We start from the raw sequence: 144,179 nt of genomic DNA, 5'->3' as shown, positions 1-144,179 counted from the left end.
ATTTAGCATTTCTTGAACGCAAGACATGGCCATTAGTGGGTTTCTTGAGATACTCCTAATAAGAATGTCGTCTATTTATTGTAAGTGTATGTTAAACTGGAAAAAGGTATATCACCAACAAAAATGATGTACAGAAGTGGTGACAGGATGGTTACTTTGGGCACTCCTGCAGTTATTTTGAAAAATTTTGATAAGATTTTATTGACTTTCACTTGGGCTGTTCTGTCTGTTAAGAAGTTTGATATCCATTTAATAACAGTGTGAGTTATTTTCAGATGAGTTAATTTATACTTAATGACGTTATGCCAAACAATGTGTTTATGCTTTTTAACGTCGAAAAATACATCTATGGTTACCTGATTGTTATTAAATGCTTTGTAAACTGATTCAGTGAGTCGTGTGAAGTGATCTGTTGTTTGTCGGTTTTACCTGGAAGCATTTTGAGATTCGGGTAGGATGTTATTTATTTCACAGAAATGAAGAAGTCGGTTTGAAATAATTTTCTCCATCAGTTTGCCAAGACAATTTAACAGACTAATGGGTCGGAAGTTATCAGGATTTATCCTGTTTGTTTGTTTTTTTTACTTTGACAGGTGTGTGTTTATTTATTTATTTTAATCTGGGATGGCGTTTAGGTTTTAAAGACATTTGAGGAGACCCCAAAGGCAAACCTGGAGCGCTCAGGAACTTCTGTTTCTCTTCAGCCTCGCACATGAAAGAAGGTTAAAGTCATCATAGCTTAACGACTTAGTAGATTTCTGATGATATACTTGGAGCAATTCGGATGTAGCTGCAATGCCGGCCAGAAGAACTGAAGGAGAAAAGGAGGAACGAGCAATAATGTGAAAAGGGATAGTGGCTTAACGAGTTGGAGAGTAGGGATACAGATTAATGTGGGTGTTACATGAATTACAGAGATGATACAGGTCAACGGACCTCTTTTCAGGACCTGGGTATTGAAATACCCAAAATTTTTCTGGGGGGGAAAATAAAGCAGCTCGAGGAAAACCCACTTTCATGTGTGTGTGTGTGTGTGTGTGTGTGTGTGTGTGTGTGTGTGTGTGTGTGTGTGTGTGGTTGATACTAGATAGGTATTTAGGTTAACTTATTATTTCGTTCCCCGATAATACTGATTCTTCTGAAGTGGTAGATTCGTTTATATACTTTTGAGAGTATGGTTTTAAAGTGATCAGTCCAAGCTAGTTTCTTGTTGAACGTGATGCCAAGAAACTTTATAGTTGAAGAAAATTTAAGAACAATGTTCATCATTTTCAGTTTAACTTTAGGGATAGATTTGTTTTTTCTCGAGATTTTGCGTTTAAAGATTATAGCCTGTGTTTTAGTTGCATTAAGCGCAACCCGCCAGGTGTTGCACCAGGTGGTACTGCTGTTTAGAGTGGATTGGACTTTAGATGCGGCCAGTAGGGTTTCGCGTGACATGCTTCATACTGCTATGTCGTCAGCATATTGCGACGCATAGGTGTGTTTTAGCTTGGGAAAGGGAATGTCATTAACATATAATACAAACAACAGAGGGCTTAGTACTGAACCTTGGGAAACACCAGCTGAGAGGTGAACAGTGTGGGATGTAGCGTTTTTAATTCTTTAGCTGTCCTGTTATCTAGAAAGCTAGATATTCATCTTATTAAGGTGGACGGGAGGTTAAACTGAAGGAGTTTAAACTTGAAATCCTAGTGCCAGACAGAATCAAAGGCTTGTTTAACATCCAAAAGTAAGCTCATTGTGATGTGATTTCTATATCCTTGAATCCTTGAATGACGGATTAGGCTAATCGCACTAAATGATCGGTAGTTTGTCTTTTTCTTCCGAAAGCATTTTGTATATCAGAAAGTAACATGTTACTTTCCAAATACCAAGTAATGCGAGTAGCTAGAATTTTTTCCAATAATTTACCAATGCTGTTAATTAGGCTAATGGGTCTGTAGTCTTTTGGATTATTAGATGCAGGGGTTGTTTTAGGTATGACTTTAATTATAGCGGACTTGCATTAGGGCGGGTAGTACCCTGAGTATAAAGAAAGGTTAAATAAAGCTGCTAGATGAGTTATGAATGAGTTAGAGGCTTTTTAAGAATAATATTACGTATGCTTTCCTCACCTGAGGCACTATTTTTAAGTGTTTTGGATGCTAGTTTGATTTCGACCTGTGTAAAGGGTCTAGTGAGTTTTTGAAGGTCGGTAAGGTAAACACTGCTGTCATGGGATAAGTAGCATCGGGTATTTGTACTGAATAGTGTTATAATATATTTGATGAAATTCTGGATTGTGATATAATGATTGTTATCAAAGAGTGGCGAGTTCGGAGTGGTGAAAACCTGTTTGTAGTAATCGGCTAATAAGTTGGCTTTTTCGAGGTCGCTGATTTCTGAGCTGTTGTCGAGTTTTAAGTTGGGAATGCTGTTAGTTCAATTGTCGTTACATATGCTCTTGAACTTTCTCCAGAATGTAGCCGGATCTTTCTATGAATTGTCTAAGCGTTTACAAGCTAGAAATACATTTCCATAATATTTGAAAATTAAATGCAATAAATATATAGAAATATATACAACAGTGTAAACTGTCTTTACAAAAAATACAAATAAAAATACAAATAAATGAAAATACAACTATAAAATGAAAATACAAAAAAAAGCACTACTTTATTTACGGATTTTGTTGTCAACTAATCTTGTCTAATGAGTATTAAAGAAAGCTATCTTAAAACGCGGGGAGGCAATATAACATTCTTCGTCAGCGAAAAATAAGCAACACTTGGAAAAAAACTTATAACAAAATACAACATTCCAGTAAACACCAAATTTATTCAAAAACCAGATACAAAACCGAAGTCCATATTATGCTAAAACTACATCGACAAACATAACACCAACATTATCTATAAAATACAATAGAACTACTGCCACAACTTTTTTTACTGGAGAAACAAGCAGAAAAATGGAAACCATATTCAAAGAACACAAAAACACACGTCACATGTTTTTAAACACTGCAAATCAAGTAAACATAACATAACCACAGAAAATATAAACAAACTCAAAATCAAAGAAGCCCTACTTATACAACAACTAAAACCAAAATTAAACCGATATAAACTATCACCTTTACACCAATACTAATTCATAACCTAGCATTTAACTGCAACACCCACTACAATCCCGTACAAGTTTTCTTTCAGGCCTGGCATGGCCAAACGCGTAAGGCGTGCGACTCGTAATCCGAGGATCGCGGGTTCGCGCCCGCGTCGCGCTAAACATGTTCCCCCTCCCAGCTGTGGGGGCGTATAAGTGACGGTCAATCCCACTATTCGTTGGTAAAAGAGTAGCCCAAGAGTTGGCAGTGGGTGATGATGATTAGCTGCTTTCTCTTTAGTCTTACACTGCTAAATTAGGGATGGCTGGTGCAGACAGTCCTCGTTTAGCTTTGCATGATTTTCAAAACAAAACAAATCTTTGTCCATGGGCATTGCTAACATTCTCAACACGTGTTTTGCCTAATATGGTTAACTATATTCGGCTTCGCCTGTGGATAAAGGGGTTTAGCAGGACTTTACACAGTTCTTGCCAGTCCTCAATCCTTTATTATTTGATGGTCTGATAAAACCCTTTACCTTGGGTCTGGTCCATGTAATTTGATAAGTGTCAGGAGCCACATGGTTTACGAGTGGAATTATGTCGTCACGTATGTTAAATCGTTGTACTTCTTTTAATTAGACTCTTCAATGACTGTCTGACACGAGGATTCATACCTCTGTGCGCATTGGACTGGTTAATTAAATTAATTAGTAAGGATCCCTCCCACCCAGTCATCAGATATTTCATCATGGCGTCCAAGATTCTGTGTACGCGTTTGAGTGCTGTTATATATATCTGTAATCTTGCTTTTAGAGCTAAAATGAGTGGAGTGTGGGGTAGAAGTATCCAACAAAATTTGGATATCATACCGTCTGTATGATACTTCTGCACAACCTGTTTCCTTACATAATAGACAAAATCATCCCTGGAATTCTTTTTTGTCGATCAAAATTAGGCTTTTGATTGAGTCCACCATAATATTTTGTGGTATGTTTTGTAGAGGTATAAGTATTGTGTATTATTTCACGAGCCATCTGCACATCTACTTCAAACAGGCTCTTAGTGAATGGGTACTTGATGGCTCCCTGTTACATATGTCAGGGTGTTTGTCAGGAGTGTCCATTGTCACCATCGTCATGTACATTAGTGTAAGAGTATCTGTTTTCATCTGTGTAGCACCCGGTTTCAGTAATTAGTATTTTTTGCCCAGAGGGATGTGTATGAAGTCATGCAGGTGATGTAAAACTTTCACTAGCAAACTAAACATCTTTAGGTTCAGCACTAGAAATCGTTAGCAAGTACTATCATGCCAGTGTAGCCCAGCTTAAGTACACCAAGTCTAAGGGTCAATGGTTAGGTAAATAGGCCTCATCTTCAGATTCCCTATTTGGTTTGGTATGGACTTCTTTGATCAAATATTTTGCGATTCACTTCTTTGCAGAACCCAGGGCTGCATGGGAGAAAGTTGTGCAACATGTCAGTTTGGTAGTTCAAGATTACTGGTATAGCTTTGTTAACTTGTTTGGCGTAACAGAGGTGATAAAAAGGAGAATGATGTGGTATATTGGGGCATTTCTTCGTCTGATTAACCATAGTGCATGACCTGTTGAGCGGCATGTCTTCACCTTCCTGTGGAATGGTAAGACCGGGGCAGTGTCTCGATTGTCATTAATAAAGCCACCCAACAAAATGATGGTTGGGTATGCCATGTATCTGGACCAAGTGTCTTTCTCTCTTCCTCTCCACAACTATCCACTGTTTGTCCTAAAGAACCATCCCTGTAGCCAATTTGCACATTTCTCACTTGGCACCGGGCTTAGGCAGTTTGGTGTTTCAGCAAGCCTGAGTAAATCAATATGTTTTGATCCTTCTAAATGGTATGCTGATGATGTTGTAGCGAGTATATGTTGTCATGCCAAGTCATGTGAATTTTCGATGGACTCCAGTTCACTCTACCGTCTGCTTGTCCCCGCATGAACTCCCAGGATAGATCAACACCACCCTGCTCTTCCATGGGACGTTATTTGAGGCCTGTTCTCTCTCTGGTATCGGATAGGATATGGAAAAAGGTGGCTCGCATTTTTCGTGTCCCTTTGTTCTCAGGTAGGGCCATACTGTCTCATGTGCAGGTCTTCATTCCCAGTCACCTGGCCTTTACATTTCACTACACTGTAACGGTGTTTAAGTACGTCATCTGGCTGACCCGTAACAAATACCTTTATGAGCGGGCTCCGGTGACGTACTATAAAATACTGGCTAAGGCCAGGTACAAGCTGTTACTCTGCCTTGAGGCGGACTATCAGATACTGGGACCAAGGGATATTTACCATCGTTGGCATCCAGACGTGTCGACTGTACGTACAGTTAGCAGTGAAACTTTTCAGTTAATGTTTGAAATTGTGATTGTATTTTCATTTTCGCAACTATATTTACATTTTTTGTAACTGTAATTTTATTTTTGTAAATAATATTCCTGTACATATTTGTATATATTTTTGTTCTTAATCTTGAAGTTGTGTATAACATTGTATATTCTTGTGTGTTTTTATATACATGTGTGTAATAAAACTGCTTATTTTTATTTGTATATATCATTATAAATACCATTCTCGAATTGTTGGTACATCAATCTTTTTTTGTAAATTTTCCATATTCTAATGTTAATTCTATTGTTTATATAATTTTTGTACTTTTGTTTTGTATTTTACATCTTCTTAAATCACTGTTGTATGTACTTATTGTTCTCTTGTATTTTTTGTTCTGATCTTGTGCTTAATAAATTCAAATTTATATTAGTTTATTTAAATAATTATAATTTTAATTGTGCAAGTAGCGTGTCTTTGTGTTTAATCTACCAAGTAGGTGAACTTTAAGAGTTGTTGGCATAGCTACGGTCCTTTGGCTATATTCTGTTTGCCCACTGTCAATCAAATTCGTAGTTCCCGCAAACACGATCCCATTAATGGTAATAGACGCTATTTGTGATCACTTCGGCGGAAATGTACTGGAGTGTTTGCAACATTTTGGTAATGGGCAATACGTGGTGACGTTGTCCTCGCCCACTGTCGTCCAAAAACTGCTGAATAAAGGTGACTTTATTTTTAAAGGAACAGCAATCCCCTTTGAGTCGGCCAGCCAGAATATTAAATGGTTAATCATGAGATCATCGCCCTATGAACTGCTTTACAGCGGAGGGGGCACTTGGACCTCTTCGCTGATCCGGGGAGAGGTACAGGTCTATGAGGAGGCTTGGGCTTCTTCACCAGTCTGGAAAGAGGATGATGCCTGTGAGGAAGCTCAGACCACCTTGTTATTTCAAAAACGTTCGGGCATCCTTGTAAGTTTTAGAAGTTCTGGTTTCTGAGGAAGCTTGGGCATCCTGGTCAGTTCAGGGAGAGGTTCCCGCCACTGAGGGTTCTCGGGCCTCATGGTTGGTTAGAGAGGAGGTTCAGGTTTTTCAGAAGGCTCAGACCCCCTTGCAGGTTCGGGGGCTCGTGCCCCTCTTTGGTCAGAAGGGAAGACTCTATTCCAGTACAGAACAAACTGCCTTCGCCATCCTTCATTTTGGAAGGCATGCCCCCAATAATACCTGGAAAATTTTCCAAGTCTTCCGAGCTCATCATCGCAGGAATCTGAGGAACCTGTGTCAGGACATCCCCCCCCCTAAATTTATGGGATGGTTACACCCCATTTCGTGACCACCCAGATGAACCTATGCCAGAGCAATACAGTTTGAATAGGATGCACGACCCTTCACTGCCAGATGTAACAATAAAGCAACAGCGAAAATAAATCGATCCCTCCAAAGACGTAGATTGGTCAATCATGCCTTACACTTAACATTCAAAGAATATGTAGCTGCACAAAGCAGTTTTAGCATTTTCTCTCTACAGCTGATATCCGATTGATGCAATATTCCTGCAGAAGGCTAATTTCGTCTCTAAGAAGGATTACGTCTCCTTTGAAAATCGTTTCTCTCATAAAGCTTTCTGGTCTTTTGGTTCGATCATACATGAGAAATGGGAATTCTCTTCAATCCCAACTTCTTAAAGTATTCTCGCATTACATAGTGATGCTGAAGGACGGGTTGTATATGTTGATGTCATCACTCAGAGTCGTATGACATGGCTTGTTAATGTATATGTACCTGTTCAAAGGAAGAAATTGTGGATGTTCTTTTCCTCCTTCGGCAGGCTTTTCATAATACAGGCCCATATTGTCCTTGATGGGGACCTCAACTGTGTGCTGGATCCTCACCTTGATAAGATTGGAGGAGATCCCCTTTCTGGTGATCAAAGTACGCAGCTTTTGTTGTCAGTGATGTTAGACTTCTGCTTCCACGATGTCTGCCGCACACTTTATGGAGCTGCTTTTATTGTCACTTGAATCGGTCATAGCATATCATGCCGCCTTGATCATTTCTATGTGACGCCTAATCTAAAGCAGTGCCTAGCTAGGGCTGCTGTTTAGTGGGTTGGCTATGCTTTATTTCATGTGTCAGATCATCGAGCTTTTTTAATCTCATTCCAGAACTTAAACCCTGTTTTTCTGGAGTCCTGGAATATGGAGACCCAATGTCTCCCTTCTCTGTGAGGAAGAGGTGGGGGATCAATTGACAGTCTTTTTCTGAGGCCTCTGTTCCGTTGACGCCATTAATAAAACCTGGTGGTTGGGTTTTAAGGAAGCATGTGCTTAATTGCTGAAGTAGGCAGGCATGAGGCATTCGAGAACTCGCAGTCTTGCCCTATGTAGTAAGTAAGACATCTTAGCAGCCTTGCAATAAACCAGTGGTACTGGTACAGACATTGACAGCCTAATAAGGAACATAGACTTAGAATATGCAAATTATTCTGAGAAGCAAGAATTTCCAGTCTGATGGAGCTACTAGGTCCCAGAAATGTTATTAGAGTTACACTGTGTAATGCACAGGAGGTGTCTAAAAACAAGCACATCTCCAGTCTGTTGAGGGAAGATGGTCAAGTGTCCTCAGACATTACTCACATCCTCAACACGTGCTTTAACTATTATAGCCAACTATATTCCGCTTCGCCCATGGACGAGGATATTTTCGAGACATTACACAGTTCCTGCCAACCCTTGCTCCTCACAATTTGACAACCTCGTGAAATCCATTACACTGGGTAAATGCTATCACCACGTATGGCTTGTTATCAGACCTCTCTTTGTTAGACTTTTAACGACTTTTTGACTCGTGGGTCTTGGCATCCGGGTACATTAGATAGGTTAATTACTCTAATCTGTAAGGATCCCATCCACTCCAAAGATCTTTCCTCGTGGCGTCCCATATCGCTTTTGAATGTGGATGCAAAGATTGTACCTAAAGTCCTGCGTGCCTGTTTAAGTGCTGTTATGCCCAATCTTGTCCTTGTCACTCAGACGTATGGTTTGCAGGAAGAAGTATCCAACAAAACTTGGTGCTTCTACATTACCTGTTTCTTTATGTCACGGAAAGGAACATTACTGAAATTTTTGTGTCGCTCGATCAGAGTAAGGCCTTTGGTTGAATTCACCACCAATTTTTGGGGTACGTTCTGAAGATATTTGTTTTTCTACAGATTTTGTGCAGTATGTCCGAACTTCTATACATCTTCTTAGAGCAGGCTCTTAGTAAATGGATACTTAATGGCCCCCTATAACATCTGTCAGGGTGTTCGTCAAGGATTTCCATTATAACCATCTCTCTATACGTCGGTTATGCTCTCTTACCTGTACCACTTGGTTTCGGTGTGTAGCCTTCAGTTGTCAGGAGGGGTGTGAATCAAGTATGTTAGCCATGCAGATGACGTGAATCTCTTTCTAGCAAACCAGACATTCTTGGGTTCAACAGTGGCGATCGTCAACAAGTATTCTTATGCTGGTGCAGCCCGACTCAATTACATCAAATCTAGGGCTCGGTGACTGAGTTAATGAGCCTCTTCGTGAACACCCCATGTGGTTTGGGATAGACTTTCTTTCCATTCAAATGTTTTGGGATTTGAATCCTTATGGAATCCAGGATTGCCTGGGAGGTGACTGTGCAACGTATCAGTTCCGCAGCTCATGGTTATTGGTATAGCCTAGCTAACTTGCTTGGCACATCGTTCATAATATACTACTGGTTAGAGAATATTTGTACCTCTGAAAAACACTACTACCGTGTCATGCCCATTGTGTCATGCTCAGGTGGAGTCTGTCCTGCACACGTTGATACTCTGCTCTGTATCGGATAGAATATGGAAAAAGGTAGTTCGTCTTTTCCGTGTCCCTTCGATCTGTGCTGGCAACATCTTTATCACGTGCTGGCCCCTGTTCCCAGCCACCTGGCCTTTACGCTTCATAACGGTGTTTAAATATGTCATCTGACTTACCCGCAACAATTTTATTTTTGAGCGGGCTGCAGTTACGTACTATAAAATACTGGCTTAGGTCAGGTATAAGCTGTTACTCCACTTGAGACGGACTATGAGTTACTGGGACTTTTATCATCGTTGACTCCAAACGTTTCACCTGTAAGTACACTTGGCAGTGAAATGGTTCAGTTTTATTTTCAGACTGTACATTAATTTATTTTATTTTATCCTGAAATTTTCATTTTTATAATTGTATTTTGTATATTTAATTGTATTTATTTTTTGTAAATACAATTCCCATTGTTGTACATACTTGTATATATTTCTTGTTGTCAATTTTAAATTTGTATATGTCAAAGTATGTAGATGCATAAAATAAATTTTGAATTTGTATCTGTCATTGTATATTGTTGTATATATTTAATTTTCAATTTGTATATATTAATGTATTTATTTTCACATGTAAATCCAATGTTCCTTTCGTTGTTTGTATATTCTTAAGACCTTTAGTATATTTTCTTTTGTAGTTTCTTGTTTTGATAAATTCAAAATTATACAACTTTATATAGATAACTGAATGGGATTATTCATACTAGTATAATTCGTTTACTTGGCTACCAATTAGTACCTTTCTACCATAACGGGGACTGGAATGCTAACTGAAAGAGGTAGGTTTTAACTTACTTACCCCCAATTAGTAGTGAACTCAGCAGATAGCCAATGTGGCTTTGCCATAAGAAAAAATAAACACAAACAAACACTTGGTTGTATCTATTTTTCTTATTCTTATTTTTTTTAAATTAATTTTTTTCTTGTTTACTTTGGAGAGCAGTCACCTTCCCACAGCTGTCTGCAGGCAGTGAAGGGTGATATAAATGTGGGATGTTGTGGGCTTGAGCATCCACATTTCACTCTCCTAATTTATTATTCTATATCTATTGCTACTTCTTTATTTTATTCCTTTTTGCGAAACTGGCGAATAGAGGTTTAGACTAATGGACGGTGTATCTCTACCACATTGTGTGTCCTATTTTCGCAGTCACCTTGAAAACTTAGGGAATATTTTGTATCCCACATTACAGCTTGTGCCCTGGGATCTTTTTAATTAGTGGAGCGTTTTTGTTTATTATTTTTCTGTTTTTGTTTTGGCTTGTTTTTAAGTTATAAAAAAACTAATGTAATTAGTCAAATGTTTGGATTTGCTGTTTTTAACGCAATCCTTCCTTTTGATTTGTTTGCTTAACTTTATCAGTATTAATTTTCTCTAATATACATACATATTATTTGTAAAAGCAGTAATTGCAGGGTAAATTCAGTTTCAAGCATCATACAGTTGAAGAAAAACAATTTTTTGTTAATATGGATATCCATCATTTTTGGGTCATGTTCATATTTAGTTCTGAACGTTGAAGAAGATTTTCCAACAACTTCTGTCATGCACACAAGGTGGCAGACTAAACACAGAATTTTTCTTCCTTTTTTTTTCTTTTATGTAAAACTTTTATCTAATGCATACGATTTTCTTTATAATTCACTTTCTACATATTGATCTGACCCGGCATGACTAGGTGGGTTAAGACGTTCGACCCGTAATCTGAAGGTGGCGGATTCGAATCCCCATCGCACCAAACATACTCGCCCTTTCAGCCGTGAGGGTGTTATGACGTGAGGTCAATCCAACTATTTGTTGGTAAAAGATTAGTCCAAGAGTTGGCGGTGGGTGGTGATGACTAGCTGCCTTCCCTCTAGTATTACACTGCTAAATTAGGGACAACTAGCGCAGATAGCCCTCGAGTAGCTTTGCGCCAAATTCAAAACAAACAAAACACTTTGATCTAAACACATAGGATATAAGTATTTAAAGAAGAAACCGCGCATAATGCCGGCAGAGGGCGTCAAATACATATCGAAATAAGGTGATGCATTGGGAGAGGAGATAATACGAATAAAACGATGACATCGAATTTTCAAAGGTTTTCACCAGAAGGACTCATCATTGTTAGGCCGTCATGATGTCATACTTCCACGAAATGGTAACAGTATAAGATGTCTCACCATGGCGACATTTAATACATGGCGACATTTAATACAATCGGTTTAAATTACTAATTAATTTCGTTTCAAAAAGACGTTTTACACTACTTTATTAATTCCATACATTTACTAACCATTTAATTCGTCTTAAAAGGAAGATATCATGAAATAATTAAAATTTACTGTTCGATGTCGCAACATGTCCATACTTTAAACAAATGATTTGAAATACCAAATCATTACTTATTACATTTTCTAACCATTTAAAACGTCCTAAAGAGGATGGCATCATGAAATATTATGCATTAATTTAAACATACACATGAAACAGAAGTTGTTAAGGCAGAGACCGCGCGTCATGCCAGCAGAGAGTACCAAATGCATGCTGACACATGTAGATTTAGTGATGCGTTTATTAGAAAATGATGTATGAAGTTAACACAAAATCCCACCATAAATCATTTAGTCCATTCTTTATTTGTTTGATGTTCACTTACAAATTATTTCTAAATACATTTGGACATAGTTAACTGACATAGGAACATGCATAACTATTAAACAATTTAGAAAATGATTAGTAATCATATTTAGTATCAGAAATATGAAAATAACCCTAGAAATATTCAAAAATCTTTTTTACTTTTACTATGAGAAACCATGATGCTCATGCATCAAAGACGGTTTTGGCCAAATATGATATTTCATGTTTTGGTTTTTCAATTCTATGACAGTACATCATAATATAATTATCAAAATTCATCTGTTTTTTGTTTTCAGAAATTACAATGCACTTAATACTAGTAATTTGTACTGTCATCTACTGAAGCGAGTAAGGAGAACACGATAAAATGAAATGGATAATAATAGAATTTTTAAAATTTCATAATCCTATTGTCATTTTTGTCCATAAATGACAGAAAAAAATAATCTACACGTGATGACGAAAAACCCACTTGAAGTAAAAATATATCTCAGGACGGCGGGTTTGAGTATTAACACTTTTACTAATAAAGTAGAGAACAACGTTTCGACCTCCTTAGGTCATTTTTTGGGTTAACAATTGTAGCAATGTAAGACTAGAGAGATGGCAGCTAGTCATCCCCACCCACCGCCAACTATTGGGCTACTTTTTTACCAACGAATAGTGGGATTGACAACCAGATAAAAGACATTCTAACATAGTAATAAACAATTTTATAATACCAAATCTGTTGGCTCGGCATGGCCAGGTGCTTAAGACACTCAACTCGTAATCTGAAGGAGGCGGGTTCAAATCCCTTTCATACAAAACATGCTCGCCCTTTCAGCCGTGGAGATATTACAATATGATAGTCAATACCACTATTCGTTAGCAAAAGAGTAACCCAAGAGTTGGCGGTGGGTGGTGATGACTAGTTGCCTTCCCTCTAATCTTACACTGATAAATTAGGGACGGCTAGCGCAGAAAGCACTCGTGCAGCTTTGGGGAAATTAAAACAAATGAGATCTGTTATTTTTAAATTGACAACTGAATGAGTCAGGGTGAGAATACCTATCATTCCTTAAAATTACAAGATATTTGTATCAAGTACATGTCGTAAGAGTTCTGCTTGAATGAACAAACTGATCATTTATAGGTTCTGGAATAACTGTCATGGTACTCCAAGCAGTCAGCAGTATCTTAACTATACAGAAAGAAGTTAGCATATGGTATTGGTATATGCAAGAATACATCAATTTAATAGCACTTCACTAACAAATATTGATAAAAACAGCATTTAACACTATATATATATATATATATATATATATTTTTTTTGTCTTGCCAGAGCCCAGAAAAACATAAAGAATTGTCTGCAAACCAGAGAGTCGCATCAAAGTTTTACGTGATGTTGATTGGATTCTTTGACAAACTTCCGCAGAGATGCTCACCGAACACTATTAAGTACACCTTAGATCATGAGATCGAGACAGGTAAATGTGAAAATTGCATAGGAAAAGAAGAACTTCTAAACTCAATGTTACTGATTTTAAGTATCTTCGTTTATGCAGCTTTCGGAACAGAAAAAAGACTGCCACTGATCTGAAGCATGAGATAAACGACCATGAATGACATTAGAGTGTCCAGGTATACAATGTTAAGAAGACTCAATAATAGACTGAAATTTACTAAAAAATTACAAAACTGCGCTGTTGATAAACTGACGAACGAATTAAATTTGAAATATTTGGTTCAAAATGTAGGTTGTATGCCCTGATGGAATAAGGTAAAAGATACTTACCTCAATGCGTAACACCTACCATGAAGCATGAAAGAGGCAGTGTGACGGTTTGGGGATGTTCTTTGCTGAGTCGACGAGAGATACTTACGAAATAGATAGAATAATGGATTAGTGCAAGTGCCATTAGATATTTATCCGTCGGGGTTTACGTATTATTGGTAGGAAATTCCACTACTAAGAAGATAATGACCCCAAACACTCATTCACAGTACAGAAATTACTTAGCTAAGAAAGAAGCTGCTGGAGTCATTCGGATGATCCAATGGTCCCCACAGATCCTATTTCTCAATCCAATTGAGCGGATCTGGGATTTGACAAATCAAAAACTTCATAAATGAAGAGTTACTTTCAAAGAAACTGTATGGGAGTGTATTAAAGACATTTAAGGAAAACTCACAAAGGCCAATCTGATTAAATGTATTGCAACAATGCCTGAGAAACTGTTTGCAGTTACTAAAGCAAGAGGAGAACACACAAAATATTAACTGTTTACTGAACTCAAACACTTTCTCTAAGTCTGTGTTGTACTAAATTTTCATGTTTCACCAGTGATTTACCTTCCCTTGCTCTTTTAGAATATTCTGAAATATAAATTTTGACTTTGTCCTCTTACGTTTATACAGTACTGTACATATATTTATATGCATGTGTGTGTGTGTTAGCGCGTTCAACTCGTAGTCTGAGGATCGCATGTTCGTATCCCCGTCGTATCAAACATGCTCGCTATTTCAGCTGTAAGTTGGCGTTATACTGTGACTGTCAATCTCTCTATTAGTTGGTAACTTAATGGCTCAAGAGTTTGCCTTCCCTCTAGTTTTACACTGCTAAATTAAGAATAGCTAACGTAGATATCCCTCGTGTAGCTTTGCGCGAAAATTAAAAAAAAGAAAACAATCCAAACCTGTTACTTCTTCTTCAAACATTTAAATTATAAATCATATAAGCATGATGATATGGATAGCTCGAGTCCTCAAGATTATACCATATCCACTAATTACTCTCATGACATTTTATTAATTGTAAATATATGTGTGGTTATTTGGTATATTTGTCTATATGTAAAAAGAAATATTCACATATGAATGATCATTGAAAACACCTTAATAGGTGCTTGGTGTGTCATCGGTAAAATACAGGATTGTATTCTCTAGTAAACAAAGTGTTTGGCCTATTTGAATAGCTTTGCGCTGAAAAACAACTTTATATCAGATGGTTGAATATTTTAGCCCATATATAAACTTTGTTTCATATATCATTAATACAAGTGTCAAAGTCATAAGTTTTATGTAGAATCTACATAATCTACATTGTAGATATCATAGGCACTTCGTATGTGTACTTTCAGCACGTACTGTATTTAATCCATCACACATAAAATAACATAAAAAGTTTAACTAATACAAAGTTCAAATGATACTTTTAATGACATTGAATAGTCTTCCAAGAACATGCGATACTGACAGTATATATAGATCGACATAAGTTAGAGCGAATTGTATTACAAGGTACAATATGCAGTACCATTCTCACGTTCCACACTTTTAACTTAAATGTGTTTAGAGCAAGAGTTAATTCCGCTATTCGTTTAAGAGTTTGGCAAGTTTGAGGGAATCATAGAGGGTCTTTGACCTGACTGTTTCGCCCGTTGTGTGCATAAGATGTTGTTAAAGTGAATAAATAAACAAACAAACGCTTCTTTTGCATATATACTGAATAGGAATGTAATTGTATGTTTAACACAAAAGAAAACAAACACAGAGTTTCTCAAAAATTTATAAAAATGCCCGCAATAAGTATATGTTAACTGACAAATGTGGATACTTTACATAAAGTTTTTTTTTCAGTTTAAGATTGACAACCTTATGTAAAAAGAGAAAATAATTTATGTATTTAAAGTCACCCTGACAAAACTATCATAATTAATTTAAATATTGTTAAAAATATAATCTCCGATAAAGATGTTATTAAAAGTTATATTTAAAAGATATTGTCCAGTTTTTTGTTGCGGTATTAGTTCCAAATTGCCACATTATAGACATAGACAACCCTTTTGTATGAAACTTGCAAGAAGTATTAGAACACATGTTGTGACATAACAGGTAAGGTCAAATTCACTCCTGCAACTATATATCAATGCAAGATTGAAGAATAAACAAAGACAATTGTACGTTTCGCCAGGTACCTGATTATGCCTCTACCTCACAGACATAACCAACGATATCAGCAAAGTTTTGAGAGGTGATGGGAACCACTATATTTTTTCTTTGAAAACAATATGAAGCGAAAAATATTTCTATCATATTAGACTTGGTGAGACTCAGGTTAACATCGCCTCTGTGATCCTTCATCAAGACGATAAATATCTTACTGAAGAAGAGATTTCTTTACTAGGAAATGCAATCATAAAAGGCATTTGGAATGTCAGGTTACTGTATGCATAAGTCTAGCTGAAAGGCTTGTAAAATAGAAGTGGATGTACTTGAACTTGAAAGGTCAGTCAGATTGTTTCTATGAAGAGGTTAGGAAACTTATCAATATAACACATAAGTAAGACATTTTCTTAACCCATACATGGAAAACATAGCGATTAACATCAAATAGAGTAAATATTGCAATCAGCTCTTGAACTTTCAGTTTTATATCACTCACATTATCATTATATCTGTCCAACAGATAGAACATCAAATTGATGTCGATGGTTTTATTTTATCAGTGGGATCAGAAGTATAGAAAAATACCATTTTTTTCTGAGACAAAATATTTAGTGACTATGAAATTGGTGACATTTAAACCAGTAACATTATCTGAAATTCTTTTACAGTTGTCATGAATCTGTCTTATTCCAAAAGTCAACTAACAATAAGGATCAAAGAGAGGCACGAATATTAGGCCTAGAAAGTTTTAGAAATTAGTATCTCAAAAAAGCACAATGGAGAGAGAGTACAAACTATAGAGCCATTACCACTAGCAAGATATTGCTTCTAGAGGTTAAGAAGTACATCTGGAGACTTATAACGCTAAAAATCAAGCTTTAATACTCGTAGTTGGAACAATACAAATAGTCCATATACAATATACTGTATTTTTCAGAGTTATCCACGACAGATTGAAACTGCAGATGAAAAAGTACCTTGTATAATAATAATCAGACGTTAGAGTGTAAAAAAGTAAAATGGAGAAAAAAACTCAGTTATCATGAAATGCACCTTAAACATAAGAAAGTCTTCTTCCACAACACCATTGACTTCAAGAAAGGCTTACTTCAAGCAGGCCTAGCAGTAAGCATTAGGGGCTACAGAAAGAAAATTATTGATATAATATACTTCCTTTACCTTAATACAGAAAGTAACGTGCTGCTCAGTTATGCACTAGGCAACTGTAGTCATTGTTTTATTTTGGGAAAAACTTAATTTTTTAATTTATTGTGCCGATCGCCATGTTCTATTATTTATCATCTTGAGGAGATCAGAACTTCCGTGAAATAATTGTGTACTGTAACTTTTTCACTTCACATTTATCACTGTATAAACTGATAAGTATTTCCAAAACTGCTGATTTATTGATTTAATTACAATTGAAACTTCATTTGTGGGCTGTATATTGTTTGGTTTTGTTGTTGCTGAACTTAAGTTACACAATAAACTAGTGTATATCCACCACGAGTATCGAAACCTGACTTGTAGTTCTGTATAATGGATTCATTCTCAGAAAATGTTTGTAACACTTAAATTTACAGTATTTTGTTGTTATTTTGCGATGAATTCGTATATTACCTGTTTTTTCACAGTCATTTGTACTATTTCTAGTACAATAGTGTACTAGAAATCCTTAATTTAGCAATGAAGAGAGATAGTCAATACCACCCACCGCTAACTCTTGAGCTATCGTTTTACTGATAAATAGTAAATTTGACCGTCACATGATAACATTTCCATGGCTGAAAAGGTGACCATGTTTGATATAACGTGATTCAACCTCACGATTCACAGATTGTGAGTCGAGCGTTCTAACCACCACGACATGCCAAGTCTATTTGTTAAATATACCATGCATGTTTATAACAGTTCTGTACAGGGAATTATATTCAATACTTATACACTGCTGGCCAAAATCTCAAGGCCAATGAACATAAAGAAAAAATATGAATCTCCGTTGTTAGACTCAGTCACTTATTTGAGTTGGGCTTCGAAAGATAAAGTAACAAAAGGGAATATAAAAATCAAAATCTTTTAAGCGTTTAATAGGGAAAATGTGAACACTATGAAATTAGCCTAAATACTAGCTAGTCAGAGGTTTAAGACCATACTGAAACGAAGCGTTAATCGGTAAACACGTACCGAAATTCAGTCATTTGTGTTCAAGCATTAGCGTTGTCAACATCTCTCACTGGCATCTCCTGTGTTACATTGAGTAAAAACATGGCAAAGGCTAAAAAGTTGACAGAGTTTGAACGTGGCAGAATTGTCAAGCTGCAAAAACAAAGTATCTCTCAACGTGCCATCGCTGATGAGATTGGGCGTTGTAAAATGCTACTCTTGCAAATTTCTTAAAAGACCCTGAGGGATACAGAACGAGAATTTCAAGCAGTCGACTCAAGAATATTTCGCCGGCGTTGAGCAGGATAATTCGACGGGTTTTCCGGCAAGACAACAGCCGATCGTCAAACCAGATTAAGGCCCTTACGGACGCAGAATGCAGCTCAAAACCAATATGATGGCATCTACGAGAGAAAGGCTTTAAAAACCGTAAACGTCTTCAAAGGCCATGCCTCTTTCTGCACCACGAAATAGCTCGGTTAAGCTTTGCTGAGAAGCATCAAACATGGGACGTTAAAAAGTGGAAGAAGGTTTTGTTCTGTGATGAGAAAAAATTTAACCTGGATGGTCCAGATGGCTTCCAACGTTACTGGCACGATAAATATATTCCACCGGAGACATTTTCTACACGACACAGTCGAGGAGGTTCCATAATGATCTGGGGTGCTTTCTCTTTCAATGAAACAATGGAGCTTCAGGTCATACAGGTGCGTCAAACAGCAGCTGGCTACATTGGCATGTTGGAAAGAGCACCCTTATTGACTGAAGGCCCTCGCTTGTGTGGAAATGACTGGATTTTTCAGCAGGACAACGCTGCATTCCACAATGCCCGCAGGACAAATGACTTTTTTATGGCAAATAATGTAATTCTTTTGGACCATCCAGCGTGTTCGCCCGAACTGAACCCCATTGAAAATGTTTGGGGGTGGATGACAAGGGAATTCTGTAGAAATGAACGTAAATTCCAAAAAGTGCATGATCTTTGTGAAGCTATCTTCACCACTTGGAATAACATTCCAGCCAGCCTTCTGCAAACGAAGGATCTCTTGTTATGAAATTTGTGTGTCTATATTTCTCTGACTGTTTAATTAGTTCATCATGAAAAATGGAGTCGAATCACGGAATGTGCGCAAGCACAATCGTCATTAAAAGTGACAAAAATACAATAACTAATAAAACAATGAAACAAGGGTAATAGTGTTTATTGCGGCTCTAGTGGACTGGAAAGAGAAAGAATGAGAAGCCTTGATGAGATCTCTTTTACCTACCCAGTGTATGACCCTACTTCTCGAAAGGCGAATTACAATGACGCGGAAGTACAAAACGGAAATAAACCCAACATTAAAACAATGATTAAAAACAAGAAATGCTAAAATCTCAGTTAAGCTAAAAAATGTTCAATCTTACAAAAGCTTCAATGAAAAGTAAAGTCAAAATCATACTAAAAATATCTAACTTACTAAAAGTCTTGGATTAAGAAAAATATCACTAAAATCTGCTGAGAGAAGGACAACTTAGATTTTTAAAACAAGAAAATACAACAACAATTTAAGCGAAGTTTGCACACGAAATGTCTTTTCCACACGTGGTTGTGAGCTTGGGCGTAGGAAATCCGAACTCATTACCTTATTCACTGACCCTGAAGGCAGTTTTCCATTAGTAGATTTCACGTAAAAAAAATTAGGTTAATTGCCAGTTCGCAGGCGAAGTCCCGAAAGAAGTTAGCAAAAAGCTTCTCTCGTTCTTTTAACGTAAAGTTACACAATGAGCTGTTTGCGTTCTGTCCATTGCGGAGAAACAAACACCAAATTCTAGAATTGTAAGTCCATAAATTTAGCCCTGACTCACAGGGGGAAATGGAAAACAGAATTAAGATATGTGCGCTTTAACAACTTTTCACTGAAATTAAAATAGATGAATTTACTTATTCACTAAGGACGTAGAAAATACAGGATACTGTTTAGTAGTAAACTTTTCTTTAAAGAAACGTTATTCCCTGTTTATATGAAGATAATTAAAATAAAATTGTGTTAAAAATAAATGGAAAGAAGAAATTACCTCGTACTGTTGTCATAGTCTGAATAAAAAAAAACTTAAAGCACAACTTTTCGTTAAACTCTCACTAAACAAATATATCAGTGAGTTTAGCTGAAATTTTAGAAGCTTGTGCGGCTCAAAAAAACATTTTGAGAAACCATTAAATTAAAGCCATTATGTTCTAGTACTTCTTTCACCTAGAATTCTTTTTTTGCTTCAGTACTCGGAAAAAATAATGCGTGACTCGTCAAGATTAATCATGATTATCAGACCTTCTAAACTACATGGATGAGGATTTTACTGGAGAAAGAAAACAACTCAGAGCATAAAACCTGATTTTCAAGTCTGCCTGTTTAAGGTTCACTACATCAAGAGATTTTTTATTTTTTATTGGTATGATAAACCAGTCTCTTTCTCTTTTAATATAAGCATGTTTTTGTTACTTAACCACTGAAACGCTAATGTATAATAAAATCAAGACATTACCGCCATATGGCACAAGTTTAATTAAATGTACACATTTACCTATAAATATCCGTAAAAATAAACAGGGTACACTAGAATGTATGTTATATTAATATCTGATATAAAACTAATAACATTTCCAGCGTATCAGTTGTTTTGAATTTATTGAATAGAAAAACATATAACGATACTGTAGGTAATTTATCTACTATTATTTTTAACTAGTTTTCTATGTCCTGTTCGTTTTGTGTAGCTATATAGTCTCTTCTTGATGTGTTATGGATGTGCAAACGTTAATTGTACTCACATTAGCCAATTACATTACCCAACTGAAGTTGTTAATTAAAAAAAAAAAACTCGTGTTTTTATTATCTCCTTTCATGAAAGTACCGCCACAACATTACATTATAAATATTAAAAACCTCTAATGAATAACTCATTAGCAGTAAAGTGCAATATTAATAAAGTATTAAACTAATTATAGGTATGAAATTAGGTTTCATTTTCTAAAGGCACTTTTCTCTCTCTCATGCACCAATCCATTGACTTCTGTTTAATGGAGGAAGCAAATGCAAAGAAATACAAAGCACTTAAATATCGGTGATAGGAACGTAGGTCACCTAGTGGCACAACGGTATATCTGTGACTTATGGTGCTAGGAATCAGGTTTCGATACCCTTTGAGTAGCTTTGTGCTTGATAATGAACAATCGAAAGCACGCGAGATTTTTGGAAACATTAACATTAAAAGAGTAAAGTACTTCTTTATCTATAAGTTTGTTTCATTTATAATATTCATGCTGTACTCAAATGCTTGTTATATGTTACAAAAATACCGTGGTTGAAATTGCACACAGAGCCCTGGACTTCCATATCTACAGACTGGCATGCTAATAACTGGAGCACGCCTGATCTTGTGAGTAAATAATTAGTTGTTGTGACATTAAAAACTTTAAAACATATTAAGAAATCATTTTTATTAATAATAACAAAACTGATGCATTGAACAAACTCTAATGGTAAAAACAACTGTATTCCAAATGATGCAAATACCTTAAAATAGAATATAGAATAAATGAGAATCTGCAGTAAACATATTTGAGAACCGCATATGAGGATAAAAATGTTTTTAAATACAATAAAAACCAAAAATGTACAAGCCTCAAAGGTCTGAGTTAATCCTTCTCGTGACTGAGAACCGCAGAACCGCCCTTTGGTAAAAGCAGTCAGGCTTTGAATCTACAAGTGCCAGCAGTGCATAAAAACTTTTAATTGTGTACCTGTTGTGTGTGAAAGAAAGCTGTTTCGCATACCTGAGAAAACATAAAAGTCAAGCGTTTTCTTAAATATGCTGCCTTCTGTGTGATTGACCTTGGCTGAAGTAAATCATTGTAGGGAATATTTTAAAAACGTTCAGTATGATTACTATTCAATAGTACAGGACATATGGTTTTACACAATTTTACCAAATTGTCACTCTGATTATTATTTAATAACACAGAAAGTGTATGTAGTTTCGTATAATTGTACCATACCATTCGTATAATTAACGTTTAAGACTCATAAGGTTAATGTGGTTTCACACAATTTTACTTATCACCAGTGGCGTATTTAGATAGGGGCTAAAGAGGGCTCATGGTCGTAATAGGGGCCCATTGATGATTCTATTCTTTGTAAAATTCCATGGGATGTAGGGCCCATTGATGATTCTAGACTATGTAAAATTCCATGGGATGTAGGGCTCACATATATTATTAGCCACTGGGCCCACACAACCTTATATCTGCCACTACTTATCACTTTTGTTTCTTCGATATAATTTTCAGTTTTGCTGCATTTCACATTCAAACAAAAATTTTGACCGTCACATTATAACGCCCCCACGGCTGAAAGGGCAAGCATGTTTTGATGCCACCGGGATGCGAACCCGCGACCCTCGGATTACGAGTCGAACGCCTTAACACGCTTATTATGCAACATCGCAGTATTTAATTTGAATAAACGTAGTTTAACTGTACGTTTTGATAAGGCTACTTGAATGGGACTTTAAATTTGTTACTGAACAAAACATGTTGTTTCTCTGGTTTACTGATGTTACGTTTCATTTGTAATACAAGCAAATAAACGTTAGAATTTTAACTACAAAGTTTTTCAGTATTTACTTACCCAGGGTCTCGAGGAATGACCAGTATTTGTAAAGTTGTTGGTAAACGTTTTGATAACTAGTTGAGGGATTATATTAGCAATCTACTTTCACAATTGGATCCACTGTTTTTGCCATGGGCAATGAGACAGTGAAGAACTGTTCTATACAAAGTCATGAAGCATGTGTATCTTGGTAGCCAATGCCCAACTGAAATATGCCCTTGGAAAATATGTACGGAATAATAATCTTCTGAAGCAATTCACTGAAGCTGAAGGGTTTGTAATGTTAAACATCTATAAATGCTTCTGGTTCAATTCTGTAGTTTTTTTTCGTTTAATAGATGTTAATTACAATTATAACTTCCTTGGCCTATAGCGTACTGATTGTAGCTGTCTAATAATATTCACCTTCACTGTTTCTCGGCTGGCTACTTTTTATACCGAACACGCGAGACTCTTGACCTTCACCACAGCTCACGACAATACTGTCAATCACTAGTATTACGTATACATTTAGTACATTGTTGAAAAGTACTAAGTACTAAAATAAATGCACAACGGTAGATCCGTTACATATGTATACTCATTTCAATCTCCAGCTACTTAAACTATGTGACAGTTGAAAGGATAAGTTGTTGAAGACACTCGGGTACGTATGATTTATGTTTCTTTTTCATACGGTGTACTGTTGTTGTCTGGATTTTCATCTTTTAAAAACAAACATACTTTGCTTACTATCGTTGTGGTATGATTTGTTGCATAGACTATTTTTGTAATGACCCCGATACTCAAAATTAATTAATGTTTATGTTTTCCAATGTTACTGGCCCGGCATGGCCAAGCGTGTTAAGGCGTTCGACTCGTGATCTGAGGGTCGCGGGTTCGCATCCCAGTCGCGCCAAACATGTTCGCGGGGGCGTTATAATGTAACAGTCAAACCCACTATTAGTTGGTAAAATAGTAGCCCAAGAGTTGGCGGTGGGTGGTGATGACTAGCTGCCTTCCCTCTAGTCTTGCACTGCTAAATTAGGGACGGCTAGCACAGATAGCCCTCGAGTAGCTTTGTGCGAAATTCAAAAACAAACAAACAAACCAATGTTACTAATTCAAAGGGTATCTTATTCCATCCGAACACATATATTTGTGATTGCATCACACTATCTACGAAATGCTAATCAATGCTAAAATGTTGTTCTGATATATTCAGTTCCTCAGCGATATCATATGGCTCAACATGATTGTTTGTTTTGCATATTCAAAATATTTTTACTACAACGAGCTGAAGCATCTGTAGAACATATGATTTTTGCAGTAGTTTGTAAGGATAGGTTTCATATGCTGAATGAGGATAAGGGAGAACATATTGCACTCTTTTTTGAGACAGCTTTTGAAACAGTCTATATTGTATTTGAACTTTCCTGGATACAACTGCGAATGAAATACAGTTTTCCTTGCACAAATAGTTTCAAGATATAATAATTTGCTGGGTTTTTTTTTTGTCACCATTTCAAAAACATAGACAAAATATCAGACATATCGTCATAGCTTAGTTTATTTGAAACATTAGGTTAAACTTAAATGATAAAACACAAACGATACACAATCAAAACATAAGGTTACATTAATGTTATTTGTTTGTTTGTTTTAGAGCAAATCCACAAACTTACCGTTATCCCACCAGGGGATCACAAATATTAAGAAATTGTATTTTTCTTATTATTAATGGAAGAATATCAAACATTAGGCTAAATTTAAATGATAAAACGCGAACGATACACAGTCAAAACATGATATTATATGAATGTGATTTGTCTGTTTCAGAGCGAATCCATAAATGTACCGTTGTACTACCGGGGCGGTACCCGAATATTGATAAATTGTGATTTTCTCATTATTTGTGACAGTAAATGTGGTATGTGATGAATTATTTAAAGGATGACTCAAAAACGGGATGTGCTTGGTGACAGCTCGGAAGTATTCGGTATACATGTCTACCAAAGCCCCCTCGAAACAGAATATCTACGTGCAATACATTTACAGTTATAGTTTGAGGTCACCTAATTAGTGTGAGGTCCTGGGTTTCAGCCCAGTTAGCCCATGCCTTAATCCTGGGTTTAATTATCTACTAATGGTAGTTCGGAAGTTTTGCGAATATAATTTCTAGTAACTTAAAAGGAGCAAGATGATATTTTCCTGTTTACTAGGAAATAAATTAAAACTAAAGGCAATAGTTTTGAACAAATTATGATATATCTGTTGTGCAGATTGGAAGATGTCAGATCAAACTTATTAGCATTTGCTCGGAAGTAGAAAATTAAAATTATTAGTGATGGTAAATATTAACATTTTAGCTGGTAGTGACAGCCCTGAATTAAACAAGATTTATATTATTCTGACAACTGGGAAGTAGCTAGGATAAAATTATATTGGAAACCAGTGTGTGTGTGTCTAATGATGAGTGGTAGAAAAACTTATATACACAGATAGGTTTAATGTGAGTGTATAAAGTTTTATTGGTGAAGACTGTAGTTTATATAGTGCAGTATTTTACTTTGACACAAAAACATAAAATTGAGCTAGATGTACGTTTGACGGATCCCGAAGTTTCTGCTCGTTTGTTGTTAAGCTTTAAGCTGTACAACAAACTATCTATGCTGTGTCCACAGCGAGTATCAAAACCCGGTTTTTAGTGGTATGGGCATTCGGACTTGCCGCTGAGACACTGTGGGAAGGGGAATTTCTATTTATGTAAATCATTTATTTGTATGTTGAATGTTTGGGAAAATGGGATATGAGCATAACTGTTCGAAAACATTCTGGTTCTTTGGTGATAATAACCTAATTGTTTATTTTTGACATCAGTGTTTAATGTTTGTGAAATTTACTGTATTGAAAAACTGATTCAGGAGAGCGACGTAAATGTTTGATATTCATTATTCATCCACTAGTCCTTTCAGATATGAAAAAAAAAGTATGAAAGAAGTTGAGTAAATACATTTGAACGTTCAATCGTGCTTCTAAGTGCTGTACTGACAGTGTGAGTCTAGTTTGGTGATTTTGGTGTCGGGTTCATGAGCGACGACATTTAGATTGCGCGTGCGTGTGTGTTGTACCAGTCGGCAATACTGGGAGTTGAGAACTAAAGAGTGTCAGAAAACGGGTGTTTGAATATCAACGGCTGTGTTTTATTTGTTCAAGAAAAGTGAGAAGAATAATGAACGCATGTATTTGGTTGCGTTTTGTTTCATTTCTAAGGAATATAAATTATTAGTCACAAATCACAATACAGTGTACGTCGAAAACCACTATTGCTTGAATGTCGAGTCGAGTTTGGCAGTAACTTGTATTAAGTTGTAAAGCAAAGGTGAGTGAAATACGGTTCGTGAGACCAAGACGGCCAGGACGAGAGGCTGAGAGTGAGAATGCATCACAGCGGTGACTATAAAAGAGGTAGGTGTACATCACTGAACTTTTATCATCTCACGTTTATGGTGCCAGCTCACATCATGCCCCTGGCAAGTAGTTTAATTCTGATATACATCTTACGAGACGTACTGACGTTTTTCGTTACCGTGGCAACCGTTAGATCAGCTACAGGTAGTGTGTTGTTACCAATTGTGTAACTTTTAAGTTCACACATGGTTTGTTAAAAGCTTGAAACATTTCTCAGAATTTAGATCTTAATTTTGACTATTTCGAGAGCTATTCAAGATAGTAAATTATCCCTGCAGTCATGCACACAATATATTAACTTTTTTATGTAATGTTAATTTGCTTATATATATATATATGTATATACATATTTGTGCACGTTGTGTTAAAAAAAAGAGAAGAAAAATCATATGACAACTTTCTTAACTACCATATGAGTTATTAAATGTATTCGGTTGTTGGTGTTACTTTGGTATCATACATGCAGAAGTTTGCAACGACATACTTATATAGTTTGGTGTTACATTGATACCTATCAAACAAAAACTATGCAAAGACAGTTTCATTGTCAATGAAACTTGTATTAAATAGCAATAAAATATTGTTAATCTTTGCATGTAAGGCATGCAGAAGTAAAAAGAAAGCTTTATCAGTTTGTGAGGCCAATGTTATGTTTGTGTTGAAGGTAATATCTAGTTAACTTGTGCAGAATGTGCATCTACAAACTTGAGTTTTAGATATGTGCAATAGTCATTATTAGCCCCACCTTGATGCAGCCACAGTTATTTTCCATTTTTTAAGATTAGACATTAATAATATATTTTGTTAACTGAAAAGAGTACTTCTTCTATATGTATATATATATTTGTTTGTATACTTATTATTCTCTTGTAAGAATAAACATATAGATTATTCATATAGCTGAGATTTCTTAATTTTTCATTTTACTGAAACTTAGACATGAAGTTGTTGAAGCTGTATCAAAACTTAATACTTTGTTTCACGATACTTATCTACCAACAGGGTGTTTTTAAGGATTGAAATGTGACTTACAGATATACTGAGGATCAGTAAAAAGTAAAAAAACTGATTTAATGAAATTATTTAAAACATCATCAGAATAGCAAATTTCAGTATTAAACATGATAGTTTATCCTTAATAATCATTATGTCTATTTTTTTCACTTCAAACTTTGATAGCTTACAGTCAACATATAGATATATTCATTGCTAAGTTTGTTTAGAGACTTGTGTAAAAACTAAAATATTACCTGCTTAATTTTTATGAAGACTTTCTTCATAAGTGTTTAATAATATCTTATCTAATCATGTTTACTTGACTTTAGAAAATTATCCTTTTCTCACTCACATTCTTGATGTCCATCACCAACCTACTAATACTACTTAATACTAAAAATTACTCAAAGCTTCTTTATTTTAGTGCAGTCTTTAAGTAAAGCAATTTGCAATTTCTTATTTAGAAATAACTTTCTGGTTATTCAATTTTTTGGTGAAATAAATGTCCTAATTTTCATCACTTCTTGGTAGGATGAATTGTTTATCATTGAAACATATGATTTTACACTTATTAACAAACTCCATAACATAATTAACTGAAGTCTATAATTTGGAAAAATGTCTGCTGTCTCCAATCAAACTAGTTTAATCAGGAATATAGAGTGCCATCTTCAGTTGTACAAAACAGCTTAGTGTGGTTTTAAGGAATATTTTGAAAAAGATTTCTCTGTTATTAGGCTATTATAAATATTTACATCATTGAAAGTCCTCCCTCAGATGATGAATTCTATAGGACAAAGGTGAAATATGTAATTATGAAAGATATTACCAAATATATTCAAATTGCAAGTAGTTTTAATAAGAAAATATGCTGCAGTTTGAAATACTCATGTACAAAACTAGCACTTTCTTTGACTTGTAAAGTCCTTGAACAACATTAACATAAAAGTATATTTCTTTTTAGTTTTTAGCTCACCAGGGAGTTAAATAAGTGCAGAAATGATATGATGTAGAAATCATTGAATTATCTTCATCTTCACAATAATCAAGATACTTCAGAATTTTTCTGATTAGAGTCCTCATTTAACAAAGCTTTTTCTTGGAGCTTGTATTCATTTTTTCTTCCAAAGATGAAATATTTAAAAAACTGCAGTTTTGAGAATCATATCTGATGTCATTCTTTGAAATATCAAAATTTTGCAGCATTATCTTAAGGTTTCTGTAATGAAAGGCCCTTTATATGGTGGAACCTGTGTAACTCAGACAGAAAACTATTTTTCACCTACCTCATTTGTCAGTAAGTAGGATTAGAACCTGAGTAAGGTTGAAAAAATGTTTTTGATTGAGTATTACTTTCTTATTTAATTAATAAATTCTTTTTAATTAATAATTTGTTTAAATAATAATAAGTTCTCGGCTCTTGTGTTACAATAAGTATTGGTTAAATATATTCTGTTCTTTTTCTGTTGTCATTATTTTTGCAGTTGAATTAAATTCATAATTTATAGTAATATATTTTTCTTTTGAGTGCAAACTTTTACTCTTTAAATAATTCTCATGAAAAAAGAAATTTCTATCTTCCCTAATTTTAAAATTTAGGGAAAATTTACTTAATACTCTCATTTTTAAAAAAAAGCTATAACTCTGATTAGAATGAAGTTCCATGGATACTTATTGTAAAATAACCTGTTAAACAGCTTCATTACAAGAAGTTCATTATCTTGGCTTTGCAGAAGTACACCATATGACTTTGACCCCACAAAAACAAAACAGTTCATAACTTGACTGTGGCCATGGTCTCAAGGATTCAAAGGATGCTACTAGTATGATACTTGTGATGAAAAGTTTGTCATACAAAGATAGGTTAAAAGCTCTGAAATTTACTTTTCTTTAAACAAAAAAGTTAGAGGGGATATTACTAAGATATTTAAGATTGTTAATGGAGCTGATATTGTTGAAACATCATTTTTTTGTACTTAATGGTGAGAATGCAAGGAACATAGTTTTTCTTCAGCTAAGGTAATTTTATTCTACTAACAGGGTGGTTTGCCTTTGGAATGAGTTGCCTTCAGATGTGATGGATGCAGTTCAAATAACGATGTTTAAAGGAAGATGTGATAAATATTAAATAAGAAGGGCTGGATTTGAGTATTTTTATTTCTTTTTACTTTAATATATGGAATGGCCGAGATGGACCAACATACCACTTGTTGCCCTAAAATTACATGTAATGCAGTATATATAACAACAACTATTATTTCATATGGGGATTTAGCACAATATTGTTTACCTGTTCACTTTACTTCTATTGACTATTTTTCTTTTCCTCTTTTCAAACACATAATACAGGCTCAGCACCACAATACAGTAACATCAAATGTAATAGAATTCTATATAACCATTCTCTACAGTCTTCCCAAAGCTCTCCAGGATGTCATAGAATGAACTTCTGATTGACACTGTTTGATTAGAATCAACTGAATCTGGTCTTTGTGGTCATTGCATAGTTTCATTAAATATAACAGTGGCTGTTAAATCTATAGTTATATATTTTAATGAATATGTATTTGGTCTCTTTATCTAATAAAAAAATATTGATTTGTTACAGGAGGGCTACAAGGATGGTTTTGTAGTTGGAAGGGTTGATTTTTTTTTCATTTGAAAAAGAAAGGTAACACATGATATTATTGAAGGTTACAAGGTTATTAAGGGGATTCATTGGTAGGGTAAAAGCCTCTGAATATTTTGTGCTTTTTTTTTTTCTTCTGGAAACACTAAAATGAGAGGATACTAGTTTATAATACATGCCTAATGGAATGAGTTGTTATCAGTGGTAGTGGGGGCCAGCACTTAACAAAAGTTTAAGAGGGTAACTGATGGTTTCCTGGAAAATAAAAGAAAGGTTTAAATTTTTACGTTTCTCAAAGTTTGGTATCTAAGGACACTTTTGAAGGATCAAATAGTATCCTGTAGTCTGTATGTTGTGTTAGTGTGTGAACTCAGAAGCTACAACCTATTAGGGTAGTCTTACTGTTTTACTTTTATTCAGCTTGAGCATCTTATATTCTGTATCACTTAATAAAATCAATTCTTCACCTTGCTATATGTCAACATTATTATTGATTTTCTTTACAGTAATTACACTGACTCTACATACACTGGCCATGACCTATCACAGAGTGTCATTCAACATGGAATTATGTGTTTGATGCCAGAATTATGAACTGTTAATTTTATCCTGCATTGTTGATTTAGTGATATTTAGATGTTTTGTGGTAGAGAAGAGTAAATATCAGATGAAGGATACAAAAAAAATGTAAATTTGTATTTTCTTAGCTTTATACATTTTGCTGTTGCAATAATCAAACTGTTCAATGGAGAAAGTATTTTTATTCTTCACATACATATAACCTTGTACTCTGCCTTATCAGAGTCTGAGTCAGACTGACATCTTCAATTCACATAAGCTAGGAGTTAAGAGTTTTCATTACTATTACTTTAGCAGCCATTACTGTGTAGGTTTCAATGAACTGGTGCCAGATTGGAATTTCTGTTCAGAATGTGAATGTCACTTGTTCTATATTTATGAAATGTTTTATGTAACTCATCTTTGTGTTAATAAACAGCTCCTGGTATTACTCATTAATTGCTGTTATAGAGCTAGTCAGCATTGTTGTGAATGGAAGATCATTACATCTTTTTAATAGGTCGGCTAAGTGAAGTGTTCAACATTTTCAGCAAGTTTTGTGATGATTCGTCTTTTTAATATTTACTTTACATAAACATTTGACTTGCAACACTTCCATAAATGAATGATTTTTTTTACAGGAGTAGCTGTTATGAGAAATAAAACTAAAATCGTGAGCAGTTGTAGATGTTCCAACCCATATAATTCCAGTCCCTAATCATATATATCCAATGTTTTTTAAGAAACATTTTGTATTGATTTTCATTCTCTATTATAGTCACTTCTTTTATCTATCTTTCCCAGTATATATTGTGTATGATTTGTTGTTACATGAATTTTTTTTTTCTTCTGAGTAATTTAAAGTACAATTAGTTTTCATTTCTTATGATGTGCTTCCAGACTTAGAGGAAGTACAGGAAGAAAGAGAGGAAACATTAGAGGAGCCCTTAGATTTAACAGGATGGAAATCTCATGAAAACAAAGATGGTGTGTGCTTCATATTGTATTTGCATGTATTTCAGTAATTTCTGATCATTACTCACATGTTATGTTTGCCTCTCGTGTTAAAGAAAACTGTTGTATTAAAGGAAGGATACAATTTTCCCACTTAAATGTTGGGTTTATTTTAGAAATATTTCTGAAATTATAAACTGTATCATAGCATAATTGAGTAATTATTGATCAAAATGACAACTAAACTTACATGTAATTTTACTGGTGTTAATTAATTATATTTTTACTCACTCATTTTATCTAAACCTTAGCACTCAGTAATGTTAGTTAAAAATTTTTATATAGTGGCATATTTAGGTAGGGACTAGAAGGGGCTCAGCTTCAGAGCCCATTTATAACTTTATTTCTTATAAAATTCATGGAATGTAGGGCCCAAAACAATTATTAGTTCCTAGGCCCACACAACTTTAAATTCACTACTGTATTTATACATATTGATATCAGTTGAGCATATTGTTATTTAATTTAATGTTAATTACATCTGTTTGTACTCATTAATATGTATTAAAGTTATTTGTACTCACTTTCTTAGTGAAACTTATTTTATCCACTATAATGTTATATAAAGAAATTGTAATTATAAATTTTTTTAAATGTGTTTGTTCTGGCAGATGTCAATTAAATAATTTGCATTCACTACATTAGTTAAATTATTGTATCAACTATAAACTAATGTACTTAGGTGTTTTTGTACTCACTAATTTATTTAAACCTTTTTGTGTTTACTAAACTGATCATATGTTGTGAATAATTTTAATGCAATTTATGTTTTCCAGTATCAGTTATACCTCACTTCTTTTACAAATACAACACAAAACTTACTTTTAGCATAGTAAAATTAACCTAATTTCTCATTATTCACTAATCTAATTTAAATATTTTGTTCTGAATAACATCAACTTTGTTTGTACTTATTAGGTTTTATCTCACTAAATTAAATTAAACTTAACATCAACTACATTTTCTTGTACTCACTTATATGAGTTACATTTTTTATATTGTGTTAAAAGAACCTTCTTACCCATAGGTTTGGAAGATAAAATACATTACTTGATTAGAAAGAAAAATGTTATCTCTTATATTAAAAATATAATTAAAATTCCTGAAATGAGTCATCAGTTAAGATTTATACCAAAAATAACAGAAGATAAATATAAACAATTGTGAAAAAATAGTAACATGATATTAAAAATGATAAGTTAGAAAGAAATAAACATATGCAAAGATAAGCAGTATACTGAAATAGAAGAGGGGACTGCTTTTTTTACATCAAGTATTAATTGTCAACTATTAACTTTAGTTAGAAAAAATATATTTGTATTGACTTATATTAACTAAATTTATTTGTAGTCGCTAATGTCAATAAAACCTTTTAACTAACTATTCTCAGTTAAATCTATTTTTACTTGCTAATATTAGTCAAACTTAACCTGTTATTATGACTAATGTCTGTTAAATACACATATATTCACTAACCTGAATTAAATGATTTATACTCACTGATATTAATGCAACCATATTTGTACTAGATGATGTCAGTTAAGAATACTTATGCTATTTTTATATTAATTCAAGCTGATTGTACTCAGAAACTATTAAAATGTTAAACTTGTTTATATTTACAGATGATAGTGAAGCCTTTTTGGTCTCATGTATTTTAGTTAAAACTTACTTGTTTTTATTAATTCAAAAGAATGTAACTTAATAGTATTTAAAAGATAGTTATTTTTGTATTTAATCCGTATTCTGATTAAAATGCAAGTTAAATATGTTTGTATTCATTAGTACAGTTTAAACATACTTTTAGTTACTTATGTTTTTATGTCAGTTAAACTAATATATTTTTACTTCCTACGTTTTCTAAATTATTTTTACTTCTTGATGATACTTAAAATGATCTGCATTGTGTAGTGTTAGATAAATTCGTTTTGCCCACACTACTGATATATATAAAAAAGTCTGTAATTCATTGATATCAGAACTGAAATAAATTTTTACTCGTATTTATGCTTATCTTTGCATACTCTAATGCCAGTTAAATGTAATTTTGTTGCCACTAAAGTTGACTAAGCCTAAATTTAGTGATCAGTTAATCATATATTTTACTCAATTTTAAATAAAGTACTGATTAGTATACTCTCATTCTGTTTGAACTCATTGATGTCTGCTATAAACTGATTTGTATTCATCAACATTAATTACATCTGTTCTAATTAAAGTCAGTTAAACCTTTCTGTACTCACCAATGAAGAAAATATCTAATCTGTTTGTCCATATTATCTGTGTTTATTTCTGTAATTATTAAATAATTAATGGAATAGGTACAAGACTGAGGAAAATATAATTAATTTGATTCCTAATTGGAAATGCCTAAGAAAAACATTCTTTTGTCATTTTTTGTATTTGTTTGGGTTCACTAACCATTACAGAGATAGATTTCAAGTTCTGGAGAGTGAAAAGCACTGAGCAGATTTTTAAGTTGTTTAATCATTTCACTAAATTTACACCCATGCTTTAATTCAATCTGTTTGTACCAAATGTTAATAATTAATCTTATTTATAATCACTGGTGTAACTTAACTTTGTATTACTCATTAAAACAAGTTAAAATATATTCAGTTGTGCTCACTTTTTTATTTAATTGCATTTGTACTAATGCCAATTAAATTTTAAGTTTTCAGAATTAAAATGAATTTCAAGCATGTTCTTAATTACTTCTGAAACACTGTAATTCTTTTTATGCTTTTGTTTAATTACCCTTGTACTGTTAACAGCCATACGATTTTTGGTTACTAATGGCCTTGAAGCCCTTTTCAACCTTCTACATGATGCATTATGCAAGTACCAGGAAAACAATATGAGCTCTGCTTTCAATTCATAAACTAAATTTAATTGTTTTAGTTGTGATGTTATAAATAATTTTTCCAGTTACGGGAATGTGGATAGGAATGTATTTCAGAGGTAAGTACCCACTTAAAATTTATTTCAGTTTTAATTATATGAAATTAAAACCAGGTAGATTGATCATGGAAATATTGTATGCTACAGTACCCACATTAAGATCAAGGAAAAACCAAAGAGTGTCACAACAAAATACACTGGTTCTTCAGATGCTGAGTACTAAGGTAGTCTCAACAACTTGATGACAGTGCAATGGGAAGACAGTGTAAGGACATGAGAGAACATGAAAATGAAGCTGTGTGGTGTACCTCATGTAGGTTTAATTTAAGAGGCATCAATTGGAAAATTGTTGTCATAACATGAATGTCTCATGAGGACATGCATATAAAGGTGATAATGTTATTTGATGGCATCCTTTGTTCACTTCCAGAGAGCATCACCTTCTCATATAGTTTCAGCACAAAGGGTAGAATAGTTTTTAGGACATTTGCAGATATAAAATAAACATATAAAGTCCTGTCTAGATGAAACCACCAAAATATAAAATCTCATGTTACAAAAGGGAGACTGTGAATAGTTTTTTAGGAATCTAATTGAATTTATTTGTTAAAGATTCTAACTGGTTTGGAGTATCATAACAAGAAACAAATAGAATCCCAGAGCAGCTGAATAGACAACAACATGATGTAAATAAAAATTTAAAGTGTATTTATTCACATGATAGCCTGTAAAATTCCATCCAGTGAGTACTGTGACATGGATGTTAAAGACATTGCCAATGTTGAATTTGGTAAGAAAATACCAGAAAAGCACACTTAAGGTGATTAGATACATCATGATAGAGAAGACAGCTAATGCTGTTAGATCAAGACTTGAAGAGCATGTCTTATCAAAAGGTATTAACAACCTTTTTGAGACCCCTTGAATGATTCAATGCATATGAGATAACAACAAACAGTTGTGAGAGGACATAAAAAGCAGTCTTTTGAATAAGAGTCTGCAAGATAAGGTAACCACATTTTCAGCAGGAAGGATCTACCTGGATTCAAATAGAGAAACTTCTCAGTGTGGATAAAAGTTGCTGGGGTTAATATTATTATTTTATTCTGAATTATGCATGAGAGAAAGATAAAACAATTATAATCTACCAAAAAGACTCACATAAAAGCATAAACAGTATAGTATACAAGAACCCAATGCATACTTAACTGATTATTTTATGATGAGCTCATCCTTCCCCAGTGGAATAGATATAGGGCCAGAATGATATAAGTTCTCAACCATTGATATAAGTATTCTTTACCTGAATAAAAAATGGTCATGTTTATGACCATTTATCATTTGGTTTAACTAAAATGTCATATCTACATGCAGAACAACTGCATGGTAAATTTAGAAGAATTACATAAATTTGTATAACTAAAAGATGTATTTTTACCAGTTATGGAATGGCAATATTTCTGATAATTTCTCTCATTACATTTCTAGGACTGTGTACATAATGGAAAGTAAAAAAATAGAAAATATATTTTTGAGAAATAAAATGATTTACACTTGTGAGTTTACTCAGTAATTCTGAGTATGGCCCGGCATGGCCAAGTGTGTTAAGGCGTGCGACTCGTAATCTGAGGGTTGCAGGTTCGCATCTCCGTCGTGCCAAACATGCTCGCCCTTTCAGCCGTGGGGGTGTTATAATGTGATGGTCAGTCCCACTATTCATTGGTAAAAGAGTAGCCCAAGAGTTGGCGGTGGGTGGTGATGACTAGCTGCCTTCCCTCTAGCCTTACACTACTAAATTAGGGACGGCTGGCACAGATAGGGGTCGAGTTGCTTTGTGCAAAATTCAAAACAAACAAACAAATTCTGAGTGTAATAGTAAAGTTGCATGTGAAAGAGATAAAGATAATTTCAAAAATTAAAAATGAGTATATTAATAACCATTAATATATATATATATATAAACAAAATAACACAAATTAGTACAGATTGATTGATTGATTTGGAATTAAGCACAAAGCTGCACAATGCTCTACCCACTATGGCTATTGAAACTTGGTTTATAGTGGTGTGAGTCCACATACATCTTTTGCCACTGTGGGGGCCACATGCATATAATTAGATTACTGATTTTTTTTTTCATTTTAAGGATTTTCTATGAGGTATTTATAAGCAGGTCTTTATAATACACATTATAACTTTAAGAAAATAATGCAGTTTTATTGTTGAGAAATGGTAATAAACAGTATATAGCTAATGTGTCTGTCAGAAAGCATCATCCAGTGAAGTATATAACAAAACTGTGCTGATAATAGTATTATAGCATTTTCCTAGGTGATGACCACCTTGTTTTGAGTAGTGCAGTGGTCATGTGTAAAAGATAGCAAGCTAGAACCAATCATGACCTTCATTTGCAACATGTTTGTTTTAATTATACAAATAGAGAAACAAAATGGCTGGATTGTATTAACTTATATTTGAAGTAAGCCTCATCAAATAAAATGACTATTTCTCTGTGAATACTGTATTTTTGTGTTAACATACCAATAAAAGTTCATATCTTGTGTACAATATGGATCACTAAATTGAAATAAATTGATTTTTCATAGCTTTTCCTATGTTTCATAGTTTGATACAAAATTTGTTTTGTAAGTAAATCTAATATATTAGTCCCCAAATTTCATATTTGATTTCTGAATTGGAAGCATGAACTGCAGTTTGACCATGACTGCTTGTGATTTGAAAAAAAATTGATTTACATGATTGGTAAGCACCTAAAAGTATATTAATTTGTTTCAGTCCTGCTATATAACAACTGGTCATACATAACAATTACTTTTCATGTACCTGTAAACAGCACTCAAAGTGTGAAAAGTTAACAAGTAGAAATCCTGAAATCTACTCACAAATGCACATATTCACAATCAGGCATTTGACAATGATTTTCATTTTTCTTTGTTAACAAGGGAAGTAGTATTCCTTTCTGTTTGCCTTCAGCTAAAGTTTTGTAAGATGCATTGCGTAATTAACTGAGCCTCTTAAGATGTTTTGATTAGTAGTCACTGCACAGTAGATGTGGAGAATGAGATTTTTGTTTACAACAGATTTAATTCTTGATATATTTCCTAAGCTTGATATTTGCTGTAAGATATGCTAAAACTATTTTATTCAAGCTCTGACAAAATATTTGCTGCTTTTTTTTAATATAGCTTTGGCTCCTTAGAAAGCAATTTGCATAAGTTTATTGCAATAATTTCTCTGTATTAGTTTTTAGCTTGTTGGGCTGTCATATGAGCATGCAATTTTTTGTTTTTTTCTTATCTAGTTTTCTGGTAATTATTGTTAATTTTCTTCCACGTGAGTGAAGTATTCTACCACATCCTTGTTTGCATCATAGTTTTGCCCTTACCCTACTAACTGCTTGCTGTACATGCTTGTTATAGTAGAACATGTGGGGAAAGGTAAACCTTCTATTGTAAATGGTGTTGGAGATTGTAACTTCTGTGTTTTTTTTTATCACTACAGAGTTGCCTGAAAAAGAAAACACAGGAGATGGGAAGAAAATGAGCTGTTGTTACTTTGTGTTGGAAGGTGAGAAAGATCCAGAAGATATTTCATTGGTAAGTATAAGTTGTATGGTGGTTGAATACGTATTACTGTTTTAGGTTACATTTTATATATATATATACACAATCACATATACAATCATTTCAGGTGCTCGAAAGAATTTTGTCAACATAATACTATGTCCTGTTTCCAAATCTCAAGTCTGAAAAAATTCATATTCTGTTATTCAGGTCTTAGTTTTTTGGAGTATATTACATCTTATTTTGAAGTTCATACTTGGAATATATAATATGCCACATCTTGTTTGTAAATTTCATTGCTGAAGATTCTAATGCCTACTATTGTTTTGAAATACCTTCCAGAATATTTACTATGTTAAAGAAGTCATAAGTGAATGTATTGATAAATTATAAATTTTCACTATCTAAAAGCATATTTAGTTCATTTGGACACTATATCATGTTAGTAAATTAACTGGTCTAATGAGAGTTCATATTGCTTGAAATTACAGTTTTAAGTTGGTCATAAATATTGGCTTTTTTCTGTAATTTAGTATGCTTCTTATTTTAGTAGAAAATTGAGTATCATGTATTGCACAGAAAAAGTTGTTCATGAGCTAGTTGGTAAGCATTTGCATATATGATTACTTTAGCTTGTTACAACACAAATTAACAATCTCTAACTATGTTTTGCAGCCATAATGTTTATTAAGTGATTTACAAGTGCATATGTCACATAAAATTGACCTTTTCTGGGAGGGTTTTATTTCAAGGTTTTTCAATACAAAGTTTGTCTAACCCATAATCATGATAGTATGCAGGCCACAGAATTTTATCTCTTCAATGAAAGAGATATCTTTAGTGCCAAAATCTGTCCATAAAGCAATAGAAGGGTGCAATTTCAACAGGGATAAAACAGACTACTTCTTCATCGGCTACTATTCACACACTCAAGACAGTTAAAATAGCTAAACATTTTACCACCAAAAGTAATCCAAGAACAGAGCAATTCTGTACAACTAAAATTCAAAATTCATTTGAAGCTGATCATTCACATGATTTTATGTCTATAAGTGTTTTACAAGAGCTGCATTTACAAGCATAAAGTCAAATGGAATGATATCTTTCAGAAGCTGTTTGATCATTATTTGGCATATGTCTTCTTAAGTAACTGTTCCTGTAAGCTTAGGAGTAAGCTTAAAGGTTTATAATGTTATGATGTGAGATTTGACCTATGAGTGGGACACAACATAGACAACCCATGAAGTTTTTAGCTTTACCACAAACAAATTTTAAAAACTGGTAATGCAACATTTCAAAAAAACGAAAATATTACACACAATCCATAAAGTGTTTAACTTTACAACAAACAAATTTTCAAAGTTGGTAATGTAACATTTCAAAAAAACGAAAATAACATAAAGCATGTTGATAAAGTTCTTTTTCAAGGGTTTTATAGTAATTACAGTTACATTGTAATGACAAGTTAACTATCCAGAAAGCCAAGAAAAGGGCCTAGTACAGACAGGTGGTTAGGATGCTAGACTTGCAATCTGTAGGTTGTGTGTTCAAATCCCCACCACCAGACATGAACACCCTTTTCATCATGTAGCAAGAGTTGGCAGTGGGTTGTGATGTCCAGCTGCTTTCCCTCTAGTCTCACTTAAATTAGGGATGGCTAATACAGATGGCCCTCATGAAGCTTTGTGCAAAATTTCAAAACACAACAAAATGAACAAAGTAAAAAAAAAGCCAAACTGAACTTTACATATTTTTAGTCTAAGGTGCTAACATTACTTTAGTGTGAGGAAATGCATAGAAATAAGGTATGCTCCGTCAAGACAACATATCCAGCTATTCATTCTAGTCAGCATCCACGTTTATTTGCAAGATTAAAATGACAGATAGAATTTCATGCTATATACAAATATGCTAGTTAAATCACCAAAAGCATCTTTTGTATCTTTGGTTTATCTGAACATGCTCTTGAAGTTGTCATTCACATGTGATTGATGGTCTAGGAAAACGTTGCAAGGAAAGGCTGGACACCATTCAATTTACTGTATTGCTGTGGAAATGGCACTTCAGAACACTCTATTACCAGAGCCATCACACAGAACACTATCCATGATGGAAGCTTAAGGGTCAATAACATTTAGGCACTTATCCTTGTATCATTACCATAGATTAAGAATACCTCTCTGTGAAATCTAGTCAAAAACTAATTTGCAAAATATATATCAGGTTTTAAGACTGTTAATCATAATGATCTTATATTAGTAATTTTTTTATTTAAAAGTAAAAAACTAAATGCCATTCTGGGATTTTTATCCCAATTTCATCAGGTTTTGTATGTGGGGAAAAAAAAGATAAAAATGGAACATTATAATGTAAATATAAATTCTCTTTTCCAAAATGGTATTACCTCCCTCGACCACAACTATCTTCACTTTTCTTCTCTTTCTAGGCATTGGTAAATCTTATGAACAGTGCACCAGTCTTTTATACCCCTATATTTTTTTGTTTCATTGCAGTAGTATGTGACCACTCTCCACCAATTCCATTATGCTCCCTATACTAGCACAGGAATCACCCTCTACCTTTGCAGTACAATTTTCACTTTCTTGATTCACCATACAGTGTTCAGATGTGTGTTTTCAGTTTTTCTTCAAGTGAATTTTACTACGTTTTTATGTGGTTTTTGATAGTTTTCATTTAAGTTGGAATTACTTGTTCATTTAGTTGTTTTTTACTATTTTTTTTTCAAAAGTCTTTGTGAGCTTATGAATTTGAAGTTTTATATGGCAGGTGAAGATGTCACTGGTCCCCAGCATGATGAATTGCCTATATCAGCTGAGTAGATTCAGGAGTTAATTCAGTGGGAGTTGGACACTTTCACTCCTACTTCTTATCATTCTTCTTTCCTTGAAGACCATACTTTTTAGAAAGTTTTTCATCAGATGGAAGACAATTTTGACTTGTTTTTTCCTGCCCTGGTGTTTTTTGGCAAGTCAAGTTATGCTGACATTCAGGAGAGTCTGCTAACCACACCTTTCTTACACCTTATTGATCAGGTTTGTCAAATTTTACATGTCTTTCCTTTAGCCATTGATTCTTCTTTTCCTTCCTTGCTTAAAGAAAAGCCTTGTTCTAATTAATATTATTATTTTCCTCCTCTCCCAACATTCTTGTTCATGCTTAACATTTTGTTTTGCTGCTCAAGTACAGTAAGAGTGGGTATCCTTTGTCCCCCTCAGCTTTTGGGCCAATTTTCTTTTGCATACCAACATTCCTCAAATCCTTATTTGGATTCTCAGCATTTATATCCTCTCCTTCTCATATGGGGTTCTAATGCTGATGACTTGGTTCATTTTAACAGGTCTCAGTTTACTACAATTCCCATTACATCGACCAATCTTTTATGTGTTATTTCTTTTTTACAGTTGTTATCTCAGGTCTTCCACCAGTTTCCTGATCTGTCGTTGATGGATCTCCAAACTTTCCTGTGGTTTATTATGGCCTGGTTGTCAGCTTCAGCTTTGTCTCTCACCATTTGGATTTTGTGATGTTGGGATTTATTCTGGAAAGACGCATTACTTACAGGAGTGCATTTCCCCTCTTATTGTTACACTAACTTCGTCAGGCTCCATTTCAATGTGAAGTGGTCTTTAGGGCTCTTCCCAGTCTAGGGTCAGTATGGCAAGATTGTATTATCTTTGTCCTTCCTTGCTTCTCATTTGTCTCATCCTACAGATTCTGCTTAGCCTTTGCCTGTTTAATTGCTCTGTTATCCTTTTTCTTACTCCTAAGGTACCCATTTTCTCTTGCTTTCACTGTTATGGATGGTAGTTTGTTTTTCTGCAGACAAGTGGGAAGCAGGTTACAATTCTATCTGATAACTCTTCATGACAGATTCATGGGTGTTATAAGTTATTTCAGAGGGTCTATGCATTCAGATCCAATTCAATCCTCTGCTTTCCTCTTACCTAGTTTTTCTTCCTCTTTCTCAGGTTTATGTCTTGTCAAGCCATTTAGCAGAATGCTGTAGAATGCACGGTGCCTGTTTGTCTGGATTTTCACTCCAATCTGTTTATTGTCCTCATAAAGATTGGAGATCCATTATCTATTTGTCCTGGCTGAATTTCTTTCTAGACTCATACCAGTTCACCATGGATTCATCCTGCTTCTCTTTTCAGTGTTCGTTTTTTTCCAAATGTGACCAGTCACATTGTTATCTTGGGATCATTCATGGGGAGAATGTGTTGCAGTTCTGAGCACTACTATTTAATCTTGCCTTAGCTTCTTATGTGTTCTGTCAGATTGTCCATGCCTGTGGATGTTATCTTTATTCATTGAGCCTTTGGACTCATCATTTTATGGACTGCGGGCTCCTGCTTGCCTCTTCCTGAAACTAATCTGCCAATCACTCCAGCTTTCCTTTTTCAGAGTCTGCTCAGGTGGGATTTCTCATCAAGGTGGAAAAGTCCTTTCTCACTCTCACTCAATACCTCATTCATTTGGGGGTCCTCTTCATTTCCTATCTTGGTCAGGCTCAGCATTCTCCACTTCAGCTCCTGGATATAGACTGAATAATCATTTGTGTTCTGCCTTCAATTTCTCTTTTCTGATCAAAAGGTTTACTTTTTTTTGGTGTGGGCCTGTCTGGAAATTTTATTTTCCTTTGGTTAAGCATGCATTCCCTTCAATGGATGCTTCTTCACCAGTCGAACGTCTCCCACAAACCCTAGGATCATCCTATTTCTCTTCTCCCAGGGATCAAATGAGACCTTGTTTGGTAGCTCAACAGAGCTCTTACCACAGAGGGGCTATTTTTTCTCTGTGTCGTCCCAACTCACAAATGCTTCTTTAGTGGGTTAGGAGGCTTCCCTCAACTCTCAGGAGGTCTCATGTTGGTGGTCCATTGGGGAATCTATTTACCATGTCAAACACTTAGAGCTGTTGGCAGTTTGTTGGGCTCTCACTCAACCTCTCCCACTTTAACAAGAACAGGTTTTTATGGTTCATTCCAACAATTCAACTTTTGTCAGCTATATCCCCAGATAAAAGGGTATCAAGTTGGAGACTGTGTTTTTTCACAGTTGACTTCTTATACTGAGCTCATAGCTGCAGCATCACACATGGTGTGTCATGTTTCACGTGTTATGAATCTGGTTGCAGATCATCTATCCTGCCCCAGTCAAGTTCTTCCTGTGGAGGTCTCTTCAATTCATACATGGTCTTCTAGTTCAAACCATGTATTCTTTTCATTTCCACTCTAAATGTCTTATCCTCATTACTGGGTGAAGAACATGCCTATGTACAGAAGTAGTGCTATACTTCACAGGTGTGCCTCATATTTTAATTAGTGGCAAAACTGCTGGTTTTTTTTTATATATATAATGGTCACTTTCCACTTTATTTGTTTTTGCACCTTCACTGATGCCTCAACTTTTCCAGTGTGGGTTTCTAGCTGTGGGAGAGAGGAGGTAGTAGTGTTTTGGAAGTTGGGATTTTTTAGCACTGAAAAAGGATTTCTAATAGGTACTTACCGTCTCTCACCCACTTCCCACCTTTCCTCCCCACTGATTTGCTGGTGTTTTGGGGTTTGTATATGCCAATTTTAAAATGTCAAGATTGTGTTGCAACACTTGTGCTAGTATAGAAGGTGCAATGGGATTTGTTGCTGCAATAATACAAAAAATATAGTTTTATAAAAGGCTGGTGCCTAGAGGGCAAATGAAGGTTGAGATAGCTGTGGGTGAGTAGGAGTAAGTACCTATCGGAAATACATTTTCATTGTTAGAAAATGTTAACCTTTGTAGAATCCTTTGCAGTTGTATAGAGCTAGTTCTACTGTTAATCTATCCTTAATCATCATTAATAAATACTTAAAATATTATTTACTGCAGTTTTATATTTTTAGACTTGGGTGTTGTGATCTTGTTTATAATATTTTATTAGTAGTTATAGTACAGTTAATAGCTTACTCACATATTGTTTATATGATATAAATTTGGTGTAACAAATTGTTACTAATCATAGCTGATAGTTATTTTATATCATTTTTGAAGACATGCTTTTATAATTTACCTGTAACACAAGTTTGAGCTCAGAAATATAGCTACTTCTTTTTTCTTTCTTTTCCTGAAATACAGTTTTGATTTATTCATTTATAGGCTTTTTTGAGCCCATTTTCAAAACACTCAAAACAAAACATAAAGAGAAGGAAGAAAAGGAAAAATAAAAGCAAAATTTCATTTGAATACAAGAGAAAGAAGAAAAAGAGACCAAAAGCAAAATCAAAGTTAAATGAATGTGAACTACATTTCACTTCTGAATCTGCAGACTTAAGAAATGAGCTTGTTCCTGAAGATCTAAGTTTATACTGTAAGTCTTCTGGTACTCATTTTTGTATGTCTGAAGAATCAGATTCTCCCTCAGAGCAAGTAACTGGAGCAATAAGGGAGATCCATTTAAATAAACATTCAGGACATCCTCAATTCTCAGTTGGGAATGTTGCAGAAAAAGAGTGTCAGGAAGAGCCAAATTCAGATGACACTTCTGGCTTTCTGGTTGAACAGGAAAGTAGAGCACCAGTCAAAGAAACTTTTAATTTCTTAACAGAGCAACAGAACTTTAATCCAAATGAGGAAAGGTTTGATCAAAGAACTGAAGGAGATCAATCACTTATTTCTTGCCTAGGGCAGAAAGAAGAAGCTAAATATACAGAAGATTCAACTTCTTCATCTCAGCTGGAAAAAACAGAAGATTCAGAAGATCAGCTAGTTCCTTTTGAGATCTCTCCAAGATCAACTTGCAAAGTTCCAAATAATTATTTAGTGAAGTCCAGCACAGTCAGGCATGGTTCAAATGGATGGAAAGAATGTTTACGACCTTTGCCATCACAGGTAGGATATTATCAGGTATTTTATCCTTGAGAAGTGGTAAACCCTATTTAATATACTTGTTATGAGACAATAGTATTAAGTCTGTTTTATTTTTTAATGCTGCTTATTATATCTTGTGTGTTAAGGATGTTCAAGAATAAAAAAGTGTTTAATGATAGTATTTCAACCACACTGTGTTCACTGTATCCATTGTGAACAATACATTTCATTCAATCCAGAGCACATCAGGTAAGATCGGAAACAAAAATCATAATAGTGGTCAGTACACTATTTACATACGCCATTTGCCACAATAACAATTGTTATAGTTTGAAAAAGGAATTCATACCATAAAAAATATGTGTATAGCCTAGTATTTCAGCAATAAGACAGCCAAAGTTTTTAACTAAGTTTATTTTGTTCTGTTTTATATATTTTTATGCTATCATCTTAAAAGCTAGAATTTAAGCTATTTATTAAAATAAGAATGGAATTTTTACTAAGTTAGTAGAGTTATGTTTTATTTAGTTTTAATTAATAAGTAGGAAGAAAGCAATGACTTATAAAAATGTTTGTTTATTGTAAATGAATTTTGAAACGTTTTGTATTTTCAAGAGTATTAAAAAACATAGCTTTATTTTGCATAAGCTGTTATTTATACAAATTTACTAAGCTCTTTATCAGGTAGTTTAAAAATGAAAATGAAAAATTGCTGACAAGTTTTCCTTTAAGTGTAATTACTATAATTAACCAAATATTTACTTAATTATAAAGTGTAGAAAAGATATGTACAGGTGTAAGAGAATAAAATAAAAAAGATCAGAACTCAAGAATTTCTTTCATGTATGTATATATATTTTAAAAGCAACAAAGGACTTGCTGGTCCATCTAGGCCATCACATCTGTTAAACTAAATTCTAAAATGAAAATAAAACACTAAAAATCAGCCCTTATTGTTCAGATATTTATTAAGCCTTCCTTTCAGTTAACTTAATCCACCACATCTGAAGGCAATCCATTCCAAAGGATAACATCCCAGTTATTGTTAGAGTAGCTCTCATCTGAATTATTTCAAACCATTTATTGTCTGTGCTAAGTATCCAAGACTATACACAATATTGAAAATGTGGCCTAAATAATGACTGATACAATAAATATAGATATAGATAAATTTAAAACATAAAGATTCCATTTTTAATTATATGATCTTAATATGTTTTGTAATGTTCAAACGTTTGAATTGTCTGTTTAGAGTTTGATAAGGACAAAAAATCATCAAATATCATCTTCACTGCTAGAAGGTGTTATAGGATGCAAGCAGACCAAACTTAATATGCATACCATCACTGCCAAATCCAGCACTTCTAAAAGAATGGGGTCTATAAATAAGCCATCTTACAAGAATCATTCATCAAAGAAATCATCAACATGTAGCTCATCTTCCTCTTCTCAAATAACAGTAGCACTGGTAAGTTTCTGTTCAGAATGCTTTTCAGGTTTTTTCCATAGAATTAACAAATTGCATAATAATAATTGAAAAACAAAACAAGATGGCTTATTTAAAATTGAAATTAATCAGATATTTGCAGACAATTTCTCATTTCTAAAATAACAAATTGAGAAACATTCACTTTTTTGGTGTAATAAACAGATAAATTATTACAGCAAAATCTTGATTCTGTTACTCTTAAAGTATAAAGAACTATTTTGAACTATTAGAAGAACTATTTTGCTCTCATGGTACTTCATCTTTTAGGTATCTAACAACAAGCTTATTGCCATAATTCTTTTAATTTTATTCTTGTTTTCTTAAACTAATTATCCTCCAACAGACTTATTAAGATTCCTTATGGAATGCTCCTTGAACTAGACCTAATTTGATATTATATCTAATGTCACTGTCTCACTATATTTACAAAACCTGAGCCAACTTACTCCTGTTTTGGAGAAGAAAAGGACAGGAAACAGTTAAGAGAAGATAAGGTCTGAGCATGAAACCTCCAAACATGCTATTTATTTTTCCTATTACAAATTACAAGAGTACTTAATTTTTGTAATGTACAATTAATTTAATAGTTTCAATAAAAATTAAAAAAACAACTTACTTTGATTATACAAGAAAATTATGTGCAAAAAAGTTTCATTCTTACACCTTTTTTTCATTATCTTTTAGTTGAATGCAATGCAAGCCTGAACTTTTAGAGTGGACTTAGATGAATTTATGTTAGTGTGTTTTTATAATATTCTTATTGGTATGCCTCATGGAAGTTACTCATGAGTCAGATAGAAATATCTAAGTCTACATATGCTTCTTACCCTCACTATCTAACCTCGCAGCTTTTGCTCAGAAAATATTATTGAACAAGCACACAACTTAGGGTTTTAGGGCCCCATAACTTTTAACAACTTCTTTATGTTTGATAATATTTCATTTTTTAGAGATGTTGGGTTCGCCATCCCCTTTTTATGAGCCTCCATCCTTATTCTGAGCTAGGAAACCAATGTTCCATGGCTCTTGTTCTTGCCTGTGAATTTTGTTGTGCTTGAGATAGAAGTACTAGTCTCTCCTAATCTCAAAAGGTTCTTCAGATTTTGTTGATGCTTTTTATGATCAGAAATCTATTACACTGCTGTAAGCATCTCCAGAAAAGCTTTCTGCTTTAAATAATAGTGAATACAGGTCCAATAGATGTAGGTTTTCTTTAAGGTACTGGTGATTTCTTTCTTGGCTATAAATCCTTGAAATATCATCACATTTCTCTAGGCATTGCCATAGATTAGTCATGGTTCCACAAGCCATGATGCTTGTGTGCTGTAATTCATGCCAATTTCTCAGATATGGGTAATGTCTTTTACATACAGAGATACGGAGACTGCTATACCATTACTCTAAAAGTTTTCACCAATATTTTTAAAACCCCAAAAGAGATTCTGAGACTGCATCCATTGTTCTGGAACTTCTACAGAAAAATTTTAAGTCCATAAGCTAAGATATTTATGACAATTATCTTTGCTAATACCTCAAATCCAGGTGGTGTTTACTACAGTTATATATTTTAATTGTTTTCATTTTAATATTTATATATTAACTGAATTTTATTTCAGTACATTAGATTTCAGTGTTTTTTGTTTCTTTCTTACAATAAAAGATCCTATGAAAACCATCAATATTTAAATTTTATTCTAGCTCAGTAAATTCAGTTTGACAATCTTCACTCTTGTTTAGGACATTTTTAACCCTGAAGACAGAGAACTGATGTCTGATATTAGCAACCAAGAAATGGATCAGGACTCAGAAAAGCTTTTGGTATATAACATAATGCATACTTGTAGTGAAATATTTACCAGCTAATTAGCATTTAATGATTATTGGCTCACAGAAATGAAGAAAATTAGGTTTCATTTGAATGTGTAACTCTAATTTGATACATATGCTTTAAAATCAGAAAATGAGAATAATGATTACTTGTACAGTTACAAACTAGACTGAATTTCATGACTAAGGCTCTCACATTTTAAACTGATTTCAATTTGATCTTTATTTTTAATGACTGTTTTTCTAAATGGTTTTTATGTATTATTCTAGTAAATAACAGTAGCATCTGTATCTTGCAAACTGACATACCTTTATTTAAGGAATATTTTTGTTGATTTTTTTCTACATTTTTATTGCCATTTATATAAACCTAAAAATATACTTAATAAAATTAATAGTATGATAAACACACTGTGTATATGTATATTAATACCTTCTCTCTCTATATATATATATATATATTATTGTATATTTATGTCATTATAATGCCTATCACTTATTACCATGGTACCTTCAAATTTCACACAATAAATTCATTAACTTAATAGCTTAGGATCAATCTAAGTGTATTTCACAATTCAGCAAAGTATCACACAACTGAACATAGCCTTTCTAAATAGTTGAACCTTAACTGAAACAAACGTATCATGTAGTATTGAATACATATCTAATTGATTATCATTTGTTTTCTTAGTTCATAATAACACAACCTGTCATATTTCATGAAGTTGCTGTAATACAATAATTCATGATGTCTGCTTTTTGCTTTTTCCTCCATTGTTCGAGCAATAAGTTTCATGGATTATAATCCTAAAAACTGGATTTAAATACAAGTGATGGGCACAACAAAAATAACCTATTGTGTGGCTTTGTGCATAACTGTAAATAAGTCTCACATTGTTGTCTTTTAAACTGTTGTAATGTAGTTTTTCCACTAATTGAAACAAACGTACCATGTAACAATACCTCATAATTGTATACATAATTAATCATAATTTCAATTCCTAGTATATAATGTTCATTTAACAACATGATATTCCATGAAGGTTAATAATGTAGTTCAAATTTCAATGTCTCAGTATTCTGTCTTTCAAACTTTTCAATATAATTCCAGTTTGATAGCAACTGTGAAGTTAAGTATTCTGTTGTTTGGCTCTCCTACAAAAGATTAAGTTCTTTGATAATGATCACAAGATAGTACCATTTAAGATAGATTTTGCAACATAAAAAGTTTAATTTAACCATATTCTGTCTTTATCAGGTTATGTTGAAGCCTTTTTTTCATCATTGTAAGATTAACTTCTTTCATGAGACTAACCTTTTCCTGTTTGTGAGACTTTCTTATCACAGTGAAACTAGATGCACAACCTATAATTCATGTTAACACAAAATTCAAAACTTTCCATTGTTTTATAAGCCATGAGTATGTTAGTTTATTTCCCAATACATGAACTTTATTAAGCATATGCAGATGCTGTAAATACCTATATCAGCTTTCACCACTTGATTGATAACCATCTGTGTTTACATTTTAACAGAAGTGTTCAGTAGAACAACTTAACCTCTCATGAGTTGCTTTTTTTTCAGATTTTTTTTTTTTATATTTCAGGATGCGAGTGTAGGAGAAATCATATGGGCAAAACTGGGCTCTACCCGCTGGTGGCCAGCTATAATCATTTGGGGGACTGACTGTGGGCAACCACCTGCTCATACTGGCCACACCTGGGTGTTCTGGTTTGGTGATCACAAAATATCAGAGGTATAGGATACACTGCACCCTCTTCTCAGTATCAGTTAGATAAACAGTTTCAATTGAATAAAACACATGGAAAAACATTTTTCAGTTCTTAAGTTTTGATCACCTCTTTAGTCTTGGAAATAATTCAAGAAACTTATACTTTAAGCTAGCTTCATGTTATATTTATTTTCCATAAGGTTTATTTATAAGGTTAGTTGATGTAGCTCTCCAGAGTGGAAATGTCTAGTAGCTAAATCTTCTTACAGTCCCATAAAATAGGTGATGGGACATAAAAACACAGAAACGTTCAATAATCACATTTGTAGACATATTAATGTAACCAATATCATGATGATTCAGAAACATAAAATAATCACACTTGTAGATATGGTACTGTAACCACTATTATGGTTATTCACAGACATGAAAGAATCACACATGTAGACATGGTTTGTAAACAGTGTTATGATGATCCAGAAATATAAAAGGATTACTCACAGACATGGTACTGTAACCAGTATTATAATGATTCAGAAGTATGAAGGAATTATAAATGTAAACATTATAATCTCGTAGCACAAGATAATGAGTTACAGACGTTCAACTTTTGTTTACTTTTCTTACCTGCTAAGCAAAGACCAGTAGGAGGCCATACAATCTTACTATATTTATCATTTGTTAAAAACTGTCTGTGAAATGAAGTCACAATGTGGTATTTCAAGTACATCTAACATCCCTCATTCTTTGATGGAAGAATATATCATATAAAAAACAACTATTTCAAGTTCTTACTACCAGAGTTATCAAAGTATATTTGATATGTAGCAGTAAATAAAATTATAGTTAATGAAGTGATTTGTTGAAACTTTGTTCTATTCTGTAAGATTGTTCATTATGATACACGGGAATTATCTGTTTCTAGTTTATCTTCATGGTTCTGTGTGTTAGTCAGGTAGTGCAGATCTTTTATCTGCTATGATGATTGCACTAGCTCATGTTGGAATAATGCATTTTGAAGATGGCACACTCTAAGTGCACTAGAACAAGTATTTTTGGAAATATTACTGGTTGTAACTGCATTCACGTAATGATGATTTGACAGTGTAACTATATTAGTATTTTCTTGAAAAGATGTTTTTGTGTTTATTTGCTTTCAGAGCTAGAAATATTTGCAAAACATGGATGGAGGAGGTTTTAGGAGTTGTTAGAGTATCTATAATTCAGGTTGTGTTTTTGATATTGATCCACTTTTATCAATAATATGATGCATGGCAGTTACTGCTTTTATATAAAAAAATTTTCAAAATGAACATTGGTGAAATTCCTCTCCTTTGAGTTTGTTTCAGATAAATGTACCCATCATTGTTTGGATGAATTACATCTATGAGAAATAGATTTATACTTCCTCTTTATCGTGAGGTCACATGATGTTTGAATGTAGCTAAATTAGGCATTATTCTGTACACAAAGAGTGATCTTTCTTTGTTTACTCTGAAGCATAGTAGTTATTATTCTACACATCTGTTTTAATAATTTTTACTGCTGAACCATTGGACTCTGATAGGTTTAGTGATGGTGCTTAGGTGGGAATGATGTTATTCTTACCCAAGACTTTTGATGATTTTCTAATTATGAAACAAACAGTATTGTTTAAGACAGTCATGTCCATTAAACCAAGTTTTTAATCTCTCAAGCCACCAGCATTCTGACCTTGTCATAGCCTTGATGTATATTATGCTTGAATGTGTAGTATGTTACAAGTCTATAATCACCATTCTTCCTCAGAGACAGATCTAGCTATAGCTGAGTTATGTGACTGCCTAGTACTCCATGTCTAAAGGGTCCTTGTAGCCTGAATTGGTAATAGAAAAAAGAAAATTGTTCTAAAAAAAAGTCAACTTTGTTTGACTGAGTTTGAGCATTGAAATGTACGGATAATTTAACTTTTCTGTTTAATGCTGCATTTGTTATGCATTTTCCACTAAGATTTCTTAATGGTGAGTCATCAAATAATTAATCACAATCATATTGTCAATTAAGTATGGCATGTTTTGTGAGCATGCTGCTTATAACATTAGTTGCATATTACTTGTTAGCTTTATGTCAGCTACTACAAAGTCAACTTGAATGTTGTCATGATGATGACTTGTATTTTGTGCAAACTGTGGTCTGGCTTGCATAGTCTGGCTGAAATAATAGAATCAATGAGTTTTACAGAATAGAGGATTCTAATAAGTTATAATGAAATACATTCTAAAATATGTTTTTAGTATTCCAATTCCTTGATATACAGAATAGATGAATCCTTGAAAGGTTATTTCTGTAGCAAAATTCCATGTAGAGATACCCATTTTTTAAGATATATTTAAGTTATATAATTGGAGATATATTTTGTCTTCAAAATAATAATAAAATTTTTTAAGAATGTAGAAAATCTGTTTTAAACACATATTTGACATAAATTGTTTAATCATCTAGGAATGATACATAGTGGATTAATAAATTATTTGCTACCAAAATGCATAATTGTATACCTTCAGTCATGGCTAACCATCACCTGTTGCTGGAGATATTTGCTATGTACACATTCTTAACACAAACTTTCAAGATAGTCACACTTATATTGAACAAGATTTGGACCAAAAACAAATACATTTTTATACTCATTATTGTTAAATAAATATTTTAAAACTGTATATTTGCTATAACAATAATTAAGCACAATAGAAAATACAAAATCAAAATAATATTATAATCACACATAGAAAAAACTATGATAAAATGGGCCAACAGTATTATTGACTATCTACAAACAGTAACCATGGAGGTAGAGTATTAAGATAAAACTTAATCATGTGAAACAAAAAGACAGTAAAATTTTATAGTCAGAAACTTGCACTATACATCTCACAGATCCATCAAGTAGTAAAATGTATATGTTATGGATTTAAAATCCTGTTATAGATGGTGTCTGCAGACTGTAGTTAGGATTTATTAAAAACAAATTATCTTGATCTTATTATCTTTTATATAACAATGGCAAGCTGAGATTGTGATTGAGGTAGAAAATATGAATCTTGATATTTGAAAAGAAAGAGGCAGACATGCTGCACTGGAAAACACACACTTGTAAGAATATTTGAAAAAATATTTGTAAAAGATTGTGTCTTCTTGAGCTTTCATTAATCCAGTCCTCTTTGATTCAAAAGGACTAAAGCTGGGGTGCATGGATTTATCACTAAGAGGCTTCACGTCTATGGGTTGACAAGGAAAAGTCTTTGCAAATCAAAGTCATCAAGCTTTTCACAGTTCGACAGGCTTTGAATCACTTCCTTCCTTTTGCCAGACATTGTATAGTAATGATTCATTCCAATAATTCTATGGTAGTAACATATATCAATTACCAAGAAGGCATCTGATCCATATTTCTTTGTTTTCAAACATTGGTTCTCCTATACTGGGCACACATACACCACATTCATCTCATTGCATATCACATTATGGATGCTTTAAATTCCATAGCAGATCATCTTTCTTGTTCCAGTAACATTTTTCTGAATGAGTAATCTTTGGATCCCATTGTGTTCTTGTGGTTGTACAATCTGCTCAGGCTCTGGCTATCAATGCTTCCAGCCAGGATTAGTTTCACAAATTTCTATTTGTTTATCCTCCTATCTGATTACTTCATCAGGTAGTCTCTCTCATCCATACCACTCTCTATTGGGTCCTTCTGATCACTCCTTATTGGTCAGCTCAGCTTTTCCCTTTTGTTTCCTTCCCCTTGGCTACCTCCTTTCTTGGTTACCATTTCTACATCCAGCCATTCATATTCTTTGTCTTCCTACCTGGCTTTATTTTCAGTCCTTGGCAAGGAGGTCTAGTCCTTCCAATTAAATATCTTTCTTTTTGGCTCATTCCAGCACCAAGGGAAGGTATTCCAAAGGGTGTGCAATTTGAGTATTCCCCATTGATCAACTTATTGTGGCTCAAGTGGCTGAGTTTTTCAAATATAGTTTTTCTGGAGGTTTACAAGCTCTTCCTTTTTGGTTTATTGAGCCAACTTATCTCAAAAACTTAATGCCACCTGGAAAAATTATTGCATTTTGAGATTTATTGTCTCCACAGGTAGCCTAATTTTCCAGACTGGAATATTAATGTGGTCCACCTTTCTTCAATTTACCTCTGTTTGAACTTCTTTTCTCATGTTCCCTGTTTCAACTTTCCCTTAAAAAATATTGCCTTCTTCTCTTGAACTTTAAATAGTGCAGGTCTGATTTGTTTGCCACTGATATTTCATGTACACTTTACAACCATACCTGTATTATTCTTTATCTGGAGATCTCTTTCCTTCCTGAAACTTTAGCATCTAGTGAGAGTAACTCCTCCTTTTCTTCTGTTTTCATCTCTACCCTCTTTGTGATCTGGATAGACTTCTATGTGTGATACATACCCTTCATTGCTCTATTACCAGCACAGTTTTGTTCTGTGGTACCCATTTTCAACTCTTTATTCCTTTGCAGTCTTCCTCTGTTGTTGTTCTTTTCCCTTTTGCCCTCATCAATTGGGTTTGACTTTTGTATCAAATGGGGTATTCCTTCTTGCCCTCATACCATTGGAATTTGTTCATGATCTTTTCATCAGATTCAACATATAAGCTTGTTTTTTCTCCTCAAATCTTGTCTTCATCAGGCTTTGGAGGAAATCCACATGGGCACATGAACTACACCTAGTATGTTTCTCTCTCATTATATATATCGTGTTACGGATTATTCTTCATTAGGTTTTTGTCTGCTACCTATGGCTATTCCTGAAGTTACAGTGCAAATTTGACTGGGTAAATTTATAGTCATGCTTTCTTTTCTTTTCAGGAGCTCATGCTTCATTTATTCATTATATGACACCTGTTCTGTGGCAAATAATGCCTGCACAGGTATTCTCCAATTTGAAATCCACATTGTAAAGCCATGATGACTCTGCTTTATCTTCCATGGCTTTGCAATGCTCACTTTTGAAATAGTGTATTTTATAAGATTCTGTTTAGGTGAATAACCTTGCAATGTCATTGCTTCATGAACTTGCCTGTTCTGGACTGTACCACCCATTGACTGCATGGGTAAAACAGAAGGTGATAGCTGCATATCTGTGTCATGTCTTCTGTTGAATAAATTTGTATGGTCTGCTTTACATAGAGTTTAATGGTCACCCATTGCACTGTCTCAGGTGATGACATTCCTCTGGACTCTTCAATGCATTCTCACCCCATTTCATTCAAGTAGAGTATTGGAGTTTGTAGCACTTTGCTTCTGTGGTGATTGACCATTTGAGGCATCCTCCTTAATGGGTTCCATATGAAGATAACTATAAGCATTCAGTGCATAGTAGGACAACGGTGTTTTGGGGGTGCAGATGATGTGATATCTTCCAGTATGCATTATACAATCACAAAGGAGTAAGACATCAAATTTCAGTTCATCCCTTCAATTGGGAGCCCTCATTCTACCCCTGCATGGATGTCAGTACCCTATTACTGTGTTTTGGATTTAGAGCAAAACCAACCAGTACAAGTCTTCACATATTTTTATGGTTGTCCATATTCCTTTCTTAATCATACTCCTTCTGTGTTGTAAGTCACAATAGAGGTAAGAGAGATTGTTCCAGTTTTGTCCTTTTTGCTATCTCTTGTTGCACCTTATGCCTTTTTTATATTGGATGTCAGGTCTCTGGATCAATAGATTAAAGATATCACGTGTCATGGTTAGAAGTCAATGTAGTTCTGGATTCACTCCAGTCTCTTAACTGTGAGGAGAAGATGATATAATCCTCATCCTATCCCCATATGGATGTCAGTTCTCAGTGGCATGGGTTTTGGATGTAGTGGACTTAACGAGCACAGTCCATCACATCCTAGCCATTCTACATCTAGGGGCACATCCATTGATTTATCCACTTTTATACCAAGTGGGATTAAGTTCTTTATACATTTTGCAGTTGGTATCACTATCTTCCATAGTTCTCTCCCACTTGGATGTGCTTCTCTCTGTTTCTGCCCTTATTTCCCACATATTTCATGGATGGGGAAGAGTACACCTGGTTCAGAAGTGCTATAGTTACCCTACAGTATAGGATAATTATAACTTTCAAAATGGTACTTCCCTGCACTCACAAAACTAGATAGAATCCTACAATGAATAGGAGGTGTAACTGGTGCAAGGGAATGATAGAAGTAATCCCTAAAAGCATCCAAAAGTGAAATGTATTTCTGATAGGTACTTACTTTTGCTTATAATTTCCACTCTTCCTTCACACTTTTCTCTGGTGCTTATATCTTTTGCCAAACTTTGAACTGATAGTTTGGTAGAGACATATAGAAGGAATCACATGTTGCATGAATATGCCAGGCTCCTATTAGTGGAGAAGTGACACATGATGATTCACTTAATTGATATGTTTAAATCATATGATTCCAATAGAGGGGAGCAATAGGCTTGTGGCATTTGTGAAGAAAAAGTTTGCATATAGTGGGCAGCACTGAACAAAAATAACTAATCTTGTGAGGGGGGTAAGCACAAATGAAAAATATATTTTTAGGATAGGAAAACTATAACTTTTAATGTTAACAGTGAATTTCTACCTGATTATGTGCTGTTAGATATAATACACAGTTTGTCGCAAATATAAATGAAGTTAAAGTGATAAATACAAGTATAAGTATACAAAACCTAACATATTAAACATGGTTGTGATAGAATGCTTTACACTAAATGAACCTTAAATTTGCAGTTATGACAACAAGTATAGAAAGCTACAGCATAGCTAATTGTTATATCCTATAATACACATTATATGATGAAATGCTAAGAGTAATATTAACTCTTTCTGCATTTCTGTACATGTAATAAAACTATACATTAGCCTACAAAAAATTTAAATGTAGGCAAGCACATGTTCTTTCAAAGCATATATAATGTGTACTGCTATCTTTAATCATCAAAATCCTTCCTGGTTAACATTGTAACTAGAAACGAAAATGTTTTTTTATGGTGAAAAAACATTGTTCTCTTTACAGATTTTTTTGTTTGTTTTTTAAGTATATACTAAATAATCAATAACTGTTTCAGTTACCAAGGGACAAGCTGGTGGATTTTGTTGAAGATTTTAGTAGCAAGTTTAGTGACTTTGCTGGCAAAATGTTCAAAAGAGGGGTTTTAGAGGCAATCCGAGTAAGTTGAAATATTATTAGTATAATAATGATGTAATCTGTTTGGTTGTATGATTGTTATGTTTATAGGTTTTACCATATATTATGTTTTTACATTTAAGGTGAAGCATGTTGTTTTCTACAAGAGTAAATTACCATTTTAATAGTTTACAAATATTCACTACTGGAAATTCGATTTAAAATGTTTTATTCTACAATGTAATTTATTTTATAAATATTTATGTACAGTCCTCTGAAAAATTTATTTTCAACCAGTTCCTGTAGTTGATATGTTTTGATTTCACATATAATCACAGAAATTATAGTCATATTTTACTTAACATAGTTTTAAAGAAGTAGGCTTAAAGGTTTCTAACATTTAATAACAGATTATAAGTTACACTGTATGTAGAAAAGACTTGTTAAGTATGCTATAGTGAAGCTATGTTGAAAATTTTTTGAAAATACTCTATTTTTTACTTTAACTCTGCTTGTTTTCAAACTATTTCGCTTTGAAGTTTGCAAAATAAAATTGAAATTCTGTCAAAGCATATTAAAACTTACACATTTCTTTCTTTGTTAATATATAAATGCTACACAGTTACCATATTATTAAATTGCATTTTGATTATTTAAATTTCAGGAAGTTGCTGTGCATGCTAAAGTGGAATTTGTTGAGGGTGACTCTGCAAGAATGCTTAGTTGGGCCAAAAATGGATTTCGGACAGAATCTTCAAAGCCTAACCCATATGCTCCTGACATTGGTAAGTAGTTGAGAAATGTGTTTGTAGAGGCTGTTCAGTTTTCTTCATTTTGGGAAAACTTTAATTTTTTTGTTGTGATGCAAAATAAATATTACAAACTTTATGCTTTTCACATTTTAACATTATTTCAGAAAATAAGTATATAGAAATGTTTTCTATATACAGTTTTATTCAGACAGGTTGTTTTGTATGAAAGTTTGCTCATTGAGTATGATACAACAGCAATGTCCTTAAATTGGTATTAACTATAATAAACTTAAAATAATTTAATGTCATTTGATGTCTTTAGAAAGAAATCATTTTGGAATTTTTTTTTATTTTTAGTTTTACAACAAATTGATGTCATATTTGATTATTTATTCTTAATATTTTTAATCTTTTATTAGCCACACCAATTTCAGAGAATGTTTTAAAACATTTAAATCGAATAAAAACCCAGTATCTTCAAGCTCTACAATCTTTTGGTTTCCAAAATTCTTTGCAACCTCGTTTTTCACGTCTGGAACAATTGGAGAATAAAGGTTTGGTCAAATTTTCTTAATCAATAGATATGTTGCATAATTAATGTAAGAACTGTATATATATAAATATATTTCTATGTCATTAAATTTCTTTTAATATTAGGCACATGTACTTTCTTTTTCTCAAACATAAAAAGTAATTAATGAAAAAGAATTGCTGAGTTGGTGGAGAAACAAACTAACAAGAAAAAAAAATACTTGGCCAACCATGTATATGAACATCTTTTGTTATTGGAACAACATCATTTTTGTTGGATCTTTCTTGTTTTATAGTTGTTTCTTTTTTAAAAAACAAAATACTTCAAGTGCTTGGAGATCTTTTGAATCAGTGACACACCAAGAATACTACACTATAACTATAAATTCAGTATCATCAACTAACTGTGTTTTGGAGCTTTTCTTTTTTTTCTTTTTTTTCTTTTCTGATAAGCCAACGTGAAATGGTTACTTGTTCCTGAGTTAGTGCTGGTGACTTGCTGATGCACCACTTTTGCACAGTAAGAGGTGGCTATTAACCAGCATCTGTTCTCTTGTTGCAGAGCTAGTACTAGCTATTGTGAATACATATAAAATATATTTGGCTTTTTACTTCTTCTGGTGATAAAATCTTTTTAGCTAGACCAAGTGAAATATTTACTGAAATTTAAAACCATGCACTATAAGTGGCCCTAGTACTTTCAGGGTACAATTAAAGACAAAGAAATGAATTGTACTCTTTTTAGATGGTGAATGTGATATATGTATAAAAAATCTGAAAAAAAGTTTTAAAAACTTAATGTTTACTTAATTCTTTGCTTTAATTTTTATTTATTAGTTTTGAGCCTGACAAAGTTTTAAGCATAGGCATCTATTCAACCATGGGGGTCATTACAATATGATAGTTACTCCTACTATTCATTGGAAAAAAGTAGCCCAAGGACTGGCAAAGGGTGTTGTTGACCAGTTACTTTTCCTGTGGTTGGCAGTTTAAAATTTCTGTTTCTCTGACATCTTACATACTGCTATAATTCAATCTTCATATATATTTTCACTTTTAACTAACCTAGTGTAAAAGAGTATCACCTAATAATTAGTTTGAACTTAATGGTGTACATCTTGCATGCAATGTATACATTCATTGTCGTGTATTTTCACATTACTGAAAATTATACATGCAGTCACACTGAACATAACAGCTGCAGTTTTTGATAAGATTCTAGATTTCATTTTTCACTTACACTTAGAATTTATGTTTAACAAATCAATGAGTTAATGAACTCTGAATTTAAGGTTGCAAACACTTGGCAAACCTGCATTGCAATGAATAACTGTACATGATATAAATAACTGAGACTCTAAAGAATCTCATGTTCACTTAATGTATCATGGACAGTGTACATCTGAATACATAAAATATTTATTTCAACACAATATGTATAGTATATTTCTATTAATCTCATCATATTAAACTTTTCATACCTTTAGCAACAGTGAACTTATTTAGTGTAAAAGATTTTCTGACTACTTTTGTTATTGTGCATGTTTTACTAGCACTGATTTACAGTGCCATATTTAGAGGGATTGCAACTCATCTATTTGTATGGGAGCCTAATTATCCAAAAAAAGGGGAAGGACCTCAATTTTGAATCACCCTAGGAAGAAATTAAAGAAAAGCATCACAAATTTGGGAAATTTAAATTGACTGGAATGATGGGAGATGTTCAAGCAGGAATTTAAGACATCAAAAAGGGTGTATGAAAAAAAGATTGAATAAAAATGTAATAATTAACAGTAAGGGTTTCTTTAAATGCATTAACTGTAAACATAATGCTAGTATGGAGGTAGGAACTTTGAAGGAAAGCTTATTCTGATAAATTATAAGATGACTGTATTACTTAATTCTGGTTTTTCTTCAGTTCTTACTAATGAAGATTTAAGCAATATTCCTAATTCTGAACAGTTAATATATGGAAACAAGATTGAATAAGATTATCATATTACTTCTGAGTTTGTTGAGAAAAAATTATGAAATTTAAAAATGTTAAGACATTTGAGTCAGATAATATTTACACAAAGTTTATGATGGTTGTTAAGAATTGGATTTGTAAGCTACTTTCTATTTATTTTTTGTAAGTTCTTGATTAATGGGCACATGTCAGATAATTGAAAACTAGTTAATGTGACTCCTTATTTCAAGGGAGGTGATAAAAATTCTGATAGTAATTATAGGCCTATTTGTCTAGCATCATCTGTGAAAAATGTTTAGAAAAATCTGATTAAAGTTTTGTAAAGTTGTTTAACAAAGCTTAGAATTTCATTTGATAGTCAACATGCTTTCACTGTGGGAAAATCTTGTCTGACAAATATTCTTTCTATGAAAAGGTTACTGCTTATCTAGTTGAGGGTAATGGTGTATATTTGGTGTACCTTGATTTTCAGAAAGCATCTGACAAGATGCCACATAAAAAGTCTTGTAAAAATGTCTTTATATGTACGGGGTCTAAATGGTTGAAAGGAGGAAGGCAGAGAGTTGTTATAAATGAAGTTCAGTCAAACTGGATTAATATAAAATGTGGAGTACCTCAGAGCTTAATCCTAGGACCTTTGCTCTTTTTATTTACATTAATGACATAGACTAAAAATTTGTCAATAAACTGCTTAAGTTTGCAGATGATATTAAGGTTTTGGGTGTTGCTGGCTGTGAGGAGAATGCTACAGCTTTACAAAAGGATCTAGACAATTTATTGAGTTGGGTGAATAAATGGCAGATGGGTTTTAATTGTAACAAATTCAAGATAATGTATGTGGGTTATTGCACTTTAAATTATAATTTGGATTGGAATAACCTTAACAGTGTCATAAAAGAAATGGATCTTGGTGTAGTAGTTTATCATTCTCTTAAGCCATCCAAGCAGTATGCTCTTGCTAGTGATAGGGCAAATAGGAGTTTAGGTTGTATATACAGAAATATCGGATACAAGTCAAAAGAAGTTATAATTTCTTTGTAAATGTCATTGGGTAGGCAACCTTTGGAGTATTGTTTTCAATCTGAAGCTCCTTACCTTAGTAAGGACATTGAATTGTATGAAAGGGCTCAGAGAAGGGTTACTAGAATAAAGGGATTATGATGTCATATAAGGAGAGGTTAAAATCTCTGAAATTCTGTCTTATTAAAAGAGATTGTTAAAGGAATGGATGCATAATCTTTTTTTTGTACTTAGTATTACAAATAGTAGGACTAGGGAAAACAAATGTAAATTTTGGTAGGGTAAGTGTCATCCTCTGCTAAAACAGTTTTATTTTTTAACAAGGTGGCTGTCCTTTAGAATGGGTTGTCTTTAGATGTTGTAGAGGCAGTAAATTTAAATGAGTTTAAGAGAAAACTTTATAATAATATGAATGATAAGGGCTGGCTTTGGGTTTATTTTAATCATTTTAGTTTTGTCTAGGGGATGGGACAGTCTAGATCAGGGGTTCCCAACCTTTTGGCACTCGCGACCCTTTACCTAAAAGTTTGAAACCCATGTGACCCCCTACTTAGGGCTTACTATCAGCAGCTTAGTTTTTATTTTATTTTCTGTGAAGGAGAGGGAAAGAAACATCTAAAAAAAAATATTTAAAAATTATGTAATTATTTATTAGCAAATTAAATCACATTGGTCCAACCTGAATTCACAAAAAGAACATGTATTTCTTAAAATAATATTAACATAAATGTGAACAGCTATCCAACCCAGCTAGTGAGATGCCTGATGTTGCATTTCAGCAGCCAGCTTTGAAATTCGTGTCCGAGTGTTTGTTAGAGCCAGTCTCATGTCATTTCCAACATCCAATCTGTTCCTATTCTTTGTTTTTATATTGACAAGAGTGGAAAATCTTGCCTCACACAAGTAGGTAGAAGCAAATGGAACAAGAACACGTAAAGCTATCATGCTGACTTTGGAGTATGACTGATACATAGCGCACCAGAACTGAGTCACGGATTTCACCTTGAAGAGATCACGAGCTGAAGAGTTGTTCCTTAGATCCAGAAATTCATCTTGGATATCATCTGGGATGCTGGATACATCAAGTTCAGTACAAAATGGGTATCTTACCAGGGCCTCCTGTTCCTGTGATAGCTCAGGGAAGTAACACTCGACTTCCTTTTCTAGAGACTGAAGATGTTCGGTAATCTCATCCTTGAGGAACTGATCCAGTTGGATCTGAGACTCATCCGTCACTCCACAAAGTTTTTCAAACATAGCGATATTTCCAAGATTGGTTTTCCGATGCCAGCTCTGCAGTTTGGAAACAAATGCCCGAAGACTATCTTGAAAAAGGAGAACATGTGTTTCCCTTCCTTGAAGCTTCAAATTGAGCTTGTTCAGCTGGTCAAAAATGTTGGCTAGGTACACAACCCTTTTACTCCATGCTTCATCTTTGAAGCGAGCTACAAGATCTTTCCTTTCTTGAGTCTCCAGGAATAGCTTTATTTCATCTTTCATTTCAAAGATACGATTAATAACGTTTCCTTTCGACAACCAACGTTCTGCTGTGTAGAAGAGAAGGACTTCGTGGTCAGCATTCATGTCTTTGCATAGTTCTTTGAATAGGCAAGTGTTGAGTGCTTGAGTCTTCACATAATTTACAATTTTGATTACAGATTCAAGCACTTCCTGCAGAGAGGCAGGGAGAGTCTTACTGGCGAGAGCATATTGGTGAATCATGCAGTGGATGCCCTTTGCTTGAGGTGCTAGCTTCTTCACTCTCGACTGGAATCCTGATTTTGATCCCAGCATAGCCGGTACCCCATCCGTACAAACCCCACACACGTTTTCCCATTGAAGATCTTCGTCTTGAAAAAAAGTTGAAACTTTTTCCATGACATCATCAGCTTTTGATGTGGTTTCAAGTGCACTGCAGAATAAGAATTCGTCTTTGATGTCACCTGAATTAATGTATCTCACGAAGACAAGCAACTGAGAACATGAACTTACATCTGTTGACTCGTCGAGCTGAAAGGAGAACAAAGGGGAACCCTTGATTTCAGTCAAAACCTGTTCCTTCACATCCATAGACACTTTAGAAATACGCCTCTGTATAGTATTGTTTGACAGGGATACTTGCTGCATCTTCTTTGCATTGGCTTCTCCAAGAATAAGATTTACTGCTTTCATCATGCAGGGTTTAAGAAGTGTTTCTCCAATCGTGTAAGGCTTTTCTTGTTTAGCAATTTCGAATGCAATCTCATATGAAGCTTCCACTACGGCTGCACTCTGCTGCTGAAACGACCCACTTCTATCGATTCTTTGGCTTTTAAGACACCGTTCATGCCGTTTGAAGAAATCCAAACCCTGCGTGTTCTGGATGTTTCGTCTCGAGATGACGCTTGTGTTTCATTGACTCTGCACTCAGGATAGCATGACACAAAACACACTGTGGTTTCTCGATGCCGTCGTTGGCGAGCACAGTGGTGAAGTCAATGTTGAGGTAGCATTATGAGTATCTGAGCCGTTTAGCTATGGACACAACTCACCTCTACTGCTTACTTATCTCCTTGTTAAAATAAAATAAAAATGTTGAATAATGAACGCTTTGGCAACTGTAGATCTTATACTGACTACTTGTGGGGGGGGGTGCAGGTAGAGTAATGATGGGATAAGTATTGGGAGGGAAGGGAGCGTGACCAGTCGCGCGATTCATCATCCACCAATCAGCAACGGACATGTGACTCACGTGTCGACAGCGAGCACACACACACTTAATCACAGCTAAACAGACACACAAGCACAATTCACAATACGCAGACGACATCGCAATCTGGAGCACCTCCAGAAACCCAGTAATGGCCATGTCTCGCGTACAAGAATAACTAAACAACGTCTCAACATGAAGCAACAAGTGGAGAGTCGTGTTAAATCCAGCAAAAACACAAGCAATCACCTTCTATAGAAAACTAAAGAAGCAAAGAAAAAATCTAGAAAAAATAAAACTATCACTTGGAAACACAACCATTAACATGAGCAAAAACATCACATTCCTTGGCGTCACTTTCGACACAAAACTAACATGGAAAAAACATATAAACAATATACACTCATCAATCAGAAAAAGGATTTCATATCTAAAGACTATAACTGGTAAACAATCGAAATGCGCACCGAACACTATTATACAAATATACAAGGCTTACATCCGTCCACTAATAGAGTACGGATGCCAAGTAACATACAATATGTCAAACAACACACTCCAGAAAATCCAAGTGCAACAAAACAGAATATTAAAATCTGCATTCAGCCTACCATCATTTACGCCAACAAATTATCTACACCAAATTAGCAATCTACCAACTATAAGAGATAGAATAACAGAACTTTCTCTCAAATATTATCTAAAAGCAGAAAATAGAAACAAACTAACGGCATCACTACACAAATTATCAAGTGCACCAACAAAATACATATCACAACATATTTCAAGAATCACAATCCACTCAATAAAGAATCTAAATAAACAAAATCTATGTCATTAACATGAATTCCTTTTTTTTTTTTTTTCAGATACAGGGCACATGACAGGCAAAACTTTCGGCGCCTGTCTTGTGAAAGTGGGTTTTCTCGGGGCACTCCCGTTTCCCCCCACATCAAAATCTTTAGGCATTGGATTTCTAGATCCCAGCCCAAGCAAATCTTTTGCCAGACCCTGAATCGTGCCGTTTGATTTGATCCGGATTTGAATTATATTCATGTTCACATTTGCTCAACTTCTTCCTTTCAGGACAGGTCCCGGCTTTTCTCTCCACTGCTGCCTTTGCCTCCACCCAAGACAACATTTAGAGAGACATCGTCCACCCAAAATGTCAAGAATAATAACAATAATAAATTTATTTAATTAAAAAAAAACCGCCACTTAATCTTAATAACAATCCACGAAAAGGGACGAAGAGGAACCACAACGTTCCTGAACACCCCGGTTGGGGAGAGAACTCTTCTGATTTCTCTCTCTCTAAACTGAACCCCTGCCACGTTAGTTTAGTTTAGTTTAGTTTAGCATACGTACATGCGCGTGCACTCTCATACTCGCTACTCACTAGTACACACATACATACAGTTACAGACACATACACATTCACTCACAGGCACGCATACATACACCCATAATATCAACTAATGACATTGAACTAACGTAGCACACGTTTTGCTTTGTACCGAAACAAAAAAAAAAAATGTAAGAGCATGAAAATGTAATTGATGAAATAAAATTAATGTTATTCCAAGCTACTTCTAACAAGGCTACGCGACTCCCCTGCCAAGGCTTCGCGACCCCAAGGGGGTCGCAACCCACCGGTTGGGAACGCCTGGTCTAGATGAACCAATAGGTCCCTTGTTGTACCTAAACATTATGTGATGCAGTGTTGTTCTTTTATTGGTGAATTTTTTTAATTCATTGGTGAAGATAATTCAAAGTTCAATCCACATAGACAATAACGGTTTATTTTTTCCTTGATGTTTCTAAAAGCTTTTTCAACAATTTAGGCCTCAGAAAATACCAAAATAATTTGTCTGTAACTAATATGAAAATTATCTCATTCAAAGTAACTCAATATGTGTGATTACTAACACATATACAACTGTATAAACACACGAAGTGGTTCACCTATATTTATAATTCAAAATTGTGTGACATATTGCTATTATAAAATGTTTTCATAAACAATTTTGTCTCATTTTTTTTAAATATAGTTTCAACCAAAGCATATTAGAAATAAGCCAAGAAAGTAGATAAAGCACCATTGTTTTAGTTTAAACAACTAATTTTTGTATATTAAAAATTGACATAAGTAATGGAAAATGCAACAAACTTTGTATTATTTTTATATTAGGTTGAGGAATAATTCGTGAGCGTTTTTAAATAATTTCATTCAAGCATTACATGCAAGACTGTACAATACTTCAATGCATGAATACATTACACCCAAAACATTTATTATGATACTTTATTTCATGTAATACCTAGGTATATAGTATACATTGTTTTAAACGAAATTGCAAGAAACTAAATGCGAAAAGCAGATGGTGTCGAAAATGCTCGATTTTGTCCACTTGACATTCCATTTAATGAGCTGAAAATGAAAGCAAAAATTAGACATATGAAAATCAAACACACCATCTATTAGAGCAAAAAAATTATCTACCAAATGACATGAAATATTTTGCGAAAGCGTTTCATTTATGAATATATTTTTTTAACTTGAAAAAACGCTCACGAATTATTCCTCAACCCAATACATATGACATTAACATTTATTGGACAAAGAAACCCAAGGGTAGAAAAGAAGAAAATTAGTAACAGAACTGGATAACTTATGAGTAAAAAAGTCCAATACGAATATGAATTATAAATTTGTAGAGTTTATTACTGCCCTCATAATTGTCGTCTTGTTGCTTTACAGACAGCGCATTAAAGAAGGTTCGAGAAGGAAAATTTAGAATTCAAGGTGAGAGATATTCTTGTTAGATGTTAGTAAAATAGACCAAGCATTTAGAAATATCTTTCAGTATTTATATTTGTCTCACAGAATGGCTGGTATGGGTACTAACTCTTTTACTGATAAGGAGAAAACAACGTTTCGACCTTCCTAGGTCATCTTCAGGTTAAGAAAGAGAGAGTGTTTGAATGGGCCCGGCATGGCCTAGCGCGTAAGGCATGCAACTCGTAATCCGAGGGTCGCGGGTTCGCGCCCGCGTCGCGCTAAACATGCTCGCTCTCGCAGCCGTGGGGGTGTATAATGTGACGGTCAATCCCACTATTCGTTGGTAAAAGAGTAGCCCAAGAGTTGGCGGTGGGTGGTGGTGAGTAGCTGCCTTCCCTCTAGTCTTACACTGCTAAATTAGGGACGGCTAGCACAGATAGCTCTCGAGTAGCTTTGTGCGAAATTCCTAAAACAAACAAACAAACACACAAACGTGTTTGAATGTGATCATATGTGATGCATACCTTAGGAACGAGAGTATAAACGTTGTTCTCTTCTTGTCAGTAAAAGTGTTAATACCTATACCAGCTGTTCTGAGATACATTTTTAATTCAAGTGGGTTTCTCATCATCAAGAATATTTATATTTATGCAATGATAATTTAAATCAGCAATAAAGAAGCAATTACTGAATTAATTAACGTGGAAGAGAAGGGAGCTAGTATTCTTGTGTGTTTAAACAACAAAGAAAATCTGGCTTTATAAATAAAAACAGTTGAGAAAATTTTTGTTAATTGAAAATCATTTTATAACACTTTAAGAACAACACAATCAAATATGTACTGAATGCTGTATCTTTAAAATTAGAATAAAACTGGTTTAATATTAACTATACATGTCTTATTTATGATTTTAATAGTAAGCTATACCTTGTTCCATTTTACATTGTTAAAAAATGAATCAAATAAAAGAAATATTAAAAGCTAAGCTAACTGAGATACAAGTGCCTGGTTGAAGGAACTGAGAAAAATTAAAACAAACATTTTAAAAAATGGTTAATAATGTTTCATATAATTTGTGCACACAGAGGAAACTTATCAGTGTTTCTTTGGTGCTTTATTTGTACAGATAATATTTGTGTTTTGTTGTTGCTGTGTTTAGAGTTTGTTGTAATTTTTCATTGATTATGTATGTGGACTAGACAGTTTGTTCAGTTGTAGAATAAGACAGTTTATTTTTTCAATTTGTACAAAATTTTAAAATTCGTGAGCATTAGATATAGCTAGGAAGGTAGAGAGTCTCAAAGACTTTACAATAAGTAATAGTATAATGGATACATATTAACAAAAATTACATCAGGTGATAATAATTACTCTAAAAAAATTGATTATTGTGTATATAATTATTTTTCATAATTTTAAAAACAAAATTTAGTATAAAATGAGTGTTTTTTATAAAATATCAACAATTAGTGTTTTTTTTATTAAAAGAAAATTTCCATAGAAATATCAAGGTTTCAAGTTGGTAATTATGTTCTTTCAATTCAAATGTGTATTCAGATGTATGTATAGCATGTGATTCAACATTAGTAGAAATATCTACTCAGCACCCACTTATAGAAGGAGGCTTATGTAAGCAATGCAAAGATGAAACTATAGAAACAATGTTTGCTTATGGAGAAGATGGAACTAATGTGAGATATTTTTAACCATTACATATTTTTACAGTGGTTAGAAAGTTCTTCACTTTGTTCATATAGATGTAGAATTGTCTAATTTTAGCTTTAAGTAAACAGAATAAATTAGAGTAAGTTACAAAAACATATTTTTTATATATTTTTTTAAAAAGTTAACAACTGCAGAACAATCCAACTTTTTTTAAAACAATGAATATGTACATATAATGAAGTTGATGATTTTGTGTAATTGTCAGTGATTGGAGTATATATTAAAAACAGATAACTTTGCCTGATTAAAATTTGTGCTATTCTTAACAATTACTTTGTGTGTTTCTAAGTTTGCTTAAGTTTTCTATTGTTTATATATATATTGTTCTCTTGAGTATTAAGTGCCAAGAACGTTGTCATATGGCATTAGTAATATAAAATGTAATAATCCAATAATAGAGCTAGGTTCTGGGATTCTAGTTACTCAGGTGGTTGAAAATTAGTCCTAAAGCACTAGTATAAGCCAAGATGATAAAATTTATTGAGTTCACAGATTTACAGAGAAAAATCTGTGAAGTGGGTCAAAAGCATGGTATAATGAATGCATAGTTATTTGATTGTGAGTCCATTGGGTGATTCATAATTTTGTTTACTTGTCTATCATTTTAAAACAAGTATTAATGAAAATGAATAAAAAAAAACTTGTGTGTTTGTGTATATATATATGTGTGTGTGTGCATATATATACACACACACACACATTGGCATCATGCTTATGGGCTATGGGTGGGCAAGAGACCCCCATGTGCTTTCTGTATACTGTTTTACTAATTCCAAATCCATGTGTGAACATTTAATGAAATATACTTAAAATATTTGCCTGTATTGGAAACCAGTAAGTTAATCAGAGTGTTAGTGGAAAGCTAATGATATGAAAGTAAAAGGTAATCCCACTTATTATTCTTGTGTGATTGTTATTATTATTATCCAACCACTGATAACAAAAGTACTTTGTTTTCTGACTGTAACCCTGAAAATATTTAGTGGAATGATGTCACTGTACACGTACATGTACAAATATAGATAACCCATCATCTCATGATTTGTTTTTGATGTGTAGGCTTATTGTGTAATTTGTGGCCAAGCTGGAGAACTTTTGATCTGTGATAATAATGACTGTAACAGGTATGTTTTGTTATTAATTTATATAACAGTGTCATTAAAACGTTTGACATTTGAATTCAAGTTTGTTTGTTTTTTGGGTTAATATTAGAGACCATAAGAAGGTAGAATAAAGTATAGCAGTAATTAATCAAACAAATGAAATGATCAGTGAGAATTAATCTGTACATAACATGATAAATCGATAAAATTGTTTTCCAATATGGTGCATTACCTCCTCACTCATAAGTAGTTATTCTCATTCAGTGCTGCCCTATGTATACTAAATCACTTTTAACACATGCCACAAGCCTTTTACATCCCTTCCATTAGAATTGGCTGATTCCAATGTGTTTCTCAAGCAAATTAGCATGAGTTGATCTTCTGCTAATAAGGGTGTGACATGTTGTGGGTCCCAGAGGTTGATGTTGCACATTTTCTGGTGTGATTTTATCTGGGAAATATTTCAGTAGTATATTGCTTGATTCTGAGTATATTTGCCATGTTGCAGTTCACCCTTTCAGTTGGGAACTCTCCTCCTACCATTGACAAGATGTCATTTCCCAGCTAGTGTCTTTGGATTAGAGCTGGAGTAATCAATATAAATCCTCACATGTTTGTCATGTTTCCTTGTTCTGCCTCATTTGTAGTTTTTTGGTTTTTTTCCCTCATGCACTCTACCACCTTGTGGTGGGACCCAGGGGTTATTGTTGCATGGATCATGTTCGATTCGTCCCAGCTCAGTGGTTGCTTGAGGTGTTGGGTGGTCATCCATGCACTTCAGCTTTTGTGTAATTTTATCCAGAGGATGATGTTTGTTTCATTAGGTATACACTGTCATTCCAGTACTCCACCTCAGGGAGGTTCATTACTTGAGGTGGATGTTGCACAGAGTGGAACTGGTACAATTGGTTTGCCACAGTGACACATCCTTTCCTACTGTCATTTAGATGATAGGTTTCCAAAAGACTGGTGTTGGTGGTGAATTTTCACACATGAACATTATTTAGTAGACTGGTATGGAAAATTTCTCCTTCCATTCAACTCAAGGCGAAGACTATGTACACTTTTCTCCTACCACTGTTTGTATTATGTTTGCTTAATATGCCACTTGGTTTTGGACTGGAGTTGACCAGCTGAGTATGGTTTGCTATCCCCTGTCCACTGTACATCATAGAGCAAAGGCATTTGTTGGATGTCTTAATCCTAGTTTCTGCCAGATAGAGAAATGGTGCTGTCTCCTAAGTGTGTTTTTGTCCCAGTAAGGGTTCACTCTCCATGGATGTTTGATGGACACTTTCAAAGTATGTTTATCTATATCCCTCTCACACTGGTCCCTCCACCATTTCAATGTGACATAGTACTCTATCGGAAATTATTATTTTCCTACACTAAAAACATATTTTCAATATGTACTTACCTCCACTCACTTTCTTCTCCCTTAAAACTGGTGTATACTCTCTACCTAATCTTGAAGTGATGGTCAGGTAGAATCAAATGGAGGAATTCATGTTCAACAGGAGATTGTATCATACTGCTATTGGTGGAGGTTGTTTAATTATATACATGGGAAGATGCAGTGAACTACATTGATTGTAGGGTAAGTGAGAGTTTCAAGATTTGTAGCATGCAAAACCAATTTCACATATAGATGTCAGCACTGAACAAGAATAGCTAATATGTAAAAGAAGGTATATATCAGAAATAAATTTTCAGTGTAGAAAACTGATAACGTTTCTAAAATTAAAAGACTGATAGCACAAGCTGACAACAATTTTGGTGATGTACAAATTTTATTTTTAATTAAACAAGCAATATTACTGCCTAACTTCAACAAAGTTTTAATTAAATATTCTTTTCACATAGTTAATCTAGTTTAGAAGCTGCTCTTTGTAATTTTTTAAAATGTGTTTGAGTAAATAATAATTCTGTTTTGTACACAATAAAATATAACATATTAGTAGTTTATGAATTAATTATTTCAGATTGTAACTTAGTTAATTTTATCTTTACACAGCAAGTAATGACTAGTCATAGTCATTTTGCAGTTAGTTGTCTTTTATGATGCCTTAGTTCTGTTTTCCTCTGTCATTTTCAGATTACTAAATTCTAATAATGACTTAAATGAAATTGTTTTTCCAATAATCAAAATAATAAAATGAATTTGGAAGTGATACAGATTATAGATGTGTTAGTTAATTTTGTCTTTTTCATACTAGAGAATAAAACTGTGGTCTTTTAATTAAGAAATTATTCTTATTTTTGTCCTTAGTTGTATTATCTATTTGGTTCAACCTTTTACTTCCATAATTGAGGACATACAAAGGCCATTAGTCAGTAAATCATCTTAAGTTTCTAATATGTAAATTAGTAATCATTAGAGGTTATAAAGGATGACCTTTGCTAAAACTGAAATGTTATTAGTAAAAGTTTTTGTTACTTTGATACTTTATCTTATTTGAGTTTTTACCAATATATTTTTTTAATGAAAATTCTACATCAGTTAAAAATAGATTGCTCAAAATATTAGTAATCTTAGTTTAATTGTTGAGCATTTGTTACCCTAAAATGTCAACTGCTGTATTTATGTATTTAAGCATTAAAGACCAATTAAGAGTATTATTTTTATATTTTGTAGGTGTTACTGTACAGGCTGTATTGATGTTCTTGTGGCTCCTGGAGCCCATAAAAAGGTAAAGATGTGCATTAATTTACCAATAACTTTGTATGGCATGACTTGTTATTTTGTTTTATAGCTAATTTTAATTTAACAAGATATAATTTGATTGTGTTTTCTTAAAGATTTGTAATTCTTTTTGTTTTAAGGAAAAATAATTATAATCTTAAGAAAGAAAACTGTACATGTAATTTACACATAGTTAATAAGTTTAATCAAAGGGAACCTTGTTCTTGAATCTCAACTTAAACTGAAAGTTTTCTTTTGATTTTTCCACTGTAAGTGTAGTAACCATGGATGTGTTGTTTTAAAATGACCAGTACTATGGTGAAAGGAAATTCATATAAATGCAAATTACACAGTTTAGTTACTAAATAATTACATGGTTATATTTTATTTATCTTAAGTGTGTTACCAGTTCCATGTGTATGTTGTCATGCCAGAGACGTTTTTCTGTCTGTTTAAATAATGGCCTTAACTTATCTTGAGAGATGTATAATAAATATACATGTGGCACTTATTGTTCTCTTTAGCATCAGAATGAACCTTAACTTGTTAGTGGTACTATATTGATCATTAGTATATTAGTACATCGTCATTTTAGGATTGTTATAATTTTAAGAAAAAAAAAGTAAGAAAACTAGAACACTAAAATTGTTTATTCAATTATGCCAGCTTTCATAACAAACAGAACATAACATAAGGTAAGAAAAGTTTTGCAGATTTTCATTTAATCACATAATATCACTTTTATTGTCAAGAACAAGTAGATTGTATATTGTTATCAGTTTTTAGTGATTTGCAAATCCATGATTTTTTATTTGCTAAGCTTACATATGTTCATTAAAATAAAACTATAAATTTTCTATACATTGTTTGCACATAAGTTGTGTAGTAAATCAGTTGAGCAATAATTTTTATAGGAACTATGACATATCAATGCCAAATTAAATAAAATAGCATTTATGAACTATGATATATATATATATCTTCATATATGAAAATGTTGAAAGGACCAATAAGTTTGGAATTCTGTATTTTTTAATATCTTTACTTGCTTGGAAGTAGTTTATGGCTTACACTACTCTTCAGCCAATCTAACTGTGTACAACACATAATACTTTTTTAACAAAAACAAAATGCTTGTACACTAAATAAATTCCAGTTAAAACATATTAGCAAAAAAATAAATGAAATTTATTTTATTTCAAATCTATGAACAGTGTAAACTTATACATAGAATATATATATTATTTAATATCCAAAACATAACTAAGTACTTATGATATTTATAAGTTATTTACATAAAATTCAAATTTTTTTCTGGGAACTAAATTTCATGTAATAAAATTTTTTGCTGATTATCACAAGATCAAAATATAAAAAAGGAAGAAAATGATTCATGTAATATACCATGGAGATTTGAGATAAAGTTGGGAAAATGTTCATTGACTCGTTGACTCATATTTGGGTTTTTAAAATGAAACTTCTGTTGATTTATTCTATATCTTAAATTTTCAGTTTGGCCAATGCAGCATTGACATAATACTGTACATTTTAATATATAGTTACAGTTTGTAGAATTAAAAGAAAAAAATATTTTGACTTTAATCATAATGTTTTTATCTATGTTTTTAATAGTATTGGTATTAGTTATATAACCTAGATTACAGAGTTAACATCTTAGTTTTTTTACACTGAATGATACCTTCTTGTCTATTTTCTGTTTTATATTTATAACAAAGCAGATAACATTAATATTAACAATAACATTAGTATTACTCTTGTCTATTGATGTACAAGAATTTATCAAATTTTTACATTCTTTGATTTTAACTTTTAATCCTGAAGAATACATAATGACAACTAGTAAAATTTCTGTTCTATTAACAACTTTTGGTCCATATAATGTGTTATACAGTTGCCAATTTGGCCCTCTGCGTAACTTCTATTTAACAAAAACATTTTTTTTCATTCAATGTAATATTTCTCATTTCTTTGTTGTTAACACTCTTTACAATTTTATTTGTTTAAGTATATGGGATATTTCTTTTGATATGTTTAGGGTGATTACTTCTAAAATCGAAATAAGCAATGGAATTTGTTAATTTATAAAAATTATTAGTTTCTCAAGAACCATTGTCAGATATATCAAACAATACTTGAATCCCGATTATTTAAACCTTGACTAAAATAAATCAATTTAAATCTTTGTACTAAAGAATGCAACAATTGTCAGTGTATTTGAAGCAGTGTGACATCACGTAAGAGCTAAGAATTGACTTTATTCTTTGACCAACAAGGATATATGTATGTCTTTTTTTTCTCTTATTTGAGAAACCCTATAAAATACTTTTATTTGTTTCCATGTGTACTTGTGTACCACTTTAAGCTTAAACTGCACAGTAAATCTCATTATTGTTTTTATATCAGTCTTAACTTTTCTAAAATATATTAGAAAAATGGATTGTCAGTTCATATTGTAAAACATTGCTAATCAAGGGTGTAAAAATGTGGAATCTGTTAGAAGTTAAAGGTTGATACATGACATGGTGGAAATAGTCATAACTCATTTTCTAAATCACATATATTTCTGCTAGTTAGTACATTTTGTATCTCACGTGCGTAATGTATCATTTTCAAGAAATCTGACAACTCATTTGGAAAAATAAACATACCATTAATTATGAATAGTTAATAGCCTTTAATTACAATATTTATTTAGAAAATATTCATTTTGTTCCTGTTCTCAATTGTAAAAAAATATGCATCTGATAGAAGCTATAATTGTATTAAATTATAAAATTTCTATCTTTTGGGAGATTTACTCCCTGAATCCCTACTGAATTCTTGTCCCTGGACTCCATTGATGACTTCAGCAAACCTCATATCTGACTAATGAATGAATGAAACCTCCCTTTGGAAAAAATAATACCAGTGTGCTTGATTTATCACATTTAGTTTGCATAAAAAACTGTGATGAGTTAAAGAACTTCATATCATAAATTGTTTTTTAGTGGGAGCTTAAAGTATAAATTTGTTCAAACACTAATTTGTGTGCTAAAGATTTAACTTCTACTTTCTTTTTTGTTCAGGTGCTAAACACTAGTCCTTGGTTGTGTTATATGTGTCATGATTATGATCCTGAGATCAATGGTCTCATCAGATGTAAGGAGGAGTGGCAACAAAATGTAATGCAGTTATTTCAACCTGAGAAACATGTTCAACTTCCTCCCTCTCCAGAAGATTATAAAGAAAAACGGCCAATTAGGGTCCTCTCTTTGTTTGATGGGATTGGAACAGGTAAACAATAAAGTTGTGTTTCTTTTGCATTTCATATTAATAAACACTATTTTAGTGAAATATCTTTTCTTCCTCTTGGATTTCAAATATTTACATAAGTGGTTTTATTTATATATGTGTGTGTATGTATATAATTTCAACATAATTGATCTAGTATATCATCATTGCTATTGATTGAATTTCATTTACCAATCTGTTTTATCTGAAGAAAGATATTTTGCTATAATTTTAAATTTACTAAGCATACCTACACAAAATGTGAAAAGCTATTAGTAAATTGTACAAATTCATTGTACACAAAAAATCAGATTGCATTTAGCAAATACTGTATTCAAGATACACTTCATATAGACATCCATTTGTGCTTGTTGAACATCTCATTCCAAAACCATGGGCATTAATATGGAGTTTTGTTCCTCTTTGCTGCTATAACAGCCTCCACTCTTCTTGGAAGGCTTTTCACTAGATTTTGGAACATGGCTGCGGAGATTCACTCCTACTCAGCCACAAGAGCATTAGCGAGGTCGGGCACTGATGCCAGACAAGAAAGCCTATCTCACAGTCAGCATTCCAATTCATCCCAAAGGTGTTCAATGAGGTTGAGGTCAGGGCTCTGTGCAGGCCAGTCAAGTTCTTCCACAAGGTTGGCAAACCATGTCTTTATGGACCTCACTTTATGCACGGGGGGCATTGTCATGCTGAAACAAAAAAGAGCTTTCTCCAAAGTTGGAAGCACACAATGAAAAATGTCATTGTATGCTGTAGCATTAAGATTTACCTTCACTGGAACAAACCAGCCCAGCCCAAACCATGAAAAACAGCCCCAGACCATTGTCCCCTCTCCACAAAACTTCATAATTGGCTTTATGCATTTAGGCAGGTAGCATTCTCCTGGCATCTGCCAAACCTAGATTCATCTATCAGACTGCCAGGTAGTGAAGTGTGATTCATTACTGCAGAGAATGCACTTCCACTGTTCCAGAGTCCAATGACAGTATGCTTTACACCACCCCAGCTGACGCTTGGCATTGTGCATGGTGATCTTAGGCTTTTGTGTAGCTGCTTGGCCATGGAAACCCATTTCATGAAGCTCCCAATGAACAGTTCTTGTGCTGACGTTACTTCCAGAGCTGTTGTTTTTCGTAGACATTTCCACTTTACAATAACAGCACTTACAGTTGACTGGGGCAGCTCTAGCAGGGCAGAAATTTGGCAAATTGATTGTTGGAAAGATGGCATCATATGACAGTGCCACATTGAAAGTCATTGAGCTCTTCAGTATGACCCATACTACTGCCAGTGTTTGTCTATGGAGATTGCATGGCTGTATGCTTTATTTTATGCACATGTTAGCAATGGGTGTGGCTGAAATAACCAAACCCATAAATTAGAAGGGGTGTACACATACTTTTGTCCATGTAGTGTATGTCTGTGAACTAATGATGTTGGTCTGAGTCAGATTGATCATTCAAAGTGCAAGGTGATGTTCATATGAAGAATAAAAATATCAAACAGTTTGTATATTGCATGTGCCTAACCTTTAAGACATCTAAACTGTATATTGACAATTTTTTCAGTATCCCTGTACATTATATCTAGTATTTACTCTCCTTCACCATTAACTCTTGATAAATCAACAGTATAGAGTAAAATGAATAGTTAATAACTCTGACATCAAATATGATCTACCTTGTTGAATAGCACTCTTTAACTCTAAAATGCCAGCATTAAGTTTTAGTCATTAACACCATTGTGGCATTCTAGAGTTAAAAGATCATGATATGTGAACTTTGACTCCAACCCATGCTCATGGGGTTAATATTTGTCTTTTTGATTCATAAGAAATATAAATTTTCATACAAATCCAATTGAAATCATTTTTTTCTCTCAATGTCAGAGAAAAGAAAACATCATTTAAGAAAAACAATTTAAAATTGCTTAAATGTTCTGCCTTATTCTTATTCTGTATAGTATAAAGCATTTATTTCATAAATTTCTAAATATTGTATAAAATATTTGCTACATATGTATGTATATAATAGAAATGTTGTATTTCTTATTATTTTATGATTTGAAGGCAAGTTTGTGTTAGATCAGTTGGGGATAAATGTGGATGCTTACTATGCTAGTGAGATTGACCAGGATGCTATTAATGTCTCTGTAGTTCAACATAAACTAGGTATTATCCAGCTTGGACGGATTGAAGATGTCACTGATGCTGAGGCAAGTAAATTATCAAACAGTGGGTTAATTTTATTTTAAACTTATGGTTGTTATGAGGCCTTTTAATAGATTGTTTAGGCAGAGTATTCATGATGAAACTTTGTAGAATGGATGGCAACTGTCTGTTGTGGAGATGCAAGTGTAGAGGATGACATTTCAAAAGTCTTCCGCCTTTTGAAAAGTCATCCTCTACACTTGTGTCTCCACAACAGGCAGTTGCTGTCCATTGTACAAAGTTTCATCAAAATTATACTTTATATATATATATATATATATAATGTATGTGTGTGTTCTATAACTTGTACAAATCCAACATAAAAAATCATTGAGTTTTAAAGTCCTCATTGTCTAATGAAACATATGCTGTCTTCAATAACATAGCTTAAAGTTCTTTTGTTACCATTCAGAAAAACATTAAGCTGAATCACTGAAGAGATTCTCTACACATTAAAATGAAACAAATAAAAATGGAAATCCAGGGCAAAAGGCAGAATGAAAACTACAACATTTCACTGAGATAACATGGCATTATCAGACAGAAAGGAATTTGAACTAAGGCAAGCCCTAGTAATTCTATAATGCATCTTACAAATGATGTCATAAAACAGCCAATCACATTGAAACAAGTAAAGATTTGTTGGAATATATTTATTAATGTATAATTGTTTTGACTAAAGAAAAGATTTATCAAATTTTATATTTATTGACATTTGATTTTTCATCTAAAATAACACTTTCAAACTATCTAAGTTGTGGATAGTGTTTATGCGATGTTAAGAAACATGAAGGTCATTTACTGTAATAGAAATATTTTGATAAATTTATTCAGTACAAACTTCTTTAGAATTTCCATGAATAACTCTGTATCCTGTAGGTTTAACTGTACACACTTGTTTCTAATATGTAGTGAGACAAGCTTCCAATATTTTCATGAAAAAAAATGAAGCTGGCATTAAAGGTATTTTAAATTCCTTTAAACTTGAACCATGAAAAGTTGGTATAATAAGCAAGGCTCTAAATAGGCTTTATTAAAGTGAAAACGTAACAATTTATAAAAATATCAACAACTAAAAATTATGTTCTGTGAAGGCATTATTTAATTTTTTTTATTTTACTATTAAACTTTCAGAAAAAAATACAAATTTTAGAAACAGTAGCAACCAGAATATATAACATATTAATTCCTGTTTTCGTTTCAGAACAATAATCTTTTTCTAAAATTCCTAATAAGGTCACTGTTTGAAATTCCAGGATCAGCCTTTAATTTTTCAACTATCATTAGGCAAATTTTGGAATGTTTGTAATATTTTTCATAACCAGACTGATGATAAAGTATTCTCTTGGTTTCTACCTTTTCTAACATATGAATTAACCAAATAGAAATACAGTTTCTAAACCAGTCTTTTTTTTTTTTTTACCTAGGCATGCTGACAGTTTATTTGCTGAATTTTTCACAGTTGCTTCTATTTAAAACTTTGATTTTGTAAACTTCCCTTCATCCAAACATTTCTTATACAAGAAAAGACTAAATGTTTTAATGTTTTGAGACAAATATTAATTAGGAACCCCATAAAAATCATCTTTATAAACTAAATATGAGTGTGCATATTGTCCTATATAAAAATTGGATTAATTACTAGACTGCTTGCTCTCTGTATCCAAAATGTGTTAATTCACAGAAGTAGCAATGCCTTGGAAAAACATAAAGGCTCTTTTTTTATTTGTTTGCAAGCTTCTGAGTCACTTGAGTTATTAAATGACTATCTTTTGTACCAGATTTATCTCATACACCAAGAGGACATTATATGGTGTCCTTAGAATATTGACATTATTTTTGGCAAACACTCCAAACTATCAAGAGCACATGGTTTCTAGTAATTTGAATATTAGTTTTGACTTTAACTTCAATTTTAATTTTGAGAAATATTGAGATTATTGTATCATCCAATGTAACACAATGTCTGGAGCTAAATCTGTAGTAAGAGAAGTTACATATCAGAACACATTGCAAAAATCAGCAAGCAGTTTTTATATCAGAATCAACATCTTCATATTTCTTTGAATACTGTAGAAACAGTTGTAATTTCAGTAACTTAGTTGTGTTTGTTTCACACAGGAAATAAAGTATAAATAATATTAAGTTTTATAAATGCTGTTCATTTAGTTAAAGTATTATACAAGTATATTACTAAAAGTATAGGGAGTAATATATATTTTAATATGATTGGCTATTTTATGATGAATTCTGGAATGTATATTATTGTAAATATGTTTTGTTTTTCCTTATCTCAATTACCTTTCTGCAAGATTAACTCAATGAAACACTGTTTTTTTATTATTTGTTTAACCATTTTAATAAACTTTATAAATAGATTATTTGATACTTATATTTAAAATTTACAATATTCAACCAATATTTAAAATGTTTTCTTATATATGTAAAATGTATGTATCTATGTATGGGTTACTAATGATTTAGGGATAGAGGTAATTTTCAATAACTGTTGTTTCAACTTGTACATTTGTGGAAAAAAAAAGTTCTATAAGATGGGATCATATAATTTTATAGGTAGCCAAGCTATGCCCCATAGATTTGGTAATTGGGGGATCTCCGTGTAATGATCTCTCTCTGGTCAATCCTGCTAGGAAAGGCTTGTATGGTAAGACATTTGTTTAATATACATATTAGTGTATTGGCCTTTCTTAAGTTAGTTAACTTCACCAACATAAGACAGTTAGTATAAACTTTTAATTAAAGATCTTTTTTTTTTAATCTTATCAAGAAAGCTCTTGTAATAAATATTAAAAACATGGCAATATAAAAAACATCTTTAATATGGATCTTTTGAAATGTTTTTAAATTCCATCATCAGCCTAAAAATAATTAGTTTATAATATTTGTTTTACAAAAACCAACATTAGCATGAAGTGAGTTTTTGTATTCAATCAGAAATTTATGAAGAATAGATTTAAATGGTAACAATATAATGGAAAATACAATTAAACATATGGCATGCACGTTTAATAAATAGAATTATGAAGAGAACTATTATAAAGAAAGGTTAAGTATCAGCCTAAGTGCTGTATCTTTAATAATAAATATCCTGTAAAAATACTGGAATTTATTACATTAATGATGACAAGGAGGAATTTATGTTATTATTTAGTGTTGAGTGATCATTGAAAATGGAGATACTTTCTTTAATAAAGAATGTATAACCTATACTTCCAGAGTTGAGAATTTTAAACTTTCTAGAAGACTGGGGTGTTTTTTTATTCTCACTGTACAATTGTATAAAAGACTTAAGTGAATTACATAGCATATATCCATTTCTTGCTGAAATTCCCTTATCCTTGTGTGCACACATTTGTATGTAAAGTGTAGTTTAATCAATATAATTAGATTTATAGTTATCACATGTGTATTTATATACAATCCATAAGTATATAGGAATGGGTAGAGTGTTTTTGGTTTTAAAATATTTTTAATTGTAAATCTACCACAATCAAAGTAAGTGATTCCAATCATGACTGTTCCACATACGTGTAATACACAATAAATCCAGCTGAGCCAAGCATGTGCTTAGCTTGATTTATCATCTGTACAGCTAAGCTGATCATCAGAGGGGTGACATTATGGTAAAGCTAAACTTCACTACAGTCTCTGGGATAAGATTAATTAAATGATTAATTGTTTTTGTGAAAAAAATTGTATAGTAAGGCTTTTGATATAGATTTCTCTATAACAATCTTTTCATGGTTAATTCTATCAGTTGAACTTTTGGGGTTATGAGATTCATATATTGCACTTTTATACTAAGTTTTCAACTTCTGACACACGTGAAGGGTTATAGTTTTTCTGATGAATCACGGTTATCAAAGGTGATGATGGTTTTTATTTTTAATGAATAAAATGGTAAAAGAGTGTTTTTCTAAATCAATTTTTGGTTTTACTTATAGACCCACAAGGAACAGGAAAATTGTTTTTCGATTTTTTTCGTGTTTTGAAGGCTGTACAACTGGCCAATAAGGGACGCCACGTTTTCTGGTTGTATGAAAATGTTGCATCTATGCCCCAAGAATATAAGTCAACTATTACTCGTTTCTTACAGGTGGGCATTGATAAATAGTTACAGTCCTGATTATCTGTTAATTGTAGGCTTTTAAAAATAGTTTGCATTTTTATTCATTTACTAGTAGTTTAATATTATTTTCTTATAAGTAGGCTGCAATCAGTCTGTATGCTGTTATTCATGCCACAGTTTTAAGTTTTCCAGTCAATACCTTACACTATTACTCCTTTTTTATGGTGAAGATCTGATGAATAGTTCACATTGTTGCTATTTTTTTAAAGACAACCACTGATCATTAATTCACAAAAATGGATAAGTGTTTTTAATTTCTAATATAATGCATTGGTTCCTTATAAAAAAGACCAAAATACAATTATAGTTTATAATGTGCAAACTCTGCTCGAGTTTCTTAGGTTTTGGTAGTAATCTGTTTGTTTAAAAGTAATTACTACTCTTTTATCACTGCATTTTTTAAACTTATGTATATTAGCTATTTTCAATGCTAACATTTCATCTAATGGTATATTAACAAGTGATGGACAAAAACAAAATGTTACTGAATCTTACTATGTTTAGCTATTTCTCAATCTTTTATTTCTATTCAAAATTATTAGCTTTTTATGTGCACTTTTTTATAGTGTGATCCTGCCATGATTGACTCAAAATACTTTTCACCTCAAAATCGGGCACGTTATTTCTGGGGTAACATTCCAGGAATGTATGCGTAAGTATCTGTTTTAAATCTTATAAAAGTTTTGTAATATATACACTGTATTTTGTTATAGTATTTCTGATTTAATTTACCATTTTAATTTTGGTTTATATATATATATACACTACAATACAAAAAACATTTTACACTAGCATAGGGTCCCTTGCTGGGACAGTTGTAAGTCTATGGATTTACAATCCTAAAATCGGGGGTTTGACTCCCCTCGGAAGACACAGCTGAATGTACGATGTGGGTTTGCTGTAAGAAAAAAAATACTAGCATAGGGAAATTATCTTGCACGTGTGGTAAAAGCTAGACAAGCAAAACAAATTAGTCTTTGAGCTAAAAATATTTATTTTGTACAAAAACAAGTGTTAAAACTTTTCTTTTTATATTGAAGTCCTTTACAGCATCATCTCTTGCATAAGACAATCAGCTTAGACAGTGTCATTACACCCCAACTTAACAGGAAGGCTATTGTAAGTTGAATCTTTTATTTTTGTTGAACATTTAGTAGAGTTGTAATTGAATTTTTAAAGTTTACTAAGTTTCAGAAATAATGGAAAATATTTTGCTTCCTACATTTAAAAAAGATATGTTAAATATGAGCCCTGGGTTAACATTTTTTTTCTAACATATTATGGATAATTTAATAAAAAAAATTCATAAATTTACTTTATTAAGAACTAAAAATTATTAGAAAATGTAAATATATTTTATTGTGGAATGGAAAACAAAAGGAATTAATAATAAAATTAAAGAAAAACGTGCATTATTGTTGTATGTTAATTTTAATTGTACAAAAGACATTGTAACACTTTCTTCTATAAACTGTGCCTTTTTAGAAAACGATCTTTATGATAGGTATACTCTTTTTATGTAAAACTAAGTTTAATCCAAATTTATAAATTGGGTAGAAGTAAAGAACAAAACAAGCAACATCATTTTTTGCTAATTAGTTAAGGATATTTGATAGACAAAGTATGTATTTATGCTGATGATGTAGTAAGATTTTAGTTTGAAATGTACATTTAGGACATTAAAATAAGATACTACATAGCTAAAATTATTATCTTGAGGGATAGGTCCATCTTTTCTTTAAATTTGAGGATTCCCTTTAATGCTAAAGAAATTTAACAAGTTTGGAAAGCTGTAATTTTCCTGCACTGAAAATGTATACTCTTCAAAAAAAGAAACACAAAAGGGATATTTTTGTTATTTTAAAGAGAAATATATGTAATAACGTTACAAGCTCAGAGTATGTGATGTTACACGTGTTAAGGCACTGATTGTCAGACCAAAATGACAATAAAAGTTGTGCACTTTGAAAATGGAGGAAAACATCGGATTTTTCGCCAAAACGCATTTGTGTCCAATAAAATTGTTTGAGAGATCTGCATGTTCTGCAAGTGCAACATGTGCAAAATCCCTATAAAAGTGACGGGTTCTCGTTTTCCATAGCTCAGTGTTAAGCCACCGACACGCAATACAGTTACGCCAAGACTGACTGAAGCACAATGCAACAACGCCATTGGTCGCTTGGAAGCAGGTGAATCTCGATCAGATGTTGCCAGAGCTGTGAATGTCCACCCAAGCACCATCACAAGGCTATGGAATTGTCACCAACAACATGGATCAACTTGTGATCGTCCACGATCTGGCAGACTTCGTGTGACCACGCCCGCACAAGATCGCTACATCTGGTTACATCACCTTCGAGATAGGACCACCACTGAGACATCTACTGCCTCAACCATACCAGGGCTGCATAGGATTTCCGATCAGACCGTACGCAACTGTCAATGAGATTCTTAGGCCCCATGTGTAACCCATCATGGTGAATGTCAACGACGTTTTTTAACATGACAACTCCTGTCCTCACACAGCTCGACTCACCACTGTCTTCTTGAGACACCACTACATCAACATTTTTCCTTGGCCCTCCAGGGAAGAATGTTTAAACCCCATCGAACATCTTTGGGACGAGTTGGACCGACGTCTGCGACGGTGACAACCTCAACCGCAGACTCTACCTCAGCTTGCAGCAGCTTTGCAGGCTTAGTGGACAGTCATTCCACAGGATGTGATTCGTCATCTCATCGCTTCCATGGGCAGGAGATGCCAAGCAGTTATTGATGTTCACGGGGGGCGTACTTGTTATTGACGTTGAGTGACATTAAACTTCAACTAGTGAGCGTGGAATTCGCCTTTGCAGACTTTGGATGTTCAGCAGTGAATGTGTAAAGTTTCACACATGTCATACAGAACTACCCTGAATAAACTTGTTAACAATATGTCTCAAATTTTGCCTTTTGCATTTCTTTTTTTGAAGAGTATATTTCAAATAGGTACTTATTTTCTGTTACAAGATTAACTATTCCTGTTCACTGCTGCCTTCTATGTGTGAACTTTGACTTTATACATGCCAAAAGCTTTATGCCTCTCCCTCTAGGAGTTTTAAGATTCCATCATGTTTCTCATACATCACCTCTTTAGCAATACGAGAATGACCTGCTCATGTGATGCATGTGACACATTCTACACTCCTCTATCGAACTATCGATTCCCACTTTTTCTCCCCACGTTTCTTCAGTGCTGGCATCTTCTGCCATACTTAGAACTGATGCATGTGACTCATTCTACACTCCTCTATCGAACTATCAATTCTACGTTTGGCAGAAGATGTCAGCACTGAAAAAACGTGGGGAGGAACAGTGGGAATTGGAATTAGATCTTTAGTATAGGAAGATTAAAACTTCTGATATGGTACTTAGCTAAGATTAACTAGAATCTCACATTGAGAAGGAGAAGGGGCTGATGCAAGGGAATGACAGAAGTATTCCCTGAAAGTGTTCAAAGGATACCTTTGAAAATTAGAGATTCAAATATAAAGATCAGAATAGGGGAACTGCACCACTACTGAGCCAGGTATACTCTTCTCTCTTTTGTGGAATATGTAAGATATAAGGGTGAAAACTGAGAGAGGCACATCCAAGTGCAAAAGAATGTGGTAGGAAAGTGATCCTAACCAGAAAAAAATATTGTAACTCAATTCCACAGTGACAATGGGAGTAAACAAGGATGTGTTCCTGGGTGTAAGGTGGCAATAGCACAGTGGACCTTACTCTGTAAGTCAACTACATCAAAAACCTCCTCATGAGATACCAACATCCATGCAATACCATCTTTATCTCAAACCCAAGAACTGAGGATTAAGAACCACTGTAATTCCTGGGTATGACATGCAGATTAGCTCTGAGCTATCAATCCAGGAACTTGACATTCAGTATTCAATACTTCAGTATTGAAGTCAATGGCATGTAATCTACTTCCCCAACAGGCAACAACATATCTGTAATAATAGGACAAGGAATAGACAAGGACAAAGAAACGTAAAAAATCCCATGTGCCACTGCCAAGACCCATAACACAGATATAGGAAAACGAGGGAGGAAGATAAACAACCATAAACTTGTATAGGGACTTATGGTGATTGGTTTATTCAAAATCCAAAACCTGCCAGTGGAGTACCAACATCCATGCAAAGTTACAAGAAGGGCTCCCAGTCAAAGGGTGCCTCCATGATCAACCATCCCAGAGGCTTGGAATTGGAAATTGGCAAGATATTTCACTTAAAGAAGGGAGAGTGACAGTGCATTGGAGAGTCCAGATGAATGTCATCATAGGATGTGGTGCAATGTATGACCATAAAACTTTATTTTGAAATGCAGACCATGCTGAGTTGCTTACTCCATGCATGGCAAGGATGGGCAGCAATCCCCTTCTGCTTTACCAATGCAGTCCATGTACCCATGTACAGTTAAGGAGAGGCATGTTTATGAAGTAAAATATCATGAGGTTATTCACATGCAAGCGATCTTGTGGAATACTCCATCTCAATGGGGAGCTTGTAAGACCATAGAAGATAAAGCACAAATCAATGTGGCTGGACAGCATGAATTTAGAGTTTAAGAGTACCTTGTCAGGCATCAGTTGTCACTGAGTGGGATTCATAAGAGAAAGAATTGATGAAAGGTCCCTGAATGAATGAAAGTATGAATGAAAATTACAGTTGCACTGAAGTCTAAAGAATGACCACAGGTTGTAGATAAAACCCCAACAAAGAAGAAAGAAGTGGAAGGTAATGAAGACGGTATGAGATGAACATACTTGGAATCTCCTGCATTGTATGATGAAGATGAGAAGCAAGAGAAAAAGTGGGATATTGGATCTGATGGGAGGACACCTGGTTGTAGACCACTACAAAATACCTTCCACTTGCAATGATACACCTAGGAACCTAACAAAGTGAACAGTATGAACCGAAATATAAGGAGAAAGAGGAAAACCAAAATGGATTTGAAATATTGTTCATGAAATAAGGAAGGATGAAGTGTATAAGAAATAATAGAAAGTGATAAAACATCACAAGCCTGAGACACAAAATTTGTAAAGGCTGAGTTAGACCGAGGAGACTCCTTATGTTTGGAATGGGAATGAAAGGAAACTTTTGTAGGTGTAAAAAGATAATCGAAGTCATTGTCATCCTACACAGGCTCAGCTAGGTGAGGACAAGGGTTGTCCCGTGTAATATTGAATCTCCTGACACAAAAACAAGTAAGTCCATCATTGGGTTGCCTGCACCTGAGGCAAAAAAAACCTTGGTTACTGGTATAACCCCCTGAAGTGGTAACATTAACTTCAGAATTCAGAGTCACTGAAAGGTTAATCAAATTTGAGTGCAGAAATAAAGCAACTCAAATTAACTCCTATTGGTGAGGAGGTGACACATGATGATTAGTATGACAGACATGTTAGAATCTTGCAGTTCCAATAGAGGGAGCAGAAAACTTTTGACGTGCAGAAAGAAAAAAGAAAAAAGTTTGCAAATAGAGGGCAGCAGTGAATAAGAATAGTTAATCTTGTGACAGGAGATAATTACTGTAGATAATTGTATGAAGATAATTAACTGATAGACATAAATAATCTCCATTTTCGTTTTTAAAAGGTAGATAAAATTAGAACAGTAACAACACGTAGCAACTCTCTCCGTCAAGGGAAGAAATGTCTCTTACCGGTTAGCATGAATGGGGGAAGTGATGTTTTGTGGGTTACAGAACTGGAGGAGTAAGTAGATGTGTGATATATGTGACTTTTTTTTTTTTTTTAAATACCATTAGTAAGATAGAAGTGATATTAGTGGAACAATAATTTAAAGTATTTTGAGAAACTTATAATGAACTTGTATGTATTGTTAAATTATTTGTTATTAGTTTAGTGGCTGCAAGTATTCTTTCTTTATGGCAATATTTCAGTAGTAAGTTAGATTTTTGACTCTAGACTGGATTGAACCAAATTAGTTGCAAGAATACAGAAAAGAGAAAAAACTAGCTCCATGTGGTAATGAAAGAAACTTTCCAAATAGTCAACAAAGATTCTAGCTTAATTTTCTAAAAGAATACTTACACATGCATATATAAACAGTTACATTTCATTTTCTCTTTAAGCACTGTCAGCTTAAGTATCATATTACTTCTTAAGTTATCATTGTATAATTTCAGATTTTAACAGTAGGTACAAAGCTATGTTAAAAATTCAATGCTATAGCTATTTCCAGACATAACTGTCTTTTATCACTTAAAATTGCATTTAGTCCATTATGTACAGTTTTTTTCTGAACTCTTGAGTGTATGTTTGACTTTCTTTGCAATCTTACCATTAATCACTAGGATCAAATTTCTTTTCTTCTTTTAAAATGATAATGCTTTGAAGTAGGTAAAAATATTTACTTTTGTGTCTTGTTTACAAAGTCAGATATGGTTTTATTTTTTCCAATATGCTCTTAAAGTACTTTTCCTGTTGAATGTGGTTATCATGACTTACTGTGATTCTGAGGATTTATGTCTATTACTTCTCATTACACACACATGTACTCCATGCCATGTACTTGTAGTTGCATTGGAACTGTGAAACTTCATTTTAAGATAATGTTTATTTGTTTGGAGTACAAGTTCTGGTAGTTTAGTCTTTGGAGTATACACTATAAGTAAATGAGTATTGGCTTCAAACTATTAATGTTAAGTCTAAAGTTGGGCCGGTTTTTCAACAGTCAGATACGTTATATCACCATTTCCATCTTGTCAACACAATTAGATGTTTTTCAGTAAGTCTGAGATAGGTCAGTCAGGTGCTGATAATAATGTTTTAATTTTATAACTTTAGGTATTTTTATATGTCTTTACAATATCACTGTTTGTTTCAGATATTTTATGCAGTGACTCAGAATGTACATGAGGTGGGAAAACAAAGTATCATTACAATTATTGTTATAAAAAAGATAGCAGTTTAATGATGCTCAGCCAGTTCTAGCAATATGCATTTAATTACTTTTTGCACTATTGCTAGAAGTGCTTACAAATAGTTCTTTTGTACTGTTTTACCAGATAATATTTTTAAACTTTTATTTGATAGGATAGAATATCTTTTCAGTAAATGCACCAAAACTGACATTTACAGGGTCTTTGGCTTTCCAAGACATTATACTGATGCAGGAAATATCCCACTTGGTCGACGTCAGCAGTTGCTTGGGAAAGCATGGAGTGTACCTGTAATCAGACACCTTTTCACACCGTTGAAGAACTTTTTCAAACTTGTGCCATCATCATTATCATCATCAAACACCATACCTACAATAGTTATCCCTACTGCTACAACAATTAGCTCTGTTGTCATGCCAACATCTTCCTAAGTAAAGTGGAGTCCAGTAGTTATTTAATTAAAATAACACTTTTTGTTTGTTTCTTTGTTTCTGAATTAAAGTATGTGTCAGGCTCTGTTCATATACACATTATGTATATAATTTTATGACTGAAGTGTTGTGTTACATTAATGTTCTTACTCTGTCTCTAATAAAAATTACAAAGTACAGTACTAGGGGAGGGGAATATCTCTGTTTTTACTATGCCATTTCAGTCATTAGCTTTATGTGATCTTTTTACTGCAAGCTATTTTTATGTTTTTAAAGGTTTTACTTGAATTTTTCTTTAATGTTCAAACTATTTATTGTAAAAAATATGTTAGCAGCCTGGTATATTGAATTCAAATTCATGTCTGGTACAAATCTACTCTGACCACAAGCATGAAATTTCATGTTAACAAAGAACGTGAGCAATAGTCTTCATTATTACTTCTGGCATAGACTATCCTGGATTACATTGTAGACTAGATGAGCAAATATTTTCTTTCCTGTAGATACTTTGCTTTTACTTGTATATGAATATTGCATTGTCTTTAGTAAACTTTAATAATAGTTTTCTTTGACTTTAATTTCTAATTATTAGATTTCTTAATTAATTATGATTTCATGGAAGTGTCATTGTATTAGTTTAACAAAAACTACTTTCATCATTCTTGTTGTAAAAGAGACTTATAAAATGATAAGAGTTCTACATCTAATAACTACTTATCTTTCTCATTGTAAACAAGTATTAACTCTATTACTTTGCAGCATTGTTATCAGAATAAAATAAACTTTTGAACAGATTAACTAATCTATAAATTTATGTTATTTTTTTATAGTTTTAATTGAAAAGATTAATCATGAAAGTCAAAAGGATTAGTTGACTATTTCAAAGAGAAAAATTATTTCTAATTCTATTTTTATTTAGTTATTTCAATTACATTTTGGCAATAAAGAAATTAACGTAACCTTTATTTTTTTATTTTTTTTTTTACATTTTCAATTATTTTAAAGATTAATTATGCAAGTCAAAAGGATTGGTTGACTATTCCAAATAGAAAAGTTATTTCTAATTCTATTTTTATTTAGTTATTTCAATCACATTTTCGGCAATAAAGAAATTAACATAAGCTATAATTATATATTTCTTTATATATTCAATTATCCATTTCTACAAAAATTTAAAAGTGTATGAAAAAACATTGTGTTATGTGACGAGAATTAGAAGCCCAAATTTGTATCATCTGAAATATATTCGGTAACAACAACAACAGACAAAATGGCTCTGTAATGCACTGTTATAGCTATTTGAACGGAAAAGAAATAAAATATTTTGCAATGGTCTTTATTTAGGTTCCTAACCAAAGAAGTTTTTATGCAGTTATATGTGTCACTTTTTCAAATTATCTTTTGGTTAAAACAAAGTTCAGTGCAATCTGAGGTTGTTACTCTGTCTTAGTATTCGTCTGCATAACGAAAATAAGATATTTAGCAACAGGGGTAGCACTCAGAAGCAAAGTATTGCAGATGTAGGACCCTAGATGGTTATCTTAATCCTAGTTCTTTAGTCATCTCAGTAGGTTTATAGTTTACAAGAAAGATTATATTTTGAACTTTTTAATCGAATTTTTAACTAACTAGTTCAGTTATATCTAGATATGTATATATGTTAAATATTTCTATTCTTTTTTTTTACCAGAGGTTAAAATGAAAAGAGAATCTGTGACATAAAGTCATAATGCACTACTATATGGTGAAGTGAAACGGAGTTTAAAACCCTACATATATATATTATTTTTGTTTCATTTATTATAGAGTATCATAAACATACTTAAACATGTTTAACGGATTTTTTTTTTCGTTACTTGCTGAGTTCAGAATAAAAATATATAATTGCTACCAGTATTGGATTTTAGTTTATAGAGTTTTTTGCTGAATAGTTCAGTCTTTATCCTCCCTCTTTGTACAGCCTGAGTAATTTAACTGGCCCTAACTTGGATCACAAATTAGTCTTAGGTATAGTACGCATGGGCGCCCACAGAAATAATTTAAGTGGGGTTTGCTTGTTTTAAGTTTCGCGCAAAGCTACACGAGGGCTCTCTGCGTTAGCCGTCACTAATTTAGCAGTGTAGAACTAGAGGGAAGGCAGCTAGTCATCACCACCTATTGCCAAGCCTTGGGCTACTTTTATTACCAACGAACGGCAAGAATGGCCTAAAGGTTGAAAGGGCGAGTTTGTTTGGTGTAACGGGAATTCGAACCCACGACCTTCAGATTTCGAGTCAAGCTCCCCAACCACCTGGCCATGACGGGCCTAGTTTTGGTGGTAGTAGGCAAAACGTATGTAGGAGATCAGATTTTACAGTGTAATTCAACACACTAAACGAATGTGTTATGTGTGCATAAAATGGAACAAAATTTTTCAGTTTACTGGAAATTATGTACAATGTTTAGTTTATCTACGGTGCTAAGTTTACATCAAGCATAATACGGACATTTTTTTTTTTTTTTTTATGTAAGGGGAACAAACGCTTTCTCTTGTCCCTCCCTTCCTGCGAGTACCCATGAGAGGATACAGAATTATTAGAATAGCGAACTGTTTATGTTTCAAAAACCTTTTGTCAAACGATATTTAGAAATGTTTATAAAATGCCAAAAATATATTCTAGGCATTAATCTTTAGAAGAAAATCTTATTTCATGGTAAGTTATTCTTAAATAATGCTATTTTTGTGGTTTTTTCTTGTCATTGCGATTCTTATGGTTATTAGTGTATGGGTTGGAAAATAGCTTGATTGTTTTGCGCATAAGAATAAAATGTTATTAAGGTTAATAATGCAATGCGTTCTTGATTTAAAACTAAAGAAAGACCCGTTCGTGTTATTTCCATTATTTTTCAGTATTATGCATTTATTTGTGGTAAAGAATAATTTATCCAATCGTGATTACTATTAATAAATAGATTTAGGACTAATGTGGCTAGGTTTGGCAGAATTGTTCGATAAAAATTGGTAGTATTATGTATTTTAGAAATGTATCGAATTTCCTGCAGTAGGTTATGGGATGTGTATACGTATATGTATGTATGTATACACACACACACACACTTGTATTCATGGATATATGTATATACGTGTTTTTACAACAATATCAGCACCTAGGCATTTATAAATATTATCTTAGATAGAGCTTGTACTTTTCTATTTGCAACACTAATTTAGCGCTCCATTTTGTTAACGCTAATGAGGGTTAATTGATTTAATCATTTTATGGATTTTAATATTTTTATTAAGTGCGATATTATTGTGATTATACAAGTATTTCTATTCTGTTAATCTTTAATGATAATAGGAGTTATATGATTGTAGTTACTATTTGTATTCTTCTAATATAACCCGCTGGGACAGCAATATGTCTTCGGATTTACAATGCTAAAGTCAGCGGTTCAATTGCCCTTGGTGAACACAGCAGATAACCCGATGTGGTTTTGCTATAAAAATCTTATGTCCTATGGCATGATCTTTTTATCAGATTCTTAGTTGAAGGTCGAGTGGACACATTACTTATCGTTAGTAAAAACAGCTGAGTGTACAAACGATATATATATATATGTGTGTGTGTGTGTACGACAACTTATTTCGTTTTCTTTTTACACTGTCAGAGAAAATTGTTATTTTGCTGTGTTCGTATATTCAGTCCTGTTATTTGTTTTCCTTTTTGAAAGACATCCATATTCGTCATTTGAGTAAGTAACTTAAACTTGTCAATATATTAATGAAATTTGCATGTAATTGAAATAAGCAATAGTAATTAAAACATATAAGTAATAAATGTGTATATGTCTTAAAAATTAATTTGGCCTAACTTTCTTCACCAAGCCTAAAAACAGATGTTCCTTCGAAACGATTAGTGATGAGTAAAATATGGTACTTACGAAGACGTATGTGTAATAGATATTTTTTTTATATTTGTTTTATACGCAGTTGCTTGTAGCGTCACCCTTTTTGTTTGTGGATTTGAAACGATAGAGAGCTAAACTTTTTTATACCATATTTGTGACCAGCCTGATGCAATTGCTGATATCTGTTTAATAAAAAGTACTTAGAGCTTTTTATTGATCATCATTAATTAAATTCAGTGGCTAATTCATTGTTTTCTTATTACTTTTTCTCTCGGTACTGTAGTGAACATAGTTTCTTTTTAATTTATAGAGAATTAATAAAAATATCAAAGTGTATTTTGCTGTAAAACAACTAATTGTTCAATAGTTATTATTACTTCCAATGTGCGATTACAAGGTAATAGCTACTGGCACGCATGCTTATGTATCATTTAGAAATTACCTTCGAAGCGTATTTTGAATTGTAGTCTAGAGCCATCTAGCATAGTTGTTTATTGTAGTTTGTTTAAGGCTGAACTTGCGAAATTGGTTGATACATTTGTAGGTAAAAGTTTTAGACTTTTAGAATAATATTTATTACGTATTTTGTAAATACGTATGTTATTAAAATTTAAAATTTTTGTCTAAAATTAGCATTTTGTTCGAATAATAATTGATCGATATTTTTTATTAAATTAGTAGACGTTAAATCGCATTAATTAGCCTAAGTGTAGAGAATTAAGTTAGGATATTATCTTACGTAGAAATGTGGTTAGAAATAAATCATTAATTTTACATGAAGCATTCGTGATTAACTTTATATAACATAAATTGTAAAGATTATTTAATTGTTTAAGTCAATGTGTTTTAAAAATGGAACTTTTGCTTTTTTTACTTAAAACGAGCAAATTCTTAGTTTTTTAGAGTTGTTCTTTGAAAGTTTTATTAATTATTACACTATAGAGTCATGTAATAATGTTTATTCACTACTGTTTGGTTGATTTATATTTAAATATTTTTTACTGATGAAGCACGAAGTGAATTAATTATATTCGATTTTTGATCTCTTGTCAGTGATTTTTACTATTTTTACCAAGAGGCAAACCACTGCCACTTCTTACAGTTGATTAAAATCAACATCTAGACATGTTTTAAAATATGACCAAGTCCATTTTGAGAATATGTTTGTCTGCCATACCTTGGTAAATAATATAGCAGAACTGCAGACACTACTGAAACTTTTGCAGTTTAAATAAACCTTTTTAATTGTTATTTTCCAATTATTTATCTTTTAACTGGTGTTTTAATCGTACAAAATATTCTTCACAAATGAATCGTATTTTTTATAGGATTTGAATTTTGTATGTGTAAAGGAATATCCTCGAATTGCTACAAGATATGGTTGATCTAGTTTTCAGTGATATTGTAGAAATTGTTTGATAATGAAACGTAGTGGGAAGGAATTGTTTCACTTTGTAAACATAACGTTACAAAGGTGGTCATCAAAACTTGAGAAATTGGTTGGACACAAAACAATTTATATTACTCCCACCAGGAATGCTTAAATCAAATGGTTTTAACTTATGTTTTCTTCTGAAATTTTACAAATAAAACTGTTGCGAGAGAATATTTACGAAATGCTTATTCTGATTTTTTTTAAACCGTAGAAAAAGACGATATTACAAAATCTAAACAATGATTGATAAATTAGGTTTTTCCCTCAAGTTTCATCTATGCTTCAAACAATTTACATAAAATTATTTAATTTAATTTGTTACCAAATCACAAGAATCGCTGAATTTCTTACCATTTAACAGTTTATTTGAAGTCCTTGTGAAATTTGGTATTTTTCTAGGGATGATTATGAATACGATGTTCATTTTAGTTTATTTTCATATATTTTTCGATATTACTTTTCTCTGAAAGTACTATATAGCTATGTGTCACCACTTCCCATTTATTTAATTAGAAAGATGAGAATAGACAATTCCATTATTATCTTTTACTTAGGATTACCTGCAATTATATGTATACTAACTTTTAAGCTGATTCATAGTAATTTAAAGACATATCAGAATTTTATAACATTGTTATTCGTATCAGGTAAACCAGCTGTTGTATTTTTCAAGCGAGTACAAATTAATGTCTTGTTACTGTACCGAAAAGTAAGTAATGATACTGAGACATATTTTTATTGGTACAGCTTTTCCGCTGATGATGTTTTTATTTGCGCTTTCAGAAATAGTTTCATGTTGTTTTGAATTACAAATGCTTTGAAATTTTTTATAGGCTTTGATTGTGATCCTACCTACAGATGGGGGCACAAATGTTAAATTGTTTTATTCTGTTAAAACGATAGAATAATATAATATTTGTTATTGGAACGTTATCACCCATCTTGTTCTCGTTTACTTGAAACTACTGTGCCGTTGATGTTTAAAATTTCAGTCTTGCCTCATTTAGGTAAAACTTATGAATTTATATTTACATTGCATTAGTTATCAGACTCGGAAATGAAATAAATATATTTTACTTAGAAATTTAGTTAATGAACTTCGATAGGGGTCGCGATGAAGGTATTATTTTAATGTGTGTTTTATGGGAAATGTTAATGCTGTTTTTCTGAGAGTGGTTATTTTGTTGTACACATAAAAAAGCGAACAAGGGGCAAGTCGAGATGTAGATTTTTATTTTGATATTCATTTCAAAGGAATCTTTTTTTCAAGGTTGATTTGCCATGGGAGAGTGTTTTGTTTTACTTACGATAGTGGCACGATTCGGAAATGAAATGGATTTCTGTTAAGAAATTTAGGCAATAAAGAACCTAGACTTCAAGAAAAATTCAGTACCAGTTTCGAAACAATGAAAATATAGACAGATAAAATTCATAAAGAAAACTGTTTTACCATCTTAAAAGAATATTTAAACATTTTTGTTTGTTGGGAAACTTTAAGATGAAAGAAAAATTAAAACTTCGAGGGTAATGTTTTATTTCTCAAGTGATTGGAGTTGGACGTTATAGGATACTAACATATGATTTTTATTTTATCGAATGAATATTGAGTAGAACAGAAACGTCTTTCGTGCATGATAACGAATGAAATATGTATTACTGGTTTGCTGAAATCTATAGACCACTGCCCAAACCAGCTGTTGTATTTTTCAAACCAGTGCAAACTAATGAGATGTTACTGTATCGAAGAAGTTATTCTGGTGATACTACTACGGATTTTTATTGATAAAGCTTACTTTGTTGCTGATATTGTTTTTGATACGTTATAAGTTGTAGTATCATATATTTTTTAAGATTCTAAATGTATTTAAAATGTTATAGAGATGTGTACGTATCAGTTTTGTTATAAATGAGTTTTTTTAAAACCAGAGACAAAAACTTGTGTATTTTATTAGTTAGTCTGTACAGAAAATAACTAATGCACTCTTTTAACATACAATGTATTCCACAAAATTAATTTTTATCAAAATTATGTGTAAATGTTAATAATAATAAGAAACATGGGTTTTAGAAAACAAAATATTGAAATAATACCTCGCTCTTACCTGTATAAGATATTTTAAAATGTTCATTCATAATTATTTACTTTTGTTACATCCCCAAACTTGACCTTTGATATTCACGATAAACATAACTGTGAAATGACTTACTTTAAAAGCTATAAATTTTAATAAAATATACTTATTCAACAACTAAAAACTCGAAATAAAACTGTTAGAAATAACTGTGGAAAGCTCAAAGTTTTCAGAGAGTGTATCACACATTTACACCTACTACATCTAGATGGTGTACTAAAATAGCTTGTATGATTAAGAATAAGAACTGATAATTTCACATAAATACATGGATGCAAAATTTAGATGAAGACGTTAGAAGTATATTGCCGATTAATCTAAACAATATTTATGATTTTGAACATATAACGGTTTCACCTATGCGCCCCACGTAATGAATAAATAAAATTTCCAAACCTACGTGTAAATTTTAGAAGGTTAGTTCTAAAACTAATCTGTTTATTTAAACTGATTAATTACTCAATATGAAATTCAAATCTTTTTTTTACGAATGCGTTAAACCTTTTGTTGTATAAATAAGCCCAACACAATGTAAATTTATAAAGAATATTTGTCTCCATTAAAAATTTTGAAGTAAAATTAAACTACTCTTTTATGCTGTTATTACAGAAAATTCCCAGTATGGTTGGCATATTGACGCCAGATTACGAAATTGAAACGTAGAGGATGCAAATTGTACCGTTAAAGAAAACAAACGTGGGTATTACGCACAAGTCAACATAATAGGTAGCACAAAGCTACATAAATGTATCTGTGTTATGCCAACCACGGGTATCGAAACTCGGTTTTTAGCTATGTGAGTCCGCAGATATACCGCTGTGTCACTGGGGGTAAACATAATTATTTATTTGTGCTCTGCCCATCGAGGATACCTAAATTCGATTTTTTGTTTTAAAAGCACTGACTAACCACTAAGCTATGTGTGTGTGGAAGAGGTTAGGATAAAGAAATACACCATGAAATATAAATAAAATACATTTGATAGGACAAAATAATGTTAAATCGCTTTTGTTCTTTAAGATATAGAAATTTAATATGAAGTTTTTGAAGTAATTTCATTGCCAAATGGTAAAAATATTCTATTTAAGGTATTTCGATTTTTTGCAATTCTTAAATTTCGATAATGTAAGAACACCAGTTTTATATTTCCGTTTTTATTAATTATATTAAAATATGTAAACTTATAATGGGAATTAGTTACTATAAATACATCACTTTAAGAAGTTAAAATATTAACTCATTTTATAGCGCTTGCATAACGCTAACAAATCAATGTGTACACATTGAAAACAGTGTAATCCTTAAAAGTTTGTACCCATGGTGGTTCTATATCTTATATTCTTTCTATTCCATATATATATATACATTGTTTAACATGTTTCTGAGAGTTTCTTGTCGTCAAAAGTTTCACATATACAGCTATTGTTGTTGTTTTTTTCAGAGAGAGTGATTATGTTGTGTTATTAACCTTCCTTCCTGACGGGGGGTAATGCAATTGGGCTCGTGTATGTGTGTATCTTTGTGTTTCCTAGGCATATCTGAAAGAGTAATAGTGAATATGTTTTCTTATTGCAAAGCCACAACTGGCTATCTGCTGAGCCTACCAAGGGGAATCGAACCCCTCATTTTAGCGTTGTAAATCCGTAGACATAACGCTGTACTAGCTGGGGGCTGAAGAGTAATAAATCACTTTACAAGAAAATTTTATTCAAGATTGGAAAGTCTTACCCAAATTTTGGGATCCGAATTTTGGATCATTTTCAAATATTTTTTATAATGGGAAGATGAAATATTTTAAGTTAAAGTTGATCGGTTTTGCACTAAATTTTATGGACACATTAAGGTTAAGACTCCTCATCAAAATTAGTTGAATTATTTCAACTACGTCAATTGAAGTACTTTTGTAATTTTTTTTTTATACACAACAATAATTCTGTGGTTGAATAGTTCCATCTTGTCAGAGATCGAATAGTTCAATGGCTTGTTTATTTGAAGTTGAGCACAAAACAACACAATGAACTGTCTGTGCTCTACCCACCACGAGTTTCGAAACCCGCATTCTAGGGTTGTAAGTCCGCAGACATACTGCTGGGCCACTGGAGGGAGACATTTTTTAATGGAAATATTATATTTGTCATTATATATCTTTCATCTTGCGAGAATAAAACATGCAAAGGAACAGTCTTGCATGTTTCAAATAATATTTAACTTCTGTAAGCGCGTACTTAAGTATCCTTAATTCTCTGAACACTTAAAATACTTAGAAGTAAGATTAAGGTTTACTTAACGATACTCATATACCTGTTAAGCATTTTTGTACATTATATTATTTTCCACATTCAGGGATGACAATGAGAAACAAAGTCTTATTGGTTATACGACAGACTTAGAACTAATTCGTACCTATGTGTGTGTGTGTGTGTGTATGTAATGTGTATATGTGTCAAAACTTTTCCTTAGAAATAAGTAAATATCTACATTTTGCTATATAATAAATAAACTGAGCCCTTAACATTCTCAAACTTCTTTTCGTATTATTATAGACAGTATCAATTTAGTCTTTTTTAAGTATTGTAAATTAATAATGAACTTTACGATTCCTATAATAATAAAATAGCCTTCCATTGAAAATTTTCGTCGTGAGGCTCGTTTTAGTGTCTTCTTTCATCTCCTGGAGACGCCAATGATACCAGAGATACCCTGTGATGCATATCGAACAGACTGTCAGTAACAATAGCAGGCTTAATCCAGCTATGAACCCAGGAAGTGGCAAGCATACACCATAGACAATTTCTTCGCGTCTGCCTGAAAAAATAACCGCGTTGTCTCTAGTGGCGTTAGGTTCAAACGCTAAGTCCACTGACGCCAGAGCACGATAAGTCTGCTGAACTCCAAGAACTTCTCCATCTGAAGTTTCACGTCTAGTACGAAGTGAACGAGGCCCATGAGGAAACTGAAAATCCTGCTCAGAAAATCCAGTGGAATCAAATGTATCTGCTCGATCAGCAAACTGACCCATCATCATTCCACCATTACTATGATATTGAAACTGGGGGATTGGATAAGGATAAGGTGGACTATCCTCGGGAGGTTCCAATGAAATCCTTTGAGGCCTGTATGCAGAGGATTGAGCGTGTGGTCTGTTTTGATGACCATAACTAAAAATGTCTTGAGATGGCTGTACGTATTGGGAACTTGGTTTAGATTCATGGAATATGGGAACCTCTTTTTCTCTGTTATAATACCCTGAAAATCCTTGTTGTGTAAATAATGACAACTGAGGACCAGGTTTTATAGGTTTAAGTTGTGAAACTGGTTCTGGTATGGGCTCATAATCACCACTTTTATCTTTCGGGGTATTTAGAGACCCAGGATACCTTTCCTGATAATATTCTTCTGCACTGCCTTTTGTGTGAGTTGTTTTTTGAGGTGGAATATTCTGTTGATAGTTTGATTCTTGAGGTATGTGGTGTGTTTCGTAATTCTGTTTCTGAGCTGAATGGTGATCTTTATAATCTTCCAGTTCGACTGCTTCATAATGCAGTTGCTGATTTATACGTTGTTTTTCGTAAGTAGGTTTTCTGGATAAATTGTGTTCTTTATCATTTGGCTTTTTGAGTAGATCATGCTCTTGAACATTTGGTTTTAGGGGTACGTTGTTGTTAGAATATATTGTAGGATTTGGATGACCTGGGATGGTTTGAGGATCTCTTGGTACTGGGTTGGAAGAGTCCAGAGGACTTCCAGATGAATGATAGCCATTATCTAGATTTTGTTCCAATGGTACATATTCCTCATCAGGAGCGCTGATTGCCTGTTTATGGTGAGAAGGCAAAGGAAGATAAGGTAGCTTCTGACAACTGTCAGGACATCCATGTCGACATATTTCTACTGAACATTCAATGTACACTACCACTGTATCAGGAAACTTAAATGCGTTAAAATGTGAGTATGATATCACTGTTGCACGTCCATTATAATCACGAACTTTGCGAAATGGGGTTAACATTTTAGGTCTTAGGACACATCCGTACTTATCTGTTAAAGCAACTGGTGGCTTGATACTATCATGTGCATAGCAGGACTTGACCCTCATATCGAACTGACCTTCATAGTCATTGATTGCGATGACCATAGTCAGTGGACTACCTATTGGTACAATGCCAGAAACTTGGCTAGACCATGGACCTTTTCCTTCTTGGATTTCCATCCAACAGTCGACGTTATCTCCTTGAAAGTCTAATTCTACAACTTTCAGCTCGGCTATTTTGAGTAACCCTTTCGTAGCCTCCTTTTCATAAGCATCGTACCACTCGCATCGTAGTCTTTTTGCTTCATCCCATGCTTCTATGATGTCTGTCCCATACTGGATAATGATGGTGTTTTCGTAAAACTTTCCATTCAGATCTGGCTTAGTTCCACAACTAGCATAATATATATTAAAATCTACGTACATTAGACCTGAATGAGGCATAACATACACACAGTTATCGTGCCCATAATGACCTTTAGAAAACACATGTCCATGAAAGGGCGCACTGAATTCTAAATGGACTGACATATGGTCTTTTCCACAAACGACATCAAGAGTTGCAAGCTTTGGCATTGACTCTGGCTTTCCATTGGCCCACAGTGAATTTTTTTGAGCAGATGTCAGCTGTAAAAAAGAAAAAAACGAATTACGGTATGCGGAGAAAATGTAGATAATCACCATTTTAGTCGTATAAGCTTAACAAAATTATTACAATATAGCGTAAGGAAATGAAGAACTTTCTTCATAGATAAATCGATTTGCCATACATTCAGATTATTTCGCACTAATTACATTACAATGGCTTTTGCATCTTTGAAATTAAATGAGTAACAAAGTATCTTGTTAGAAGAATGATCGCAGTCAATCGAATGCATGGATAATCATTCCCTATCTATTATAATTAACCATTGGATATTAAACTTGTTACGAATTTCGTAAAGTATTATTAAAAGAACTTTTTAAGTGACAGGACAAAAGAGCGTATAAACATATGTCAACTATACCATAGTTGCTACATTCATTGCAGAAGAGGCGTTTCTCCTTCTACAAGGGTTCTTCAGGTCGGCTGGGATACGATAGGTACAACAGATAGAGTCGTAATCATATATGGCCAGGTGTGTTAAGGCATTCAACTCCTAATCTGAATGTCACGGGTTCGAATCCCAGCCACACCAAACATTCTCGCCCTTTCATCCGTGTGGGTGTTATAATATGAAGATCAGTCCCACTATTCGTTGGTAAAGAGTAGTCCAAGAGTTGACGGTGGGTGTCGATGACTATCTGCCTTCCCTCTACTCTTATAACACCAAATTAGGGACGGCTAGCGCAGATAGCTCTTGTGCAACTTTGCGTGAAATTCAAAACACAAATAAATATATATATATACTGGCAAATTTCTTGACAACTGGTGGTGTGATCTGAATTAAATTGGTAAAGTAAAGTTTTCATCAATTTTATTTATGAATTTTTTAACACTAATATTTGTTAAATGTCGTATGGAAAGGCAGAGCTACTTATGTATCTTCAGAATCTCATCTAAATTTACAGTGGAAATACAAGTCATAATACTAAATTGACATCTGAAGACAGTGAAGAAAATCAAATGAAGTTATTAGATATACTTCAGCAGAACCCCTGAAGATGTTCTCTTTCAACAGTAAATAAAACTAAAAATAGATATACTTCAGCAGAACCCGTGAAGGTGTTCTCTTTCAACAGTAAATAAAACTAAAATTAAGAGTAACAAATATATTTATTTCTTGCTTTTGAAGTTCGTATGCCATGCTGTGTTGTGGCCTACAGAGCGCATAATTCTTCTCGTGATTCATGACATGCGCATGTTTTACTGACGTCACGACAGTATAAATTGCAATCCATTTTGTAACGTTATTTTAGTATATACTGACTGACTGACAGACAACACACTACTTCTTTCTTTCAATATACACGTCAATTATTCATTATTTTTATACACAGTAAATATATATCTCACAGTATACATATCATCATATAAATTTGAAACTGCAGTTTCTATCCATATTAAGCGTAGAATTTGAAGCACATGTACTGCAACATCATTCTAATAGAGTGCAGCTTAACACTTAATTTATATATTTGATTATTTCTGTTTAAGTTTAGATGAACTACCAACTTGCAAGATGATCGAGAGCGTCTGAGTGAATATAGTTGTTGTGAAAATGTTTGTAACAAAGACTTACAAAACGACTGACGACGGCATATATTTGTTGTTTATTATTTGATAAACACACATTTTTCTGAGAAATAGTTTTTGTAGCAAGACAAAGATACTAACTTAAATCAAGAACGCAAATCGGCAAGTGGAAAACTTTTTTCGGAAATACCGCAGTAAATACGCGCAAGGTGTTTAGGAAAAATAGACAATGGTGTGTTGTAACTAGACGAAACCAGTTATGTAAGAGACACATGACATATTTATAACATCGTCCATTTGTAAGTAAGAATTAAGGACCCGCCTCATCATACCTGTCCAGATTAATGAAGAGAATGAACTTTTCACCCGTCTACGAAGGATGGAGGGCGAAGACTGACACATCCTTCAATGTGGGAATCATTTTGGTTCACTGACCGCCAGCGGTTTATGCATACATAAATTACGTACCTTAATATGCTAAATCGTTTCTGACCGTGTTCATGAGATGTGATAATCTATAGGTATTTTTCAAGGATTTATCTTTGTTTGCGCCAGGTGTATCCATTACTTGAATCTGGCTTCGGCAAAATGTTACAGAAATGTGACAGTAATAAATCGATGTGTTTGGTTCAGTTAAAATGAACCTCTTTTTCATTTCATTAACAGGCTCAAATTAACATATAATTATTACAAACCACATCCCAAAACTCTCAGTTTGAGGAAAGAGAGAAAGAGAAGAGGTAATAATATAAGTGATATGAAATATATTAAGTGTGAAGACACGAAGGATACTTACAGCTAGCATTCTATAGTGAAAGACAACTACTCGGCCTGGTCTCGGCGAGTGCACGTGCTTATTTAACTTTCACAATTTCATACTTAGTATTTTATCTCTCCACTCAATTGTATCGACAACTGAGATTGTAGGTAATGTTGAAAACGATTACTCATTCTTTAAAGTTTAATGGTTGTGCTGTTAAAACTATATGTTAATAATGGTAAAGTTGTTACGCAGCAAGTGATGATTTTACGTTCCTTTTGAAACATCAGGAGTATTAATAAAAATTTGCTTCATTAACGTGTTAAATCTGATATATCTCCTTCACTTCGGTCGAAACTCTCAGAAAGTTCTAAGTGGTACTAATTTCCTCTCGATGTGTGGTCGTATTTAGATAAGCTTAAAAATTAATAAAGTATAAAAATGGAAAAACTTTTTTTTTGACGCTGTCATTACGCTTGTTAATTATGTTTGTCTAGTAACCAGAAATTGTGATATGTTAATTATGTTTATCTAGTAACCAGAAATTGTAATATTTGCACCAATAATATTGTTCTATTAGTAGTGGTGCTTAACACAATTGTAAATGAACGCAATCATGAAATTATAATAAGTTGAGGACTCAATTCTAAACATAGATAAATGTAAAACTCGAATTAAAATTACGTGTACGGATAACTTGATTTCAAAATGTATAATAATTGTTTTATTTTTATTGTGTACATAAGGTCATTCTGTGGCGAAGCTCATGGTTACATGAACTCTTGGTGTTATGTTCAGTTTCCAGTGGTATAAAATACCTTTAGAGAGTACCTCACAATTATTAATCACCTCTAAAGTTTACGACTTAATAAATAAAGCATACCATAAAAAAACAAAAAAAAATTACAATGTCTATTTTAAAATTAAAAATAAATTATCTTTAATTTCGCAATACAACTTAATAAAATACAGCGTTTACCGTGGAAGTAATTGTAAACAACCTGTAAACTTTGTGGTGTGATAGATATAAGGTACAATGGCATATATGGTAAAGTAATTGAAAGTAACCTTCCGGTATGTTATCCTAAGTTTTATGGTATTTTTTACAATTTCTATAGATAGCCCTGGAGAGTGCAGGCAACATAGGACACTTTCAAAAGCATTAGGTGTTTTATACTACTGAAAATGGATCTGTACGTATCTTTGTTTCGTTATTATAATGTCAATCGGAATCCAACTAATTAGATCACATGAATAGTGTATAAACGTCAACCTTGAAGTATATACACAATTATTAATTAGATATACACACAATTTCAAACGTACCACTTGTTCTAGCATGGTATATAAGTTACTTTGTTTTTGTGCATTAAGCGTTTACATATACGTAGCTAAGTTTCTTACGCTAAGACTTTTTCAACGTCATATAAAAAGGTTAAAATAAAAAACAGATGAGGCAGTATTTAAGAAAGAGTCATCTCGTGTTAAATAATAAACATATAATTAGTAAACACTGGAATGACGATAAGGTACGTGATAAAACACTGTCATAATAACTGATACTAAACCTATGTGGCAATGTGGAATTAACTTTATCAAGAGACTATTTCAAGAAGTAAAGATCAGTTATCAGTATACTAACAAATACAATGTCAGTAATTAGATTAAGAATGAATACGTCTGCATTTATCATCAACAAAAGATATCCTGTTATGAAGAAAAGGTTAATCAGCTGTTACAAGTACTATGTCAAAAAGTAAAAGTTAACAATCAATATCGTTACAAGTGTTATATTAATTACTAAAGGATAACAATCTATAAGGTGACAAGTGGCATGCTAATAACCAATAAAGATGAATCAGTGTAGTAACATGCACCATGTTAAGAACTAACGGATAACAATCAGTACCCTAATAAGTGCCATGCTTGCAACCAAATAAGAATCAGTGCAGTTACAAGTGTTGTGTTAATGACTAAAGGATAACAATCAACAGTGGTAAAAGTGTCATGTTAATAATCAAAGAAGGATCAGTGCAGTCACTAGGAGTTGAACACATTCAGTGATTTACAATAGGATGACTTATGTTCCGTACTTACCAATTAATGAATCAATCCTTATTCTTAGCTGTCCTTTACTTATTTTTTTTGATGCGCGAAATATGCCATACAAATGAGTTTATTCTTTTTTTATTGCTAGTTCTTTCGCAGCATTTAATAGGATTTAACGAGTCACGGTGCACGGCTTAGAATTAGTTTTAGCTACATAGCTGTCTTAGCATGATGTTTTTTTCCTTTATATCACCTGCTGTAACAGTTTATTTATTCATCGTGTTAACTTCGATCCATTCATAGCTAGTTTTCAGAATACATTTATGTACCACTCTTTATTTTATAACTAGCTGTCTTGGCGTTGCTGTGAGTGAATGAATATGAAGTGCACTACTTTTCTTTTATACTAGTTAGCTGTCTTGGTATTGCTAAGAATGTTTATTCATAGTGTGCTACCTTTTTATATAGTTCCCTTGTCATGTAAAAAATGTTTAATCACGGAGTGTGCTACTTTTCTTTTATAGTTAGATCTTGGAGTTACTAAGAATGTTTAATCACGGAATGTGCTTCTTTTCATATATATATATGGCTACTTGTCTTTAACATTGCTAAGAGATTTTTTGGAAAAAATAGATGTTAGCTACCTGTTTTAGGAAGAAATTAGCAATGTTTATTGCTAAACACAAAGATAAAAAGGAAACTGGAGTATTTGACTTGAGATAAACCACTTAGAGCTAGTTCGGACGTAGATTAAAGTAAACATGAAAAAGACTTATTTGTTTTGAATGAAGTTTGTTTTTTATAGTCAGATTTTAGGTTGGTTTAGAATCTCTATGTGTTTTACTTAAAATATTTCTTTTCATAATATGAATATGACAAGTTAAAACCATTGCTGAAAGCTCGAACGTGACTCTGTTAATGTAATTTAAGCAGTGATTTTTTTAAACGAGAAATACGTTTAAAATAACATATCTCGTGAGGGGTGTTTCGTTTTGATAACTATTCCCGCGATGATTTCGTTCAGTTCAAGAAGTTGAGTAACGTAAAGCACGAGTCACATATTTTATTGTGCTAGTGGGAAAACGTTCTTGTTTCAGGTATTACTTTATAAAAGTCATGTGTATGCTCCAACAGTTAATTGTTTTTACAAATTGCGTACACGTTTAACGAATTACATTCATATTAGCAACAGATTTTCAAGGAGCGAAAAATTCGACTGCAAATAACAAACAAATAACCCTTCAGATACTCAACAATAGAATGGATTTTCTTTTATTTAACGAAATTGTCATATTAGCACTCAAACGGCAAAATATAATAAATTAATAATCATCTTACGTGTTTACTTATAGAAGCTTTACACGTAAAATACAGCGTAGAATAAACAGAGAAGATAATCAGCATCCAAAAATCAAAGCACGTTAGAAGGAGCAACGCAAAAGGTGTAGTGTCATAGGGTAGCAAACGACGGCTTCTAAAGTGAGAAAGCAGGTTACGTTCATTTCGTGACCGGTAGATGGGGTATGTGTTTGTACGCTTACAAGTAAGGTCACGCTTCCAACTTCAGCGTGAGAAGGCATATTCGATAATGACGGCATATTGCTTCTGTTCGTCACTTTGTTTTGTTAAATGCTACACGTTTTTCAGATTGTGGGGTTAAAAGGCTTTGATTTGTGGTCTCGTGACTAATGACTACTTTTTTTCATGCATTTGATTTTAAACTAAAAAGAAAAGTCCTGGGAGTATGCTATACATTGAAATAAATGCAAAAGAACTACAAGAACTATGGCTTACTGTAACAAACCATTTGAGACGTGGTGTTCATGCGTAAAATAGTTTTTACAGATGTTCGCTTTTCTTTCTGACTTATTCTGTATTTTTTTCATAAAACAGATTTTATAACGCAAATTAAACATTTTGTTTGGCATGCAGGAAAGTATTGCAAGGGGTAGAATTTTTTTGCATTATATTTCATTTATTACTAAAATAATTTCTACAACGAATCAATTAAACGTTACATAAGGTTTGGAGGTGTGTTTTTATTGTTCACAAATTCTAGCTATTCTTTGAAAATTAATGGAATTTTTGTATTGAAATAATTTCATTCTGTTAATAATTACAATTAATTATTTGAAATAGTTTGCATATGGATGTGAGTTTTTAATTCTTGTGAGGGATAAAACTTAAAAATAAAAATCTTATTACTATACTACCAAGTATTCTTAATTATAGAGCCCAGAAACTCAGGTGGGGCTTGAAAAACATCAGGTAGCAACAATTAATTGTTGTCAAAAGTCAAAAGTCCACAGAACACACTGTGTATTTTTGTTGTCTTTTAAAGTAAGCAAGTGAGTACACGCAAGCCACCTTTTGCGCTTTCCTACTCGCCCCTTACATCCGGTTAACTCACTAGTGCAACCCAGATCAGAGAATGGTTGCTGCTGCTATAGAACCAGTCCCCCGCTGGATCAGCGGTAAGTTTACGGATGCACAACGCTAAAATCAAGGGTTCGATTCCCCTCGGTGGACTCAACAGATGGCCCGATGAGGCTTTGCTATAAGAAAACACACGCTTCTAATCAAGGATTAAAAAACAAAAACGGAAGTAGACAACTTACTTATAAGTCCTCAATATTCATTATTTATTGGCATATATAAAACAATTATTTCGCATTACTGAATTAGTCAGTTACCAAATAGTTGTTACATTTTGTTTGTTCTGAAGCGTGGGTTTTTCATCTCGTTTTTAGTGTTTTAAGCTCTCAGACTTATAACTGAACCACCGAAGGGCAGGTAGTAAAGTATCACAATGAGAGCCTTTGGTCAAAACGTGGACAGCTTTTTTTTTTCTTGCGATTATTATTTTTTAATTTTAAAATCTTGATCTGAAATATTGATGAAAGCGCAAACTTACGATATGATTAGTTTCGTACGCTTGGAAGTTGCTTACCAGTCTTTGATAATATATATAGAAATATTCATATATATAATGGATAATAAAACTATAGTCCTTTATATCTTACTACCTCTTACCTGAGAACTTTGAAACATCTCAAAATTAAACGTGAATTTGTCGTTTATAAATATCTTGTGTCTTTTTCTGAACAATGAAAACCTTGTGAAATTTTGTAGTTTTTCAATACTGAGATACATGAATGGCTTTATGTATGTTGTATCTTACGACGTGATAATAAACACTATGATACACAACGTGCTACATGAAATACTACTACGACTCACACAACGTCTGACTCATTATTCTACATTAATCTTACGTTATAACAACAACACCGCTATAATTAACGAATGGCTTAATGACACAGAGGTTACTGCTTTTGTAACTACAAATCAGCTTATATAAGCTGTTTTCTAAAACAGGTGACAGTGAAACTACATTTTAACATCTTGACTGATAAAATTTTAATTTAACCAGCACTTTTGATATTTTTATTGCGGCTTGACTCACGGGTCAGAAAACAGGTAGTTGTTCTGTAACAATGGTATGTGTATATATTTATCAACGATAACTTTGTGTAATTGCGCTCTTTCGTCTAGATAACTCACGTTTATATAATCATTTAATCGGATGTTTGTTAATTGCAACGTTGTGCCAACCGTAGGAACCCAACCTTAAATTTTAGTAAATATGTGTGTTTTTCTTATAACAAAGCCACAAAGGGCTATCTGCTCAGCCCACCGAGGGGAATCGAACCCCTGATTTTAGCGTTGTAAATCCGGAGACATACCGCTGTACTAGCGTGGGGCATGTAGTAAATGCTGTTGTTGTTGTTTTGAATTAAGCACAAAGCTACACAATGAGCTATCTGTGCTCTGCCCACCAAGGGTCTCGAAACCCGGTTTTTAGCATTGTAAGTCTGCATACATACCGCTGAACCACTGGGGGCGTAGTAAATACGCTTAATCATTCTAGATTTATAAAAAAAAAAAAGGAATTTCAGCATTTTTGTATTTGAATAAATTGCTTCTGAGTTTATACAAGTAATAGACAAATGAATATTCTTACGCACATAAGTTAAGGTATCTACATACGAGAGTGTTTGTGTGTGTAAGTATACAAGATCATAACAGTCAAACAACGCCTCTAATATAGATATATTAATAATATTCATTCATTACAACAATCTGTGGAATTTTCATGGCACATTATACGTCGTAGAGCTAAAAGTATGCGAATATGTGGTCATTAATATATTAATACGGACTAGCACTATTCTAGTTCCAAAAAGCTGCTGCTGTTTGTGAGGTTAGCCCTAAACTAAGATTGTACAGGTATCTGGGGTTATCTCCAGTGGTATTTGTATAGCTCAAACACATGATGTTGAGCATGAAACTGTGGTACAGGTATTTAAACTAACTTCCAGGTGGACTAAAATATGTCCTACAAGTTCAAGACTGAAGTTGTAAATTTGTCACTTGTAGAAGTTAATGGTATTGCTTTTAAGCTAGTTATGGAACAAAGGTGCTTTGAGGAAAGATTTATTAACTTATTAGAACAATATGCGAGTTAACTTACTAAAACTCTCAAACTGACTCCTGATGTTAAAGATAGCTTGATAATCTTCATAATTTAGAACGTCCATCCATTCACTACATTTGTAGATTTTGCGCCCAATTCACAAAAGAGGCCTCACATTCTAACAATCACAGAACTCCTTCCTGCACAGCTGGTAAAACACGGTCATGGTCAATGTTTTCACTAACACGTCTCACGCAGATCATTCAAAAGTTAAGTCTCTTAGTGGCATAGCGGTATGTATGCGGTCTCAAACCGTCAGAAACCAAGTTTTGATACCCGTGGTTGGCAGAGCACAAATAGCCCATTATGCAGCTTTGTGTTCAATTCCAAACAAACCAACACCTCTTAATTAAGGAAAATGGATACTATCATCCAACAAAATTCAAAAGTATCTTGCCCAGTGTGCTTAGTGCGTTGCAAAGACATAACATGAGGCTACAATGTAATTTCACCATTGATTAGTGATAGGAAAGATTTCTGGTGCTACTTCATAATTTAGGCAAGCGAAAGTTTACTTCCATCAAATTAATTTTCACCTGCCTAAAGGTCTTCTACACGTTGAATTATAAAGTTCTAAATATACTTGAATGGCCTTATGGCCAATAGATCACTTGTGATGAAGCATTGTTATTGAGTCTCCTTATCAATTCCAATACTTCAAGCGTTCTATTATTTCTCCTCTTTGTAGTGTAACAAAACTTGCAACATTTTCAGTATTTAAGAAAAATATTTTGGCACTAATAACCTATATTACTTTTATTGTGTTGTGCCTACTTAGCATGCTGAGTGAGAAATGCTACCTGTTCAAGGAATGCTAGATACTTTTAGCAGAGTAGTTATGTCTATTATTAACTTTGAGAAGGTTATGATTTTATATCATATGGCGTACTGTGAAATAAGTTTAACTTATGATGATCGTAGTTATAAAGGAGAACTCTAGGTTAAAAATTACGTACTTAATACGCCGAAAACCTTCAATGTTATTGAATTATTTGTTTTCAGTAATTACTTACTATCACAGTATGTCGTGCCCCGCATGTGGCACAATGGAATGTCTAGGGACTTATGATGCTATAAACCGGGTTTCCATTCCCATAGTAGACAGAGTATAGGCAGCCCTTTGTGAATCTTTGCGCTTAATAACAAACAACAACAGTATGTCGTATTTAAAAATCTTTACTTAACAATAAACAATGACACCACCATTTTTCGACCACTTTACTGCAACTGATTTGAACAGTTAGTCTTTTGTAAACTCAAGGTCATAGAAAGGTCACGAAAATCTAAAAACTCACTACCTGCTAAATTGGAAACCAGTTGTATTCCCAATATTTGTTTCATAACTCACTCAAAATGATCAGATTTTGAAGAAAAAAAAAGGTAAAAATATGTGGAATATTATTCGTCGTTATCCTACCAAAAATTGTCCGTTTCTGTTGACAACGATAGGCATACAAATATATTTTCTTATTTTTTGAGGAACGAATATCATTAAAACCGCGTGGCGAAGGTCTGCGCTTTACTAAGGGATCCTCTAGTCAATCATTGAATTTGTCTGAATAAAGTTTTGTACTCGTAATTCAAGGTACACTAATTTCACACCACCAATCGTTGGTCAAAACTTTCGATCTTAGGATGAGCTATCGTCTACAGCACGTCTGAGGTCTGTCTCTATGAATGTGCTGTATATAATGGATACATTTATAGAACAAAAGTATTGTAATCTTACTCATATTTCCGAAAAGATGGTATAAGGTTTGTACGAAGTTCAAAAGGAATCAATTTCCTTAAGAATATATTTTATATTATCAAATGCATAGTTTTTCTTTTTCTTTTTTTATTTCTGTAGTTAAATCTTACCTCTGTAGACTTTATGTCTGTGGAATTTATTTCAAAAGGCTTATATTATAACATCTGTTTAAGGGCTGATGGAATAAATTTGCACTTCATGCACATTTTGATAAATGTTGTATTAAACTCATTTAAAGGAAAGATTTATGATATACTATCTCATTTGAAGTATTCTCCTGAATTGTCTGACACATTGAAAAGTTTTTTTCTGTATCATCACGAGCAGTTGCACATATTCTCAAAAGTTTATTCTGAACTTTAGGCACGAATTAAACCTGTTGTCCACGCGATTGCTACAACTCCAGTAACCTGAGATTTATTAGAGGTTATTGCAACAAACACGTACGGAAATTCTACACAGACTTGATTAATAGGCAGATTGAGAAACATTTCCTGTTCGTGAGGTAGAAAGAGGGAAAAGACTATGTCTAAGGAAATATAATACTTTCAGAATACCTTATCATATCTTAAAGTGTATAATACGGATAATATAGTACATACAGTTGTTGTGTAATGTTCAATAGATGATCCAGCAGAACAAAAGGTGAGAGATAGAGTACGGTCCATTAAATGCAAATGGTTAGGTGTCCTAATACCAAAGATTAGTTCATTACAGTATGAAATATTGCATAACACTTATACGTCGTAGTGTTAGCTGTTTGTTTGTTATTGTTTTTTGTAGTTAAGCGCAAATCAAGATATTGGATTATCTGTACTATATCCACAACGAGCATCAAAACCTGGGTTTTAACGTTATAAGCTTACAGACTTATTGCCGAGCCACTGGGAAGGTAGAATTAACTGGGTATTGTCTATGGTAATGATCATAATGACAGTAATAAAAGCACGAACACTAAGAAAATAATTCACATTAAAACTGTGTGTAGGTGGCGAAGTGAGTGTCTTAGTCTCTTCGTCAAACAATGATTATTGTTGTTTAATGATCTCAAAAAAATTAAGTTACATAATAACCATATACTTGTCAAAGTGTATTTTTCATGATGACAAATAATAATGAACCCTAAGACAGTTGAAATATGTGTTTTATAACCATGAAGAAAACTCAAATATATTTATGTCTGAATATTTGTTTTTTGTTTGTTTTTCAATTTCGCGCAAAGCTACACGAAGGCTATCTGCGCCAGCCGTCTCTAATCTAGCAGTGTAAGACTAGAGGGAAGGCAGCTAGTCATCACCACCCACCGCCAACTCTTGGGCTACTCTTTCACCAACGAATAGTAGGATTGACCGCACATTATTACGCCTCTACGGCTGAAGGGCGAGCATGTTTGGTGCGACGTGGATTCGAATCCGCGACCCTCGGATTGTGAAAGTTCTGAATGAAAAGAGTAAGTATAAATAACAAAAAGAGAGAAACCTGAAAGTTTTTTGGTTTAACCGAGAAGCAGATAACACAGTGGATGTCTTTATTTAACTTTTAAAAAAATCTTGTTTCCGCGGAATGCGTTTTAAAATCACGCGATCAATATTTGAATGAAAATTTCTTATTGATTACTAATCTATATATAATTTTCTTTTCCCTCAGGCCCGGCATGGCCAAGCGTGTTAAGGCGTTTGACTCGTAATCCGAGCGTCGCGGGTTCAAATCCCGATCGCGCCAAACATGCTCACCCTTTCAGCCGTGGGGGCATTATAATGTGACGGTCAATCCCATTATTCGTTGGTAAAAGAATAACCCAAGAGTTAGCGGTGGGTGGTGATGACTAGTTGCCTTCCCTCTTGTCTTACACTGTTAAATTAGGGACGGCTAGCGCAGATAGCTCTCGAGTAGCTTTGCGCGAAATTCAAAACAAACTTTTCCCTCAAATTTTAACATGGACATGTAATGATCGAAAATAGAATGTAGATTTATCAAGATGCTTAAATTTCTAGGTATTTTATAGACGAAAACATCCTTTCTTACGCGGTGTTAACAAACACATATTTTGGTTTGATTCATATTTTTAAATAGTACTTAAAAACTTCAACATGTTTAAGGTATGTTAACATCAGTATATTTAGTTACGATGTACAAACAATCGTCCTCAATATACCTCTGTCCGCAGCAAAAATCTTCCTGAAGTATTGCAATGTGCACGCAGAAAATATTACTTAGCTGTTATCTCTAAAAACAGTGACGTATAACAGCTTAACCAAACTCGGTGCAGAGTGGTACAGCAGGAAACTACTGGAACACCTCACTGATGTGTAGTATTTACAAACAGAGAACATAGTGTCAGAAACCAAATGTTTTGTGCAACTTGACGTTTTAAACGAAAACTTAACTAAAAGTATATAGGATCTGGGACCCACTTAAGGATTCAAAACTTTTGAGAAATGGTTTATTTTTTGGCATTTCTGATTTTAACTCAAATTTAAATAGTTACACTTTATTTTAAGCAGTTATTTACAAATAGCACCTACTTTCAACGTTTACGATGTTAGAAAAACGCGTACGTTTAAGAAGTCTTGATAGAAGTGAAATAAAAACCCTATAACCTATAGGGTTTTTATTTTATCTCTACTTTCAACGCATAGACATATCTAAAGCACCTTCATGTTGTTGTTTTTAGCCGCCTACTTATGAATTACTAACTTATATACCGAACTATGGTGTTTTATAGCAAACAATTCTTCTTTAGATATTTTTAGCTGCGGCATAATGGCTAATAAAACAGTTCTTAGTTTGATTTTGCTTTTCAAGTACAAATCTTAAGCTCAGAGTTCTGTCATTTTTTGACCGACGTAAGGAGGTCAAAGCTTTTCAATTGGTGTATTTTACTATGCCCAAGGCCTCGTAGATTAAATTACTCTAATACTGCCTAAAGGGATTTCAATTTGAGGGTAGGCTGCTAAAAATTCTGATGAATAATAAAATCGAATCGGGTATATGCAGGCTTCACAAAGGAAAACAGAGGTTTCATAAGTTACTCTAATCCTACCTGAAATAATTTAAAGTGCCGCAGCTATCGAGGATTCCCTCAAGTTTTTAAATACTAGTAAAAATAGTATTGCAACAGTTTTGCAACCATATGTAGCTGTAATGATATACTTAGGTAAAATTTAAGGCCCTTAAACGACGACACCTAGTCCAGAGTATATATTTTAGTAAAAGTAAAATATTGTTAATCCAAACCTTAATTTCTTATTCTAAGAAATACATATATTTATTAATTGCGTATGTAACAATAACAAATTAGGATGGTGCATTTTTATTTATCGACACTATTTTTGATGTGGCCGGTTATAAATCAAAAGACGTAACAGAATTTTTTTGCATATAATTATCTTATTCCTTTAATTCTTATTACAAAGACTCATTAAGTAATTTGTTTTCAATGTTAGTCATAAAACAGATGGCTCTGGCATACGCCAAATATGCCAGATTTATAAAGCCTGATAAATAGACTCGTAATTTATAATTTAACACAGAGAACCTCTTCTTCAGTTAACATTCGAAAAACATTTACTCTTCATCTGAAAGAAGCTTAGAAGCTTCTGCACTTAACCTTATCATTCGAAGATTTGTTCGACAGTTACCTTATCATCCAGAGAAAGAGGATTATTTATCAGTTACGTTATCATCCAATGATACTTAGTCATCATTTACATTATCAGACAAAGAGACTTAATATTGAGTTATTTCAGCATCCTTACTTCGTGACTTATAATTACAGGTTGAAATTATAGCACACCCTTTGTTATAATTTGAGGTACAAATTCCTCAAAGTTCTAATATGAACTTCAGAGTGAGTGAACGTGAAGATAGGCCTTAAAAATTAGAAATCTAACTAAATAATCTAAAATGGTGATAGCTGCAACTTATTACTAAACATGAAATGTTAAATGATTATGATCATGAAATTTCAGGTTTTATATTAATATCAAAGTAAAACATATTGTCTAAATATTAGATGTATGAGAGCAGTCTCCTAAACTGTGTTTTCAACAGTAAATAAAACCAAAATTAAAAATTTTTTGTTTTTATCTTTTGCTTTTGAAGTTCAAGTGTCATGCTACAAAGTACATAATTTTTTTCGTGATTCATCGTATGCGCATGTTTTACTGACATCACGACAATATAAATTACAAAGTTAAACGTCCCTTGTGTGCCTTCATTTTAGTGTATATTGAATGACTGTCAGACAACATATCACTATATAGTTTAAAACAGGTGACTCCTCCAAGTACTCTTTAGCTCCCTTTCGGAAAAAAAAAAAAAAATATGGGAATTAGTTTTAATTTGAAATATCAATAATTTATTTTTTGTTATGGAAACAGTATTAAAAATATAGTCTAAACAGTATTAAAAATATATTGCTAGTTGAAAGAGAAGAAACGAGTCAAGTTTTCTACAATTACTACAGTTTATACGACGTGAAATACTGTTCTCAGTAGATCCTAGATGTAAGTTAAAATATGACGTGGTAAGAATGACTAAATAACATTTACATTACAACACCAGTAACAAATCTCATATTGCAAGGTAGCTTAATATACTGTCGATGTATGTTAACAACGTTTTCTGGTGTCCAAGCAAACACGCTGTTTTCATCTTTTGGAAAACAATAAATAACTGCAACTGATGCTATAGTCACTTGTCATTGGTTGTCGTCGTTAAAACATTCGCATTTGAAAATCAAACGCAAAAATGTATAGTTGTTTGCAGGAAAGATATATTCGACGAAACAATTTTTAGCTTTGAAAGTAACTCCGCTTGAAGAACCAAAGTAATAAAACTGGTATTTCCTGTAATTTGGAGTAACTTGTCTTAACACTGGTATATATATATATATATATTATATACGCATATATATCTCTAAGTATCTAAATATATTATTTATGTAACGTTTCTCAAATACACAAAACAAAACAAAAAACAATAACTTTAAACTAGTAAGAATTTTTTCTCGTAGATATAGAATACAGTTTACGCCTTGAGTTAAAAGACACAAAAACTGTAGCGTAAAAAAATGCATTTTTTGGAGATTCATAAGTGCCATACAAGGAAACACAGTGGAAAATATTTGTCTACTCTGCAGTCTGTTTGTTTTTTTTTAATTTCGCGCAAAGTTACTCAAGGGTTATCTGTGCTAGCTGTCCCTAATTTAGCAGTGTAAGACTAGAGGAAGGCAGCTAGTCATCACCACCATCCGCCAACTCTTGCAGAACTTAAAATCCTTTTATGCAGGGTGGAAGTAAATTAATTTATGAGGCCCTACATTGGGTATGCGTACACCTGATTCAGTTTTATTACTTATCAGGATCTCTATTTTTATTAGGCAGTATTAGAGTAAATTAATCTATGAAAACTTTGACCTCCCGAGTCCAAAACTGTAATAGATTTGAAATAGGACAAGCAATGAAGAGCTTATAAAATAAAACTTTTGTACTTGAAAAGAAAAAACAAAACCAGAACCATTATGTAGTATCTAATAACCAACAACAACATATGAGTTCAATATTTTACAAGTATTGTGTCACATGATACTTTACAACAATATTCTGGACCACTATACCCTACTATTTTCCAAAAACTGAGGGAAAGGGAAATTTCCATCTTTAACAATTGAGAATCATGTACAGACATATTTTTGATCAGTTGTTAGATCAACCACGGAGTTTTATGTTTCACAAAGTTTCTGTGAATTCACAAATTTTAAGGATTCTAACTCATTTGATAGGCTGTAAAACAGTACAACAAACAAGGTCCTACTTAATCCTGAAAATAACTAAAAGCACAAAACTAAAGGGATGAAATTTAAGAAAGAAGAAGAGAAGTCATTTACAGTCTCAAATTATTTCATTATAAAATACCCTAAAAGTGTGTGCCTAAGCACACTCTACACCTAACAACCTAAAACGATCATATTTATAACTGGTTTTTAACGTAAAAATCCTAATTTCGTCTAACGGTGGCGTAGGAAGCGGATGGGGGCATTCATTTTGTAGCCTGTCTCACTAGATTTGTATCAAAATTAGGAAATTTATTTCAGGAAAGGCAGGAGAGAATGCATACAATTTAATCCAGAACCAAAGAGCTATCAGGACCTTAAAGTAAGCCTTGAATTCCAGTCGTAAAAGGAGTGTCTTTGGCGTCCTTTCCTTTGTTTCTCTCCGTCAACTAAACCTTGGGATCCCCACTCTTAATTTGCCTTTATATCTCTATTTAAGATATAGTTACAAAACTTTTGAATTAACATTTCTACAAAAGATATAACTTTATTTAATATGAACACGATAACCTTGAGGATTCGGTTTCTAGCGATGTAAGCCTACAGATACACCGCCGTGACAAAGGGAGACACGTGTATGTAATGTAACCCGTTATTTATTAATAACTGAGACTAATCGGTAATAATTTAGTCAGTACACGTCTGTTGTTATTTCCACATGACATTTATTCTACTAAGCCTATTTGGAGAAGGACAAGAATCAGTTGTTAAATTTAAAAAAGTCATTTAGTCTAAAAAAAGCCATAAATTGATTATTCACTTTTTATTTACAACGTAACCTCACGAAATATTATGAAAGTCGTGAGATAAAGTTTAACTTTTTGCGACACCAGGTAGAACTTATCTTTCGTTTTATTAAGTAAATAAAACCCTGTGGCTCAAAGAGTGTATTATTCGAAATGTTATTCTGCTGATGTACTTAATTGTCAACGGTTGCTCATTCTGCTAATGTACTTAATTGTCAACGGTTGCTCATTCTGCTAATGTACTTAATTGTTAACGGTTGCTCATTCATCATTCAACGTGGTGAAATGGAACAAATTAGCAAACTTTTGTTCATTTATTTATGTTATTATAGTTAATAACTTACCGTGAATAGAGCTGGAAGACAAAAAATAAATGTTCCCATTTTTCTAACGGAGAGTCTTCTAAGTCCCATGGTTTAAGACGTAATTTCTGAAAGAGTAAAGAAACGTATATTAAAAGGCATCTATCATATACAGTTGCCTTCTCCAGTGGCACAGCGATATGTCTGCAGACTTACAACATTAAGAAACGGAATTCGATACCCGTGGTTAGCAGAGCACAGTCAGCCCATTTTGTAGCTTGGTGGTGGTTAATTACAAACAAAAGTATACACCTTTCCTGAAAATGAAAACTGAATATTGATTGGTTAATACTAGCTGTAGAGGTAATTTAAGTTTATGCCTCTTTTCCTGCTTTTAATCATGTTTTTCTGTTTGCTTTTAGGCATAAAGCTACCCAATGGGATATCTGTATTGTGCCCATCAATGATATTAAAACCCGTTTTTGGCGTTATAATCCTTCAGACATATAATTAAACCAATGGGGTCTCTTAGCCATGATTATCTTAACTGAACTATTGGAAGCGGCATACTCTCTAAAAGTTTAAGCATTTTAACAGAGTTTTAGTAATAGTATTTTATAAGATTTAAAAATAATTTTATATTAGTTGCTCTGGAGTACTTTTCAGTATCTTTCTGAAATACATAATCGGAGTGGTGTTTTCTTGTCGTGAATAGAGTAAATAAATGTTAGATATGTAATAGAAATGCACGTTCATACATAATAATGAACCAACATATGACTTTATAGCAGGGTCGGAATGGACTTTAAAAATTTACCGGAAAAAAAAAGCTAGAAGGAGCCCACAAATTTATCATAAAAATAACAAAAGTACATAATTTTTCAAGAAGTCCTACCGCAGTTTTTCCGGTTTCTTGTTACAACAGTCCACATCTGCTTTTTATAGTTAGTGTAAGACATACATAATCTAAAAAGGTGGAAACTATAATGAAATTTCCCTTTTTTGCGATGTATACAAAAATTGTCTGCTCTTTCTAAGAAGTGTCCAAGTAGCTCATCAGTACATTTGAGAACTTGCAGGCTAAAAATCGGGTTTCGATATCATTGATGAGCACAGCACAGATAGCCCATTGTATAGCTTTGCTCTTGAACAACAACAATAAAATCTAAGAAACATACTTAATGTTTTGTTCGTTTAACTCATTTATTTTTTAAAATGCGAACAAATTGTCTAGTTATTTCGGAATTTTCACGCAAAGCTAAACAGAGATATATCTGTGTCAAATTCTGGACTGACAGATTACAAGGAAAAATAATAACCAGTGTCCAGCGCTAACTTTCCAGCTACTCTTCTCTGGCCGAATAGTTTTGACCGATTTGACAATTACTCTCTTATAGCGCATCCACTATAACAAAATGCGAAGCAAATTTTTCCTGCAAAAGGCCTACAACCTTGAACTTTAGGATTCATGATCCGAGCTTTCTAATAACTAAACCTATCCTGGCCAAAAAATAAACACAAATATTTCTCGGCTGGTATAGTTATATTACAACACTTCATGATTAAGTTAACAATAAGTACAATGTACCATAACATAAAACGAAATTAAAGAAGCCAACATTCCTTGGCGAATGCAATATGTCTCCGCCACGCAGTCCCAAAATTATTAGTTTTGGCACCAGAAACATCGAAAACTGTCTATAATGCTGCTTGATACACACAAAAATCTTAACATTGTAAATCCCAAGACCTATCACTTTCCCAGTGGGTAGCGACAGAAGTAAGACGGAGTAGTTGTCAATTATCTTAAAATTTTGTTTTCTTTGTGACATCCTGTAATGGGCAAGTTCACTACTTTTGTCCATTAGTGTGTAAAATCTGTAGAAAAGTATATTTGTGCCAAAACCCGTATAAATTAATCATAGTATGACAGAGTAATTGATTAAAAACTATGTTCAGGAATTATAGCTGAAAGTAATACTCATATGTTTGAATTGTGCAGAAACGTGGTAGGAAACCGGAACCGTTTTCTACTGAAGTGTGTTAGCACATAACTGAAAGATTTCACACTTAGCATACAATCTATATACGAACTGAGACTTGTACAAACCTCCTCAAAAATGTCATGCCGGTTCAGAATAGTTGCTCTTCCAAAACAAACCACTTTGATACCGGTCTTATACATGCTCAAATAAGACAGGACGAGGTCACACATTCTCCTGAGTTAACTGTGGGTTATTAGGTTGAGTTTTAAACTACCGAGTAAATATGAGTTGCAGGAATTGTGGGTGTCAGTACCATTACGCATGCGTGAAGCAAATGCTAGATATTTTCTATTAAAAGTACCAAGCTTGTGGTGAGTGTCTATATTAGAAGAGTGGGAGATGATAGCTGACGTCACGTCACTAGGTAATGAAGTTTCGGCAGGACTGTTCTACTCAGTAAGCCTTCTCTCAGAACCGGCACTACGACCTTGGGTTAATGCAGTGTTGAACTTGTGTGCACGTGTGTGAAGAATTCTTCGAGGAAGAAGGGCGAACGAAACATCCTGTTGTATTTAAATAAGCTCCCGGAGCGAAGCCTCTGTGCGAAGGATAAACTAAATAATAACATACCCTAAGGGGATATAACTGTGGCACATGGAACCCCAAATAATGAGGTTCCCTGTGCGACAATTATATTTTTATGATAATACTTGATGCACAACTTCGTGAAAGCGATGAGTTAAGTTGCGATTCGATTGTCATAATAACAAAGAACATGGCATTCAGCAAGGTTCCTGTCGGAAGTATCTACACGTGGGAAATATTAGTCCTTTTAACACCAAGACCTGGCATGACCTGGTGGATAGGACACTCGATTTGTAATCACCAGGTAGTGGGTTCGAATCTCTGTTACTCCGAACATTCTAGCCTTTTAAGCCTTGGGGGCATTATAACGCAATGGCTAAACTCACTTGTCGTTTGTGAAAAGAGAAGCCCTTAGCCAGAGAGTTGGTAGTGGGTGGCGTTGACTGGCTGTATTTTGTCTAGTCTTACACTGCTAAATGAGGGACGGCTAACACAGATGGCTCTCGTGTAGCTCATGGTCGAAATTCGAAACAAATAAAATCAGTTAACACTATAAATCAATGTTACCACTTTAGGGTCTCACTTTTTGTTAGTTAAGTTATTAGCAAAATTGATGAAAGTACTAGATAAACGTTTATATTGCATAATTAATTTGATGACGTATCTGTACAAATATATATCTTAAGATACTTAACTTGTACAAATTAATAAGCGAAAATTTAGCACTGTAGAACAATGGTGAATGAATGCAAAACCAAATTTATATATTAAAAAACTGCGCCCAAAACAAGAACATGCCGTAATCTTCCGAATATATTTTTTTCTTTGGAAATTTGTCTAAAAGTATGGTTCATATAACATAAGGTAGCAAGTCTCATCTCATACACGTTGTGAATGATAATACCCACTTAATATCATAGAAACGTTGCGTTTCGTTTGTGTTTTTTTTTAATTTCGCGCAAAGCTACACGAGGACTATCTACGCTAGCCGTCCCTAATTTAGTAGTGTAAGACTAGAGGAAAGGCAGCTAGTCATCACCACCCACGCCAACTCTTGGGCTACTTTTTTACCAACAAATAGTGCGATTGACCATAACATTATAACGCCTCCATGGCTGAAAGGGCGATCATGTTTGGTGTGACGGGGACTCGAACCCATGCCCGGCCGTTGCGTTTCGATGGTGTGTCTTGTTAATTTATTAGTTCCCTCTATTTCTCAGACATAAATAAGAAGTATTTCACAATTTCATTTATTTCTAGATTCTTTAAACAAAATGGTTCAAATGAAATGATCAAAAAGCTAAGTCCTGTGAATTTTAAGATTTATTTACATGCATTCTTCGAAATGTTTGGAAATAGAAAACTAGTTATCATTACATTACGTTTAATATTTAAATATTAAATATATCAAGTTCTAAGACTGCATCATAAATTAGTTTTTGGGAACATTTATTTGCCAGCTGCATTTGCAAAATTATAAGCGTTAAGGCAAATTTACTTTTAGCAAAGTTTACGAACATTCTTTTCTTCAAATTGCTAATTTGATTACAGTATTGTAAAAGTTCTAGGTTCGTATTGTTTATGGCAATAAAGTACGTTTTACTCTTAGTTGTGAACGGCGTGTTATTTTCGGAAGCGTATTTCGGGAACTTTTTGCTTTGCTAATTTATTTCCTGTTAAGCGAAAAATTACATAACAGTCCATCTGTGCTTTTTCCGTCGCGGATATTGAAACCCAATTTTTAGCGTTATAAGTCTTCAGACCTAAAGCTGAGCCTACCTACAGGACGGGGGGCTATTGCTTTAGACCACATGTTTTACACTCTCCCTAAGTGTGTACACAGCTCTCAGCTATTTGTGAGTATGGGATAAGTTGTTGTCCAATGTCTATATTGCTGACGTAGCATCATTTTTCCTTTAATCTCAGACGAAGAGGCAATGTAATTCTAAGAACTCACGAGTATTTGTTTGTTTGTTTTTGAATTTCGCGCAAAGCTACACAAGGGCTATCTGCGCTAGCCGTCCCTAATTAATTAGTGTAAGATTAGAGGGACTGCAGCTAGTCATCACTACCCACCGCCAACTATTTTAACAACGAACAGTGGTCTTAACCGTCACATTATAACGCCCCTTAGGATGAAAGGACGAGCATGTTTGTTGCGACGGGGAATCGAACCCGCGACCCTTTAATTACTAATCGAACGCTTAACCCACCTGACTACAGCGGGCCGAACTCATGAGTGAAAGTAAAACAAGAAACAAAACAAAAAACAGTGTTCTCTAATATGTCAAACACAATACAACTGCTATATCCAATTACGACAAAGTCTTTCACCCAATACTGGAGATACGACAGACACTTGTGGGGTAAGCGCTATGTATATATATATATATATATATATATATATATTTCATTGGTTTTCACTACTGTTAAGGAGTGAACCTGATGAAGCAAATGAATCCTTATTATTATCAATTTTCTTTAAATCCTTTATAAATCAGATTTTTATGGTAAGGATTAATAACACCACTTTATTCATTTCATATCAATACCGATTACTCATCTACATTTATTATTATTTTCATAGAGAATTTAACTGTGCATAAACAGAATGTTAAGAGTCATCATAACGCTTCCAAATATATCTGTTTATACATTTTTTTATTAAAGAAGGGGATAAATTGGGCTTAGAATAAATGATTAGGGAATAAGTTTCACGTTTGTATTTACATATTGTACATGTTGTATGGGATAATTTGTTCCTTTCCTTTAGAGAACCTGGCGGAAGTTGTAGAGTGCTTCCACATTCGGTAGACACAATAGCTGTTTTAAAAATGTTTGTATTTTAACTCAGACCCATTAGCAAGTATCGTGCGTTTTCTACTAATATGAACATAAATTTATCTAAGTGTCAGCTGGCGCGTAGAATTTTAAAATGTCGACAGCGGAGAGAAAGACGTTTGGGATACGCACTGAGCACTTGACAGGAATAAAACTTATAAAAGACATATTCAGGCGTAAAAAACATATCGAACAGAAAAACCTTTGGACGAAACTGGAAATGTACCGTTTACAAGTCAAACACGTAAAGCTGCTTCACGAAAATAACAAGTGTTAGAAGTCATTTAAAGGAAAAACGGTTGTAAAAATTCACTTCTGTAAGGACTATTAAGATGGAGATAATTCAGATGGACCGATAAAGAAAATCGATATACATACATATATATATATATATTGCTAAATACTTTTATAAATGCTTCCCTCCCTCGAGTCGATTCATTTGATAACTCAAGTATAAATGTGTTGAAAATAAATTATTATATCCCATATATCTATATATAAAAGTGTGCAACATTAAGTCAGCATTATATGAACCCGTGCACAACCATTATCACTAGAACTATACACATAGATATTATTAGTTTGGTTTTAGTTGTTGTTAAGCTGTTAAGAACAAAGATTTTCAATGGACTATGTATGTTCTGCACACCACAGGTATCGAAACTTGATTTGTAGCATCGTAAGGCTGCAGACCTGTTGCTGAAACAATGTGTGTGCGCATGGGTGGGTGTAAGGTTAGGGAGGATAAATGTCATTACACAGAGTAACTAAAAACCTGATAAAAAGTTTAACTGTTTCACGAATGTTATTTATAAAACTACAAATACAAATACCTGTTAATGAAAATCACCCCTAATTTCAACGTTTATAAGACACCCAATTTCCATCGTTACAAAATAATAACTATAAAATCCTACCTAAGTAGTTCAGTAATAACTGAGCATCAGTAGTTGACCTTACAAATAACGTCACCATTTATATCGTGGTTTTAGGGATATCTATCGTAACTACAATAGGCTGAGAACGATGTGTGGCATTGGGAATAGCACATCTAATACCCAAACTTGGCCTATATTTGACCTTATTTGCTGGCTGTCTTGTTTTCTCATACCTGTTACTTCGCAAATGTTTGTTAAACGTCATATCTTCAACGTTATTGGAAGATATTCCTGCAAACATTTTCATTTTAAAGTTAAAGCTTGTGTACTTCCTTGTGTAATTGTTTGTTGTTTTAAGTCTTTGGTTTTAATGTAATTGTTTTTCCTTATACATTTTAATTTTACTTTACGTATGTCTTACACACACACTCACACTTATATATTATAATGTTGTAAGCCACACTTTTAATGCTTCAATGTACATGTTTGATAGAGATCACTTGTCATTTCGATGACATCAAAAATCTGGTAATTTCGGTAACACCTAGAGACAGAGGTACTTTATTTATAATCACGAAAAATCAGTTATAGATGAGAAGTGAATGTGTACTCGGTAAATTTATGAGTTCAGTGTTATAAGTGAGATTTATCATGACTGTTTAATTACTCTAGTGATTAGATAGGAAATGTAAATAAGTTTATTTCTAAGCTAGGCGTAATTGCCATTAGTCTCTGCATTTCTGATGAAACGTTGTTTATGCACTCTGGCCTACAGTTAGAAGTGAAAGTAGCCTGTAGCAAACATTAAAGAAGAAATAAACTAATTCGTTACTGTTACGTGTACTGGACTTAGAATTACGTTTCGCAAACATTCCAAAAGAACTCACCCAATAACAGAATACATTACAAAACTATTTATTTAAACTGGATATAGTTTTTATTTTTTTTTATATCTGCAATGAACCAGGAAACATTTAACCTTATAATAAATTGACTTACAGAATATTACTTTCAAATGTAAAAAGCAAAATTTCAATTAATAAATAATATGAATAAAAATAATATTACCTTACATATTTTTGTTTCTTGAATTTCACACAAAGCTACTCGAGGGCTATCTGTCCTAGCCGTCCCTAATTTAGTAAGACTAGAGGGAAGGCAGCTAGTCATCCCCACCAACCGCCAACATTATAACACCCCCACAGCTGAAAGGGCGAGCATGTTAAGTGCGACGGAGATTCGAACCCGCGACCCTCGGTTTAAGGGTCGAACGCCTTAGCCCACCTGGCTATGCAAAACCTTCATATGTTTGTTTAATGTTCCGAAAATTGAAATCAGGCCTTGTAATAAACAAATTGTCACATTGAATAAGGAGAAAATTTAACCAACTGGTTTGCCATTAACCAGAATACGAACTTTTTATGCTCGTTTATCCAATCAGGGCATCTTGAGCTAGCAAAATAACTGAGCTTTCGACCATTTACGTAGTTGTAACATGGGGTAAAACGTTTTTTAAGAGTGATATTTTTAATAATTTAAAATGTAAATGCCACTCCAACTTTGCGTTTATTTTATTTCAGGTGCTAAAGTTTAGGTTTTACAGTTTAAAAAAAAGAGAGAGAGAATTAGAAATTGGTTATGGTTAAACCATTGTCTTGGTGCATTTGTGACTAGGACTATATGTATCTATATGTGAAGTTTCCATAAGCAAATACATAGATGTTAATTAGCACTAATATCAGTATCAAAAGGAAAACTTGGTAAATTGTACGTTTATAGGAACAATTTTTTCGTAGATAAGCACAAAGCCACACAATGGGCTATCTATGCTCTTCTCACCACATATATCGAAACCCGATTTCAGGGGTTGTAAGTCTTCAGATATACTGCTGTGCCACTGGGGGCGGTGTAGAAAGTTTTAGGCAGAGAAACTTCCTGCAAATTGAGAACGTTTGTGGAATTCATCTGCCCATTGAGCTGAAGACGACGTCTCCGCGCAGGTTTTCGCCAATAGAGGCCTGAACCAATATTTCAAAATGTTCTTGACTCAATGAGAAGATTAAATCTATATAAAGTCCCAGTTTAGAGTAAATTTCTTTCTCCATAGAATCACACGATAAAGTACAAGTATATTAAACGACATATAAAGAAGTTCATATGCCACTTTAGCAAGAGAAAACAAAACTGTATGAAACTTTCACTCTCAGCTGATAGTTAACGAATACTATGATAGGATATAATAACTGTTAATAAGTATTTGTTATACATTCATTTTATCATTGTATTCTTATTGAAGTTAAATGAAGGAAGTTATTATTGATTACCGGAAGATTTACTGCGAATACCATATTTTGTTTGTATAAATATATAACGATTGTGAACGAATGTCCATAAATCCAATGTTTTGAACTTATCCACAGAGGAAAGTTATGTTTGAAGTAAGTACGATAGACAGCGTTGTGAGATTAACTTTCATGTTTTCATCTCAAAACGTTTGTTTTGTTTGTTAGTTTGTTTTTGAACTTCGCACAAAGCTACTCGAGGGCTATCTGTGCTAGCCGTCCCTAATTTAGTAGTGTAAGACTAGAGGGAAGGCAGCTAGTCATCACCACCCACCGCCAACTCTTGGTCTATTCTTTTACCAACGAATAGTGGGATAGACCGTAACATTATTACACCCCCACGGATGAAAGGGCGAGCATGTTTGGCGCGACGGGGATTCGAACCCGCGACCCTCAGATTACGAGTCACACTCCTTAACACGCTTGGCCATGCCGGGCCTCATCTCAAAACGACACTACAAGATGTACACATTTATTCGTAGTTTGAATTTGTATTTGGTGCTCACTTGGGCATTTTCTAGCTATTTAATAATAGCAAAAATCGATCTTTACTGTCAAGCAAATCACAATATAGTTGATTGTATTCAATTTTCCTTTATGATGGCATCAAATAATAATACGAAAGTGTAAAGAAGTCCTAAAGACCGTTGATATATTTAGGTACACTCAAGTATGGTTTTATTCGTAACGTTTCTTAACTAGATTATCTTGACATCTCTACTAGAACCAAGTCTTGCGTGATACACATTTAAATATATATTTATAGTTTTATTTAAATATTTATTTATAGTTTTACCTCATGGAACGAAAAATGAGCTGAACTTTGACTTCCCTGGCAGAAATGACATTTTTACAGCATGCAGTGAAAATAGAAATTCAACCTGGATCGCCCAATAAGAAAACAAACAATAAAAATAAGTTATTTTTCCAAACAAATGTAAAAGTTAAATTATAGAAAATCTCACAGATTGTTTTTCGCTATAACTAGGATGCCTTAAGCTAAAAACCTTGACAGAAGTAAAAACTATTACAAACAAATTAACATTAATAATGGAAAAACAAGAGGTTATTTTAAGAACTAACGCTTCCATAAGTGTTAACGCTTGCGAGTAACTAACTGTCTGCAAGGGTAAAGTTCTAACACAATAAGGTAGAAGAGAGCATATCAGAAGATATTCTGCAATCGATAATTTTTTAAAGAATATTTTGTTTAAAAAGCGCATACATCATGAACCACTATAATGGTTGATAAGAGGAAGACCCGGTATAGCCAGGTGGTTAAGGCACTCGAATTGTAACCTGAGGGTCGCGGGTTCAAATCCCCGTCATACAAAACATGCTTGCACTTTCAGCCGTGGGGGCGTTATTATGTGATGGTCATTCCCACTATTCGTTGGTAAAAGAGTAGCCTAAGAGTTTACATTGGATGATGATGAATAGCTGCCTTCCAGCTAGTCTTACACTGCTAAATTTCGGACGGCTAACGCAGTTAGCCCTCGTGTAGCTTTGGGTAAAATTCTAAAAACAAACATAAAAGTGATCCCAATGAATTGCACAAAACCTTAGTAGAACGTTCTGGAAAAAATCACATTAAACACAGTAGAGAATCAGTTCAAACAACACCTAATAAATCTTCACAATTGACAACTAAAACTGTACACATATAAACATGCACTAAAAAGCGTGCAGGTTAGAGTTACAAAGAAAAGAAAATCAGTTCAAAAAGGTTAATTTGTAATTATTCTTCTATCGTCAGTCTACAACACAAACGTCTTCGTATCTTGCACTCAAACCGTTTGTAGAATACTAAATAAGGTACTGGGGTCATAAGAATACTAAATAAGGTCATAGGGATATTTAAAAGTCGGTTTGTTTCTTTTGTATTGTATATAAGCTAAAATACATCATAATTCTAGTGTAAATGATGTTATCTTTACCCCTTGAAGTTAGCTGCTTTACAAGTATGTGGTGTTCCTGTACAAAACTTAAATACAAGGTGAAACAGGAATTACTAGCCAACAATAGATTAACATTAGATGACTGTAGCACGTACCTACTTAATGCTTTGTACACTATACAATCGGTGTCTTAAGGGAATCGTCCTCTACATTGCTTATGAAGTGAAGGAGTAAAATAAACCAATACGTGTTATATTACATTTTATAACACACGTTCGTATAATAATTATTTTATAAAAGACACGAAGATTTATTTAGAGCGATGTTTTAAATGTGTATTTGAAAAAGGTTGCTTTTCTACTGGTAAAAGTTTGTACTCGGTTATTGTGTTTGAATCTAGACGTATATTTGTCCATTACTATGCATTATATATAGAGATAATTTAGTTACATGGAAACTATAAATGCCCACTATATTCTCAAAGAAATCTCCATGATAGTCTTTAGCAGTATCTTATCATTTTAAATTTTAACTAATTCGATCAAATAGCCAATTGCTACAGTAAATCATCATAAACCGTATCAGCTAGCTACTAGCTTTTGTTTTATTAGATATACAATTTAAAAAAGTTAGATATCATATCATAACTATACCCATAGTTGAGCATAAAAAACCACCAGCCAACATAAATAAAAAACTGTGAATTTCAAAACCTGCAAATAGGGATCGTAAGAAAAGTAAGGCTGAAGATGATATAGACATAATTTTAGGTGATAGCATGGAACCAGAATAGGAGTTTGTGGTTTGAATAAATAATGTTTATAGTATTCCAGCCTTGTTTGCTTATTTTTTTATAATCGCTATTTGCAAGTTTTTAAATTCCAAATTTGTTACTTATATTTTTACAATGATAAGAAAAGAGAAATAGTATGGAAATCCTGTAAAATTCCTACGTTTTTAAACAAATTATTTTATCATAATTTTTCTTTCTTTATGTGCATGTAACGTGATCATCGTATTTGATGAGCATTTAGTCCTCCCAATCAGCCAACAGGTTCTATTTTTCTTTTTTTTTCTACAGTCCACAATCATAATTATAGCTCGTCGCTTTGTTACAGACGTTACTTAAATTGGTATCTGATTTCCCCTTATTTTGCAGAAAGTCCCCCACCATAAAGAAAACACTTTACAAGTTATTTTGATCTCCTCGTTATTTGTATAAAAATATGATTATAATACTTGACAGGACAAAAAGAAGATAATACATGTGACGAAAGAACCAGAGTATTTGTTTGAACTTTTGGGGACCCAGCACGGTCAGGTGATTAGGGTACTTTACTCGCACGCTGAGGGTCACTGTTTCTCATCCCCGTCCCACCAAACATGCTCGCCCCTTTTAGACCAGGGAGCGTTATGATGTGAAGGTCAATCCCACTATTCGTTGGTAAACAATAGCCCTGAAGGTGGGAATGACTAGCTGTCTTCCCTCTTACGCTGCTAAATTAGGGACGGCTAGCGCAAATAACCCTCTTTTAGATTACGCAACATTTAAACCAAATTAAACTTTTGGGAAACTTTGTCTTTCAGACAGCAGAAAATAAATTTTATACCAAGTTGTTTCATATCTTCAGTGAAGTGTCTTCAGTTGATAAGATAGAAATGCAATAGAATGTACGATGACTTTAAATTGTTTAAAGAGGCGTAACACGTAAAAAGAAGAGTTCGAAAGAGGTAAAGCAGACATCTTTTACTAATATTTATGAGTTCTGTGTATTTTTATTAATAACACTTCCTTAATCTTCTCGTATTTAACTTTATATTTCTGGCTTAGCATGGTCTGATGATTTGGGCACTCAGCTCTCAATCTGCGGATCGTGGGCTCGAATTTTTGTCACACCAAACATACTCGCTTTTTCAGCCATGAGGATTTCTAATGTGACGGTCAATCTCACTATTCATTGGTAGGCTAACAGTTGAAGGGCACCGGTGATCTTGACTACCTGCTTTCCCTCGAGGGACGGCTAACACAGAGTGCATTAGAGTGACTTTGCGCGAAATTCGAAGCAAACAGACTTTACGTCTTCGTAATTTATGTTATGTAAGTTGCTGTTTTACTTGGTCGAGTGAAGATGAAGTTGTTTTTTTTTTTTTTCCGAAGTGTAAAGAGTAAATAATATTTATGCTGTAGACAATCTTGGATACAAAAGTTATTTCAATAATGTACAGAGTCTTTGTAAAAACTTAAAATGTTATGCATAATTAAATGGTGTTAGTAATGAATGTAAATAAATTGTCTTACCTGCATGAATATAATTAATATACAATACTATATATATTAGTATATATAGCCAGCATACAGAGTAGATGAAAGTAGTAAAATATGTGAACATTTTCTCTCGCACAAAGTAATTAATTGATTTATCTTAGTGTAAGTGAAATTTATAAAATGAAAATATTTGAAGATTAAGCGAACAAAATCGAAAGATAGTGGACCTTTTAGACTTTTTTACAGATATTGGAGTTTTGTTCTATCCCACCTTCGAATCCCCTGCACTACAGGCCAAATTTAAATATAGATATTGCATTAAGAGAAGTTGTTTAGAAGAGTGGTGACGAAAGAACAGTTTGTGAGCGGCAATATCTCGTAGCCATAAGTCGTTTTTAAGGAGGAAGGGAAAAGACAATTGATGGAAAGGAGAGGGGAAAATTGTTTGTTTTTTAATTTTGCGCAAAGCCACACGAAAGCTATCTGCGCTAGCCATCCATAATTTAGCAGTGGAAGACTAGAGGGAAGGCAGCTAGTCATCACCATCCACCGCCAACTGTTGGGTTACTCCTTTACAAACCAGTAATGGGATTGACCGTCACATTATAACATTCCCACGGCTGAAACAATGAGCATGTTTGGTGCGACGGGGATTCGAACCCGTGACCCTCATATTACGAGTCGAACGCCCTAACCAACTGGCCATGCCGAGCTCCCACGAATAGATCCACTCTCACTGAGTAACTAACTCCGTAACTGACACTGATTATTAACTAACTGATTCTGAAATTGCTATATACATTAACAAGGTAGTAATTTCACTTCCTTTTTAAAAACTGTGGAAAAAAGAACGAGATTATAGTCTATTTTATGTAGAAACACCAGCATTTTTGTTTAGTGTTAATAAAAATATTAAAATTTTTATATGACAGTCGTTGTATTCAAATTGATTCGTAGTGTGTATTTCATAAGCGAATCAAAACATTTTCGAGAAATCGGATTTGAAAATCGAAGCATCTCAATTCGCTGTTTCATAGTACACCGTTTGATGTTGGGTAAGAGAGCCCCATATAAAGATCTTTCATTGAGAGGGAGGGAGTTTCCAGACAACCCAAGTCTCCTTAATTTTATAGGAACCTGAAAACTTCCCGAAGACTCTGTGTTTGTAAACAGTTTCAAGTAGAGCTGTTTCAAGTGATGAATGCTCGCAGAGTTAGCTTATATGCAAGAAAAAACACGATACGTGGTGGAAACAGGGTGGTCGAAGTTGGTCGGTTTGTCACTATTCTATCAAACGTATAAAGTTATTGCGATGACAATGGCATCAGAGGCTTGGTATTGTTGGGTCTCAAAGACTATCTCTCCGAAATCAATCTCATGAACTTAGGCTTTCGGAAACTTCACACAGACTTGAGAGAGGATGGGCTTAGTCAGTTTTATTAGGTGAAGCTACTAGAACACTAAGCTTAATTAGATAAAGTTACCTATAATACTAAGCTTTGTTAGATAAGTATCTCACAGTAGGTGGCCCAGTTAGGTGAAATTACTTTTGTTGCACACAATATATCATTTTCATTAAATAAGCAAAACTACAACTCAGTTTTTTCACTTAGTAAATTACCCGGTTCAAACAATCACATCTATCCTTTTTGCCAATCACATCTTTGTACAATCATACTTAAACTTTTAGTCACTTCCCTATTTCTGACAATTTTACTCTACACTTTATAACAAATTTAACTATACTCATCAACGGGATATTATTTTCTGAAATTAATTTTAAAAGTCTCTAAATGATGTATGACAAGTAGTAAATGCTAACTAGTGTCATGAATGAGAGAACACAATGTATTGAAAGTACTTTGAGTGCATTTAATCAATGGTTTGATGTTTTTTACTTCCTCTAGTATCATCATTCTATATTTACACCCTCATCTTAAGCCACTAAAAGTTAGTTATTCACCCTTTACTTATATGTAATCGCAAACTATTGCTTTATCATAGATCAAGGAAGCCTGTTTTTCGACATTGCTAAAATTAGTTAGTTTCTTTGGGTGCTATAAACAACGAAACGTATTTTATAAAATTAGAAACACGTAAAAATGTCCCTAGGACACTAAATACAGAATAAGTGTGTGCTTTTTTTTTGTTATAGTAAAGCTACATTTGATTATCTGCTGTGGTCAGCGAGGGAAATCGAACCTTTGATCTTAGCGCCGTAAATTCGAATTACTACTGTCACAAGATAGGACTAGAAGAAATATCAGAAAATCATATTTTGTAGAAACATAGATATTTTGTTTTATAACAAATGCTAGTTAATTGAAGAACTAAGAATTATGCTAAGTTAGGGCGATTATTTTACCTTCATAATTCAGCAAGATTTATTTCTTTTCAATTAAAACGGGTTAAATTATTTAGAGCAATCGTTTTTTAAGTGTGTAATTTGTAGTCGTAAATTGTTAACCGTTGTCCCACAGATGAAACTCGAGAAAACATTTAAAGGTAAACATTTATATATGAAGTTTAATTAGTTCGATCGTGAGGAAACCAAAGTTTCAAACAAATTGAGTATTATAAAGGCCACTCTTATGTAAGGGAATATAAATATTTTGAATTCCGACTAACATACCACGTACCTTGTGTTTGTCCACAATTTTTAAGTCTACAGATAAGTGATGAAGGCAGTTGAGTACTATGGTAACCACTTGTAATTGGGCAGTTGGACACTGTTGTAATTACCCGTAATTGAATAGTTGAACACGGTGGTAATGATTTGTAACTAGACAGCTAGCCACTGGATTACTGTCCTACAACTAGGCTGTTGGTCAACGTGATTCTGACCTGGCAGTTGATCTTTGAGAATCGTTGTTCACTTAACCACAGAGGAAATTCGAGTTTGCCATCCAGCACACTCATTCAGTAGGTTGTTCTCTGAAGTTGTTCAACTGTCTTTTTTTTATGCATAAATTAAATGGGAGGAACCGATCGTTTGTTTGTTTTTCCAAAAGCTGTTTGATTGAAACAAACAAACCAAAATAATAGAATTCTTACTTTTCTATGAAAATGATTATGCAAATGCAGAGAGTATTAATAAATACAAACAAACTCATATATGAAATGAAATACAATAAACGTAAACTACTAGTTCTTGAGCAGCTGTGTCTGGTTTAGCAACGAATGGAAGTCGCTACACTGTCCTTGAACTTAACTGCACTAGTGTTAGTAACTGTGCTTCACCCGCGCTCAACCATCTACAATCTTAATGCTGTATGAACTGCACACGGATCACTGGATTACGCCCAAGAAACGGTGCAAAACAGATACACGTGTCGCCTATGGCAATGGACGCCAATATAACGGGAATTCTTACGATCGTGACCTGTTGGGATAGTGCAGGATTGGTTTCCCCGAGGGAAACTAAAATTACAAGTGGCACACTTCTCAATATGAACTAGAAAAAAAAAGCCACACCAGTTCCTGGATTCACGAAATAATTAGTGAGTCTATTAATTTGATGCTCGAATGTAATTGAATAAATTGGAAATAACCTTAGTATTATATTAATAAATACTGGTACGTGGCACAATTTGTGTTACTGTTCCTAATAGTAAAATATAAATAAATATCTTATGCTGTTTTTTTTTTTCATATATTCGCAGAAAGCAACTTTGCTCCTATCTGCGCTATCTGTTTCTAATTTTTTAATTGATAAATTAGAGGTTAGGGAGGTTGCAAATGACACTCATAGTCACTTCTTGAGCTACTCTTGTCTAGCCGAATAGTGGAATTTGACCAGCATTCTTATGACATGTCCATAGTCCAAAAGTGCAGAATGTGATTTCTTTTTTTCTCTCTTTTCTTTTAATTAATTGGTAACAATAGACGAATCTACAGAGCCATAGTTCGGCACATTAACTGCTGGACTTGGCTCAGCACAGTAAATGTTGATGCTTGAAATATATTCATTACAGAATGACGCTTTTTTTAATGTTGGTAAAAGTAAACATTTTAGAATTTTAATGACGCCCTATAATCCAGTGGTTAAACTAATTAATATATATGAAAAAAAATATTGAAATTTAGAACAAAGCACCAAACTTTATGGACACAGACTTTAATATATATAGAATTATATACAGGTAAGCCCAACTTTAGGTATCTACCCTAAAGCTATTTATTGGTATTTACATTTTTGACCCATGGTTAACTGTAAAAGATTAATTTTTATGAGATAAATTTGTAAAGTGTTATTGTAGCGTTTCGTTTGTATAAATATTATAGTTATGCTTTAAATATTGTACGTCTTGGTTATTTTTAAATATTCATACTACATTTATCAATTTTAATCATATTTTGTTAATATCTATACATTAATACTGCTCAAGTGACAAGCACCATGAAATTTGCTTTCCGTACTGACGCCAAAAAGTACCATTGCTATTCACATTTACATGCTATTTAGTTTTTAAAATGTTAAAAATATATGTGATTAACGTTCTATAATTATAATTTATCAGGTATAAATTTACTATGTTGAGTTGTACATGTTGTAAGACATGGGTGAAGATTGGTTATATTTGCAACATGCTAATGTAATTTCTTAGGTAGTACGAACAAAGTGTGAGGAATATGTGGAAGAAATGCTTCATCAGCGTTTAAGAGCAGTCATTGATACCATACATAGAATAAATCTGCCACATTTGGAACCACACAAAAAACTCAGAGCAAATTCCAAACCAAGATCACTGTCCTAAAGAGCAACTGTAATTTATTCGCCACATTAAACATTGTGTGTGAAAATTCCCTTCTTTGTCTTCTATGGGAGAAATGAGAGCCGAGCAAAAGTCAGACATCTTTTCTTGCCTTGGAAATAATAAACGACTATCGCTAGATGGCGCCGCAGTAGTTCACGTGTTGCCATAAAAAAATGCAAAGTGGGCCTGCTTTTTTACGATTCCCCACACAGAACTCTATAAATCCAGTAAGTTTCATAATTTCTTTCGAATTCGAACAGATTTTAGCTTAGCCGCTGGTCTACTAGTGCATAACAGTTTGTTTTAAATTGTTTGTAAAGGATTGATGTGTTGTTTACTGTAGTGACAGATAAGTCTAAGTTTTGCGTAAAAGAAAAGTAAGTTTGTCTTAAAAAAGAGATAACTATCACTGTATATGCCTGATTGAAACGGTCAGATTGTAGGACGTGAAACCACAAGAGGAGGGAATTTTTAAAGTGGAGATAACATTTGACATTACGTATTACTTCCTGTATCTGGCTCTGTGTGTTTATTACAGGGAAGAATTAAATTGCACAAAGTTGGGTTGCTAAAATTCCTTACTAGCAAGTGTTAGGAAGATATCTCATTCACCTGCAATGCAATAGATCTCAGATTCGAATCCAGAACTAGCAAATGTATATAATAAATATATGATAGAGTGCTAAACGCTTTTGTCACCATACATATCATGTTTAGCCAGCTGATTTCTTTATATTACATTTACCCGTGTAATGTTGTCATGGATAGTTCCGGTAATTTTTATTTTTATTTGTATCTTCATAAACATTAGTTTAGGGTTCAGTTATAGAACACTACATTACTGTGAAAAAGTTTAGAACAAGAGAATATTTGCCATTCTTTCCATTTTATAGGTATAAATTTTCTATGGCATAACAGAATGTAAATTTCAATACCGTGATAATGTTGACAAATAAACAGGTCAAGATAAGAATACTGGAAAACATTTGGGAAAAAAACGTATAACAAAATACAACATTCCAGTAAACACCAAATGTGTTCAAAAACCAGGTACAAAACTAAAGTCCATATTTTGTAAAATTTACAGTGACAAACACTAGCATATACCGGTACCATACACTATCTCCTTGCTAGGTCCTTTTTATATAGTTAACACACTGCATGATAGTTAATTCAGACCCTAAATTTGATCAGTATGTTCATTCATACAGACACCTGATGACATGCCCTTGGTACAAGTATACAAAAAATTTAAAGAATGATAAGTATTCTTACCTTGGTTCATTCAGTTGTCAACAAGGAGGAGCAGCAAAGCATTACCATAGTGTTGAAATTTACATTCTGTAATGGAATGGAAGAACTAGCCTCATATAATAGAACGAAGGACAAAACATTCTCTTGTCCTAACATTTTTGCACAGTACTGCTTATTGTAATCTTTATTAGTAGAAACGTAAGAACAGCATATTTGATGAGCTATAGTGACGGCCATATTTCGCTCTCCCTACATGTACTGTAACAGAGGCACCAAAGTAATTATCCTTCTTCCCCACCTTACGCTAATATTACCACCAAAGAAAAGTCTATTACATATGATTATTTTCAAATATAACCCAAGTCTGATAGGTCATGCTTTCAGAAGGCATCACCATAGCTTTATAGTCCTGAGATTGCTAAGTAATAGATCACTGTACAACGAGGCCCGGCATGGCCAAGCGTGTTAAGGCGTTCGACTCGTAATCCAAGGGTCGCGGGTTCGAATCCCGTTCGCAACAAACATGCTCGCCCTTTCAGCCGTGGGGGCATTATAATGTGACGGTCAATCCCAGTATTCATTGATAAAAGAGTAGCCCAAGAGTTAGCGGTGTGTGGTGATGACTAGCTGCCTTCCCTCTAGTCTTACACTGCTAAATTAGAGACGGCTAGCGCAGATAGCCCTCGAGTAGCTTTGCTCGAAATTCAAAAAACAAACACTGTACAGCGCTACAATTTTACGTATTACTTCTAAGTTCTGGCAAATTAGCTTGAACTTTTAAAACAAATGTTACGAATCTACTTCCTGGTAATAAATCGTCTCTTCTACCTTTTTGCTTGACAGAAGTTTCATCGTCTAATGTTTAATCTGGTGCTGAATTTGATAAGACTCGATACCACAAACTAATTTGTAAGGCTTACTACCTTGAGCGGGCGTTTTTCATTCACAAATACGGCTTTTAACACTTAGAGAACTGATTACCTTAAAACTAAAAAATAATTAATTTCTTAGATTTTCCTTTATATAGATATAACAGCATTACATTTGTGACTTAGCAAAGAGAAAGTTACGAAAGAAAACTTGTCTTCAGCACACATACAGTGATAATATGTCTAATTAGTTATTTTTGAATTGCATGAGAATTATCTCTTAAAGACATACAGTTATTTTGAGTATTATGTTTAAAGTGTTCCCCTGTGGGACAGCGGTAAGTCTACGGATGTACAACAATAAAATTGGAGGTTCGATTTTCCTCGGTAGACACACCAGATATAAAACACTCATACGTGTTAAGGATAATTTAAGTGTTTTGTACATAAATCATTTTTTTTCTAACTCTCCAATTTCATTAAAATATTTTACGGAAAAAGTATAGTTTTCATTCTTCACTGATATAAAGTATAGTTTTCATTCTTCACTGATATAAAGTATAGTTTTCATTCTTCACTGATATAAAGTATAGTTTTCATTCTTCACTGATATAAAGTATAGTTTTCATTCTTCACTGATAATAATGCCAGATGACTTACCCATTTTCTTATCAAATACTTTTTGTTATACCTTGATATTACGTAAAAATGCTTTCAGCTGCATGAACTGACTCTGCTCACATCTAGAAATGATGAAACGGTTCCACTTTCCGAATCGCTTGTAGTACCAATTTCCGCTCATTATTAAAAAGTATTTTAGTAAACGATAAACGTGCCCAACGGTACAAAATTTTTTTGTTCACGTCTCGGAACAAAGAAATATTTCTGTTTGTCGAGTCGGTTGTAGCGATGATATCCATTCGTTTATAGAAGAATTTTTTTTTTTTATAAGCAAGAAGCTGTTCGGTGATATGAAAAACAAGATGAAAGCGGTTTCTCGTAAATGTCATTCACCCGCGTAAAACATGATATCGTGTGTACTTTATTTTGTATGTCTTATATACACATTTAAATTCATGATATGACGTTATTTTTAGTGAATAAATTTTACAAAGATATTCACACATGTATTTAAAACCATCAAATTCGTCTTGAGAGGTTGTAGATTTCTTTTATAGTCATTCGACTCGATTTGAAATGTTATAAAGATCAAACTATGCCTGGTGTTTTGTATCCAATAGGCTCAACCAGATATGATACGAAATTCCTTTAGGTGGGTTGTAGCCAATGGGTTACTTTTGGCATATTGTAAACAGTAGTTTATTCTTGGTGTATTATATCCAGTATACACACTTTGTAATACTCAAATTTTCCTTGATGATACACAATTTGCAACACCCAGATTTCCCTTGTCGATACATAATTTGTAACACAGATTTCTCTCGATGATACACAGACTCTTCAAACAGACAGCAAGGTTTTTTAAGTATATTGACGATATGAAGAAATACATACAACAGTTCTTTAACATAAAAATTTGTAACACTCAGATTTTCCTTGATGATACACAATTTGTAACACTCAGATTTCCCTTGATGATTTCTAGCGATTATATTGCTCTTCAGGTGTGGTAATCAATAGATTTTGCTCGGTGTGTTTTATAGAACAGATTTGTAGTGGCGTGTTATGATTTGGTCTTAAGTCATGCCACTATAAAGTATGTAATAAGCAGTGTTACTCATAATAACTTAGAACAAGGTTGATAAGCTCTTCAAATAGACAGCAACTTTTTTTAGATATATTGACAATATGAAGAAATGCATAAAACAGTTCTTTAACATAAGAAATTTAATATTAGGCTCTGGCTATTCTTTCATTGTTTCTACTTTTAACTAATAAATTTAGTGGATCTGAACAACCACATTGGAGATATTCTATAGGAGACCTTTGTGCGTCTTCAGTTTCCGTAAACGTTAAGCCTTACCTGCTTTTATTGAACGTTGCTCCTGTTGAGAAGAACAACAAAGCTCAACACTCAAAACTGTAAACATGCATATTTTTGTTTGTAATGAGGCACGAATCTACACAATGGGCTATCTATGTTCTGCCCACCACGGGTATTGAAACCTTCTTTCTAGCGATGTAAGTCCACAGAGATCTAACTGTGCCACTGGGAGGCATTATATATATATATGTGTGTATGTATGTGTGTGTGTCTTACATTAACATATTTTCTAATAGTGTATCTGTAGTTGTTTGTTCTTTTTGTTTTTACAACTATCATCAATTGAGGACTCAAAAATCGTCAAAAGTGGACAAAATCAGAACAGGTAGTTTAACATAAACATTGTTGTGGGCTTTATATTTATGACGTAAAAATTATCGATCATGAAAATCTTTCTTCTCTTGTGACAGAAAAAAAAAAAAGCCGGGTTTTTAAATAATATAACGGAAGTTTTACAAAAGGAACTATCTTTATCACCCACTCACGACCGCGCACAAACTCGGTCGAGGTCGGGGATATGTACACGCTCAGTAACTAGGTCTCGGCTGATTGGCCATCAGGCTGTGTTTAAATGAATTTCACACACGCTAACTCATTACAGGTTCTTACAAAGCTTCCTTGGATATTTTCTGTTAAACTTGAAAACATGATGGGTATTGGATAACCCTGATATTATTTGCGTGCACCTTGTAACTGCCATCATCGAATGAGATATTCTATAGGTTCACAACTATGACAGACACGTGAAATTGATTCCATGGATAGATTAAGCTAGTCTACTGTAACCTGATAAATCAAAGTAACTTCGAACCGGATTTGAACAATTCAAACAACATTTTTTTCTTTTATAAACGTGACAGATAAAAATCTTCTGCTGCTTTAGATGGAAATGTCAGAACATGCTATTTTAAACAGGATAGAACATACATATGAGAATATGACAAAGAACGTTATATTTGTTGGAACAACTTTCTATTGTTCTACGGTGATCTCAAATTACTTGTGAAATTTTAAAATTATTTTACAACTAATTATTGTGATTTATTTTTGATTCGGTATTAACCTTTATTTTCCTTGGTTTCACAGAACACTGTATCATTATTTTTGTATGTTTTTGAATTTTTTATCATCCATATTTCGTTTTTCTTTGCTAAACTATCTAACAGAAATTAATTTATGTAAAACTACTATGTAAAAATAAGATTATTTTATTACTGATTTTTTATTCGAAAAATATATTAATTTTTATGGCGGTTGCATTACTATGTATGCTAGTTAGAAGACAGAATGTTGTACCGGTTTTTAGTCACTGTAGTTTCGTAAAATGAAATGTATTTTTTGTGATTGTAAGTATATGGTTGTTTGTATAACATCTGTTTGTTACATTTACTGAATTCAAAAGACTTTCACAACCACGAGTTTCTTGCAAAAAATGTAGTTGAGATGATAAAAGCAAATAAATTCCTTTCTAGCATGTTTAGAAAGCATTTCAGTGTTATAAAAGTTTCAGTGAATTTAACTTGCACTTAATTCAGCTCGACATTTAAACTTATCGATATTTGCGCAGAAGCTGTTTTATAAACAAACGGTGGATTTTATTTGCTGCATTGGGTTAAACTCCTAAAATTTTAAGTCACTACAAGTGTACAAGATGAAATACAATAAATTAATGCGTTAGTTAAATCATGGTGATCAACACGCACAACAACACAAATATTGTATATTATTATGCTAATAGGTCTCAGGCTACGTTTTTCTTTTACAGTTTACCAAATGATTAAGTTGAGATGTCAAGCAACGTAATTAAGTATCAACTTACAAGTAACAGAAAGAACTACGAAGGTCGCGGGATTTGAATCGGTACCCAAACTGAAAATCCTGGATCCGCCCAACATTTGTTATACAGCTCGCCCGCCTACACCTTCTTTCACAAAATCTTACACAACTAGGCTAAAAGAAAACAAATACGTCGCACATAAAAGAACAGCCAATTAAAACTACGCTAAATTTTTTTACATTTTTACATATGTATCGGGATCAAGCGTGCCCCAATGTTTAATGTTCCAGATTTTGGGTCTTTTGGTCCCATAATTGATAAAAAAAATGCGATCTGAACTTTGGAGCGGTAAATGTGTTATAGGGATGAGGGTCAAAGCCCACTATTCGGTCAGACAAAAATAGTTTTATTTTTGGCAATGGATATTGTTAATTAGCCGCCTTCACTCGAGTCCAGTAGTTGCCAATCATTTTCTTTCCACAAACCATTTCAGCAATACGAGTTTTCACAGCAAATCCCTTTTAAGCAGTAATAAATTGTGTAAAATAAATTAACTTTTTAACGCGTTGAATTTATTGAAAATAAAAAAGTTTCTGTAATACGTTTACAATAGAACATGAACCTTTACCACAATCATCAATTTGCAGTTAGTACCCAGTAAAATTGAAATACAATTATTGAAACATATTTTAAAAAATTAAAACAAAATTATTTAACTAAAATTAATGAGAGCCTTCTGGGCCTGTTTTGAAGAAAATAATGCTTTAAAGTTCGGCGTGTAGCTTTGCGCGAAATTCAAAAATAAAGATATGCTTTTCTCACTTTTACAATTGTAAAAATTAGAATGCATTGTTCTATCAACTGGAAACCCTATATTTTCGGCCATAACCTTAGAGAGACACCAGAGTGTAGGATCCACACCGACTATGATTTTCGCCGTATTGCAAGAATCACAAATGAAATTAAGATAGGACTACAAGGTTACGAACATATAATGGTGCCCATTTCCACAAAGTACCTAAATATTTCTACCAATTTGTAATTTACAAAGTGTTTCCTTGTCAATAAGCAATGGAAACTAGATACAGCGCCTTTTTTTAGCATGATTTGCTAGCGAAGAAACTAAGATCTGATGAAACTTGACAAGCGAACTGAAAAGAATTCACAACAATATTTTACAGACTCTGATAATTCACAAAACCAAACTTTACTTTCAGACTATAACATCCTTTCGCTAATAATTATGAAATTATGTTAAAAGGATTAAAGAAAAATATTCCTGATTTTGTTACTCTAATATGAATATTCAATTTTTGCATTCACCTGAACTTAAAATCGAACTCGGGTCCTCTCTCACAACATTCTACCAAATAAGTTAATTCAGGACATATTACCGGTAAGGAATTTTTTAATAATTCATTCAAACCGTTACAGTGACGCAAAGACTAGTTATTATAGTAAAACTGGTGCTCATACAATGGACATCCCATGTCTGAGAGAAGCTTGAAGATTGACAGTTCGATCTGTTATAAAGAACTTTACAAGGGAAAGCTGAAAAATATTTGGTTAATAAAGCACTCACTTGGTGTAGTCTGGGATTCAATCTTATTTAAAGAAGATGAAAATATTGGATTGTTACAGAAAAAAAAAAAAATTCTGCCAGTGAGATAATTACTGTTACATTACCTTCAGATTATGTCTTATTTATGACAATGTAAAATACACTTTTCTGTACTAATATAAATTTTACATCTTCCGAATTCGAGATCGATCCCTGACTTAATTGATCTACCAAATGGATTAACGAAATGAATTAATTCCCATTCCTTTATAACGATTCAAAA

General features: G+C 33.3%; 2 protein-coding genes across 7 annotated transcripts; one reads left to right on the top strand and one right to left on the bottom strand.

The window, feature by feature from the left end:
* Window positions 1–25,784: 25,784 nt before the first annotated feature.
* Window positions 25,785–96,186, top strand: LOC143226047 (DNA (cytosine-5)-methyltransferase 3B-like). Of its 4 annotated transcripts, XM_076456456.1 has the most exons (22): window positions 25,806–26,147; window positions 31,234–31,320; window positions 37,771–37,865; window positions 43,988–44,719; window positions 45,951–46,166; window positions 47,925–48,005; window positions 49,624–49,773; window positions 56,871–56,972; window positions 57,594–57,714; window positions 58,101–58,235; window positions 66,652–66,696; window positions 68,231–68,364; window positions 69,458–69,522; window positions 72,137–72,191; window positions 75,271–75,478; window positions 77,556–77,701; window positions 80,271–80,361; window positions 81,662–81,813; window positions 82,413–82,498; window positions 82,887–82,965; window positions 87,495–87,613; window positions 89,003–96,186. In XM_076456456.1, exons 1-22 carry the CDS (start codon window positions 26,120–26,122, stop codon window positions 89,232–89,234), a joined length of 3,159 nt encoding a protein of 1,052 aa, XP_076312571.1. In that variant the 5' UTR covers window positions 25,806–26,119; the 3' UTR covers window positions 89,235–96,186. The 4 variants fall into 4 exon arrangements, with proteins under 4 accessions (XP_076312573.1, XP_076312571.1, XP_076312572.1 ...); XM_076456458.1 differs by lacking the exon at window positions 31,234–31,320 and having other exon boundaries at window positions 25,785–26,147; XM_076456457.1 differs by lacking the exon at window positions 47,925–48,005.
* A 282-nt stretch (window positions 96,187–96,468) lies between these two features.
* On the bottom strand, window positions 96,469–134,947 carry LOC143226048 (uncharacterized). Of its 3 annotated transcripts, none has more exons than XM_076456460.1 (3): window positions 134,313–134,947; window positions 118,921–119,006; window positions 96,469–101,349 (listed from the first exon to the last, which is right to left on the bottom strand). In XM_076456460.1, the coding sequence occupies exons 2-3, from the start codon at window positions 118,987–118,989 to the stop codon at window positions 99,271–99,273; spliced, it is 2,148 nt and encodes a 715-aa protein (XP_076312575.1). In that variant the 5' UTR covers window positions 118,990–119,006; window positions 134,313–134,947; the 3' UTR covers window positions 96,469–99,270. The 3 variants fall into 3 exon arrangements, with proteins under 3 accessions (XP_076312575.1, XP_076312576.1, XP_076312577.1); XM_076456461.1 differs by lacking the exon at window positions 134,313–134,947 and adding an exon at window positions 120,989–121,261; XM_076456462.1 differs by lacking the exon at window positions 134,313–134,947 and having other exon boundaries at window positions 118,921–119,133.
* Window positions 134,948–144,179: the final 9,232 nt, after the last annotated feature.

This window comes from Tachypleus tridentatus, chromosome 9 (genome assembly GCF_004210375.1).
Source record: "Tachypleus tridentatus isolate NWPU-2018 chromosome 9, ASM421037v1, whole genome shotgun sequence".
Classification (NCBI taxonomy): Eukaryota; Metazoa; Arthropoda; class Merostomata; order Xiphosura; family Limulidae; genus Tachypleus; species Tachypleus tridentatus.
Note: the sequence above shows the minus strand (reverse complement) of the source record. Positions and strands in the feature narration are given on the sequence as shown.

Bases quoted from the DNA above. Each gene is read 5' to 3' on its own strand.
- LOC143226047 (XM_076456456.1), top strand. From the start codon at position 26,120: ATGCATCACAGCGGTGACTATAAAAGAG. The intron at 77,702-80,270 runs GCAAGTAAATTA...ATAATTTTATAG, and splicing joins AAGATGTCACTGATGCTGAG to GTAGCCAAGCTATGCCCCAT. The intron at 80,362-81,661 runs GTAAGACATTTG...TTTTACTTATAG, and splicing joins TGCTAGGAAAGGCTTGTATG to ACCCACAAGGAACAGGAAAA.
- LOC143226048 (XM_076456460.1), bottom strand. From the start codon at position 118,989: ATGGGACTTAGAAGACTCTCCGTTAGAAAAATGGGAACATTTATTTTT. The intron at 101,350-118,920 runs GTAAGTTATTAA...TCTTTTTTACAG, and splicing joins GTCTTCCAGCTCTATTCACG to CTGACATCTGCTCAAAAAAA.